The 141,330-nt window shown below is 32.2% G+C and overlaps 7 protein-coding genes and 1 long non-coding RNA gene across 11 annotated transcripts; 4 read left to right on the top strand and 4 right to left on the bottom strand.

The window, feature by feature from the left end:
- The first annotated feature begins 2,149 nt into the window (after positions 1 to 2,149).
- LOC139526859 (3 beta-hydroxysteroid dehydrogenase/Delta 5-->4-isomerase type 2-like) lies at positions 2,150 to 13,145 on the top strand. Its single transcript, XM_071321997.1, has 4 exons — positions 2,150 to 2,295; positions 10,064 to 10,228; positions 11,375 to 11,590; positions 12,298 to 13,145. The coding sequence occupies exons 1-4, from the start codon at positions 2,160 to 2,162 to the stop codon at positions 12,849 to 12,851; spliced, it is 1,071 nt and encodes a 356-aa protein (XP_071178098.1). The 5' UTR covers positions 2,150 to 2,159; the 3' UTR covers positions 12,852 to 13,145.
- Positions 13,146 to 29,087: 15,942 nt separating this feature from the next.
- On the bottom strand, positions 29,088 to 58,111 carry LOC139528786 (uncharacterized). 2 transcript variants are annotated; one of them, XM_071324988.1, is made up of 20 exons: positions 57,856 to 58,111; positions 53,269 to 53,388; positions 51,751 to 51,865; positions 51,052 to 51,171; positions 50,691 to 50,820; positions 48,635 to 48,808; positions 47,629 to 47,712; positions 46,877 to 47,005; positions 44,203 to 44,333; positions 43,173 to 43,223; positions 40,294 to 40,443; positions 33,980 to 34,071; positions 33,380 to 33,460; positions 32,567 to 32,699; positions 31,959 to 32,089; positions 31,543 to 31,649; positions 30,935 to 31,037; positions 30,527 to 30,669; positions 29,940 to 30,117; positions 29,088 to 29,455 (listed from the first exon to the last, which is right to left on the bottom strand). In XM_071324988.1, the coding sequence occupies exons 1-20, from the start codon at positions 58,018 to 58,020 to the stop codon at positions 29,330 to 29,332; spliced, it is 2,463 nt and encodes an 820-aa protein (XP_071181089.1). In that variant the 5' UTR covers positions 58,021 to 58,111; the 3' UTR covers positions 29,088 to 29,329. The 2 variants fall into 2 exon arrangements, with proteins under 2 accessions (XP_071181089.1, XP_071181090.1); XM_071324989.1 differs by lacking the exon at positions 43,173 to 43,223 and having other exon boundaries at positions 57,856 to 58,110.
- A 322-nt stretch (positions 58,112 to 58,433) lies between these two features.
- LOC139528785 (zinc finger HIT domain-containing protein 3-like) lies at positions 58,434 to 68,671 on the top strand. 2 transcript variants are annotated; one of them, XM_071324986.1, is made up of 7 exons: positions 58,434 to 58,538; positions 59,868 to 59,944; positions 65,060 to 65,091; positions 66,629 to 66,703; positions 67,063 to 67,110; positions 67,862 to 67,909; positions 68,463 to 68,671. In XM_071324986.1, exons 2-7 carry the CDS (start codon positions 59,868 to 59,870, stop codon positions 68,654 to 68,656), a joined length of 474 nt encoding a protein of 157 aa, XP_071181087.1. In that variant the 5' UTR covers positions 58,434 to 58,538; the 3' UTR covers positions 68,657 to 68,671. The 2 variants fall into 2 exon arrangements, with proteins under 2 accessions (XP_071181087.1, XP_071181086.1); XM_071324985.1 differs by having other exon boundaries at positions 58,435 to 58,538; positions 67,859 to 67,909.
- Positions 68,672 to 77,581: 8,910 nt separating this feature from the next.
- Positions 77,582 to 94,739, bottom strand: LOC139528783 (beta-glucuronidase-like). The gene is made up of 12 exons (XM_071324984.1): positions 94,508 to 94,739; positions 93,105 to 93,281; positions 92,501 to 92,676; positions 91,419 to 91,561; positions 90,632 to 90,825; positions 89,269 to 89,409; positions 87,570 to 87,745; positions 86,857 to 87,006; positions 85,996 to 86,080; positions 81,783 to 81,959; positions 79,389 to 79,524; positions 77,582 to 78,278 (listed from the first exon to the last, which is right to left on the bottom strand). Exons 1-12 carry the CDS (start codon positions 94,697 to 94,699, stop codon positions 78,151 to 78,153), a joined length of 1,875 nt encoding a protein of 624 aa, XP_071181085.1. The 5' UTR covers positions 94,700 to 94,739; the 3' UTR covers positions 77,582 to 78,150.
- LOC139528784 (uncharacterized) lies at positions 82,269 to 84,951 on the top strand. Of its 2 annotated transcripts, none has more exons than XR_011665679.1 (3): positions 82,269 to 82,795; positions 83,542 to 83,610; positions 84,381 to 84,951. It is a non-coding gene; the product is annotated as an uncharacterized lncRNA (long non-coding RNA). The 2 variants fall into 2 exon arrangements; XR_011665680.1 differs by lacking the exon at positions 82,269 to 82,795 and adding an exon at positions 82,957 to 83,023.
- Positions 94,740 to 97,044: 2,305 nt separating the features above from the next.
- Positions 97,045 to 101,213, top strand: LOC139528804 (UPF0046 protein C25E10.12-like). The gene is made up of 3 exons (XM_071325010.1): positions 97,045 to 97,142; positions 99,645 to 100,317; positions 100,939 to 101,213. The coding sequence occupies exons 2-3, from the start codon at positions 99,662 to 99,664 to the stop codon at positions 101,063 to 101,065; spliced, it is 783 nt and encodes a 260-aa protein (XP_071181111.1). The 5' UTR covers positions 97,045 to 97,142; positions 99,645 to 99,661; the 3' UTR covers positions 101,066 to 101,213.
- A 7,908-nt stretch (positions 101,214 to 109,121) lies between these two features.
- Positions 109,122 to 137,447, bottom strand: LOC139528782 (glycine amidinotransferase, mitochondrial-like). The gene is made up of 8 exons (XM_071324983.1): positions 137,336 to 137,447; positions 122,450 to 122,588; positions 121,611 to 121,874; positions 120,667 to 120,838; positions 112,870 to 113,035; positions 111,920 to 112,041; positions 109,823 to 109,973; positions 109,122 to 109,389 (listed from the first exon to the last, which is right to left on the bottom strand). The coding sequence occupies exons 2-8, from the start codon at positions 122,560 to 122,562 to the stop codon at positions 109,235 to 109,237; spliced, it is 1,143 nt and encodes a 380-aa protein (XP_071181084.1). The 5' UTR covers positions 122,563 to 122,588; positions 137,336 to 137,447; the 3' UTR covers positions 109,122 to 109,234.
- LOC139526719 (uncharacterized protein F54H12.2-like) lies at positions 130,071 to 130,865 on the bottom strand. Its single transcript, XM_071321882.1, has one exon. The coding sequence runs from the start codon at positions 130,863 to 130,865 to the stop codon at positions 130,071 to 130,073; it is 795 nt and encodes a 264-aa protein (XP_071177983.1).
- Positions 137,448 to 141,330: the final 3,883 nt, after the last annotated feature.

Here is a 141,330-nt window from a genome sequence, read left to right as displayed (position 1 = left end):
ATGAATTATATTTGTACAAATGTCCTACTTGTTTTGCATAATCTCAAAAAGAACTCGATTGATTTGAATGACGATGATATTTTTATATTTTTCTACGAAATGTGCAGTTCAGATTCAATGACCGAAAAAAAAAGTAAAATGACAAAGAGCATTACTGACTAGGGGCAAACACATAAAGTCGTTGTAGATTAAACTTTTTTTTCCGAATCTCAAAAAATAAGCAGAAGATACCAAGGGACAAAATAAAAAATCTTAAGTCGAAGAGAAACCTCAAATACTACGGAAAAAATGAAAAACGAGGAAAACAACACTACGTGGAAAACTTCAGACTTTGCAACACGAACTTTACAACAAAAACACCCTCAACTCTCCTTTCAAACTCAATCTACAGGTAGGAACGGGAACCCAAACAAAAATCAGCACCAGAAAAGTAACTCCATAATAATGGTGTATATGTTCCAGACCGTATGAGTATTTGGACCGTACGCGTACGGTCTGACAAATATTAAGAAATTGGTCAAGTTTATTAGATACAAATGTATATGGCAGATTAACATAACTTATATCTGAAATTAATATAAAAAGTTCAATAGTAATTGAAATAAAAACTTTTCATATTATAACTATTTAAAAAAATCACGCTTATTTAATCTGTTAATCTCCTATATTTAGCATGTCAGTAATTCATTAATAGCAACCTAGTATGCTCATTGAAATTGAAATTATCGGAAGTAAACATAGAGTGGGAGAACAATAGTTTAAGAATATTTAGTACCTTTACAAAAAATTGCATATGCAAAGGAACATGCATGAACAAAACACGTTAATGTAAAAAAAAATATGACGTTTTTTTTACGGTCCGGACCGTACGCGTACGGTCCAAATACTCGTATGGTCTGGAACATATATATAGAGATAACAAATGCACAAGCATTAAAAAAAACTATAGTGTACCAAAAACAAAAACATAACAAAATGTTTGCAATAACTGAAACTCAAAATAATTGATTTACCCCGATCGCTGTACATTCATTGTAAATTTTGATAATTCAATCGTTTTTCAGAACAAAGAATGATCCTTGTAAATGTACGTTGATATTTTTGTTTCGACTGCCGACTAAAATTAATATCAAAATTATATAACTTTGAAGTGTTATTACTATCAATTTGCGTCCGCCCAGACACATTATATCACAACTAATTTATCTCTCATATATTTTCATGTGTGAACAAATAATCAATGCCAAAAGTTTTGACATTCCGAATTAACTGTCAAATACTGCAGGCTTTAGATGAAAAAGACGATATTTATTGATACACTTTAGAATAATGAAAATGAACCTCGTAGTTTTCATTACTCGCTTTACTTTTCCCTGACAAATGAGACTCTGTCATTATTCGGGTCCCCTTAGTTGCCTCCCTGGACAACTTAGGGTTTATGTAACAGGTGATTACCAAAGGGTATTACAAAATATGCTTAAAATTGAGGAAAAACGCGCACTTAAAAAAAGTGAAAATGAACCGTGTAAAAAAATTCACAAAACTAATGTTATTAATAATCATAGAAACTGTTATATAATAACTTTCCATTTTCAATTTTATTTTAATGATTATAGAAAATAGTTAAATCGTCATTTTGGATAGATTTCAACCGGGACTTTAAACATTTATTATTTAAATAGTGTCAATACGTGATAAGTGTGATAACACAAGGTCATGTGGTTCATAACTAGTTCACTAGTTTACACGAGTACTTAGCTACTTAAATATCATACATAGCAAAGGTAAGAATGTGAAATATTTTTTAACTTCCTGATTATATATTGTTGGACCGCGTTTCTTTTATATAACATGTATTATGTATAACTTGCATGTTGGTTGTATAGATTATTTATCATCGTGAAATTATAAAAACAATTATAGTAGAATTTGAAAAATACGTAAATGAGACGAGTACGTAACACTGTCTATTTTTTCTATTTAAAATGTCAGCTAAAACATTTTTTTAATACAAAGATGGCCATTAAAGTTCGAAAACAGTTATTTCAACTTTATGTAATTATGATTCGAACTAGTATATATAAAATGTAAGTTCACGTTTTAAAAAAAAATGTGTTAAAATTTCCCAATCTTCATGTGAAACAGAAGACAAGAGAAAGATGTCTAGCGGTGTTGTATTGGTGACTGGTGGAAGCGGATGTTTAGGACAACATATTATCAAACATTTACAACTTCTGGGAACTGATGTCAAAGAAATTCGTATTTTAGATGTTGTGAAATACGAACAAAAATTAGGTATGGCTTTATTATAATGTCACATAATTCATTTGACGTATGTCACGTGAACAATGAAAGATACTTGTGATTTATTTTAACATTGTTCTCTTTTGATAAAGTTAAAGAAAGTCGTCATATCACGAAAACGTAATTTTTTAAAAATGTTTTCACAATTTCTTAACAGGTGAATACATACAGGTATACCCGATTATATGAAGCATGAGGAATGTCTTGGTCTCCCTTTTAATATTTGGTTTGTTCAACTTGAAATATAAAATAACATACGATTTACACTGAAAAAAATACCTAGTAATCTCTACTAGGTAAACTAGTAAACTTACTGTCCATGAGATTACTAGGCCAGAAGTATATTTACTAGCCTACTTAGTAACTATACTAGGCCATCAAAGTAAATTTACTAGGCTACTTAGTAATTACACTAGGAGTCCCTAGTAATTTTTCTAGACTGCTTGGTGACTTTACTAGTCTGAATAAGTAATTTTACTACCTTTTAGTAACATAACTAGGTCCTCCTAGTGGCAAATCCATGGTAAGACTAGTGATTCTACTAGCTTCAAGTAACTCTACAAACATTTCCTAGTAGGAATACCTCCTTCAGCTAGTAACTTTACTAGCTATAAGTACTTGTACCAGGTCACCCTCGTGTGGTACATGTACTTTTTCGTACCTAGATGTAGCAATGTTACTGGATTAAGGATTCTTTTTTATTTTGATTTGTATGCATAGTTTCATAGCAGTGCAATTTCTTATAACTATTTCTCTATTGTACTGGTACAAAGTTAAAAATGATAAATCCAATTTTTTTAATAAGAGGGACTGCCATAAAAGGGGGCTCACTCAAGTCATAGTTAAATTTTTAACGGTATAATCAATTAAATTTTTCCCATGAAAGGGGCCCATAATCCATCACTCAGTAAATTCAACAGGAAGCTTCTAGGTAGTTATATGTGTTTGTGATCTTTCAATTCAGAAAACACAATGACAATAGCAATAATTGTTTAAGATAAATATACAACAATGACATGAAAAGACTAGCAAAACCATCAGCAATAGGTCACAATATTCTCAATATGAATTGACTTACAATGTATACTTTGGTTGCCAATGAATGCAGATAAAAATTTGTTGCATCTGTAGTGATAATTAACCTTCAATGTCAATAAAGACAAAACTATTTCTTTTCACTCCTTGTTCTTGTTGTTTTCTCTTTCACACATTCTCACTTAAATTTCGCCATGTTAGGCCTGAAAGCTTTACAGTTACCTAACTAAATTTGTCAGTGTGTCAGGTTCAGCAAAATAATTTTAAAGATAAATTATACCTATTTTATTTACATAAGATGCATAACATCAGAACTGTAAAATACATTTTAGTAGACAAGACAAAGTAGTTAATTTCAAGTATAGAAAAAGGTGTCCAACCAACAACAAACAAATAGGTAACATGTTCTCAATTTACTTCAAAGTAACCAATTAAATTCATGTTTCAAAACTGTACCCTAATAATATTAACAATATTTCATACATGTATTTAGAATATTCAGTTTACAATTCTAAAGTTATTTCGATGAAAAAAATTTTAAACGTCAGTTTAATAAAATAACCCATCTAGTTATTGCACGGCCCCTGTTTAAATCAATCAGCTCTCCTTGCAAAACCAAAATGAATAAACACTCCCTCAAATATTTATTTAAAAAAAAAGAACAAAGTAAGACTTATCAGTTATTTTATGTCTTACTGCTTCAAATTTTACATTTTAAAACACTTAGAAGTAAAAATAAAGTTGTCAGGAAGTAAGTATACAGATTGTACCTAACAGTTTATAACTTTATAAAGCATGATCACTTATCATTTGTTAAAGCACTGTAAATTTTAGTTTGAGCAAACAGATCCAACTCAATGTCACCCCTCTAGAGCACCAGGATCTAAATACATGTCACCCATCTCATATTGCACTAGGATCTAAATCATTTTCACCGTTTGCTCCTACATGTACATTGATATTTTATATTATGAAACTTTGTTTAAACTTATTTTGACCTTAATAAACTTGAACAGGCCTAGGTCAAAACTGATTTTATAGTCTTAATCTATTGAATTCTAATATTGGCTTGTATCAATTTTTAGATGTCAGAATGAATAAGTTGACACAAAAGTTGGTTAACATTTTCACGGAACTGTCATGTATACAGATAACACTTTCTCTGAGTTTCTCAAAATTGTTTATACTATACATGTATGTCATAGATCACAACAAAAACAAATAATCATACTTGTACTGAAACATCAATAGATATAAATATAAATGTTCATTATATAAAACTTTTCATGCTATATGTATCTGCATTGTTACATCGAAGGTCCCAATTCTGACTTGAACTTGACGGGAGAGCGGACTCCTATTGACGGCCTTGGTGAGCTGTTTTGAAGCTCTCAACTGACTTGGCGCACACTACGTCTTCTTTCAATGAATCACAGTTTTGACAAAGAATGTGTTTTTAAATTGCTCCTTTTCACAGTTTGTTGTTTCAATAGCCTTAACCAAATTTATAAATTATCATTTTCAAAGTCTGCAAAGCGTGTCGGCTTGATGTTCCTTTTTAGTAAAGATTGCTTGTTACCAATAATTTGTCAGGTTTGGATAGCTGGGACCATACCCTCAACCACTTTTTACGGTAATACTAGTCTTTGGCTTGTTCTTGTGAATTGCAGGTTTATCAAGTTCCAGTAAGTGTAGCATGTTGGTGGTCAATCCTTCTTATCCAAATTTATCATCCCCTGTGATTTTTTTCAGAACCTGAAATTATACAAAAATCCATAATAAAACTACATGTAGTGTTGTCAATATTAATTAATATAGATTAACTAGAACTCTACTTTCAATTTCTAGTAATACATTGTATTTAAAAAACTACATTTCACTTTGTTTCTTTTGTGTGATAGGTGAGTCGTCATGTCAGACATATATAGATACACACTGAACATTTACATGTATGTCCTTTTTTATAGCTTTTTAATGCAATTGCATACAAGTATTTGAAGTTAGACATTAACGAGTGTAATGTGTATGCATTAATATTAAATCTACAATCGTACTGCTATACAGAGAGTTAAAATACTGGCAAAAACAATAATTATCCCAGAGCCATGTTTAAAGTCATAAGAAACGAGTGACCGGTGAAAAATAATGTTCTTCCAATTCTTGAACTAATGCATACAAACATCCTAAACTTCGTCTTCTGTGCTCGAATTTATCATTTTTTTCGTGTAAATTTCGTATAATTGTCAATTTTTTTTCTCAATCGGTCAGTGTTGTTGTGAAAATATGGCAGGTAATTAAAGTTCGTGTTTTGAAGCCGAAGTTTAACGATTGTCACCTGTTTGTCAACAATTGACGAAAAATAAACAAAAAAGCATGGAAATTGAGCACGTGTTTAACATGTAAATTCAGACAATAGTTTATTTTAAGGACATCCATGCGTATTGTGGTCACCGGATTTTTACGAGATGGGTCACACTGAGGTCACCTTGCATACGGAAAATATGTCGGGGGAATAGCTTGCTGGAAGGAAGCTATTCAAATAAAGTAAACTTCTTCTAAATATGAATAAATTAAAGAATTTTCTTCAGAAAAAAGTATATGTACATAAGTTTTATAATGAAAACTATCCATTGAGTTATAAAAATCATATGCATTAATTTTTTTTGATTTGAGGTTTCTTATGACTTTAAAATATACTTTTATAAATATTTTCATATTTAATTTAAAAAAAAAACAGTTAAGGCATCACCCTTTCTAATCCAGTGTTGGTAAATAATCCCAAAAAACCATTAGTAAATTAGGAAAAATTGTATTAGCCTTTATGAATTTTTACACTTTTTACTTTCATCCTGAAGCTAAGAGACGGCTAGCTTTTTAGAAAAGCTATTACTTGTTTGAATGCATTTGTGCACTCAGAGTCAAGATGCAAGTGTACACCTACATGGTGCATGTGTGTCATCAAGTACATTCTGTGGTGCTTTCAAATGTTTCTCAATTTCATATTTGATGTGAAAATATTGAAGAAATACCATGTATTGACTGTGTTAGTTTTGGCAGGTTCATATTTTTTCACTACATGGGCGCAGCCATATTAATTTCATAACGAGGCGCACTTTTAATTACATAATCATAAAACGTTTCGGATTTAAGTTACGGTTTTCTGTGGTGAAATAGAAGGATACCCTATTAATTACTTTAGTTTTCGTATTAAAAAAGAAGAAAAGATGTTAATATTAGAATAACGAAATCTGCATCTTGTAAATCTTAACTTAAATAGATAAAGTTTGTTCCACGTGTCACAAGGTTATCTTGACCATCTTCTGTACATTTTATTTTACGTGAAAGGCGAGATGATGTGGTTCTTTTTTTGTGTAAACAAGTAAAGACGATAAAATAAAACACAAATTATTTAAAATACTTACAGCTTTTCAATGAATCAGGCCAAACATTACTCAGGTTCTTTATTCGTTTGATTGCGGCCATCACTTCATGTACAACAGAACTTGGCCACGCGAATATGATACTCGTCCGGCGGGAAATCCTGTTATCAGTTGCACAGCTGGTTCCTGGTAATACGATGCATCCACGATAGTAAACATACTAGTCTAATTAGTTGTTTGATAATCTACTAGGGACTTTTAATGAAGTACTAGCCAAACTAGTAATATTTACTAGGTATTTTTTTCAGTGTATACACCTTAAAATATCCTGTGTTTCCTTCGATTTTCAACAGAATTTTATGCTTAAAAGCCGGATATGTAGAGTATACGTCATTGAGTACATCTGACATAGGTGGCAAATACATTCTACAGGGTAGGTAAGGGTAAAGGAGATGTAGGGTATACGTCATTGAGTTCATGGCATAGGTGGCAAATATATTATACAGGGTAGGTATGGGTAAAGGAGATGTAGGGTATACATCATTGAGTTCATCTGACCGTGATAGGTGACAAATACATTATACAGGGTAGGTATGGGTAAAGGAGATGTAGGGTATACGTCATTGAGTTCATCTGACATAGGTGGCAAATATATTATACAGGGTAGGTATGGGTAAAGTAGATGTAGGGTATACGTCATTGAGTTCATCTGACATAGGTGACAAATACATTATACAGGGTAGGTATGGGTAAAGGAGATGTAGGGTATACGTCATTGAGTTCATGGCATAGGTGGCAAATATATTATACAGGGTAGGTATGGGTAAAGGAGATGTAGGGTATACGTCATTGAGTTCATGGCATAGGTGGCAAATATATTATACAGGGTAGGTAAGGGTAAAGGAGATGTAGGGTATACTTCATTTAGTTCATCTGACATAGGTGACAAATACATTATACAGGGTAGGTATGGGTAAAGGAGATGTAGGGTATACGTCATTGAGTTCATGGCATAGGTGGCAAATATATTATACAGAGTAGGTATGGGTAAAGGAGATGTAGGGTATACGTCATTGAGTTCATGTCATAGGTGGCAAATATATTATACAGGGTAGGTATGGGTAAAGGAGATGTAGGGTATACGTCATTGAGTTCATGGCATAGGTGGCAAATATATTATACAGGGTAGGTATGGTTAAAGGAGATGTAGGGTATACGTCATTGAGTTCATGGCATAGGTGGCAAATATATTATACAGGGTAGGTATGGGTAAAGGAGATGTAGGGTATACGTCATTGAGTTCATGGCATAGGTGGCAAATATATTATACAGGGTAGGTAAGGGTAAAGGAGATGTAGGGTATACTTCATTTAGTTCATCTGACATAGGTGACAAATACATTATACAGGGTAGGTATGGGTAAAGGAGATGTAGGGTATACGTCATTGAGTTCATGGCATAGGTGGCAAATATATTATACAGGGTAGGTATGGGTAAAGGAGATGTAGGGTATACATCATTGAGTTCATCTGACATAGGTGACAAATACATTATACAGGGTAGGTATGGGTAAAGGAGATGTAGGGTATACGTCATTGAGTTCATGGCATAGGTGGCAAATATATTATACAGGGTAGATATGGGTAAAGGAAATGTAGGGTATACGTCATTGAGTTCATCTGACATAGGTGACAAATACATTATACAGGGTAGGTATGGGTAAAGGAGATGTAGGGTATACGGTATACGTCATTGAGTTCATCTGACATAGGTGACAAATACATTATACAGGGTAGGTATGGGTAAAGGAGATGTAGGGTATACGTCATTGAGTTCATGGCATAGGTGGCAAATATATTATACAGGGTAGGTATGGTTAAAGGAGATGTAGGGTATACGTCATTGAGTTCATAGCATAGGTGGCAAATATATTATACAGGGTAGGTATGGGTAAAGGAGATGTAGGGTATACGTCATTGAGTTCATCTGACATAGGTGGCAAATATATTATACAGGGTAGGTATGGGTAAAGGAGATGTAGGGTATACGTCATTGAGTTCATCTGACATAGGTGGCAAATACATTATACAGGGTAGGTATGGGTAAAGGAGATGTAGGGTATACGTCATTGAGTTCATGGCATAGGTGGCAAATATATTATACAGGGTAGGTATGGGTAAAGAAGATGTAGGGTATACGTCATTGAGTTCATCTGACATAGGTGGCAAATACATTATACAGGGTAGGTATGGGTAAAGGAGATGTAGGGTATACGTCATTGAGTTCATGACATAGGTGGCAAATACATTATACAGGGTAGGTGTGGGTAAAGGAGATGTAGGGTATACGTCATTAGTTGAGTTCATGACATAGGTGGCAAATACATTATACAGGGTAGGTATGGGTAAAGGAGACAGCAACCCATACAGGATAGGCAGGTTCTGCGAAGTATTTATCAAAGGTAATTTGGTACCTGGAAAGATTTTTCACTGAAGATTAGGTATGTTGGATTGGAACATAATTTTTGCCTTACAACAAGCAATCTACGGACCACTCAACGAGTTGTTATACATGTTTTTAACATGCAGAGAGTGTGGTATCAACCTACATGAAACTTCGAAGTAAACGTCTCCATTACGAACGAACGTGTCTGCGTATTTATACATCCCGCACAGCCAAATTGACGTCACACTTTAGCAAGGCCGGACGGGAAATGTTTAGCCTAAAGGGCGAACCCGTGTTGAAATCAGTATCAATTCTAGCCTCCATTATTTTTTTCTGAAATAACCATTAATGTCGTTCTATATATAATGCTCGCAGTTACAATGAGAAAGCTGAAAGTACTTTACTTACTGATACGATATCATCTCATCATCAATTGTAATATACTAGTAAGTAGCTGTGCATTTAATGTCATATAACAATGTCACAAACTGACTGTTGTCATTCGGAGAAACAAACTACAGATTTTGAATACAGAAAAACAAACAGAACATTTTACGTTTACTCTTCCGGAGAATCTTCTAAAAGATTTTTTTTATGTTGTGTTTTGTGTACTATTGTTTGTCTGATGGTCTTTTTATTTCTAAGCCATCGCGTTGTTAATTTATTTTTGACATGCGTTTGAATGTCCCTTTAGTATCTTTTGCCTCTCTTTTAGTATCGCTTTAAACTCTAAATTGGCTAATTGATGCTCACCCAAAATAGACTAAATAATCTTTATGTATTACCGTCCAATTCGTTTTGCTTGATGAAGGTAATAAATCTAGTGAAGATGAACAAACATGTATCAAGCATAAATGTTAACCCAATGTTAAACCATTTCTTTTACATGTCTGTTTCAGATTTTGAAATAAGCAAACCAATGAAAACGTTTGTTGGAAGTATAACTGACCAATCAGTGGTCAATAAAGCATGTGATGGCGTGGATGTTGTTCTTCATATTGCATCACTGATAGACTGGAGGTTATTTCCTAATCATAAGACTTTACATGAGGTTAATGTCACAGGTAAAAGCAAATAGACAAAAATGTGTAAAAATATAAATAAAAACAATATTTTTTATAGAAATCAAATAAGAAATCTAAATATTTCAATTTACAATAATTATATCAGTTCTTGTCTGCACAATTCATAATTTCAGTCTAAAAATGTTGGCAAAAGAAGAAAAAAAATGGACTTCTAATTTGGTATAAAATAAGATGTGGTATGATTACCAATGAGACAAATTTTCCTATCAAAGACCAAATGACATAGATGTAGAAGTTAACAACTATGGGTTACGTACGTCCTTCAACAGTGAGCAAAACCCATACCGCATAATCAGCTATAAAAGGCCCCGAAATGACAAATGTAAAACATTTCAAACGAGAACATGTACACACTTGGTACATTTCATCAAAATTGGCTGCTGGAAAAAAGTGGCTGCTAACTTGATTGGCTGCTAAAAGTGGCTGCCAGCTAGAGTCTAGTTACATTTCTCGATAAGTATTGGACTCTAGTAAAATATTCTATTGAGAGGCTATAGTAATAGTGGATCCGCCACTGTTGTATATATTTATATAGATATTGTGATTATTTTCCTTATACACATCATTATGAATTAGAGCAGACTAACATTTGCTGTTAATCCACAATGCCGTGTGTTTAGCGGAGAAGCAGCAAATACCAATTTTAAAGTCTTTGGTTTAACACGGCTGTGGTTCGAACCCATTACCTTCCTCACTTGAAGAGAACACGCTACCATTAGACCACCGAGGCGTTTACGTACCTAGAAGACACTGATGAGTCTTTTTTAATTTGTAGACGAAATGCGCGTCTGTCGCAAATACAAAATTTCAATACTGGTATCTATGATGAGTTTATTTATCAACACAAGGGAGAAACCGCGAGGGGAGAGACAGAATACTCCTTATGGCTGAACATTTGTTTTATTAGTACATTATTATATTTTTAAACTGCAGGATGTATATTTTAGTGGGCTCCTCCGGTCCCTATTTCTTTGCTCAAACCCTAAATTTGCGCCACTGGGCAGTCAATATATTGTAATATACAGTAACAAAGGTTTGAGCTATATGAGAAAATGCAGTAAAACAATATAGAAATATCATTTAAACACACTAAATTTAATTGTAATTTACACATTTCATTTGAAGGAACGGAAACTATTCTAAAGGCATGTAAGGATAAAAATGTACCATACCTAATCTACTGCAGCTCTCTTAGCATATTCTACGGTCCACAGGAAATAAAGGCGGGAACTGAAACTTCAGTGCAAGCACAGACGAATTTATACTTTGGAGCATATGCTAAGACAAAGTTAAAAGCTCAGAAAATGGTGCTAGGAGCAAATGGAAGTAAACTTAAAAATGGTAATGCATACATGTTCATGTGTTTGTAGCTTTTAGTTGACAAATTACTCATTTAAAACAAATTAATACCTTAAATATAGTTATACAGAATAAAATTATAATTTTGATTACCAATTTGAAACATTGGTACTTAATTTTGAAGTGAACGATATTTTTGTCTTCAAGTAACGAATTTATATTATAACCAATATAAAAACAGTTTCCTTCCTAATGGTGTTGTACATAATCAAACTTCAACCTTCAGCAAGCGTACTACATTTATGACAAAATAACATGGAGGCTAAATAAATACATTAGATACATCTTGGAACATCGAAAGATCCGAGTTAATTTGAATACATCAAGTTGGTGGAACCTCAGTCTTATAATAGAAAAAAGAATTAATTAACGCTACAGTGTATTGTTAGTATGGTTGCATGCGCACTGCTTAAAAACAGTAGAAATTATGATGTTATAAAATCATTTTCAATTTATATTTCTTAACATATTCAATGATGTGTTTTGGTGTTAAGAAGCTGTTTCAGTCAAAACAAAGCAAATTATGAAGTTTAATTTTACATTATTGTATAATTACTTGAAACTAACACAGACTACTTAACGTCTGTAAAAGTTGTGTTCGTATCTTACTTCTGTAACAGCATCATTGTTAGAGCATATATTCAAATTGATTATTAGTAAGTAAATCATGATTTTGTTTATTTATATAGGAAAGTCTCTTAAAACATTAGCCATTCTCCCACTACCACTATATGGTGAACTGGACTACCACAACATTACACCAAGTATTCAACCTTTCAAAGATAAAACGTACACTCTTATTGGACCAATGACAGCACGTGTACATTACAGTTATGCTGGTAACTGTGCTTACATGTTTATTAAAGCAATGGAAGCTATTCAACAGAACCCAGAATTAGGGGGCGAATACTTCTTTGCAGCAGACGATACGCCGCCAAACATATTTCCGGAAACCATCAGACCATTCTTTGAACAGTTTAATGTCAAAACGTCATCATGGCATGTACCATACTGGTTAATAATGTCATTTGTGTTTATTGTGTATTGTGTATTTTATGTCATACGATTCTTTACACCCGTGGATTTATTAAATTTAGGCTTCACAACTGGAAGTATATCGTTTCTGAACACCACGTGTTACGTCACATACGATAAAGCCAACACGTTACTAGGATACAAACCATTATACGACTACAAAACTTCCGTTGATATGTCCAAAAGGTTTTACGCAAAAGTTGTATGATGAATATCATTTCAGTAGAAGCGGATGTTTCAGTGAGATTTTTTTTTCTTCATGTATGACTTTTTTGTATGGCCTTTTTGTCATGCAGCAATGTTTCATAATTATTTATCATGCAACCATGATTTTATATATCGAACATTGCTTGCTGATTATATACTACATTAGTAACTTAGTCGAAAACAAATCTGTATGTACTTCACGCTTCTATCATTAATAAATTTGATGAATAGCCTTGTACCTAAAATTCATTAAGAACGATGTTTAGAACACCACTCCTGGCTTAGTTATATTTCAATGACTCTGTTCTGTTAATCATAACTTATATGCTGTCAAAATTAAACGTAAATGTTTTGCGTTGAATACATTTTATATTTAACACCAAATAACTCTTTGTAAAACAGGTGCATTACTATATTGATGTTCTTGGGTATGTTATTGCGCTAATGCTCGGATGTGTACTTGTAGCTCAAGTAGTATTTCTGTTAGGATATTACAGCAGATTCCAACGAGTATGAAGCTACAGGTAGATTATTTGGTTAGCTTCCTTGTTAGCTCAACCATTAAATGATTATTACCTCAAAATTGGGAGGAGCATAGCACCAATTCATCATCCAATGAAAACACTCATATCAATGGCCTGTTTATGATAAGTATGTTTCATACAAACAGGTTTACCTAAACAACTTTGCAAATTAAATTTCATTTCTTATAGTTTTTGATTGAATTAAAAAATTCTATGTATTACTATAAATTAGAAGCGGAGTTACGGTTTATGTTTTGTTCAAGGATGATGTACCCTTGTGTTGATTCAATGCTAAACAAATGGAAATTTTATAGAAAATTCACAGCATTTCCTTTGCACTTTCATAGTTGACAATTTAGTACTTGATATATGGAGGATGTTTTGCAAGCAGTACTAGCAATGATTTCATTAAAACAAGTTTATAAATTTAGATATTGGTTTAAACAAATATATATGGACTAATTCAAGTACACCTTCTAGGGTGCGCTCGAATTTCGTGACTTCGGACGATTTTTTTTTCATTTACATTAACGGTTGTCTAGGACTTTTTGTAAACAATAAACGCTAGCACATCATAGAAAATCAAGTGTCTGAGTAATCTATGCTTAAAATTTTATAACAAAAATATCTGTGGATTTTCTACAAAAATCTTGGTTTATTTAACACAAAATCCCGTTTAACTTTTAAATGCAATAAAACTACAAATAATAATGCTTGATCGAAGTTTCCTCATTGTAAATGTACAAAATGGCCCATCTCTATTATTCATTATCTTTGCTGTTTTTATATTATTGCAGTTTGAAACATTCGTAATTCAAAGGCTACAGAAGGGATCATTAACCTTATACATACACATAACTGGATTTATAAATGAACTTAGTAATTGATTGAAATAAAATTGACAAATCAAACACACCTACAACATGCGTGTGAATTAGCTTGTATAATTATCACTAAATTTTAAATTTAGATTGAACACTTATTTTTAAACTGACTTGTAAAACTAGTTTTACACTATTTAATTCTGTCACTAGTTTTGATTGGTTCTCTGCTTAACTATTAACTCCACCCAAATGATTGTTGTACCTTACCTTATAAGGTCTAATAATGATTTCATGGTTGAGCTAACAAGGAAGCTAACCAAAGAATCTACCTATAGCTTCATACTCGTTGGAATCTGCTGTAACAGTTATGATTACTCCACTGATTGGTAGAGAAAGTATTTGTTTTAGAAGTTTCCTCTGGACGTTTTACTTAGTGTGCTTATTGTTGGTAGTATTAGTTCTAGCCCATAAAGTAGTACTGGAGATTGTGTACAGGTGCACCATTGTCTCTACGTTTTGAAGATACAGACTTTGAAGTAGAATCAAAGAGCTGAAAGCTCTGAAGAAAAATGACGCCACTGTCTCTAATATTGGGATAGTTTTTATGCAAGTCTTGATTTTCACATACCGTAATTAGTTTAACAATGCATATTTCTCGTAAGCATATAATTGATATTCGTATATGTGTGTGTGTGAAGTGAAGGTGCCAACTGGCTGGGTTTTTTTTTAAGACAAATGAATAGGTCAAGACTACCTGAATTGTACAAATAAATACCGTAGAAAGGCTTCTATATTTCTCACTGGTACATAGGCTGAATCCGGGTCCGTTCGCGCCCATTCACGTTTGCGCCAACTCATGTTCGCCCCCTTTCACTTTCACACCCTACATGTTCGTAACTAATCTTAATTGGTTTTGTGTTTAATAACTCTGTAAGCAAGTGTTTTCTTATAAGTATAATTGTTGTCATTGTCTCAAAATAAAGTGAGACAGCATTTTTTTTTTGTGTTGAATAAATCTTAATCATGTTTTGGATAGCGTATTGTTAAAGATAATAATAATCCTTTCTAAATAAAGTGGTATTTTGTCAACGTTTTATTTAGCGTTGAATAACTCTTAATCATGTTTTTGTCAGTGTATTGCTATACTTTGTTTCATTGACCTCTTTCATAATGAAGTGAGATTCTGACTAATTTTTTTTCTGTGTGTTTAATTTTATCATGTTTTGGTTATAATAGTGGATTGCTATATTTTGGTTCCTATATTTTATTGTTTCAGATCAAAGGGCTTAAAAACAATTATCTTTTGTGTTTTCCTTTAAAATCTTCAATGTTTTACTCATACCAAGCTATAAATACATTCAGTATTTACACCAAAGCAATTTAAAACAACAATCATGATTTTCCAATTATTCAACTTGAATTTGAATTAAAATTGGGCGCGAATGAGTAGAGTGCGAACGGACCTTGGGTGTGAACGTGCGAGGTGCGAAAGTGTATTGGGCGCAAACAGACCTGATACCACATAGTCTGAACCCCCTTCTCCCACAAAATATGAAGTAAATTAAAAACAAATTGTTCAGAGAACAATTGAAGTCTTTCCACTAGAAAAGATCTATTTTTATATTGAAATATGAAAAATCAGTTTAAAATGTTAGTTTCTTATGGCTTTATGACGTCCTATTAACCTATGACCTTGACCTCAATTTCAAGGTCACAAACCATGGACCTTGAATCAAAATATCCTAGGTCTTTAATATGTTTGGTTAATGAGTACTACCACTTGACGCGTAATTTTAAATGTAAGATGGACAAAAACTCCCTTTTATTGTATGCGCAGCCTTTCAACCAAAATATACAAGTAAGGACATGTAAAATTATTTGTCAAAATGTCATACGGTATTTGAAAAGAAGTGAAAATAAGCCAAAATCAAAATTTATAATATGACCTTGACCTTTGACATTGACCTCATTTTCATTTTAAGTACCAATGACCTCATGAATACCCTAGGTCTCTATCAGTTATGGTTTACCAGTTGAAAATGCATATCGCTTGAATCAAATGAAAAAGGGGGAATAACTCTCATATGGAGTCCCCATAGAGCTATGGTTCAAACGAATATTCTTATCCTTAATATGTAACGAGCAATTTGGTAAAATAAAATCTTTTACGGTTACGAAGGAGAGGTGGCCACAAGAAAAACAGTGTTTGGGGAGATAACTCTTACAACGTAATGTATTTTGTTATAATTACATTTGATATATGTTTCATTATAATACTAACTGCACATCACATGTTATTGCATCACTCAATAAAACTTTTCATTCATGATAACACGTGGTCCCACAATAAAGTGCACAGATGAATTGAATAAAAAAGTTATAAAATTCGTGTTTTCATGATCCTAGCTAAAAAAAGTAATTATAAGTATTGAATGTTTCTTTTTGTAACCTCATAGGGTTGCAAAAGCATTGACCGTTTGCACATTTTTAGAATGTAGCGCTTACGCTTACGCGCTTCATACAAAAAGTACTTCGGTCAACGCTTTTACACCTCAATGAATTTACAAAAAAAAAGCATTCAATACTTAAATGCAGTTGTAAATTTTTAAAGCAAAAAGAGTTAATACTAACTTTCACTTTTTTGGATGTTCATGTACATTTTGTATGTATTTATTTTTCTCAACTACATGAATTTTTTGGTGTATTTTTAATGATATATATGAGTAGTCAAAATAATTATTACGTCTGGCAAGGCTTTTTAAATTTTATTCTGGGACACCTTCCTATGACCACAAGGCTATGTTAATTTTTTTCTGGGACGCCTTCTTAGGAAGCCTTCCTACGAACGTCTTAGGAAGGCGTCCCAGAAAAAAATAAAATAGCCTTGTCAGACGTCATTATTATTTGGACTAATACATGAGATATTGGATATTTTTATGCATTATTTAACCAGTTGAGTCTTTTACAGGATTGTTTGTTTAATGCTGTTTAAACATTACTGAAAAAAAACCACCTTAAATTTGCTAATTATTTGGCATGAAAGTTTGATTTATTGAAAGGGACTCATAGTTTTCCATTTAATTTTAATAATTGTCTAATGGTTAAAACAATAGCTTCGTTGTTTACTTTTATACACAACAACATATTCACTTTGGTTTCGTTGTTTACCTAATATTCACTATGTACTTGGTAACAGTTATTAATTAATTGAATAGAACATATTATAATAAATATTATTGGAAGCCGAATTGACGTCAAATAGGTGCCGATTTGACTTGAAGCCAATTTAACCAGGTGCCGGCTTGACTTGTACGTTTCAATTCCTCTGCGATCGTTTGCGGTATTTTCTTGAGAAAACCTATTTTCCATCATCAAAGAGAAGAAGAAACTGCTTGAAATGATTCCCGAACGCTTCGTGATTGTTAAAATAAGTTTAATTCACTCAAAAAACAATTTTAAAACTTGCGATGTTTAATTCTGTATTCTGTTTAAACAGGAAGTTTCAAAAGCACGTGTAAAAGAAGAAATTAACCGGTGAGAGTGGAAATCCGTACATAACATATATCACTATAGTACGACTTTTAAAGCAAAACAGTTTCATCCTTTTGTAAAACAGTCTTTAATATACCTATCACATTAATGTTTGAAGGGTCTTAAGCTTATTCAAACCATATAAGTCGGTATGAAACACCAAAACGGAATGATAATAACCGATTACGTTTTGTAGTTTACAAAATTCTGGACTGGTTTCTGTCAAACTACAACACTTTGTTCGACTGTAGTGGAATACAAACAGAAACCAGTTAGTTTGTAAACTGGTTCCTGGCTGATTACTACACAATGCTCATGCATAATGATAAGGAACACAAGCACATTCCAGTTTGTATTGAAATTAGTAAATACGAAACCAAGCGCGGTAGGCAGAGAAATCAGGTCGGCAGTTATGGAACAATGACTGCGTCATTTTCCAAAAACAATTAATCAAATTTACGATCCGATACCAGATCATTCAAGATCCGACCGCACTGCATGACCACCGATAGGTATTCTTTCGTGATCATTTTTTTCGATATACCGAATAACAACCGTGAGACGGTCTATAGATTTCTGCACAACAATAGGTGATTTAAACTGTGTAAATGAGGGGTCCACATCAAATACAACTCGGGTGTGTGTTTATATTATCTCCCTTTGCAGGTTTAAAACGGGAATCTCTAATTCCTGGTAAAAGCTTATTTTTTTGAAACATAATATGCATTCAAGTTTTACTTACCTAGTTCTTTCCATGCCTTTAAACGTTTTCAGGTGCACATGTTTATCTGAACTCAGAGTACACTTTTGTGGTTAATTCTGTCATATTGTGTCATTCCTTCTGATGAACCTTTGCAGGGATGACTAATAAATTCCGATGTGGAATATAATTAATCACTACTTAAAACAATTCAAAAGCTAATTTCAAATAACGACACCAACATTTAAACAAACGTATACGTCTAGTATTTCTGTTTACAAAAATCGAGGCTTAACCCAATTTAAGGTTCATCCGATCATCGGGAATTGAAAAATATGACGGTCACCGTGTTTTCACCTTACAATTTAGTATATTTATACTAGTACACACTTGTGATTCTGGTCAAGTTTCTTGGCTTGGCAGGAATTAGATTATTGAATTTGAAATCTCGTTACTAATTTTAAATTTTGAGATTCATTTTCTTCGTTTTGAGTGCCAAAATAAACACTTGAATTTTATGATGCGGCCGACAGGTTTACACTTTTAAAACTACCTATTGGTGTGCAAGTATCTTTTGTGCATTTTTTTTTACATAGAGAAACATTTCAAACATCTTTTTAAACTTTGTTTATTTTGATACCTTCTGTGGGAACAATAATATAGGAATCCATATAATTTACTAAAATATAGAATGCAAATGAAATGTAATTGTCATCAATTTTACCACGGGCACAGGCTTGTATATTTTTAGATATAAACATGTGGTGACAGTACGTCCATACATACCTTTACGCATTGTCGACAATGCAAATCAATCGTCTTTTTCTTCATTTGTCACCCCAATATCTCAAAGAATGAATGTGCTTAAACAAATAAATGAAAAAAATACAAGACTAGCAAAGGCTAGAGCATGAATATACTTTCTAAAAGCTGATCCAAAGTGGTCGATTTGAAAATGGAGTATGCCTAAAGTTGAAAGACAGATTCCGTACAGATATTATATAATTAAAATATTTTTTTCATAAAAAGATGGTTATATAGACGAAACAACTCTTTCGTGTGTAAAGGGTAATGACAATCAACAAATTGTACTGTAAGACAAATGAATTACATGTTACTTTTGAATTATACTAAAAATCGTCATCATCATCATTGTCAACATTCGAGGATGTCACAAAAGTTATTTCAGTATTGTCTTATCATATCGTTATAAGTAAGAAGTAAAATAACAAAAAATACCGAACTGCCAGGAAAATTCATAACAAACAGAAAGATTTTTATCAAATGGCAAAAGTTATACATATAGAATTTGTACTTTTGTCGAATTTGAAAGGAAAGTAGAGCATTCAAAATATGAAATTTGGTTTTAACAGTTTAATACACTACCCTTTAAACAAACCTTGTTGTGTTTTCCCATAGAGAAGGAAAGCCAATCCAGTGTTCTGTCATATCTAATCTTCTCCATTTGGAATTGGAACGCAAACCAGAGACTGCAATAGCCCTCGGATCGCGTATTTTAGTAGAAACATTAGTGAATCTACAGCGATTTGCAATACATTAGGGATATGAGATTTCAGAAATTTAACTGAAGGTACTAAATCAAAGGAATAGTAAATTAATAATGTATTTGATGGTTTCGTTTTATTGTTTAACATTTTAGTCACCTTCGATATCAAATGCAGACATGATATAACAAGTATATATAAAAAAAAGCGTTGAAACACTGAAAATACTGCAATATATCAATTGTTCACAGTTGTCAAGCAGTTAAATCTGAAACTGAGCACAGGATCAGTTGAAACCTGCAAACGGCTAATGTCATGGCATAAAATAAATGATGTTATTATTCCTGACTTGTCACAGGCATTGTTTGAAGAAATTGATTGGTTCAACCTGGTATTATATCTAGATTTCCACATTCTTTAGTGACATCTAAGACCATTCACCTCTTCGAGATCAGACATCCAGAATCCATTAACTAATGAACGATTTTCTGGTATTAAGAGGGCTGAAATAATGCAGATAACCAAAAACGGTAGCATCAACAAATTATTGTATATTTTCCTTACATATAGCAACAGTGCTTTATGTCTGCAACAGTCATACAAGTGGGAGGTTTAGCTAGCTATAAAACCAGGTTTTATCCACCATATCCTACATCCGGAAATGCCTGTATCCAGACAGGAATATGATAACTGTTATCCATTCGTTTGATGTGTATTGAGTTTTGATTTTGTTATTTGATAAGGGGCTTTCCATTTGAATTTTCCTTCAAGCTTACTCTTTTTGTGATTTCACTTTCTACGACTGTAACATAAATATTTCATCATATATTTTAAAGATAAAATTCTGAAAATGTTCATGGAGAGGATATATAGAATGATAGGATCGATAAACTATATTTTGTGTGTATCAAAAGTAGTGATAAACCTTAAAATATATAGATTACAAGTCAGTAACATAGGGTTTAGATTGCATTTCATGCAATAGTTACCCAAAAATCAATAAGGATAATTGTCATAATTTGTGACCATGTATCAAAGAAAAGATGCAATCCCAATTGTAGTATTTGATTTCTCATCTGGAAATAAAATCATCATAGATACCAAGACTAAATTTAGTATATACACCAGACGCGCGTTTCGTCTACAAAAGACTCAACAGTAAATTTATAAATATAACCATGATATCAATGACAATTCATGTCAGCACAAATAGTGCTGACTACTGGGCTTGTGATACCCTCGGAGAAATAAATCTCCACCAGCAGTGGCATCGACCCAGTGGTTGTAAATAAACTCATCATAGATACCAGGACTAAATTTAGTATATACGCCAGACGCGCGTTTCGTCTACAAAAGACTCATCAGTGATGCTCGAATCCAAAAAGTTAAAAAGGCCAAATAAATTATGAAGTTGAAGAGCATTGAGGACCAAAATTCCTAAAAGTTTTGCCAAATACAGCTAAGGTAATCTATGCCTGAGGTAGAAAAGCCTTAGTATTTCAAAAAGTTCAAAAATTTGTAAACAGTAAATTTATAAATATAACCATATCAATGACAATTCATGAAACAACTTTCCTGTACACTCTTCATGTCATTTTTTGAAACTTTAAAATTGACCTTTGACCATATATCCAAGTAATCCGAGTAAGTATTTGTAATCCAAAATGATTGACAGATCTATGAACTAACTGACTAAATGACAGAGAGGTCAAAAACTATGTAACCTGCAGATTATCTCAGCAAGTGGTATAATAAATCAGTATATGTATCATATTTTTGTACCATAAAGTTTCATGTTAGGTGTAAAGTTTGAAAAGAAACAAATGTCCTTCATATCGTCTGATTCAGATTTATGTCAGTATTTCTGTTTCCGATATAAAAATTGAAAATGGAAATGGGGAATGTGTCAAAGAGACAACAACCTGACCATATAACAGACAACAGCAGAAGGTCACCAATAGGTCTTCAATGCAGCGAGAAACTCCTACACCCAGAGGCGTCCTTCAGCTGGCCCCTAAACAAATATATACTAGTTCAGTGATAATGGACATCAAACTAAACTCCAAATTATACACAAGAAACTAAAATTAAAAATCATACAAGACTAACAAAGGCTAGAGGCTCCTGACTTGGGACAGGCGCAAAAATTCGGCGGGGTTAAACATTTTTTTTGAGATCTCTACCCTCCTTCAATACCTCTAGCCAATGTAGAAAAGTAAACACATAACAATACGCACATTAAATTCCGTTCAAGAAAACTCCGAGTCCGATGTCAAAAGAGGTAACAAAAGAATTTCCTTTCTCAATTTTATGCCATATTTTGTCAGTACATTAAAAAATCGTTCAACAATAAGTTGAAACTGTCAACAGATGCTTCCCAAACGACACATAAGTAAGGCTAGAACCAATTTCTCAATCGCAACAACCTACAGTTAGTTATTTGTTTGTTTTATTTTTTTTTTTTAGGGGAGGGCGAAATGACATCCCCATTTTACAAATTGGCAGGGAGTTCCTCTGACTTTCACTAAATGACCAGATATACGGGCAAACATCTAATAATGTTGCCACCTTTTAACTTATTTGCTTCAATTGCTACAGGCATTTCTTATCTGTATCATCTATATCTTTTTTACATTTCATCTCAAGCAATTCAAAAGTGTCTACTCATAGTAAAAAGTAGCCTTGAACCTGTCCTATTTATTCCAAAATAAAGAGGCTTCTTGTCCTTCCTTACATCTTTCATCTGTACAAATGATATTAAAATCAGACACAGGAAACTTGTTAACTATCCCCAAAACAATTGTTCAAAGAAATTCCAGAAACACCTTAATTTCGAACACTACATATCTTAGTTGTTGTTGAAGGTTATTCTGAGTTTATCTAAAAGGGGTTAGAATAATAAAGTATAATGATAAAAGTAATAAATTGAAAATAAAATAGCTGGTAAAAACATTATCAAGTTATAGTTATGTCTGCTGACCTTTAATATACAGATAGAATTAATAGCTTAAACAAATGGTATAAATGCCTAACACAACTGATTGTATATACAAAATATTGAAATATTTTTTCGTCACTATAACAAAAGCTACACTCGTATAACTACATAACAATAAAAATGATTCTTCAATCTCACAATAAACATTAGATTATAAAAATAAAATATATTGCCCTATCTGGTTACTCATAAGAACTGGTACCTTTCCATTTTGCCAACTAAATATAAGTCCAATATCCTACACTAGTATAATCTACACAGGATGATAATGAATTTATGTTAAAAAAAAATGTCTAGATTTAAAAAATAAATTATCATAGAAAGGCCTTTAGTCTACAATAATCTCATCAGTGACTCTGGAATAAAAAAAAGAAAAAGTCCAAATAAAGTAGGAAATATAGGAGCATTGAAGACCCAAAAATTCCAAAAACTTTTGTCAAAAACAGCTACACTTATCTACTCCTGGGGGCCATTATCTAAAGCATTTCTATAATTAAGTTCTCTTCTAAAAGTTTATTTTACAGCCTATATTTAAAGTTTACTGTTAATCCCAAAGATTTACCAAATTTGCTAACTTTGTTCAGTATTACTGCTAAATATTGATTGTCTCTAGACATATTCTCCTGTTGTTAATAAAACATATTAAAAGTTTCTTGTCTACAGGCTAAAATATTCAACCAAAATCACTCTAATGTAATATAACACTTGATAAGTTTGTCAAAGTGCTTTCATGTATACCTTTATGAGGAACACTCAACCCGAAAGTTAGAAAGCGCATAATGTATAAATACCTTAATATGGCCTGAGATATATAAACAAAATAGACAAGAGTGAAAACGAGTCGCCTAATTCATCTAAGGTAATCTGGACCTGAGTGAGACCTACATTTCATAATAATTTCATAATTTCTTAATTTATCAACAAATTTACTGATTAAACGAAATCGTTAAAACAATAATGAAATGTTTATGGAATGTGTGACATGACTGTAAACAAAAACGAGTAAACATCCCCACAATAAGTTACAATTCTTAATGAACTGCTTTTTGGCATTAATCAGTTAAACTGACTTAACAAATAAATATATAACTACTATCAAAACTATCAGAATTAAAAGCTAAATTGATGATAATTTTATGATTCCTTCATTCGACCGCTTATTAACATAAATCAATTACAGTAATGGATAACTAATACTAATTTGCAAATAATTATATCATAAATTCAGAAAATAATGCTTGAATTTATTATAAGTAATCCTTAACTCTTCCAATAATGCAAAGGAGTAGGTCCAGTAAGACCCCTTTTTGGCCCCAAAATATAGCAGTTTTACAAAATTGTTCAAATGTTATCTTTTAGTTATTTATTGGATAGTAGAATGATTCTGCTACATAAATATGGGCTGTTTTTGACAATACAATGCACATATATCGGGTACTAGCACCGTTAAGTCATGCTAAATTACTGAAATCTTCACAATTCTAGCATTTTTGTTAAATTTTAGACGGTTTCCGTGTAAAACGAAAGTGGCTGCATTCGTGTTCATCCAAAATATTGAAATGTAAGTTGTATTTGATGATAATACATAACATATATAAAGGTTGAGGATGAACACGGATGTGGCCACTTTCATTTTTGACAAAGACCATCTGAAAAGTGACAATTTTTGGCATATTTGGTAGATTTTTCATATTTGAGCTTGAATCGGAGCGTTTTTAATGACTAAATTAGTAAAAAATCTCTCACATAAATTAATTGAATCAAATGAAATAGACACCCCTTTCGCCGATGAGTCCCGGTTTACCGGGATTCACGCTTCAGACAGCTGACGATGAGTCCCGTTTTACCGGGATCGGAATACCTCTTTTATGTTTCCCGCTTAAAACAGTGCAAACATGAGTTATCTTTCTTTGATGAATACCCGGATGAAAGTGTAAACATGACGCTTCCGTTTGTTGAAAACCGTGTCAAAATCAGAGGAAATTTACGGAATTTACGAGAATTTGAAATGAGGGAACATATTTTTTGAAAGAATATGGAAGAATTGAAGCCAAACTAGTATACTTTTTTGACAAAAAATGTCGTTTTAAGTACAAAACACTTGCAATGGACATCGTTCAGTGTGAGGAATTTGTACAGCCTCATAAAAATTTTCAAAATTTTGCCGTTTTGGGTTAAAAAATTACGATTTGGGGTCAAAGAGCAGAATTTTGAGAATTTCACCTAGAAAATGCCGAAAATTTGAATATTTTAAGAAGAAAAAATTATTAAAACATGAATAAAACTGTGAACATGGTGTTAGTGAATGAAATAAATACACAAATAACTACAAACAAGTTTTTATTGACATTTATTATGAAGATCTCCCACTTGAGTAATAGTAGCCAGGGAAGCCATCGTCTCAGAGTAGCTTCTGTCTGGGCAGCAATCGGTGAAAGGGTTAAGAGTTTAAAAAATGGTCAAAATCTTTCGTCAGATGAAACTGAAATTGGAGGCCAAAATAGGTCCTTACCGGACCTACTCCTTTTAATTATGTGATTGCTAAAATTTAATGAAGAAAAATCATTGCAGATATTTTGAATGGGTGATTTTATTATTGCATTCCTGAAACATCAGCATATTTTGTATCAATAAAAACTAGAGGCTCTAAAGAGCCTGTGTCGCTCACCTTGGTCTATGTGACTATTAAACAAAGGAAGCAGATGGATTCATGACAAAATTGTATTTTGGTGATGGTGATGTGTTTGTACATCTTACTTTACTGAACATCCTTGCAGCTTACAATTATCTCTATCTATAATGAAGTTGGCCCAGTAGTTTCAGTGGAAAATGTTAGTAAAAGTTTACAAATTTTCTAAAAATTGTTGAAAATTGACTATAAAGGACAATAACTCCTTAGGGGGTCAATTGACCATTTCGGTCATGTTGACTTATTTGTAAATCTTACTTTGCTGAACATTATTGCTGTTTACAGTTTATTTCTATCTATAATAATTTTCAAGATAATAACCAAAAACAGTAAAATTTCCTTAAAATTACCAATTCAGGGGCAGGAACCCAACAACGGGTTGTCCGATTTATCTGAAAATTTCAGGGCAGATAGATCTTGACCTGATAAACAATTTATCCCCCTGTCAGATTTGCTCTAAAGGCTTTGGTTTTTTAGTTATAAGCCAAAAACTGCATTTTACCCCTATCTTCTATTTTTAGCCATGGCGGCCATCTTGGTTGGATGGCCGGGTCATCGGACACATTTTTTAAACTAGATACCCAAAAGATGATTGTGGATAAGTTTGGATTAATTTGGCCCAGTAGTTTCAGAGGAGAAGATTTTTGTAAAAGATTACTAAGATTTACGAAAAATGGTTAAAAATTGACTATAAAGGGCAATAACTCCTATATGGGTCAACTGACCATTTCGGTCATGTTGACTTATTTGTAAATCTTACTTTGCTGAACATTATTGCTGTTTACAGTTTATTTCTATCTTTAATAATTTTCAAGATAATAACCAAAAACAGTAAAATTTCCTTAAAATTACCAATTCAGGGGCAGCAACCCAACAACAGGTTGTCAGATTCATCTGAAAATTTCAGGGTAGATAGATCTTGACCTGATAAACAATTTTCTAATAGTCAGATTTGCTCTTAATGCTTTGGTTTTTAAGTTATAAGCCAAAAACTGCATTTTACCCCTATGTTCTATTTTTAGCCATGGCGGCCATCTTGGTTGGTTGGCCGGGTCCCTGGACACATTTTTTAAACTAGATACCCCAAAGATAATTGTGGCCAAGTTTGGATAAATTTGGCCCAGTGGTTTCAGAGGAGAAAATTTTTGTAAAAGATTACTAATATTTACGAAAAATGGTTAAAAATTGACTATAAAGGGCAATAACTCCTATATGGGTCAACTGACCATTTCGGTCATGTTGACTTATTCGTAGATCTTACTTTGCTGAACATTATTGCTGTTTACAGTTTATCTCTATCTATAATAATATTCAAGATAATAACCATATAACGGCAAAATTTCCTTAAAATTGCCAATTCAGGGGCAGCAACCCAACAACCGCTTGTCCGATTCGTCTGAAAATTTTCGGGCAGATAGATCTTGACTTAATAAACAATTTAACCCCATGTCAGATTTGCTCTAAATGCTTCGGTTTCAGAGTTATAAGCCAAAAACTGCATTTGACCCCTATGTTCTATTTTTAGCCATGGCGGCCATCTTGGTTGGTTGGCCGGGTAACCGAACACATTTTTTAAACTAGATACCCCAATGATGATTGTGGCCAAGTTTGGTTAAATTTGGCCCAGTAGTTTCAGAGGAGAAGATTTTTGTAAAAGTTAACGACGACGGACGACGGACGCCGGACGACGCCGGACAACGACGGACGCCGGACGCCAAGTGATGAGAAAAGCTCACTTGGCCCTTCGGGCCAGGTGAGCTAAAAAGCAATAATATCTGAATTAACAGTAGTTTTTGATTTATGCATTGACCTTTCTGGATAAAATATTCACAACATGAAAAATTTATATCAACTTAAAATAATATTAGTTCTTTCTCAAGATTGAAAATAATAAATGTACACGTATATCATCTTACCTTGTAGATAAAAATATAAATAAAATCAAAATCATAAAAACATTTAAAAATCTGTTTTCTGAAATAATTTTTTTACAGCACTATGTCTTAGAGACTTACAATATAAAAATATACATTATATTGTGATTTGAGCTGAAAACACCAAAGTTTAATGTGAATAAATTCACAGTTACAACATATACAAATAAATCTGATTTAATTGACAAACTTCTGACATAAGGATGTGAACATGTGAAGGTGTACACAGGAAAGATTTATGAAAGTGAAATGTTATAAATATTTCATATCACAAATCTCACGTAACCTCTAACCAGCTCACCTGTCACTTCACCTCTCAATACGGTTTCTACATGGAATCTCATACTACATGTTTATGAGCTACCATAAAGCGTTTATTTATCAAATTTTTTTGATCTTCACAACTTTACACAAATAATGGGTTACTTGTAAATACTTATAATAAACAAGAGGTGTACAAATGACAGCAAACTTAGTTTTCCTTACATTACATTACATTACATTACATTACAAATCGATTGACATTGGAGACTATAATTTTTTCTAATGGAGAGATTCGTTTCACCCATTATTTAAATTTTTGAAATAGGTCCAATTGAGAACAAATCAGTGGTCTTAATAATTTACATGCCTTTTTGATAAAGTTTTAAATTTAGGTCATATTTTGCCAAAAGTGAAAGAATTGTTTGGACTACTTAAAAATTATAATATGGAATTGGCATAAAGCAGCATTGAATATATGTCTGGAAACTGATTATCACAACAGTGTATTGTCAGACAAATTTTCTTCAAATCTATCACAAAATGGTTATAGAAATATGATTATGGAATATTTAAAGTTATTTTCTATGTATCATCCACCTTAAAAACATAAATTAAATATATCAAATATACTAACTATCTATCCTTCTACCATACACAAAAACATGGTTTTACAAATATTGAGGTTATATATCATCAAAGTATGCTGCAAAATGCTGATTTCAAGTATTTGAAAACATTTCTCAAAATAGCATGAAAGCTACAAAAAACAGTAAATTCTAGATACTTAAATTCTACATTTAAACCTAGTCTACAATCAATACATTAAACAGACTACATACAAAACACAGATGGATAGTGCTTCAATGAATGCATTCAATGTATGAGACAAAAATTTATATATTGAATATATAAATGAATATGCTGTTTCATGATATTATGCATAAAATGAATACTGTGGATTCATTATTATTCATGGAATACCAATTATTGTGGAATTTGTGGGTACAGGTGAGCAACTAATTTAAATATTCAATAAGTTACAAATTTTCTATAGGCTATCTGTGAAAATACTAGTTTTCCTCAATCCACAAAAATTGGTACCCAGGAAAATATATGAATCCTAGGTATTATGAGACATCTCAGTATTTCTGAATGTTTTGATCTAATTGTCAACATTGTCAATGCAGAAGCAATAAAAATGACAATGAAAATATTTAAAATAACACTTTAAGGATGTATTCTTCTGACTTTTCTATTAATATCATTCCTTTTCTATTCTTTTCGTAAATCTAATGTCATATTTTCAACTGTTCAAAGCAGTTAACTGGGCTATTTGAATATATATCTTATTGTTAAACAATTTTCCTTGTTGTCACCCTTCAACAATAGATATTTCATAACATATTCATTAACAAAACAAGTACATATAACTTTAGCTGCCATTTTCATTTGAAACTGGTGAATTCCACATTTTCACAATACTGTATTTTGACTAGAGTTCTTTCCCTTTTCAAGTTGTATCAAGTCGAATCATTCGGAGTTTGAAATTGTCCGCTAAAACACAAGCTGCCTCATTAGATCCACCACAATATCCCGAGGAGGAAAAGACAGTTAATAATTTACCCTGTTGCTGTACCTGAAAAATAAAAATTATTTATGAATGAAGTCCAGTGGCAAATATTTCAGGCATATTAAAGGGGGAAATATAATAATGTGATATAAAGATTCTTTGTAGTCTGCACAAAGGCATGTCAACTACAAGGCAAGTTATATTATTCTTTGAACTTTCTTTTAAAGTGTGTATGTTGGCAGAGCATGCGCACCAGCAAATATTCATTTGAAAGGCTTTGGTTTGACTGAGAAAAGTCATTAAAAATCAAATAATGGTCATTAGGATCCATTGCAAACCAATTTACTGGTAGTTCACCATTTATTTAGTCTCTTGGTTTTCACCAAAAAACTAAATACAATAGCAACTGCATGTATGGATTAGTTAAGAATTATTTGGGGATTTTATTTGACATCTCTGTTTTCTAACACTTTACAATGAAAAAGTACTTTTTGAGGTGTAATTTGGAACTCTATCATCCTTGCACTATTCAAATGATGAAATGATTTACCTGAAAACCTGCCTCCTGTACTTCATGAGCCCTGATGACATGTGATAGTCCATTTATATCTAGAAATGAGGTTAATGCTTCAATACTAAAGAAATGTGCCGTTCCTCTCCGTGAGTTATACACGTAACCTTTCTGTTTCTCTAACTCCTCCTTTAACTCTGGTGTCACTTGTTCTACACTGGAAGTCACAATAATAAAAAAAAGTAAGATTTTTAAACATTCTCAATTAAAAAACTAAATCCTGTAGGTACTGTTGAAAGTGAAGGTTTTTAAAATTTGAAAGTTTCATGGAATTTTCTTAACATCTTTGACTGGTAATAATGGTTACAGGCTTCAAAATGTAAATCAATTTGAATATCAATCCTTGCATTCTCATTTTCCACTTTTATTTGCCACGTAATTTAAATATAATTGATGCATAAGAACTTAAATTTACTCCAAATTTCGAGCTATTATAAAATGATATATATTTCTCAGTATGTAATTACTGTTTACAGTATAATAGAAAATGATGTTTTGTTTTTAAGCAGATACTCATAGTTGCATTTTACTAGACATTGTTTGAAGATATGAAAGATAACACAAACCTGATTGGATCACTCCACATTATTTCCCAAGCTAGTGGACTTTCTATTTCTGGGTCTCTCAGTGGACAAGGTACTTTGTTAATGTTTTCTATCAAGCAACTTTCTGATTCAGGACCTGGTATACCTCCATGTACACAAAATATCTACAATGTTCACTGGTCACTTATAACTACTATAGTACTATATCGTATAGATAACAAGTTTGATAATAAGACCTTATTACAATTTATATCTTCGGGCCAGGTGAGCTAAAAATGTACTTTAAACTATTGATTCTTCAAATTAAACCAGATTGTCCGTTTATTTTTAGTCTAATTATAAAATGTCATTCAGTAGGTTTATGTTTTTTTTCCTCCCATTTCATATCTTGGCATACAATCAAAGCATTCATTTAAATAGTCTACGTACCCTATCATCTACAGTAGCTGCTATTGGCATACAATCAAAGCATTCATTAACAGCATCCCAGATCTGAAGACCAATACTATCTCCAAATTTAGCAATACACTCACTGTAATACAATATTAGGACACTATAGCTATTAGTATTTATTATGATTAGACCATCAGCACAATTTAATTTTTTCCTTCAACACTTCATACATGTACTGTAAATTCAGAAATTATTTCTTGAATTCTTGTTGCAATTTTGAAATGACCAACCAATATTAGAAATTTTTTATTTCAATTTTTGATAAAGCTGCATTCGTTTTATATTTTCCTTATGTGTTAAACTTTGCAATATTAGCTTTACAAAACTTTATAGACTTAGTTGGTGGTTGGTGTTTTAGCATTTAATATTTTTGTTTATGAATCCCAAAATCCTTTTTTTCAAAATAAATTACAAAATGCCTGTTTATTTCTATCTTTGTGGCCTTCCACATAAGTGATATTTCCAAATAAGTTTTTTTTTAAAAGTAAATGAATTCAATAGCGTGGTAATTTTTAATATTGGAATTTATAATCATTTCATTACAATCATGCACCTTTTAACCCTGTTTTGTAGATTATACTTACGTTTTAAACGAGAACATTTCTTGAACACTTCTGAGTTCATGGTTACCTCTTAGAAGTACAAACTTTTCTGGTGCTAACAGTTTCTCAGCAAATAAATAGGAAATCACCTGAATTCAGATATGAAGTTAATGAAAGACAACTTTGCAATTTCTTCATTTTCAATATGAAAACGGGGAGAAATTTGAAGGAGGATTGCTTATGCAATTTAAAAACATCCTTTTCAAAGGACAAAAGTAAGACATTAACAATTTGATAAAAATAAAATTAAATCTGTGTTCAGGTTTTTTTATCTGCAAGTTTTCATGAACTAATTTCTTTAGGCAGAAAAGGATGTCTCTAGATTTTTAAATTGAGATGTATGTCAAGAAATGATTAAAAATAAGGAAGTATCTTGTTGTCAGAAAAAATAGTTTTACCTCAACCCCATATTCTCCTCTATCTACATAGTCACCAAGAAACAAGAAAGAGGCTGGTGTCAACATTGGACCCATCCTCCACAGGGCTTTCTCAAAACACACTAAATCTCTGTAGTTACCATGGATATCACCTGAAATAGAGGAATTTCAAAATTGAACCAATCATAATTAAAATTAAGAAAGGACATTTCAGTGAAAAGAGTTTTGAATGCATGCAAAATAATGGTTTTATTTAATTATACCCTTTTTGATTATATAACTTTTGACATATTTCAGGTCTTAAACATCCTTGGCTTTCATATTTTATACACTGAGGCCCTAGATTATTAATCCAGAAACGTACTTTGGACACATGAATTTTATTTTTGTTTTATACATAATGCAATTGGCTTTATTTGTTATTAACAGCAAATCATGTCTTCAATTTATGAAAAATTTGAACTGGATTTTCTGAAATTAAGATGGCAAACCAGCAATACAAAAAAAAATGTCTTTTTCTTTTATACAATTTGTTCCATATATAAAACTGCACAATATTTTGTATCAAAAGTCTGTGACTGAATAAAAATATTAAATTGTATTGTATCAACTACAAATAAATATGATACCTAAAATATAAACAGGGGAGGTCAGTTTGACAAGCCTTGGTTCATCAGATAAGATTTCTTTGGTTTGTCGACATAAGGTTAGAAGGCATTTAGCTAAAGCATTCTTTTCCACTTGTCCCCAGTCAAAAGCTTGCTGCAAAACAAAACAATAATAAATTATGACAATACACATCTCTACTTTGACGGCAGCATTAATATAATTTTGTATCATTTAGAGTAGGTTATTTTATCACATGAATTGTTAAGAAATACTGTGATTCCCTTGTCAAATAAAAAAGATATATATTTCAAATTTGAGTTAAATCCTGAAAATTTTAACACCATACAACAAAATGAGGTTGTCAAAGAAGTGAGAATACATAGATAAAGATATAGATACAGCGCATGCACAATGTCTATTTATGAATTAAGGTGTTGTTCTGTCACTTGTTGATTTTTTTTTATTCATTTGAGTTTTTGAATTAGTTATAATGGAAGATTATTCTTATAAATGTAAGAACATTCTACAATGACAAAATAACCAAAACATATATACATCAGTTTATGCATTTCCAGTACCAAGCAAATCCATTATGTAAAAGAGTTACTAACAATTTCCTTCATATTTTAGTCTTCATTACATTCTAGATCAATTTAGTGTTTTTATTTTAAACATTAATTTATGATTTATTGCCAATAACAAAAGATCAGTGAAAGATTCAATTGTCTTAGAATAAACGATATAACATTATATTTGTCTTCTCAATAAGAAAGACAAAACTCAACATAAAATGTCAATTACAGTAATGCATTTCTATTGGTTAAAAATCTCACCTTAGCAGGACTTCCATTATCTCCCTTTAAAGCTCTTTCAAAATATCTGAGTCCTGTCAACATTTCATTTGGATGTGACCTCTATCAAATATAAATATACAAATTTAGAGATAAAATATTGAAAGAACTAAATATCTTCATAATTTAATATGTGGTGATCAAAATGTTCTTTTCTATTTTCCTTTACCAAAATAAATACATACCAAAAAAATATGTTAACATGAAAATTAAATTCCTTTTTTTTAGATAAATTAGGACACAACAATTTAAATCCTATGAGCTTTCTCAGTCAAATTGCGAATATTTTCAGTGTCACATGTATAAGGCCATAAAAGCTAATGAATGACATATATTCGTAGTTACTGTATGTCCTATGATAACTGAAAAGTTTATTGTTTCTATTAATTATCTGTAGTTAAAATAAATATGAGTAAAAATTGTCCTGAAGCTTAGTTTCTTTAGCTCATACATACATATTTAAGAACAAAAATAAAGATGAAATCCCCACATAAATATAAATTACAAATTTAGAGTCTTTAACATTAACTAGGTGCTTCTTTTGAGCTATGAACATTAACATTAAGTTTATGGCGTACACACCTGGTTAAATGAATCGATTGATCCCATCCTCTGAAATCTGTTGATATCACCCTCCAGATGACTGAAAGCACTGCCAGATACTGCTGTTGTACCTGCAAAGTAAAGAAATAGATAAATAAGGTATGCAGAAAGAATGCAATAATCAAATTAAATTCCTACTTTATTATGCAAGGCATACTGATTTCATGAAAAAGTATCAACTTAAGGTTATTGCAAATGCTACAAAACTCAGCAAATTCTTACACATGACAGAATGTTACTTTGTATTCTTTGGAGGCTACCTACCATAGATGTCTACACAAAGGTCATAGTTGATGCAAATAAATAAGAATTTTCAATGTTCAGGTTTTATGACCCAGGGTAATAATTTTTCAACTTTAAACTTTAAGGATCTTACCTTGTAAATCCCATAGCTTGACTACATCAGCCAGTACACCTGTTCTCCTGACTTTGATGGTATGGGTAGCTAATTCATATCTAGAGAGAGAATCTTCAATGTTAAGGATCTTACCTTGTAAATCCCATAGCTTGACTACATCAGCCAGTACACCAGTTCTCCTGACTTTGATGGTATGAGTAGCTAATTCATATCTAGAGAATGAATCTTTAATGTTAAGGATCTTACCTTGTAAATCCCATAACTTGACCACATCAGCCAGTACACCTGTTCTCCTGACTTTGATGGTATGAGTAGCTAATTCATATCTAGAGAGAGAATCTTCAATGTTAAGGATCTTACCTTGTAAATCCCATAACTTGACCACATCAGCCAGTACACCTGTTCTCCTGACTTTGATGGTATGAGTAGCTAATTCATATCTAGAGAATGAATCTTCAATGTTAAGGATCTTACCTTGTAAATCCCATAGCTTGACTACATCAGCCAGTACACCTGTTCTCCTGACTTTGATGGTATGGGTAGCTAATTCATATCTAGAGAATGAATCTTCAATGTTAAGGATCTTACCTTGTAAATCCCATAACTTGACCACATCAGCCAGTACACCTGTTCTCCTGACTTTGATGGTATGAGTAGCTAATTCATATCTAGAGAATGAATCTTCAATGTTAAGGATCTTACCTTGTAAATCCCATAGCTTGACTACATCAGCCAGTACACCTGTTCTCCTGACTTTGATGGTATGAGTAGCTAATTCATATCTAGAGAGAGAATCTTCAATGTTAAGGATCTTACCTTGTAAATCCCATAACTTGACCACATCAGCCAGTACACCTGTTCTCCTGACTTTGATGGTATGAGTAGCTTATTCATATCTAGAGAGAGAATCTTTAATGTTAAGGATCTTACCTTGTAAATCCCATAACTTGACCACATCAGCCAGTACACCTGTTCTCCTGACTTTGATGGTATGAGTAGCTAATTCATATCTAGAGAATGAATCTTCAATGTTAAGGATCTTACCTTGTAAATCCCATAACTTGACCACATCAGCCAGTACACCTGTTCTCCTGACTTTGATGGTATGAGTAGCTAATTCATATCTAGAGAGAGAATCTTTAATGTTAAGGATCTTACCTTGTAAATCCCATAGCTTGACTACATCAGCCAGTACACCTGTTCTCCTGACTTTAATGGTATGGGTAGCTAATTCATATCTAGAGAGAGAATCTTTAATGTTAAGGATCTTACCTTGTAAATCCCATAGCTTGACTACATCAGCCAGTACACCTGTTCTCCTGACTTTGATGGTATGAGTAGCTAATTCATATCTAGAGAGAGAATCTTTAATGTTAAGGATCTTACCTTGTAAATCCCATAGCTTGACTACATCAGCCAGTACACCTGTTCTCCTGACTTTGATGGTATGGGTAGCTAATTCATATCTAGAGAGAGAATCTTTAATGTTAAGGATCTTACCTTGTAAATCCCATAGCTTGACTACATCAGCCAGTACACCTGTTCTCCTGACTTTAATGGTATGGGTAGCTAATTCATATCTAGAGAGAGAATCTTTAATGTTAAGGATCTTACCTTGTAAATCCCATAACTTGACCACATCAGTCAGTACACCTGTTCTCCTGACTTTGATGGTATGGGTAGCTAATTCATATCTAGAGAGAGAATCTTCAATGTTAAGGATCTTACCTTGTAAATCCCATAGCTTGACTACATCAGCCAGTACACCTGTTCTCCTGACTTTGATGGTATGGGTAGCTAATTCATATCTAGAGAGATAATCTTCAATGTTAAGGATCTTACCTTGTAAATCCCATAGCTTGACTACATCAGCCAGTACACCTGTTCTCCTGACTTTGATGGTATGAGTAGCTAATTCATATCTAGAGAGAGAATCTTTAATGTTAAGGATCTTACCTTGTAAATCCCATAGCTTGACTACATCAGCCAGTACACCTGTTCTCCTGACTTTGATGGTATGAGTAGCTAATTCATATCTAGAGAGAGAATCTTTAATGTTAAGGATCTTACCTTGTAAATCCCATAGCTTGACTACATCAGCCAGTACACCTGTTCTCCTGACTTTGATGGTATGAGTAGCTAATTCATATCTAGAGAGAGAATCTTTAATGTTAAGGATCTTACCTTGTAAATCCCATAACTTGACTACATCAGCCAGTACACCTGTTCTCCTGACTTTGATGGTATGAGTAGCTAATTCATATCTAGAGAATGAATCTTCAATGTTAAGGATCTTACCTTGTAAATCCCATAACTTGACCACATCAGCCAGTACACCTGTTCTCCTGACTTTGATGGTATGAGTAGCTAATTCATATCTAGAGAATGAATCTTCAATGTTAAGGATCTTACCTTGTAAATCCCATAACTTGACTACATCAGCCAGTACACCTGTTCTCCTGACTTTGATGGTATGAGTAGCTAATTCATATCTAGAGAGAGAATCTTTAATGTTAAGGATCTTACCTTGTAAATCCCATAGCTTGACTACATCAGCCAGTACACCTGTTCTCCTGAGTTTGATGGTATGAGTAGCTAATTCATATCTAGAGAGAGAATCTTTAATGTTAAGGATCTTACCTTGTAAATCCCATAACTTGACCACATCAGCCAGTACACCTGTTCTCCTGACTTTGATAGTATGAGTAGCTAATTCATATCTAGAGAGAGGATCTTTAATGTTAAGGATCTTACCTTGTAAATCCCATAACTTGACCACATCAGCCAGTACACCTGTTCTCCTGACTTTGATGGTATGGGTAGCTAATTCATATCTAGAGAGAGAATCTTCAATGTTAAGGATCTTACCTTGTAAATCCCATAGCTTGACCACATCAGCCAGTACACCTGTTCTCCTGACTTTGATGGTATGGGTAGCTAATTCATATCTAGAGAGAGAATCTTCAATGTTAAGGATCTTACCTTGTAAATCCCATAACTTGACCACATCAGCCAGTACACCTGTTCTCCTGACTTTGATGGTATGGGTAGCTAATTCATATCTAGAGAGAGGATCTTTAATGTTAAGGATCTTACCTTGTCCATAGCTTGACCACATCAGCCAGTACACCAGTTCTCCTGAGTTTGATGGTATGAGTAGCTAATTCATATCTAGAGAGAGAATCTTCAATGTTAAGGATCTTACCTTGTAAATCCCATAACTTGACCACATCAGCCAGTACACCTGTTCTCCTGACTTTGATGGTATGGGTAGCTAATTCATATCTAGAGAGAGGATCTTTAATGTTAAGGATCTTACCTTGTAAATCCCATAACTTGACCACATCAGCCAGTACACCTGTTCTCCTGAGTTTGATGGTATGAGTAGCTAATTCATATCTAGAGAGAGGATCTTTAATGTTCGGATCTTACCTTGTAAATCCCATAACTTGACCACATCAGCCAGTACACCTGTTCTCCTGACTTTGATGGTATGAGTAGCTAATTCATATCTAGAGAGAGAATCTTTAATGTTAAGGATCTTACCTTGTAAATCCCATAACTTGACCACATCAGCCAGTACACCTGTTCTCCTGAGTTTGATGGTATGAGTAGCTAATTCATATCTAGAGAATGAATCTTCAATGTTAAGAATCTTACCTTGTAAATCCCATAACTTGACCACATCAGCCAGTACACCTGTTCTCCTGACTTTGATAGTATGGGTAGCTAATTCATATCTAGAGAGAGAATCTTCAATGTTAAGGATCTTACCTTGTAAATCCCATAGCTTGACTACATCAGCCAGTACACCTGTTCTCCTGAGTTTGATGGTATGGGTAGCTAATTCATATCTAGAGAATGAATCTTTAATGTTAAGGATCTTACCTTGTAAATCCCATAGCTTGACTACATCAGCCAGTACACCTGTTCTCCTGACTTTGATGGTATGGGTAGCTAATTCATATCTAGAGAGAGAATCTTCAATGTTAAGGATCTTACCTTGTAAATCCCATAGCTTGACTACATCAGCCAGTACACCTGTTCTCCTAACTTTGATAGTATGGGTAGCTAATTCATATCTAGAGAGAGAATCTTTAATGTTAAGGATCTTACCTTGTAAATCCCATAACTTGACTACATCAGCCAGTACACCTGTTCTCCTAACTTTGATAGTATGGGTAGCTAATTCATATCTAGAGAGAGAATCTTTAATGTTAAGGATCTTACCTTGTAAATCCCATAACTTGACCACATCAGCCAGTACACCTGTTCTCCTAACTTTGATAGTATGGGTAGCTAATTCATATCTAGAGAGAGGATCTTTAATGTTAAGGATCTTACCTTGTAAATCCCATAACTTGACTACATCAGCCAGTACACCTGTTCTCCTGAGTTTGATGGTATGGGTAGCTAATTCATATCTAGAGAGAGAATCTTTAATGTTAAGGATCTTACCTTGTAAATCCCATAGCTTGACTACATCAGCCAGTACACCTGTTCTCCTGAGTTTGATGGTATGGGTAGCTAATTCATATCTAGAGAGAGAATCTTTAATGTTAAGGATCTTACCTTGTCCATAGCTTGACCACATCAGCCAGTACACCTGTTCTCCTGACTTTGATGGTATGAGTAGCTAATTCATATCTAGAGAGAGAATCTTCAATGTTAAGGATCTTACCTTGTAAATCCCATAGCTTGACTACATCAGCCAGTACACCTGTTCTCCTGACTTTGATGGTATGGGTAGCTAATTCATATCTAGAGAATGAATCTTCAATGTTAAGGATCTAACCTTGTAAATCCCATAGCTTGACTACATCAGCCAGTACACCTGTTCTCCTGACTTTGATGGTATGAGTAGCTAATTCATATCTAGAGAGAGAATCTTCAATGTTAAGGATCTTACCTTGTAAATCCCATAGCTTGACTACATCAGCCAGTACACCTGTTCTCCTGACTTTGATGGTATGGGTAGCTAATTCATATCTAGAGAGAGAATCTTTAATGTTAAGGATCTTACCTTGTAAATCCCATAACTTGACCACATCAGCCAGTACACCTGTTCTCCTGAGTTTGATGGTATGAGTAGCTAATTCATATCTAGAGAGAGAATCTTCAATGTTAAGGATCTTACCTTGTAAATCCCATAGCTTGACTACATCAGCCAGTACACCAGTTCTCCTGACTTTGATGGTATGGGTAGCTAATTCATATCTAGAGAGAGAATCTTTAATGTTAAGGATCTTACCTTGTAAATCCCATAACTTGACCACATCAGCCAGTACACCTGTTCTCCTGACTTTGATGGTATGAGTAGCTAATTCATATCTAGAGAATGAATCTTCAATGTTAAGGATCTTACCTTGTAAATCCCATAGCTTGACTACATCAGCCAGTACACCAGTTCTCCTGACTTTGATGGTATGGGTAGCTAATTCATATCTAGAGAGAGGATCTTTAATGTTAAGGATCTTACCTTGTAAATCCCATAACTTGACTACATCAGCCAGTACACCAGTTCTCCTGACTTTGATGGTATGGTTAGCTAATTCATATCTAGAGAGAGAATCTTCAATGTTAAGGATCTTACCTTGTAAATCCCATAACTTGACTACATCAGCCAGTACACCTGTTCTCCTGACTTTGATGGTATGGGTAGCTAATTCATATCTAGAGAGAGAATCTTTAATGTTAAGGATCTTACCTTGTAAATCCCATAGCTTGACTACATCAGCCAGTACACCTGTTCTCCTGACTTTGATGGTATGGGTAGCTAATTCATATCTAGAGAGAGAATCTTCAATGTTAAGGATCTTACCTTGTAAATCCCATAGCTTGACTACATCAGCCAGTACACCTGTTCTCCTGACTTTGATGGTATGAGTAGCTAATTCATATCTAGAGAGAGAATCTTCAATGTTAAGGATCTTACCTTGTAAATCCCATAGCTTGACTACATCAGCCAGTACACCTGTTCTCCTCACTTTGATGGTATGGGTAGCTAATTCATATCTAGGTAATTGGGGATGTTTAGCAGATAATGGTCTGACATCAGGTAACTTAAATAATTCACCATCTGTATCTGAAATTTAAGAAGTAAAAAGGTTCATAAGTATTTTACAATTGTAAAAGAAGTGTTATTGGCACTCATTACTCATCCTCTTATATCTATTAACATAATATTTTATTTCAATAATCCGGTCTGTCATTCTGTAATGAAAAATTAAGAAGGAAAACTACTGATCAAATTCACAGTTGAGTATAATAAACGTATTTACACTTTTGGTATTTAGCTGTATTGTGTCTCCAAATGACCTGTAAATACGTCTATTCAGGCTCTAGTCATAGCAAATTGGAAAACTGAACCAAAACTTCCAAACTTTAAGCTTGTGACCATGGTGACTGTGAACCCACATGTGTAAACATTTTGATGTCAACAAGTTGACCTAACATTGTCTTTTAATGTTTATATGTAAAACTGGGTGTTCCTAAACTCCATGTAAGCCAACCAAAGTCTGAATTTACAAGCATTTTGAAACTAGCTCTAATTCAAGTGTAACAAAAGTCTCAATACTCAAACTATTTTGCTCAAACTGGGAAAATTGAATTCAAAAACTTTATGTAATTTGATAATAAATGAGAAATTTTCAATTAAAAAATGAAATTTGACAATAACCTTGATAACTCATAATTTTTCAAAGTTCAAATTGCATACAGTATATAAAATGCATAAAGCATTTTTTTTTTTAATTTATCAGCTCATGCAATCTTTTTAAATATGTAATTTACAAATGATTACTTAGAAAAGATTATTTCATGCATGTTCAAGCTTAAGAACAACCATTAAAAAGTCTAATGCAATTCTGCCATAATTCTATACTAAAATGACAAAAACGCCATTCCTAAAACAGTTACTGTAAATTCAGAAATTAATGCTTGCATTTATTATTGCGATTTTGTCTTTTTAGACTTAAATGAGATTTTAATTATTTCCATTTTGAGAACAATCCTGTTTAATTCATATAAAACATTTCAAAATGCGAGTTTAAATTAATGCGTTTACAACTCTGTTGCATTTTTTCGCAATAATATAGACCTGGCATTAATTTCTGAATTTACAGCTAAATGATTCATGTTTATCTACTGAACATAAAATCACAGACAGCATATCAACTTTTGAGACTTCAATAAATGTGCATATATTCATTTTTTTCGACTGATTTTATATCATTTTAAAGAGTAATACTACTTTTTCAAGTACCTTGCCTATCATTAGTTTATATAATGGGATTCCAAAAATAGGGCCAAGAATATACTCTGAACTTGTCACACCAATGCATGGTTGTGCAAAATTCCCATATTTTGTTTTCAAATTTACAAAGGAAATCTCTTTTAAGTGACTAGAAAGAAAACTATTTGTAATTCTGAAATAATTTACATGCTGATGGTTCTTAATAAATAAAAAAAAATTAAAGCATAAAAAGTGTTTACAGTACAAAATGTACTAATTTTCTTGGAGCCTAACAAAATTGATCAAAGCCAACAATCAATCTATTGTTTGAATACTGTAAATTCAGATATTATTGCGTGCATTTATTATTGCGATTTTGTCATTTTACACTTGAATGCGATTTTAATTTTTACGATTTTCAGAAAAGTCATGTTTAATTCAGTTAAAATATTACATAATGCGAGTTTTAATTATTGCTTTTACAACTCAGTCGCATTATTCGCAATAATAAAAACCTCGCAATAATTTCTGAATTTACAGTAACCTACCTTTATTATAAATAACATATCATTTATATAAATTTTCCTAAGAAATAGTGCATTGCTGTATAAAAATCTATTAAGTTATGTAAAAGTCCACATATGACATTTGTAATCCATGATCATTGCAGAATACCACATATGACATTTGTAATCCATGATCATTGTAGAATGCCACATATGACATTTGTAATCCATGATCATTGCAGAATGCCACATATGACATTTGTAATCCATGATCATTGCAGAATGCCACATATGACATTTGTAATCCATGATCATTGCAGAATGCCACATATGACATTTGTAATCCATGATCATTGCAGAATGCCACATATGACATTTGTAATCCATGATCATTGCAGAATGCCACATATGACATTTGTAATCCATGATCATTGCAGAATGCCACATATGACATTTGTAATCCATGATCATTGCAGAATGCCACATATGACATTTGTAATCCATGATCATTGCAGAATGCCACATATGACATTTGTAATCCATGATCATTGCAGAATGCCACATATGACATTTGTAATCCATGATCATTGCAGAATGCCACATATGACATTTGTAATCCATGATCATTGCAGAATGCCACATATGACATTTGTAATCCATGATCATTGCAGAATGCCACATATGACATTTGTAATCCATGATCATTGCAGAATGCCACATATGACATTTGTAATCCATGATCATTGCAGAATTCCACATACATTGTTTTATCAAACACTCAAGAGTTAAATTATCATTGCCAAATTATGACATGCATAACAAACTGTATAAATCAAAATAAATTACAGTAAATTTCTAATGGCTCAACAATTTAAAGTTTAGGAGGGCATTCAACAAAAAAAGAACAAAACAGAAAACAAGTTCATTTGAAAATGAAAACTAAGTAAGAAACATTCAAACATTAAAACAAAATATGCATTTATAAATGTCTAAATATTAAACATATTGTACTGGTAAATATAGCCAAATAAAATAAACTGCATTTCATTAGCATATCATTTTTAAATGAACTACCAAAAATACCAGTCTTTGTAAAATATCTGTTCAACTCGTCCATAGACAATTCTGTAATCATAGGTTTACCAGGGATGACATTCAGAATATAAACCAAAGAAAGAGTTATAGGAAGAGAAGATGAGTTCAAACAGTTTCATTAAAATTATAACAAATTAAAAGCTTAAAAAGTTTATAGTAAAGTCTGATCTAAAATGATGGTTTCAGTCTTATCTTCCTAAAATAGTATAATTCTATAGTAAGGTGATCAGTCGCACTCGCTTATAAGGAATTATACAATCTATACAAGATAGCAATGTATATTTTCAATTTGATTGCTTCATAATTTGTGTTTTGTTTTAATATCTTCACTTATCTTTTTTTATTGTTTTGAAGTTAAAGTTTTATGATTTTATTTGAAATTGCATGTTTCTTCCTTGAATTTTTTGGAATTTTCACCTTTAATGTTTCATAGGTTTTTCTATTGACATAAACCTAGGCTATTTATTTCATATAAATATGTTCCCATAAATCAAAACTATTCAAACACCAAAACTAAGCATACAAACTATGTGCAAACCAAGTGTTGCTTCACCATACAAATCATTTTTATATCAAAACCTCTAAATACATAGAGCAATTAATTGATAAACCCCACATTTACAGTGACTTAAAAAAAAATTACCCTCTTTTTAAAATATCAATAACTCACCACTGGTTACTATATACAAATATGTAAATGCAAAATGTTATGTTATTCAATCACTATGTTTAAAAATATGTTCAAAATGGGAATGATTCCTTTGTTTAAAATATGCCTATACCATTTTAAAACTTAATCTTATAATTAAGCAGTTAAATAAAATAGTATTATCATATTTCATACAGCTGTTAAAAACCTGTAGGGGCATAGAAAAATAGTTTTTGAAAATTTTAGAAACTAATTTTATACAGAAAGTAAAGGATGAGAAATAAGTTTTAGAAGAAAATATTGAGAAATAAAAATATATTTCTCTGACAACAAATTTCCAGTTCCTGCTATTTCTATTACCTGTCATATTTAATTTTCTGGGAGGAGAGTTCCTGATAGAGTCTAACATCTTTGGACGAAGTCTCTTTGATGATGGTGGTTCCATACTCTCATCTTTCATAGGTGAGGAATTCTCAACTGTTTTTTCTAATCTAAATCATAAAAAATTTACTGTTAATTGTTTTATTCTTTTTACCTTGTTAGTGTTAGAGTAAGGGACATCCCGGTTGAGTCTATATGTACAATAATTTTCAGGCAGGCAGAAACTTTTTTATTGTCTTCAATTCTTCTATTCATATTGATTTACAAAAAATTGTGGTGCATAATTATGATGGCTCTTTTAAAACTGGAGACATCTTCATACACATGGTTCAATTCTTTGTGTACAATATGAGATTACAACTTCTATAACACTAAAAACCAGATGCTCCGCAGGGCGTAGCTTTATACGACCGCAGAGGTTGAACCCTGAACGGTTAGGGCAAGTATGGACACAACATTCAAGCTGGATTCAGCTCTAAATTTGGATTGTGATTAAATAGTTGACACAGCATAGGTTTCTGACACAGAATGAATGTGTTCTAATGAACTTAAAATTTTTTGTTTCTCTTAGAGCAATTCACTATGCTGTTGAATATTAATCCTCTCAAAAAAATGTTTGAAGAAATTTTCTTTTTTATTTATGAAATTTCAAATGAGAAAAATTGAACCCAATTTTTTTAATCACATCCCCCTTTCCCTTATTCCAAAACTAATCTCAATTAAAATTTCTAATGGAGTTTGCAACAATAACTACTCATTTAAATACATCATAAAATATTAAGATGTAAAAAAACTGCTTGTTATCACTGAATGGTAAAGATTATTTTAATTTATCAGTTGGTGAATATACATTGTATATTGTATATAACAAAGATTTAAGTTGATTCTGAACAAAGAAAGATAACTCCAATTAAAAAAAAATCTTGCTATTGCACAATATTTTGCAATTAGATATTTCTTGCTTACTATTCTGGACAAAGAAAGATAACTCTAATTAAAAAAAAATTTGATATTTCACAATATTGTGCAATTAGATATTTCTTGCCATTGCGCAATACTGTGCAATTGAAAAGACTTGCTATTACACAATACTTAATATAATAATTTTAGATCCTGATTTGGACCAACTTGAAAACTGGGCCCATAATAAAAAATCTAAGTACATTTTTGGATTCAGCATATCAAAGAACTTCAAGATTTCAATTTTTGTTAAAATCAGGCTAAGTTTAATTTTGGACCCTTTGGACTTTAGTGTAGACCAATTTGAAAACAGGACCAAAAATGAAGAATCTACATACACAGTTAGATTTGGAATATCAAAGAACCCCATTTATTCAATTTTTGATGAAATCAAACAAAGTTTATTTTGGACCCCGATTTGGACCAACTTGAAAACTAGGCCAATAATCAAGAATCTAAGTACATTTTTAGATTCAGCATATCAAAGAACCTAACTGATTCATTTTTTGTCAAAATCAAACTAAGTTTAATTTTGGACCCTTTGGACCTTAATGTAGACCAATTTGAAAACGGGACCAAAAGTTAAGAATCTACATACACAGTCATGACAGTTAGATTCAGCATATCAAAGAACCCCAATTATTCAATTTTGATAAAATAAAACAAAAGTTTAATTTTGGACCCTTTGGGCCCCTTATTATGTTGGGACCAAAACTCCCAAAATCAAACCCAACCTTTCTTTTATGGTCATAAACCTTGTGTTTAAATTTCATAGATTTCTATTTACTTATACTAACGTTATGGTGCGAAAACCAAGAAAAATGCTTATTTGGGTCCCTTTTTGGCCCCTAATTCCTAAACTGTTGGGACCTAAACTCCCAAAATCAATACCAACCTTCCTTTTGTAGTCATTAACATTGTGTTTAAATTTCATTGATTTCTATTTACTTAAACTAATGTTATTGTGCGAAAACCAAGAATAATGCTTATTTGGGCCCTTTTTTGGCCCCTAATTCCTAAACTGTTGAGACCAAAACTCCCAAAATCAATCCCAACCGTTCTTTTGTGGTCATAAACCTTGTGTCAAAATTTCATAGATTTCTATTAACTTAAACTAAAGTTATAGTGCGAAAACCAAGAAAATGCTTATTTGGGCCCTTTTTGGCCCCTAATTCCTAAAATGTTGGGACCAAAACTCCCAAAATCAATACCAACCTTCCTTTTGTGGTCATAAACCTTGTGTTAAAATTTCATAGATTTCCATTCACTTTTACTAAAGTTAGAGTGCGAAAACTAAAAGTATTCGGACGCAAGACGACGACGACGACGACGACGACGACGACGCAGACGCCAATGTGATAGCAATATACGACGAAAATTTTTTCAAAATTTGCGGTCGTATAAAAAACTATTGACCATACAGGTTCTCAGAAGCATCCTTATATCAACTAATGCCAAAAAAAAGATGCCCTTCCTTTTTCATTTATATCTCTTTTTTCATACAGTCAATCATTTAAAATTATAATATCAAATATAGGATTTCTCACAAGACATGCATGCAACTAGCTTATCATACCTAAAGGCAATTTAATGTTATATTAACAGATGCAATAACTGGGATGGTAAATTTGACATAATTTTGAAATATTTAATTCTCCAATCAAATTGAAACAATGACTAATTTCCTACATACAATTTTAATGATGTTGTAGATGAATGTTGGAGTCTGAACAGCACTGATGTTCCTCTAAACTTCAATTGTCCTACAGCTTGTAAAAACTCTCCTAATGGTAACTTATTCTTACTCTCAGCTCCAAATAATCTGTAAAAATAATAGGAACGTAATAAAAATACATTGGGATTTCAATACAAAATGTACAATATGCAATAAAAGCGCTGTTCTTTTTTTTTTTTTTTCAGTGCATGAATTGATTTTGTGTCTTGGATTTGATACCCCATATCCTTTGACTTTTCACTATACTGCAGACTTTGCTGTTTCAATCTTATGCATGCCCAAGGATGTATCATGTAGGAAAAGAAGAGTTGTCAGTGGATTTATAAATGAAATGTGGCCTCATTTCCCAATGTCAGTATATTTAGGACCTGATCTGTTGATCTTGTTTCAAGATAATAAACTGCACAATGTGATGATGTACATGTGTTTCAAGTTTTAACTTAATGTGACGGTAACCTCTTAGTGAATCACCTTAACTTAAACAAAAACTTTACCCATGAACATGAAAACATTAATGAAATAACAGACTGACTGAATGTCTGACAAACAAAATATTGGATGGAAGAAAGATTGGACAGATAGAATATCAGACAGATGAACAGACCAGGAAACATTGTGTTCCCTTATGGAAGAAAGATTGGACAGATAGAATATCAGACAGATGAAGAGGAAACATTGAGTTCCCTTACTATAATTAAATGTCTTCATACTTAGCACTCTTAACAGCATCTTCTTCCACAGACTCATCATCTAAACTCAAATTCTTAAAGCTTCTGATGTCTTTAACCATATGTCTAAAATACAGTCAGAAAATAATTAACTCTCTTAAAGCTTCTGATGTCTTTAACCATATGTCTAAAATACAGTCAGAAAATAATTAACTCTCTTAGAAGCTTCTGATGTCTTTAACCATATGTCTAAAATACAGTCAGAAAATAATTAACTCTCTTAAAGCTTTTGATGTCTTTAACCATGTCTAAAATACAGTCAGATAATAATTAACTCTCTTAAACTTCTAATGTCTTTAACCATATGTGACACTGTATAAAATACAATAATTAACACTGTTTAATCAAAGCAAGCACTTATATATAAGTGATTGTGTTTATAAACAAAAATGAAACATTGCTACATGCAGCTTATTCCATTGAGTAGAAAATTAAACAAAAGCTTTAAATTGATTGCTCTTTGTGTTGGTGTACTCTGTAAGGTCTTCAATAATAAATTAAAGATTCATTGTCAAATAAACAAAATCATTTTAATAAAGTTGTCTCAATGGCAAACTTACATCTCTTTTTATAATTTCTTGATATTTTTTCAAAATTGTGTATGTACAATGATGTATTAACAAGAATGTGTCCCCAGTACACAGATGCCCCACTTGCACTATCATTTTATATGTTCAGTGGACCGTGAAATTGGGGTCAGAACTCTAATTCGACATTAAAATTAGAAAGATCATATCATAAGGAACATATATACTAAGTTTCAGGTTGATTGGACTTCAACTTTATCAAAAACTACCTCGACCAAAAACTTTAACCTTAAACTGGACAGACGAACGGACGGATGAACGGACGCACAGACGGACGCACAGACCAGAAAACATAATGCCCCTCTACTATTGTAGGTGGGGCATAAAAATTTAAGTAAAATAGCTGAGAGAAAGCGGTCAAGGTCATTTGTAAGTTTGATATAATAATATATATAAACTACCTGAATTCATCATATTGTAAATGTCCATCAGAGTTCTTATCATAGAATCTAAATATATATCTACATCTCATCTCAGCAGGCATACCACCATGCTGTGTACTGGGTTCTAATGCTGCTAATCCTAATAATACTTCCTTGAAGGTCAAAAACTTTCTCTTGTGAAGGTCAAATGCTCTGAAATAAAATATTATAGATCATTAAAACTTTTAAGGCCAAAAAAAAATATGTGTGTTTCCTATTACATGGAATTTCAAAATAGGGAAGGACTAAGGTAGGTGTCTTTTTTGTGGTTTTTTTTTTTTTTTTTTTTTAATAATAGGGGGGTTGAAATTCAACATATATATTGAACGGTATACTTGATGTATATATTAAACAGTTGTATTACCTTTTCATTTCAGCAATAGTTGATCCCATGAAAAGATTTATGTCTTTGATATAGTCATTGTTTTGTTGATTCTATATATGCTTTTATTTTTTAACTCCTTTGCTAATAAACTAAGAATTGTACATATCATCTTAAGTGAGCCTTAAAGTCCAAACAAAAAAATGCAACTGTACTGTATTGAATTCATTAATTACAAAAGAAAGGTTAACCATTTATCATCAATGTACTAGCATTATCACCAAAGACAAACTATGGAAGAGATAAGACACACAAGGACAAACAATACCAATCAACTACAAAAACTAAAAACAAATGAAAAACACACCATGAAAAACTAGGGTTACATCAGGTGCACTGGAAGGAATAACAGCTCCGGCTTCTTACAAGATAACCACTATGATTCTCACTTAATTATTTCAGAAACGATTAAAAGGAATATATGACATCCGAAAAGGCAGTACTGTGACCTACTATTGCATATATATTTACTTCTTCAGGTCTTCCATTAGAAATTGTCTCTTTGTTAAATATACCAGATCTTTTTGTGTTTATATACTGATGATATTTGGGACACAGACACCCCACAATGGTCAATCAACTAAAAAATTTGCACCAGACATAAAGTTAGAAAAATTTTAACAAGTGAACTTGATGCACCAATGACCAATACAATTCCAGACTGGGTTGAACATGATTTTAAGATACCTTAGTATGTGTAAAGCACTTCTTTCTGTCTATAAATCAAGTACAAAAGTTGATAACTAAAAAATAATTAAACAACGCAACAGTAAGCCCACTCCATATTGAACTTAAATGGATAAGAAATGTGTAAAAAGACAAATCCAAATTTAATGTTGTTTGCTGTTCTTTAATACACAAAAATTCTAAATGTTTGATATTGAATGTAGCAACAAGATCGCCAACGAGCATATTTGGCTGGACATCGAATGATGTTCCTTTTGAGGTGTCCGTAGACGTATTGCAGGTCACTGTCATTTGAAAACCTTTATTATAGGCAGCTCTCCATGGTTTTCCGTAAAAACATCCAACAGGATCCTCCTATTTTCAATGCATAGGATGGCATTTTTATCTACTACAAGGTGCTAGCATTTGTTTATCCGTACAGCCAACAAACTTGTTGCTGTCAACAAATGCGCAGCCATTACAAGTTAATATGTAATAAAAGAGACGGTTACGGAAAAGATACATATTTTTTCCGGTACTTTTCGGAAATTGTAAAAAAAAAGTTTAGGGTCGGGACTTTGGCTTGAAAAAAATAGGGTAGGTCAGTTAACTGGAAACACACATTTTTTTGTTGTTGGCCTAAGTCTTTTGTTTCATGGAAACAATGACCTCTAGCACTATAACGAGCATACTACACAAGACCACAGAGGAATACAACATTTACATTCATTTTAAGGCTGTCCTAACTTTTGTAATTCAAATTTGTTTGTTTCATCTATAAAACTGAACATGACTGGATATTGACCTCTGTTATGACACATGACTGGATATTGACCTCAGTTATGACAAATGACTGGATATTGACCTCTGTTATGAGACATGACTGGATATTGACCTCTGTTATGATATTTTTTATTTGCCTTTGTATTTTCTTCTGAAAAGCAAAACTAAAATAATTGACAATCAAAACAAGTAAAGTTTAATTACCTGAAGAAATCTGTCATGTTGTCATCAACTTTTAAACCTTTAAACTGCATGTACTTCTCAAATACCTCATAACTCATATAATGACTTGGTAAACAGAAATCCATATACTCTTGGAAATACAAAGCTTGCTCTGAAAAAGTGAAAAGATGTGTCACATAAGATAATGAAATGTTTAAATTTTTCAAGAATTATTAAGAACATCCAGTAAAAGGATTGTGTGACTTCGGATTTCTATTAAATAAATAATGGTGATGATATAAGAAAAGATCAACTGAACATTTTTAGGAAAATCTAGTAATGGATTTAATTTGAGATAACTGGCCTTACAAGATGTACAGCATAAGAACTAATAAATTTCTACCTTTCTTGCCAAACTTTGCAGATTTGATCAGTGATTCTGGAGCAGTTAGTTGTGATGAATCTACTTTCTCTGTTTCAATGTATTCCACACAAGTCTCAACAATGCTGTTACCATGAGCACCTGGTATTCAAGTAAAAACTATATGTACTTTCATATCATAATATCATACTACATTCCTTTCCTTACCTCTTTGCAATAGGTTAATTGTATTTCAAATTTATCTTAACCATGTATGAATTCTGCAGTGTATCAAAATAGGGGTTAGATTTAAATCAAGCAGTTTCTCACTACCGTCTTTTGGTATGTATAACGCGAACATTTATACCCTAGGTCATGTTTTTTGTAAGAGGGGTGCGTGTTATACATGACTAAAAACAATTTTTTAGTCTTTTTTAGGTCCAAACTCCGACAAAGAAAATTCCAAGTGAAGAGTACGGAATATTTTTGCTAAAACCTCAATTGTTTTTATGTTTTACATGTTATAATTGTAATATGTATCGTATTGTTCTTGATTTGTCATGTTTTATTCAAATAAAATACATTTTATATCCAGTGCATTTAAACATTGGTTGATAATAGTCTCAATGGCAATCATGCCATACCTCCTTATTATATTATGATGTATGTGTTTATTTACAAAACGTTCACATGGGTGTAAAGTAATCAATGACCTTGACACCTAAACAAAAGGTAACAAACCATCGTGGAGGTTTTTGACATAATGCAAGGGTTCCAACCCCAGTATTCCTGATGGAACAATCTTTAATCTGTCTTCCAGTTCTTCAAACGAAAGCCATACTGCTTCTGGTACACACTAATATAAATATAAAGAGAATTTTCATAAAATATGTTTTTATTGATTAAGGATGTCGCTTGTCAAGTTTTGGAATTTTTGTCAGATTTTCGGAATCCTCTATTTTTTGTCCATTTGAATGCCTTTAAAAAAAAATGCCAATTGCCCATTGACCCCCATTTTTCTTTTTATAAATCTTTTGCATGTATAATTTTAAGCCATTTGTCATGTTTGTAAAAGTCTTAAAAAAATCTTATTTATATTTTAATAGTTTTTGAGAACTTTAACTTGTCAATGATAAAGCTATAAAAAATCAAGAGAGAACATTTTCCTGACAAAATTTCAATAGCTGATATCTCGAAAACAAGCACATTGACATATATATATATTCTTTGCTTTTTTGCTTCCTTAATTAATCCTCTAACAATATATACTAGTTTTATGAAAAGTATTTATTTTGAAACTGAGTAGTGAACTTCCTATAGCTTATATTAATCAAACAAACTCCATCAAGTATAATTTTATGAATTTTGTTCTACTTCTTGACAGACTACCGGCAAATAGACATGCTACAGGTATTGTATAGCTTAAATATGTGTTTAACTTGATTTATCTTATCAAAGATGTATATTTATATCAGATTTTTGTATAAATAGCATAGATACAACTTAAAGAATATTTAGTTTCTATAAACATGATGTATGATGTCATTAAAACAATCACAATGAATGTGTTTTTGTCATGCAAGCTGGATTTTTCATTATATATGTATGTCATTGTACATGTTGTATGTCATTATACATGTATGTCATTGTACATGTTGTATGTCATTATACATGTATGTCATTGTACATGTTGTATGTCATTGTACATGTTGTATGTCATTGTACATGTTGTATGTCATTGTACATGTGTCATTGTACATGTTGTATGTCATGTTACATGTTGTACATGTATGTGCTGCTGATTTAAGTAGACCCTTTGTGATAATATAGCAAACTGATGTCGTCAAACCAGGTTTGACTGTACAGTATATACTTTGGTCTAAGGAGGGGGTTTGTCTCATTGCTGATCATATCATTATATATACAAGTCTAAATTGAAAACTACGTTCAAACCTATGATTGTGTTGGATAAAAACCACAATTTTTATACGTGTGCATGTAAAAAAAAATCGTTGTAGAAGGGTCTAAATACAGCACAAACAACATTTTCCAAAAGACCAAATATATATATATCTATCATATCAATAGATATTTATTAAGTCAAGTTAGGTTCAAAGTGACCAAGTAGTTGCAGAGAAGATGACTAAAATGTAAGTTATCTAAGGCTGGATGAATTATGGACCCTAAATTGATGACAGTAAGTCACATGTCATTTTGGGCCTATGGTCCAGTTGAGTTAAAAAAAAGTGTCAAAATTACCGTGGATATTTCTTTGATAGGCGTAGCCAAATATATCAGGTTTACTGCAGTTGGAGCGTTAACAAAGTGAAGAAAGTTTGTTTTCACTACCTCCTTTATTCCCACATCCTGGCCTGTTATCTGTAATACAAAAATTTATATTTTACAATATTTTTAGCATACTCTTTCTGGCAATGCTAACAACATGGCTATAGGTAATATTAAGGTTAAACTTCAATCACTTATTAATCATTCTTTATAATGAGAATTTCATCATACATGGTCTTTTTCTATTACATTTTGTATGTCACATGGCATGTAGGTCATGCAGGTAGCATTGACATCAACATGATCAAAAGACATGACGAGAGAACTTTCTAATTTTGGAATAATGATGTCATTATTGGGAAGCAGGACAAATTGCCCCACTGGTAAATCGACCCACTTTTTCACCAACTCATGATCACCCCATTTATAAAATAGTCGCCCTGAACTGGTTAACCAACTCGCCCCACTTTTTGGTAGAAATCCAGAATAGTTTAAGAAAGTTATTAAAATTACAAAAACTTTAACCAAAGAGGGAATATTTGTGGACGACGATGACAATGACGCCGAAGAAGGAATGTAGGATCACTACAGTACGCCCAGAGAGTTTGTATTCCCAAACTCCATACACCAAGTTTTTTCCTGGTGTGACACCAGGAAACTCCGACATCACTCCCTAAATTCTCGGAGAAATTTGGGAGTATTCCCTCCGACTTCCGCGTAAATCCTTTACCTTTTGTTTATTGTATTAGCGACATCTCTCCCAGTCTGGAGTGATGCGGTGTCACACCAGGTAATTAATTGCCCTAATCCTTCTGATCTATGCCGGCACGCCACAGTCAAGGTATGCGAGATTTCTAAATGTAATTAAACAATTGTATTTCCTGTCTATTGATTATCAGTTTATATCTGATTGCTTGAAACAAATGAAAGATTAAAATAAAAATAAAAACGTTGTTGTTAATTCTTTTAATTACTCTGTACATCTAAATCAATTTTTAAAAACAACTATATTTGATTTTGACTTCCGTTCTTTATCAGTAAATAAATATTTAATTTACTAAAAGAGATATAATTGTGTAACAATAAACGGAGACTAACGCTGAATAAATTAGGGTAGTTTAAAGAAAAGTGACACGTCTCAAAGTTTTTTTATACAAGTAAAAAAGAAAATATTATTCACTATCTGTTATGCTAATAAGTCTACGCCATTTCCATTTTACAATTACAAAATAAAAGTTTTAAAAAGCAAAAGGTTGTTGTTATTAAATGCTTCCAACTGCATTAAAGTTTTATAAAAAAAATTCTATACTTGATTATGACCTCCGGTTTTTTTTATCGGTAATTTATATAACTTACGAAAAGAGACATACTTGCGTGAAAATAAACGGAAATTAACGCTGAAGGTATAAAATGTGAGAAAGAAAGAAAATTACGTGTCTTAAAACTTGTATATGCAAGAAAAAAAGAAAATACTTTTCACCATTCCTTATGCTTAATAAGTCTACGGGCACGATTTGTTAGCATTACTTTAGGATAAATAATACATTTCGGCTACAACAGGAATACTTCTATAGCTGCAACAACTCGTCGTTGCATAATATTCATTTACGCACAATGAATGTAAACTTTTGTGTTGTATTTAGAACAGTGATCTTTAAATATTTTTAAAGCAATTAATTGCCGTGGGAAGACGATACGCATCTCAGTGATCAACAGTGCGTAGTTGAACTTGAACTTGACTTTGCTCACATTATTGAATGCTAAAAATAGTGACATCAATTTTGTCCACGAGATTTTTATTTGGCGGGAAATAGTATAATGTAACAGTAAACTCAGGTGACCTTTCTGGATAACCGTGGGAAAATTCATTCAAGGTTTAAACTTGCTTTCTAATGATTGACATAAATTTGTGTGCGTTAAGACTGAGGCTCTAGAAGGTACTTTTACAATTGATTAACCGGATTCTAAATTGTATTCCTTTTCTGAATTAACCAACATCAGCCGTTTATTTTTACGTTTCTCAATCAACAGAGGACATAAAACCGGACATTATTTATAGTTATACGTCCATAGTCAACACTATATATTAATGGTAGATGAAAACAGGATGCATGTCGTTCAGTTCCTGATGGGCATTGGTAGAGATCCTTTGTGAAATTTTGCCGATCGTAAAAATCCGATCCACATTTTTTTTTACATATTTCTTTCTTGTAGAACACGATATAATTTCATTTAAATATTCTATTTTATAATTGTTGAAATACTTCTTTTTATATTTCGCCGAGGACTTTTAACGAGCTGTAAAATACGGATTGCGCCAATCCAATTTTATTTTAAATAATTCAAGATCAATAACAGATCATAACGGATAAACAAAAACTTTCTCCATATAATTAAATATTTAAAGGTTGTGATAATTGTGTTGTGTCTGGGCGGCGAATGTATCTCAGTATTTATGAATATAGGGCTGCCACATTGCATACAAAACTATTTGTCACTTTACAGTTTCTTTTTTAAATTCAAATATTTCAAGTCGGTAATCTACAGAGGTAGTGAAACATAATATTTTACATTTCAAAATAAATTGAAAGTAACAGAGTTCACTTGCTGATCCGATAATTAACTCTTGGGTTTAATTTAGATTGGACATATTACCGTAAAAAACATCATTTTGTTTTAAGCCAGTTAATATTAATTATATAATATTGAACTATTAATGAACCGAATATTGCTCACTGAGTAGGTCATAAAAGGTTCTAATTGTGGTAAAATCGTCTTTGTTGAAAAAACAAAATTATGACCTGATCGGACTATAATGAAAATACAGAATAAGTGTTTTAATCGTATTTTTATACGTTTGTACGTTGTATGTCATATGACAATGACATGGGCATATACATACCAGAATAATTATCTTATTTTAAATTAAAATGTCACTTTTATCTGACAATGAAAGGACATTTTAATAAATAACGTATTTTAAAGCACTCAGGTGCAATCAAGATCGATTAAATGTACAAAGGTAATAAATCTGGCTAATCCGATGATGTTGTCACGCGTCATTAATTTTCAGTACATCCGATGGGCAATAAACCAATAAACAGCCACGCGGTGTTGGGAGAGAATCTTTGGAGGAAATTGGGAGTATAATCCGTGATTCGCGGTGTCACACCGCTACACTCGGAAATCGGTGATTAGAGTTCGCGATTACATACTCTCTGGGCGTACTGTAGGTCTTGCTTTATCGACAAAAACCATTATCGTCAAAGTACGGTCGTCAACATGGAGCTTTTGCTCACACCAAACCAAGAGCGATAAAGGGCCCCTAAATGACTAGTGTAAAACCATTCAAACGGGAAAAACATGTTAATCTAAGGTTTTCATAGGTATTGATTTTATTTATCATGTTTATGATTTGGACAGGTATGACCATGATGACAGGGACTAAATATACAACAGGAATGCATCTTTTGCATCAAGTGGGGCGAGTTGCAATTGGCATTACTAAATTCATCAGGATTAATCTATGTTGCAAAAGTTGGGCGAGTTGACAGACCCCATATTTTAAGAGGGATTTTTCAAGTAAAACTTTACATAAACATGATAAATGGAGCAAATTATCCAACCTATTTTCAATCCTTTTTCATAAGTGGGGAGATTTTTCAGAAAGTTGGTAAAAAAGTAGTGTGATTAGGTGTGGGGCGATTTGTCATGGATTCCATTATTGAATTATCTCTAAATGTCACACTTACATTCATAAATAAATACAATGGCTAATAAATACACTTACATGACTTAGTTCATGTAGTTAAAAGTTGTGAATTTAAAATGCCAGATTCGATGGGTCACTGTAAAAACTGTCCAAATATTTTGATGCAAGGCATCAAAGAAAAATAATATAATATGGGGACGAAGTCCCCTATTACAGTAGAAAAGTCAATAAAAAAAAAAAAAAAAAAAAATCGGGGAAAATTTCCCGAATTTTTCATTGTACTAATGAACTCAAAATCGTTCAAATCTTTTTTGTCGTGTTTTTTAATTTCAGGATCTGCGCAGAACACATAACTCTACTTCCTTTTTCCGGTCTTGTTGTCGTGAGACTTTGGTTAGTCTAGTAAAATATTGGAACTGAAGGAACACAATACCAATATTTCATTTCTAATCATTCTTTGTCTTTGGTATGAATAAATGTTACCTGATGCATTGTGTTTCTTTGTTTTCATTGAAAATGACGTCATAACTTAAATAACGTCACAAGTAAAATCCCTAACAACAGAACCAAAATCGGAAACTTTACGGTATTTCCGTTTCTTTTTTTTAACAAATATTTAAGTTACAAAAAAAAAATTTAACTTCATCCCCATTTACATGTAATGCCTGCCTCATATTAGCCTTTGAAGACGTCATAATCTGATATTTACTTGGACTCGGATCTGATCTGATCAATTAAAGTTGGACTGAACCTAACCAAAGAAATAACACTCTTCTGAATCATTCACGACTAAAAAGCATAATTAATTAAGACTGACATATCTTGTATTTTGAACTAATCGACGTCACCTTTCGTAAGAGATTCTGTGCCACTGTGTGTAATGTTTCTTCCTCATTTCTTTGACAAGTTGGTAACCATAACCCTCCTGTTTCACATTTTGTTAGCAATATTCTCTGATCTAAAGTTCTGGGGATTAAAACTGTTACAGACTCCAATTGTCTACCGGAAGGCATTGTGTTTTGCGACGTATTGAATGTTTTAATTACGAAATACAGAGATTTTGTGTTTTGCCATTTCAACCGGAAATTCCCATGTGAAAGAAAATTTCCCACATACAAAATATTTTGTAACTCAACTGCAACATCATAAAAAATATTTTTATGGTTAATTAAAGAGAAATTTATAGGATAATTTTACAAAATATAGTCATTATTTTTGGGCGGCTCAAGGTTAATAAAAAGTGTATAAAAAAATTATTGGTACATAGCATATCAAATATTATGCAGTAAAGTGTCAATCTGCTATAAAAAAAAATTATGAATTCCGTATCTGTATGCATAAATAAATTTCTACATAATTAATTCCAAAAATGAATTCAGAAAGTAGTTTTTGAAATAGACAAAAATAGAAGCTGTCGATACTATGTACTCCTATAGTATATAATGTTCGAAGTTACAGACCTGAAAGCCACACTTCACCACAACTTCACGTGTGATTTGTTTATAAAAAGAATTGTTGACAAAATTGTATAGTAGGTCGCATAAATTTAAATGAACGTCTTGTATGCAAAGCCAAATACAAATATCTAAAATGTTAAAATAGCCAATGCATATTTTGATATATAGAGGTCCATCAAAAAAAAAAGAAGAAAAAAATCAACAAGTTGAACAACACAAAAATCAAAGCCCCTGTTTTAGGCACAGGCACTTGTTTCTATCCATTGGAAGACCCACTATCAACGTATAAGTGCCTGTGGTTTCAGGCGTTTCAGATTGGTCAAAGGAGAGGGTGAGCGCTGCTGGATAACTCGGACTAAAACAAAATCGGTCGATAACAAAATCAGACTATAACAAACTCGGACTTAGTCCAAATAAGTTTTACCAAAATTTTAAACACATAGGTTTAAAAAATATCTTTTCATTAGTAAAATTGAAAAAAAATGAATTTTTTGCTTCTTTTAAGTATAATGGTTTATGCCTTTGATCTTATCATTTAGCTGCAAATTCTATTTTAGTTGAAAAATGCGATAATAATGGCTTTACATAATGAACTGATACTTTCTTAACAGATTTTTCACAGCAGTGGGAGTATTTTTCCTGTAAAGTTCAAAGTTTTATCTTTCAGATTATGTAATAAAATTCTACTGTTCGCGATAAAAATATTACTGTTCGAAGGGTGTTGATATTAGGGGGTTATTAAAATAATGATACTTAAAGAAGTGATTTTTGGGAAGGAAATTGAGGTATGATACTTAAACAAGTGGTTTTTATGTCATTATTCTAGATTCAGTACAAGGTCATCACCTGAAATGACCTGGTCATCCTAGACAACACAGATGTTGGTTCTGATAAGTTTAGAAACATAATTAGTCCCTGGATCATTAGTATTCTATATTTAAAGCTACAGTAAAATTAAATCACTTCTTCTAGTGATTATTTTGTACTACTTAAATAGGTTATTATTAAAGAAAGACAACTCTTACTTTCAACCTTTATGGAAATAATGTTACTTGAATCAGTGATTTGTGATTTTAATCAGTGATTTAGAAAATCACTCATTTAAATACATTGTAAGTCCCCTGACTGTTTATAATGGATTGTATATATACATGTATAGGGTAAATAAAATAATATCAAAGTTATTTTCACAATTAACATAATTAAGATAAGTAAAAGAATAATATATGCAGACACTGTTTTAAATCCATCTGACTTCCAACTACACACACACACATTTTCTTTAATCATGTTTATAAACATAACAATAGAAAACTTTGAACTATTTTACATTGTTTTATTTGATATGTCATGTATGTTGAACCCAAATGAATGAAGCTAAATGTTTTTCTTGATATTTTCAGATGACAAAAAAGCAAGTGTGTGAAGTTTGCACAGAAAATGAATCCAAATATAAATGTCCAGCTTGCCTTCTGAAATAGTAAGGCCATTTATTTATAGTTGTTGTTTATGATTAATATTATACCTTGAATTATATGGTAATTATTTGATAGGCTAATACAGAATTATGTTTCATAGTTTTCCAAAAATTGGCAGGGTCGCTAATTAAACCAAACAAATTGAAGCCTCCATTGACCATTATTCCTGCATTGTAGGTGAATAACCCTTTTAGTACCTCATTGAGCAAGTGTTAACTCCCAAATATAAAGTATGACGTCACTTAATGTCTGATAAACAAAAACAAATATGGCAACAGCCAGGTGAGAAGCCCTTCGAGTAACGAAGAATCGAGATCAAACAAGGCTTGAATATTCATCTAGTGTTGACAATATCTCTTATAAACAGCCCTTTTCAGGGCCATCTACATTTTACAGATGAGAGTATCTACAAAAATGTTAATGTACACAAAACAAATTTCTAATGTACAGTACTACCTGTGACTTTATCTTATTAATGGTGGCCATAAAAAATATGTTGACCATGGTGGCCCTAGATGTCCATCATCATACCCCCTGTTGCTTTTTTAATACACAAGGTATTACTCAAAAACTAGTCAAGGATAAAGGGAAATTTTGTATGCATTGAAGTGTTAAAATTATATAACTTACAGGTCATGTGACAGTGTCTCAGGTAAAAAATATGTGTTTGTCAAATTTAATAACTGTGATTATGACAGGAAATTCAAAAATAAAATGAAATAATAAAATTAGTTGAACAAATTGCTTAATAAAAACTAATTGTTTCATTACTATTGGTTTTCATATAATACCTTTTAAATATTTTTTAATCAATTTAAGTTATTTTTATTTTAAATGTATTAAGTCTATTTTTTGGTAAGTGAAGAATAAATGAATATCATTTTCAACTGCAAACATTTACAATGCCTAACTTTTTCTATTGAAAAGGTGTTTCTCAAATTAATTTTCTAAAATCAAAATGGTTTATTATTGTAGATAGACTGATCTGCATTCAACATTGTTTAACATATATATGTTTATAATTGTCTGAAGACTTGTGTTAAAAAAAATTTAGGCAATTCATTATTTCTCTATCAAATAAAACATAAATATTAGAAATACTCATTACAACAAAATTTGATAATATTTTTATTGTCATATGATATTTTAAACATGATCCATAATTTAGAGGTTAAGCATTTCTTTTACTTTTTGTTCTTGGGTAAGAGACATTTTTATAAGAAGGTAAATAATTTCCAAATTGAAATAGATTATCTACAAATGATCTAAAGCTGTTTTGTTAATTTTACAATCGACAAAGGACTGTTCTACATTGACCAACAAGTGGTACAGTTTACATATATTCTATCCTTTCTAGGAATTATATATTGTCCACTATTTTCTATTTCCAAATTTATGACCAACAATTTTCTACCTATTGACAAAATCTAGTTTACAGTTTTTATCATAAGTTTTTATTCATAGATTTTTCTTTAAATAATTTTTTATTAAGGACTTTTGAAGACTAAATTCATTCAAGTCCCTACAATTATTAACTTTATTTAAATTATTCTAAAGGCCTAGGTTGAGTGAAATATTCTTTTCAGATGTATACCAAGAAAAGGTATCATGCCAGTCCAGCACTTACAACAATATAATACACAGAACAAAATTATGATTTAATTAATAGACCATAAAAGTGTCACCATCTTTAGAAGTGCACTTAATATTTTCTGGAGACAGATTTGGACAGAAATTAACCAAACTGAAGATAACATATTTAATAATTTTCAAGAAGATTTCTTAAAATAATTTCTTTTCATAAGATTCACTTTATTCAGATATAAGAACATTTTCATCATGATTAGCATTTTTAATGAACATCTATCAAAATTTGATGATGGTGGGCATTTGGAAAATAAGTCTAAATTCAGTGATGGTTTGTGCACAACTCTTGTTTTGAGATTTGAAAATACTTAGATATAACAAAATTATTTTTTCCTAAACCATATATTATGATACTTGCAGTTTTCCTGAATAATATTAGATATTATCAAAATTTATTGTAAAAGGATTGATATTGATCATCTTAGTTTGTTATGAAACTGACTTGTTTAATTACTTTCATTTTAAATAAAAATCATTTGCATGATTATTAGTTATTGATAATAGTAATAATTCATTTATTAATACAAAAAAAAACCAATTGCATCAATGTACATCATGTACATTAACCTAGCTTTCACTAAAAACAATTATTAAAAGTCTGTTTATCTCAAATGCTAGTCAATAACTTTATCTTTCACGTTTTGCCATTTCTACTCAAGATTCTTACCAAGAAGAAATTAAAAGAATAAGAAACAAAAAAGAAATAAAAAAAACACATCCAAAAATGAAAAAAAAACAATTAGAAAAATAAAAAAATTATATAAATTAAAGACAAAAAATAATAATAAAAAATTACAGACTAAAATAATATTTTATTCTACATTTTCCAAAAAAGTTGAAATGTCAATTTTAAAAGAAACCTGAGTTACCTGTACAGGTAAATATAAATGAAACATACCAGCTGAAAACTTCAACCCTGATTGATTTTAACAGGTAACATAATAAGATAAAAAATCTACCTATGTTATGTTTTATGACCCCCAATAAATGGCCAACATCTCAAAATTGAATACCCCAATAAATGTTCACCATTGAATGTTGACCATGCAGGAGGGTGGACATTACTAAGAGGATGTCATGGGTTGTACTGTAGGTGTTTTGACAATCTATTACAATATTTTAATTACTTTTAATTGTTTGTTCGGAATAATAAACATGACAAAACAGTTATGGCCCTTTGAGTTGGTAATTATCCAAAATTGTCAACCAAAATCAGTAGCGTAGCCAGGGTTGAAATGATGTGGATGCCAAACTGTCGCCGAGCGTAGCGAGGCGAAAAAATTTTGAAGATCTTTTTATGCAGAAAATTATATATTTTTTTCGGACACTTCCTATTTGCACGTGTACTCCCCCAGAATCCGACACTTGTTAGATTTTTTATGTAATTTCAAAATACCCACCCATTCATATATTGCCAACATAATTTTATTGTTTTCTCAAAACTACCATCATTCAATTCATAAACATGATAAATATTTGATGTAAAAGTTTCCACCAAATCTTATATTTGACATCTCAAAAACGGACCCATTACAGCGGCACATCTGTATATGCCGGAACTTCGGAACATAGTGATTACTCTTTCGCTTAACGCGTTGCAGGGGACATGGAAATATCGGGCGTCCGTCCCTCCGTCTGTTCGGTTTTGTTGGCACTCGCATGTGTATAATTCTTGCCAGATGTTTATGAAACTTAAATCATCAGCAATGTCTTTGACACTATCAAAAATAAGTCCTGATCAAATATTTTTAACCGGTTAACCTCCTTTGAAATAAAAATTATAATGGAAATCCCATCGCATTTGCTCTGAAGCTTTTATTTATCTTTAGATATTACTTTTAGTTATTGGCCTTGCTTCTTGGATAGATAAAAAATGCAATATGGGGAGCATTAGCTCTTCTTTTATTGAAAAATCATTATTTGTATCTAGATGGAAACGCGGGGTATTATAAGCCCATGAATGATCACACACTATTACAAATTCACGTTTTTATTACGTCGTCTTTTATGTCAGAGGAAACGATATCAGGATATAAATGGTGGTTTAGTTGTTAGTAACGTTGCTACGTCAGATGTAGAAGCCACCTCTCCGCTTGGCCCAATTTCAGATCAGACATCTCCGCGGATCTGCCTGTCATCATCCTCTGTCTGGGCTTGCCGTAGCTGACGACATAGACTTTTCACCAAAAAAGTCAGAAAGTCGATTGATACATCTTGTTTACATAAACTAATTGATCATACATAAAAGACCGCGCATACTGATTTAGAAATGATTGGACGTTATCCTCATATTTCCATTCTTGTTACATTTGGATACATACGAGTTTAACTCCTACGAACACATTTTTTTAAAAATTTTTTTAAATTTTTTTTATCAAAATGATGTGGATGCTTGAGCATCTGAGCATACATGCAAGCTACGCCACTGAAAATTTATTTTATGAATCAACTCCTCAGCGGCCATAACTGTATTTTGTGTCACATTGTTTTACATTGAATAAAACTTTGAACACATTCATTGACAAATTTGCAATCTACATTGTGTATACATGGTATAGAAACTTATGAACTATGAAGCCAAAGGAGCATATATATAATGAACATGAATTTGGTAACCCAGGGAGTAAAATCTTGCATTTATCTTAACATTTTCCGTGATCATGGTGATAGTGTCAAAAAAGTTGAAACCTATCAATCATGTCAATGTAAAAAAATGAATAACAAATAAACAAGCAATCCTACAAAATAATGTTTTCTGATTTGTTTTTATACGGCCATTTACAGGATGTTTTATGGTATTCCTCTGTCCGTCCGTCGTCAACATGTCAGACATTAACTCAAATATATTGTCAAAAGCACTTTAACCAATTTGCATAAAACTTTGGTTAATTGTTTATATCTATTGATGTGAGCTCTATTTAGTTTTTTTATAAATTTTAGATTTTATGTTTCCGAGTTAAGGGGTTTTAGTCATTAAAAAAGGGGGGATTTTCCAGTTTTTTATTTTAACAAAGTTACATCTGTGTCAATGTGTGTTAAACTAAGACGCTCTGCATGCCATCTGACAGTATCCACATGTATGTTAATGAACCTTAATTTTTTTATGAACCAGATGATGGTTTTATCTGGTTTGCAATGTTATACATGTTATATTTACTTGCATTATAAAAGTATGATTGTTAAAGAGACAACTATCCACCAGAAATTAAAATATAAAGATTTAATCATTCCTGTGGTATAAAATTAAAGTAGACTCCCTTCCTAACCTTAATTGTAAAGGTATAACCAATAGTTATTTTAATTATAAGTATAATTTATGTATTGAGAACCAATTGGACTACAATGGACTGCATTCTCGTAAACTACATTGTCGTAAACTGTTTCAAGACATATGATTAAAGAGAAATATACTTGTGCATGGTTGTCTAGATCTGATTACATAACTATTTTGTTTCTGTTTTATTTTTCAGTTGCTCATTGCTATGTTACAAAAAACACAAAGGTAGGAATAAAACACCAGAATTTTCTGGGATGATTGATATGACATATTGTACATCTTGCAATTTTTATTTGAATTGAATAATATATACTGTTTAGGTCGTTGTAGACCAAACACTTGTTAAAAATACATAATGGAGTAATAGATTCATTGATCATGTCAATGGTTAACATCACTTTCAGTATTATTATCATTTTGATGGCAGACAATTTTTTTCCAAATCTTACTCATTCCTGCCATAGTGGTAGGTTGTTAACCATGTTGTTAAAGATATCAGAACTTAATATTTTTTAATTGATATTCAGTTTTTAGTTATAATGGTTAAATTTTTTTAGTATAATTCTAACAGTTTCAAACTCATTCTGTACTATATTGCAGGCGCGGATCCAAAGGGGGGGTTCCGGGGGTTGGAACCCTCCCTTTTTTTTTGACGATCAATGCATTTGAATGGGGACATGTAGTTGGAACCCCCCCCCCTTTGTCCTGGGTTATGAACCCCCCCTTTTTAAAATGGCTGGATCCGCCCCTGTATTGTCATGATTAATTTGAAAGTACTTAGCATTCTAGCATTTTCTTGTTTAGAAACATTGAAAAGCTTACTGATAATTAGATTTTGCCTGCATCTATAAGCATCACTAGGCCAATGACAAAGCATTTGTGTTTTTTTTTTTTTTTTAAACATTTCAAAAAGTAATGCTTGAACTCTATTTCGGATTTCAAATATTAGATTATTTTGTTATTTTGTACGAGATTCAAAAAAATGTTTTAAACAAAGCTATCCAAGACATGTTATCACCATTTGCATACAATTTTCAGGAATAATAGAGAATCTGATATATCATGTATATGCCAGCTTCTACTAAATTAAATTTGCAATATAGATTAAAACAATCACCTTCCTATCCTCCTATCCTCTATCTTATATTCATTTTTAAAGAAAATCCCTCTCTTTAGGTAATTTTAGGTAATTTTTAAGGGCTCAAGGTACCATTTTCAAACCAATAACTCCTTCATGTATATTCTTAAACAAATGTATGGTACTTCAAAACAGGAGTGGAAGTGTACACAAATCATGCAAATAGCCTTAAATTGTTACAACATTATTGAAAATACAAGAACTTGTATACACAATTTCATTGTTGTTCACAAACACATTATTGAAAATACAAGTATTGGTATACACAATTTCATTGTTGTTCACAAAAAAATTATTGAAAATACTAATACCAGTACTGGTATAAACAATCTCATTAAGATGCCTCAGTGGCTGTGTGGTCTAAGTAGTTACTACTGTAATCACTAGCCAGTCAACACTGAGGTTGTAAGTTCAAACCCCGCTCATGCAGGTTCACTTGACTCCAATCTTGGTTGACTAGGATAGTCAGTTTTCCTTTCAAAGGTCTGTGGTTTTCTCGGGGTACTCTGGCCTCCTCCACCAATAAAAACTGGCTGCCACGAAATAGTCTAAATGTGGTGCTTAGAAGTGGCGTTAAAACACCAACAATCAAAAAATCAATTACAATTTCATTGTTATTCACAGAAGCTTGCAAAGACGCCAGAGAAAAGACAGAACAAGCAAAGAAGAGTGAAGAAGACGCCAATGTTATTCATTCAGGTAGTAATTATATTATTATCATGGAAACTTTAGCTTTGAGTTAATTATTAACCTTTAAACTTTATTTTCAGAATTATTTTTTAGTCTCTTGAAAGGGCTTGATATAAAAATGTGTGTTAGATTTTTATTTTAGTTTGCTTTGATTTTTACAAAATTGAAATTCAAACAACATCTTTTAAGTTGTGTTTCCAAAAGGGTGTTGCTCTCAATTAAATGATAACACCAATTAGAAATTAAACTGTGAACTATTATGCAAAGAAGTTTCAACATACCTTATGACTTTCTTTTATTTGTATACATGCATTAACCTTTTGACATCATTTTCGAAAATTATACAATGCTTTTCTATATTTTTACAGTTGAACAGACAGAAGAAAGAGTTTCCGTTGAAAAGTTGGAAGAATTAGGTATTCAGTACTTTGATTTTGTAGTTACACATGATGTTCTGGAAGTCCCCTTCTACTAAATATAGCATGTTGGTTTACTGAAACTATATTAACTAGCATACTATTTAATAGCACATCTACCATGCAAACATGGGTTTGAAAGGATCAAAATATAAATATAAAATCAGAAAAAGATACATTCATGTAAATTCATACACTAGTTTTTAAGTTAACAGCGACACCAAAAAACTGTTTTTGTCTGAGTAGGAATACTTTTACATTTGCTCTAAATATGGGAGTAAATGTGATGTGGCACCTAAAGAGAGAGAAACATTTATCAGAAGTCTTTTGTTTTGCTTTATCTTACTCGTTTGTCAATTTGTAATAATATTGTGTCATATTGCAACTTATATTGCAATAATTAATATGACTTCACAAAAACATAAATGAAATTCATTTTCCGCAAACAGTATGCACAATTTAATATAGGCTCAAAATGATCAAAATATTTTTTTTCCCAATCCAAAAATTACATTCATGTAAGTTCATCAACATCAGACATCAAAAGGACTATTTTTGTTAGCGTAGTACATGTACTACTTTTACATAATATGTTTTAAATATTAGTGAGTGAATAAGTGATGTGATAGTATAGCAAATATGTCCCAATGTATTTTTCATATTACTTCATTTATTTGTATACATGGATTTACCATTTGAACTTGTTGAAATATTATCAAATCTATAGAAATACTTTTATTTTTTTTAGCAAATGAACAAACAGAAGATAGAGTTTCAGTAGAAAAATTGGAAGAATTAGGTATTGTACTTTGATTATTATTATGTGGTGTAAACTATTGATGTAAATTGAATTAGTTCAGTGATTTCGTTGTCATTCTGAAAAAAAGATTACATTTATTTTCTATCATTCTAGAAGGTAGTCAAAAGATTTCATACAACTTTAAAGTAGTTCATTTTTAAGGGCTCCACCAGTTAAAAAAATACACTTTTAAAGCCAACTCACATATGTTGGTATCAGTCACCATTGTCACAATTACGACTATACACACTGAAATATAGTTCACAATATTTCTCATATCTGTGTACATATGCACAAATGAACTGTGAACAATGTAAGATTTTTTTTTCAGAGTAGTTCACTCAAGATTGCTCATCTTTAAAACAGGGAAAACAGCAACTTGTACACAAAATGTTAACTTTAGACTTTTTAGTTTTGGATTCTGTCTTCAACTTATCTGCTTTATATCAATATTACAAAAAAAATATCAATGCAAAATGTATATGCATGATATGAAAGACTTTTACAATCTTTATACACAGTATCTAAAAATATTTTTCATCTTATTTTGTAGAGCACTCTGTGCCCTTGAGACAGATGTTGGAGAACCCACATTTACGAACAATATTACAAGATTTAGCCAAATCAACGAACCCTGCCAAACAAATGGAGAAATTCATGCATGAACCTTTATTCCTGGAATTTGCTGACGAATGTTTACAAACTGTTGAACCTAGTGCACCAGATGTAGAGATGGATTCAGATTAAATTGTCAAATTCAAATGGTTTTTTTCTGTCAGATGTTTTCCATACAGCTGATTGCATTGTAGAGCTATTTTTAAATTTATGACTTCAGAAACTTCTACAAATATAGATAAAGTAAGATGTGGTAATGAGTGTCAATGAGTAAACTCTCTGTCCAAGTCACAATTTGTAAAAGTCAACTATTATATTTTAAAGTCAAAATATGTTCAACATGAAGCCTTTGTGCATACCAAACAGCAAATGAGAAAACCAACAGTTTGTGCACAGATTTTCCTGAATTGTAGTGATTAATCTGACCGGGCTAATATTTAAAATATGAAATTTATACTTCAAGAACATTTCAAAAGAAGATTATTTAAATATCACAATGAGAAAGTAACTGAATTCTGATTTTTGAAATATTGAATATATAGTTTAACACCTATGCCAGTGAATATTAACTATAAAATAAGAGAAACCTAAATGATGCTTCTATAGGAAGTATCTAGGGTGACAGGGGTAAAGTAAAATAGTGATATATATTCTCCTCGCAACAGTTGACACTGAAGGGTAAACAGACATCATAAAATAATCTATTGGTGAACACAAACTTGCTCTCCTTGGGTAAAAATTATGTTAAGGTTGGATAAAAATAAGAAATATAAAAAGAAGATGTGGCATGAATGCCAATGAGACAACTATCCACAATAGACCAAATGACACAACAACTAACAACTATAGGTCAACGTACAGCCTTTAACAATGAGCAATGCCAATAACAAAAGTCAAAGAATATTTTCCTTCAATTTGTGTTTGTTCCTGCTTTAGAATAGTAATTACATATAGGCAATAAGTAAAATAAAGTGCAAATATATGACAAAGTTTATTTTCTAAATATCATATAGAGATAACAAAATATAATAAAAAGTTTTGTATATAAAAAATAATAAACATTTTGCCCCAATACTGTTCTTTAGCTTTTTGAAAGTAACAGTGATGTGAAATACAGTAGCAGTACTAGTTATCAACATGGAAATAGTTTAAACAACCAAAACTAAACAAATCATAACACAAAAATATTAATATTGTTTCCGATCTACAAAAACAAAAGTATACCGAAAAATGTTCTACAGTATTGCAGTTATATATATCTAACACAACTTGTACCTTTATTTTATTTCATTAAAACACATGCACATGAGAAAATATACTAAGAGACTTAAAAATAAACAAACATGTGAAGAATTATTCTTATTTGAATTTATCTATGTTTTGGCTGGATTGGACAAAGTCAGCTAATTATAGGATGGTGATACATGTATTGGTCCGGCACATTCATCAAAGTTGTGAACCTGCTATTAAGAAATTATTTAGATATTGTTTTCTCATTTTTCCTGAAATGGGAACAAGGTGATTTATAAGCAGTTATGTTTAGTTTTAAACCCAGCCAGACCTTTGGAATTCCACACCTCCCATTTTGGATTTGTTTTCAAGATTTTAATTTTTGTACATTTTTTATATCTGTATATTTAAATGTGCAGTATAGACCATTCTCCATTGTTTAACCTGCACAACCCAACCCAGCCATTCAAACTTTAATCCATTTTTTCTGCATAACATAATAATTTCTGTTATATCAAAATTATTTTTATTTGCAATATTTCTCTCCTACAAAACAATTTGATTGTCTATTTGTTAAAAACATTTTAAAGATCAAATGTAAAAAATAAAATGATGACCATTACCACATTGTAGCAAAATTCAGAGATTCAAATCTGCAGCTCACATTAGACATACAAAATAATCATGAATAAAGTTGAACAATTGAAGTAAATTCACCTGTTAAATATATCTATTTCCTATTTACAAAATATTCAACATCAGTAAAACAATGTCCCTTTTTGGCAAGATATATTCATCTTTACTTAAAAATCATTTTTAAACATCTATCATATTGTTTTAAATACTTATAAAATGGAAACAAACATTGTCATCACACTTAAAATGTTGTAAGATAACATCTTATATTATTAATCATAACTTCATTCATATTTAAGTTAAGTAACCTGGAATGGTACTACAATTTGACTATTTAGAATAATGTTAACTTGTTATATAACTAAGCAAATCGAGCATTCTGAACCATAACAAGCAATTTAAAATAGAACTGTGGTAAATACCATTGTTTTCAAATTCCTAGATATGGGAGACAACTATTGAAATCACAAAACTAGGTAAACGAGGATTTAATCAGACAAACATAAACAGCTGAGACGCTCTTTCATCAAAAAATAAATATACGATAAACAAAAGTGAAAACAAACATCAGATAAAACTTGCAAAAAACATCAAGATTGCATGTGTTAGCTTGCTAAGCATACCACACTTGATTACACTTGTAATACAAAGAATCAGTATAGATACAGATTTACTTGAGATCATAATCCAACACACATCCTTAAATATTATGCATGCATTGTAAATCTAGTCAAAACAAAACAATTTCTTTATTCCACAACTAAGCTACAGGATTTTAGCTACATTGTCATTAAATAAAACCTTTAGTTAAATTTCGAAATATTAAACAATAATATTGCATCCCTTAACTATTCAGACAAATGTTGTTCTATCTAAAAAAAACAACTTATACACAAAAGAGAACAAGTCAAGTATACATTTAGCATTAAATATACATTGTACTAAACTAAAATTACATTCCTTAATCACCAGACAAAAGTTGTACTATCTAAAAAGCATATGTACTGAAAAATTGTACAAGTATAAATTAAAATGCCTGTACCAAGTCAGGAATATGACAATTGTTATCCATTCGTTTGATGTGTTTGGACTTTTAATTTTGCCTTTTGATTTTGGACTTTCCTTTTAGAATGAGTTCAGTATTTTTGTGTTTATACTTTTTTCAGAATTTTTAAATACCACCCTACTGAAAATTTAATTGGGATTTCCAGTGGAAGTTCCAGTGGAAATCCACTGCAATTTCCACTGGATTCACATTGGGAAATTTGGTCAGGATTTTCTTTGGACTTTCTTCGGATTTCATTGGGATACCAATGGATTTCCACTAGAATCTCGGTGTAAAACCACAGCAGATTTCATTGGGATACCAATGGATTTCCATTGGAATCTCGGTGTAAAACCACAGCAGATTCCACTGAAAAAACAGTGGAATCTGCTGTGGTTTTACACCGAGATTCCAGTGGAAATCCATTGGTATCCCAATGAAATCCTAAGAAAGTCCAAAGAAAATCCCGACCAAATTTCATTAAAGTTCATGAACAAAAACACGCTTGTCCATTTGTAGTTCATGTCCTGTTCATGTTCTAGTTCATGAATTTTTTATGAATGATTCATGAATTTGTCCATGAACCATACCAGTTCATGAATCATTCATGAACACATGAACTACTGTGTTCATGAACTGTTCATCAGTAATTTAATTCATGAACATTGTTTGTCCACTTGAAGTTCATGAACTGTTCATCTAAAGTTCATGAAATTATTACAAAGTGTTTTCTTGAATTTTCATTTTTTATTTTTGTGTTATTATCATAAGTAAACTTCTCTTCCTGTCTGTAATTAAAATTGCTGTATCAGGACTTCCAACTAGAAATGCTAAATAACATCTTGGTGAAGTTGTTCTGCTTGAAATTCTTCACAGTTGAACAGATCTTTTAATCAATAAATGCATCTGAGTTTCCCCCTGCAAAATCAAAAATCACACCACAAAGAATCAAAAGTCCTTGATATTTGTTTTAAATAAACACTCAAGATTAAACAGTTTCTAACAGGTATAATACAATGTAATAATTTAATTTGATAAATGTTGTTTTTATTAAAATATCAATACATCTGTACAATGAATAGAGTATAAAGATTAATAACATGAATATTAATTCAGCCTTTTCATGACATTTCTAGGGACTCCAACGTCACGACGTTATGCATTGGAACAGCCGTTTTTACGAGCTGACACTTGACTTTCATGTCTTAATTTCTATCTGATTGTGTGCTTAAATAAAATAAAAATTACAGCCTTAAATTTGTTATTCCCTACTGTTCTATTTTGTGTCCATTTGCTGATTTATTCTGTTTAATTATTGTGAACGTCGTCGCTAAACTCTAGCGTTCGTGATGCTGCACTGCCAGTGGAAGTGCAACGGTACCGAAATAATTTAGTACACGCGTGATCGCAATGAAAAGAAACGGTGAGCCAATCAAATTACGACTTTAAAATAACAACCAATGAACGGCGGATCTTCCCCTGGTTCTAAAAATATAATTTTCTTTCCAACCAGGGTTCAAGAACGAGGGTACTTATAAAGTGAGAAACGGAATCGAAACGAAACGAAACGAAATATAACGAAACGAAACGAAATACAACGAAACGCAACGAAATATAACGAAACGAAACGAAATTAAACAATGAAGAAACGAAACGAAACGAAATGGAAAATGAAGAAACGAAATACAACGAAATAAACGAAACAGGCCTATATATAATATATCTTTTACATTGTTATAGGAGGTTAGGATTTTGATTTTAAAAAGGTGGTGTAATATTAATTGTTTTCTTTTTATTCCAAGTTCCGAGTCCAAGTTAAGGGGGCTACCATTTGATTTTTTTTTTGGGGGGGGGGAGGGGGAGAGGGCTATGATGAAATTAAAAAAAAGCCTGCAGGACAAGGATTTGAGTATAAAAAAGGCAAGACAGGATTGTTTAGTAAAAAAGAAGGCAGGATGAGCAACTGGGTAAAAAAACGGGATAAATTTATTTAAAAAAGACAGGATTGTTTAGTAAAAAAGAAGGCAGGATGAGCAACTGGGCAAAAAAACGGGATAAATTTATATAAAAAAGGCAGGACCAAATAAAGTGGAAAATAAAAAGGCAGAACAGAGATTACAACTAAATAAAATGCAGGACAAAAAAATTCCTCCTAGCCCATAAAAATCAAATGGTATCTCCCTAAGTTTGAATTGGCCAAGTTGTATTTGACAAGAAATTAAAAATGTGAAATGCTAACGGCTGACGAGTAGCCATAACGAAAACTAAATTGAACTGAAAAAGAGATCTGAGGTGAACGTCCTGTGTTTGAACCTCCCTTTTTACCAAACATGAATTTGAATGGAGATATAAATTTGGAATGTTTTTCTCCTGGGTTGGAGACCCCTTCAATCTTTTGAAAATGACTGGATCCGCTGCTGACGTCGATGAGAAAGAAAATCAACATACCTAGATGGTCAGAAAGAGTCCACCATCCATGTTTTAAGTGATTAACAAATATCTACATCGTGTTGCAAGCTGATTATCTCAATATAGATATAATATTGAAACATCTTACTGACAGCAATTCGGACTTGTGTGTATATCTTTGGTTAAGTTGCTTTCAAACTGAACCATGAAATCATTACTTTTGAGTGTAGTTACTTTTGAAAGTAGTTTAGTCCGACATATAGACAACGTTCTGTTCATCAGACTAGACTACTCTAAAGGGCGGGTGGATTCGTTTGAATTGTTTTACATTTATCATTTCGGGCTTTTTATAGCTGATTATGCGGTATGGTCTTTGCTCATTGTTGAAGGCCGTACGGTGACCTATAGTTGTTAATAACTGTGTCATTTGGTCTCTTGTGGTCTCATTGGCAATCTCACCACATCTTTTTTGTATGTACAAAATCATTCCTTTCCCTGAAATCTAGTAGAACAATTGCTTAAAGCATCTCTGAAACAAACTCAGTGACATGACAAAAATTGGACTTTGACCAATGAACCATGAAAATAAGGTCAAGGTCAGATGACATTTTTTAAACGGCAATTTTCATCTTATTAGCATCATATAAACCAAATTATTGATAAAGTACACCCCTTATAATGAACTATAGAAATGGGGTCCAAGTCAGATGATACCTGTAAGTTGAATACACCAAATATAGTGCACCTACTGCTTAAAATATAGGCGATATGGATTTGACCACGAAAACTTAACACTGTCCGACGTGCATGCAGATTTTACAAGATACTTAATTGTGTATATTTTGTATGCACCTGTCCTGGATTATTCAGGAGCCTGTTGTTCATGTGGTTGTTGTAGTTCATATGTGTTTTCTGTTTCTCGTTTTGTATATATTATATTGTGTCGCGGATCATACATATTCTGGAGTGCTGTTATTGTTTAAATCGCGTCTTTTTCATAGAGTTAATAACATATCTGGACGTCTTTTTTCTCGTTTTTCACCCAAAATAACTCAATCTGAATAATCATATGAACGGATGACAAATGCGATTATGCACTGAACCAATAGGACACAGAGGCATGATGATTAATTTATTGTGGAAAGAAGAGAAGCGACACCCAAAATGAGGTCTTCTCGTTTAATAGTATAGATATTGTTTTAACGTGGTTGTAACAATGATAACTACATCAACAGCACCACACAATTGCATAACATAAGGGTCAGATTCATTTCGTTGTATTTCGTTTCTTCATTTCGTTTCGTTTCGTTATATTTCGTTGCGTTTCGTTGTATTTCGTTTCGTTTCGTTATATTTCGTTTCGTTTCGTTTCGATTCCGTTTCTCACTTTATAAGTACCCTTTTACAATAGGTAAACGTATTTCATTAATGATGATAATTATTGACACCGGTCTGCAATGTTTGGGAATGAATGAATTGTCATTAATCATCTGTGCTTTTTTTCCAAGTTCCTCTATGTGCCGTATGATGGTTAAGAAAGGCACATGTTTGAACTCGGAGAGACAATCAGAAATTACATCTTTAGAAGAAAGAAATTAAGTTTACCATTGTCATGATTGTAAAAAGGAAACTTGAGAAACATCTCCAGCTCAAAGTAAGTTACAAAACTTCAAAGTTAGTCCCAAATTTTGTATGACTCTCAAAATGTAACACTCTTCTGGCGTAGTATGAAAAAAAGAAAAAGGATCTGAGCTAATTTCTGTTGTTAAATGAAAAGGAAATATTTTTTCATGGACATAATTTGGCTTTATTACTTAAGATTACACTACATTTGTAAACACATTGTGTATCACATGTATTGAAGTAACAGGGGTGTGGAAATAATTGTTGTGAGCACTTGTCCCCGGGCAAGTGAAACCTAAAATTTTACTTGTCCGGAAAATAATTTACTTGCCCAATTAATATTGAAGTATTTCTTGTTAGCTAGCCTAATATACGATTCTTACTTAGCACTGTTGTGCATCACAAACAGACCAAATGCATTTTTTTTTATGTGTAAAAAAAATAGGAAAGTAGGAAATGGGTTAACATCAATAAGACAGAAACCTAACAGCAAACCAACCAATGAAATTAAATGTAAAGGACAATTTTGCAGCAGTTTTTTTATAAAAAATTGTAGCCAGTAGGTAGTTTGTTACTACCAGGAACATTTGAATTTATAAGCAGAATGATTTTTTTTTAGTTGCAATTATTTTGTGGAAATTCCACTAGAAAAATAAAATTATGATCATGCAGAAATTTACTTGTTCTTCCATTGGAATTTCATTGTTTCGGAATTTCATTGGAATTCTGTTGAGATTCCAGAAGATGCATATTTTTTTACAGTGGAATTCCATTGTAATTCATGATTCCAATAAATGCCAGTGGAATTCCAATGGCACCAGTGGAATTCCACTGAATTCCTCTGAAATCTCAATGGAATCCCAATTAAATTTTCAGTAGGGCAGTATTTAGTGGTTTAAATTTCAAACAACACATGACAAGGAAAGTATGATTAAAGAGAATTTATAGATATAAGAAAATGTGGTATGAGTGCCAATGAGTCAACACTCCATCTAATTCACAATTTGTAAAAGTGAACCATTATAGGTCAAAGAATGAACAAAATGTCACAAACACCTTGGGGTAACGTTTTGCTCTGATGCTCGGTGGAACAGTCATATAGACAATCTGATTATCAGTGTTACGAAACATTTAAATATCCTGAGAAAACTCAAGTATCAGCTTTGTAGGAAAAACTTAGAAAAACTCTATTTAGTATTTATAAGACCAATTTTTGAATATGCAACTGAAGTTTGGGATAATTGCGGGATAGGATATGTTAATAAACTTGAAAGTTTGCAGCTAGAAGCTGCTAGAATAGTTACTGGTTTGCCTATATTTACAAAATCTGAAATTCTGTATGAGGAAATTGGGTGGGAAACTTTAGCTGACAGGAGGAAAAGACGAAAATTACAAATGTTTTATAATATTCAACATAACCAAGCTCCGGATTATCTATGCAAACTTGTTCCACCTAGTGTACAGAGCACAACTGCATATCCCTTGAGAAATGGCAATGACATCATTGTTCCTTTTTGTAGATTATCTCTTACTAAAGAATCTTTTATACCATCAACTATTTACCTATGGAATTATACCGATTTGTCCCTTTGAAAATCAGACTCTATAGCAAAGTTTAAAATCCAATTAAAAAGGCTAAATACCACAAATAAAGATGTACCAAAGCACTTTCTATATGGACCGAGGAAACTAAATATGATTTTAACACAATTCAGATGCTACTCATCTTTCTTGAACTATGACTTGTTTAGAGTCAATATAATTGCTGATCCATCTTGCTTTTGTGGATGTAACATTGAGACTGTACACCATTTCCTTTTCAACTGCTCTTTATATATACACCAGAGAGAAATTCTGATGAATAATCTAAGATGGCTTCCTGATGACCTTATATTAAATGTTAAGTTACTTACATCTGGTAATCCGAATCTCTCGTATGAACAAAATGTGAATATATTTAAACACGTATTCGAATTTATCAAAAGGTCTGAGAGATTTCTTGTTATGTAGAAAATGTATGTACGGTACATCCACGTCATCACCATCATCATCATCATCAACGTTTTCAATGTTTACATCTATTTCTGTTTCATTTTTTTTTTTCTCAATTGATAGACTCGTAAAATATTGTTTATTTTGATATTGCATGCTCATATTAATATTGTATTGTAAATTATTGTCATTCGGAGCGGACTTCATAAGTATGGCTTACTTGTGTCCAATCCATTTTACTTTGAGTAAATAAAATATGTTTAAACTAAAACTAAATAACCATTATCAGTGATTATAACAGAGCTTTCTCTAAAAAATAAGACAAATTCAAGCTGTTGATACATTATACAGTAAAAAATTGACAAAACAGTATTCTTAATATACATTCAAGATACAATGAAATGTTCCCCCCCTCCAAATCTCTTGTTATTTTTTCATACTCATTATAATTTGCTGTGTATTCCTATTACTTAAATTTTAAGTTGTCCTAAAGTTGGTCAAAACATACTACAGAACAGAGCCTGTTGATGTCACATGTAAAAATTAACTTCTATGCAACATTGTGACTATTGTAAACAAAGGTACATCTTTTGACATTTGGTTATTTCCTGTCATATTATTTTTCTCAATGTCAAGTATCAAATGATACCGTAAACTCCTTTCAATAATTCAGTTTTAAAATATGAAAATGTCAATGGACTACTGATATAGTTTCATTCATTATAGATTCATATCTTTTTTTTAACAGGTGTGCAGACATTTTGGGTTGTCTCTGCCTTGTAAACAGTCCTTTTCTGTTCCCTACCACTCTGGTTATATCTGTAAAACAACAACATAGCATTCAAATATAACTGTTATAACTGTGGATTCATTTTTTTATGGCACAAATTTAGTGGATTGAGGGAAAAAAGTTTTTCATGGTATTTTGGTAGTATCGCTTTGCCACAATCTGTATAAAAAAGCCTATAGAAAATTTATACTCTGTTCGAGTTTAAATACAAAATAAAATGGTACACCGTGAATAATAATGAATTTACATGTGAAAAGCAACACTGTGCCCAATATTAATGGAAACACGGATCATACTGATAACAGAGTTGATTCCGGAAAAAAATAATACTATGAAAAAAGAAAAAGAAACAAAATATTATGCATGTGTAATCATAATAATTTATCAAATATATTTTGTGAAATGACTTATGTTATGAATACTAATATTATGAAGAAATAATATCTTGCCAAATAGTGCTTCCCTTAACTTTTAGGTAAGCTAACATGAGGGATACTAAGTTAAAGCTGTAAACTTAGTAAATTGTTACAGCAAATATGCATTAAAGATATTGTAACATTGGGGGGGGGGGGGGGGGGAATGAATTTACATGTGATGAAAATTATTATCCTATACATATATGTGCATAACATTAAATTAGATACAAGTATTCAGAAACTGGTAATGGAACATCTTAAAACTGGTAATACTACACTTTAGCTTCTTGACCATCCCCATTTCAAAATAACTGATCACATATATACCGGAGAATGTACAAATTACTGTCAGTGAGTTGTATGAACATTAAAAATATGACGTTTACAATTTATGCTGTTGTGACCAGTTTTCTCATTCTTGATCCTATATTATTGTTACGTTGATTGGCCTGCACTGTCTTACTTATGACAACAGAACAGAGGGATTCAGAATAAAATTTTCTGAATGGCTAAAAATATGTTGTTGGAAGCCCTGATTGTGATCTCATTAATTGATAAATGGTAACATTTGCGTATAAAAAATCATTATTCTCATTTTTCATTTGTCCATTTTAAAAGTTGTCTGTCCTTTAAAGAGTTTATGTTTTTTATTGCCCCTTCTTGGTATCCTCTCCTTCTCTCTTTTAGAGTGTTTAGAATTATAACCTTTACTATGAACCATACCTTCCTTAGTCATGAAGTCAGCAAAGTTCCACACCATTTCTCCAACTAAGAATTTCTTCCTCATCTTATCAAATGCTGCATGATACTCGGAGAGAAATTCTACTTGATATTCTTCAGTAAACACAAAGGATGGACTCTAGAAATAGAAAAATTACTCAATGATTGTATTGTCAACTAATTATAAACACCCTCTAAGAAAATGAGCAACAACAAAAAACTACTACAAGTATTACAATTAAGTTTAAACTACTACAAGTATTACAATTTAGTTTAAACTACTACAAGTATTACAATTAAGTTTAAACTACTACAAGTATTACAATTAAGTTTAAACTACTACAAGTATTACAATTTAGTTTAAACTACTACAAGTATTACAATTAAGTTTAAACTACTACAAGTATTACAATTAAGTTTAAACAACTACAAGTATTACAATTAAGTTTAAACTACTACAAGTATTACAATTTAGTTTAAACTACTACAAGTATTACAATTAAGTTTAAACTACTACAAGTATTACAATTAAGTTTAAACTACTACAAGTATTACAATTTAGTTTAAACTACTACAAGTATTACAATTAAGTTTAAACTACTACAAGTATTGCAATTAAGTTTAAATTTACTTTGTTCAGCAGGTTATTCTGTTTTCTCGTTGTAATTTTAAAGGCTGAAAAAAGTTATAAACAGATCATTTATTGGCATTTTCCCTTTCTGTCCTTTAATCATTATTCAACTCATCCTGATACTTGGGCTGATGTGGAAAATACTATGTAATAATCCATAGTAACTATACCTAATATAATCAAGTGACAGTATCTGCTCCATATTATGTTGCTATAACTATACCTGATGTAATCCTGCTACAGTAAGCTGCTCCATATTATGTTACTATAACTATACCTGATGTAATCCTTCGACAGTATCTGCTCCATATTATTTTACTATTGTTATACCTGATGTAATCCTGCGACAGTATCTGCTCCATATTCTGTTACTATTACTATACCTGATGTAATCTTGCGCCAATACCTGCTCCATATTATGTTACTATAATTGTACATGATGTAATCCTGCGACAGTATCTGCTCCATATTCCGTTACTATTATTATACCTGATGTAATCTTGCGACAATACCTGCTCCATATTCTGTTACTATAATTATACCTGATGTAATCCTGCGAAAGTATCTGCTCCATATTCTGTTACTATTATTATACCTGATGTAATCTTGCGACAATACCTGCTCCATATTCTGTTACTATAATTATACCTGATGTAATCCTGCAACAGTATCTGCTACATATTCTGTTATTTTTATTATACCTGATGTAATCTTGCGACAATACCTGCTCCATATTCTGTTACTATAATTGTACCTGATGTAATCCTGCAACAGTATCTGCTCCATATTCTGTTACTATTATTACACCTGATGTAATCCTGCGACAGTATCTGCTCCATATTCTGTTACTATAATTGTACCTGATGTAATCCTGCAACAGTATCTGCTCCATATTATGTTACTATTGTTATACCTGATGTAATCCTGCAACAGTATCTGCTCCATATTCTGTTACTATTATTATACCTGATGTAATCTTGCGACAGTATCTGCTCCATATAATGTGACAATTATTATACCAGATGTAATCCTGCAACAGTATCTGCTCCATATTCTGTTACTATTATTATACCTGATGTAATCCTGCTACAGTATCTGCTCCATATTCTGTTACTATTATTATACCTGATGTAATCCTGCGACAGTATATGCTCCATATTCTGTTACTATAATTGTACCTGATGTAATCCTGCAACAGTATCTGCTCCATATTCTATAACTGTAATTGTACCTGATGTAATCCTGCAACAGTATCTGCTCCATATTCTATTACTATTATTATACCTGATGTAATCCTGCGACGGTATCTGCTCCATATTCTGTTACTATTAGTGTACCTGATGTAATCCTGCAACAGTATATGCTCCATATTCTGTTACTATAATTGTACCTGATGTAATCCTGCAACAGTATCTGCTCCATATTCTATTACTTTTATTATACCTGATGTAATCCTGCAACAGTATCTGCTCCATATTCTATTACTATTATTGTACCAGATGTAATCCTGCGACGGTATCTGCTCCATATTATGTGACTATTATTATACCTGATGTAATCCTGTGACGGTATCTGCTCCATATTATGTTACTATTATTGTACCTGATGTAATCCTGCAACGGTATCTGCTCCATATTCTGTTACTATTGTTATACCTGATGTAATCCTGTGACAGTATCTGCTCCATATTCTGTGACCATTATTTTACCTGATGTAATCCTGCGACGGTATCTGCTCCATATTACGGTATGTTACTATTATTATACCTGATGTAATCCTGCGACAGTATCTGCTCCATATTCTGTGACTATAATTGGTATATTGTGATGTTCACGCCACTTATTCATATCATATTCCACTTGTTTTTGTATAACCTCAGTATGGCCACAGTCATGATACCATGCAAAATATCTGTTTATACATAAAATGTCAACATACTTGGTCTGAAAAATAGAAATCATTTATCAAGTGTTTTATAAAGACTCAAACATTAGAAATAGTTTTTTTCCCTCTAATAAAAGAGTATGGCTCAAATACATACCGGTAATCAAATTATGTGTGATACCATACTGTAAGTTGTTGAAACTGATCAAAACTCATAAATAAGGAGATTAAGTATGATTGTCAATGAGGCAATACTGTTCAAATGTTAAAAGATCATGTTTGTTCTAACAGAAAAACATTATGTTTGGGTTTAGTGGTAGTACTTCGCTTTTGTGAATTATAGAAAGACTATTGGGACAACATCCCTAATGCGCCTCAAAATGAGGAACTCAAAAGTCACGTGTAAAGAAAAAATCTCTGTGTAGTGATATTGGACATGTTTCTATTTTTAACAAATGACTGAACTTAATTATTTGTGGTGATTAGGAAAGTAGAGGAACATAGAATAAATGTGTAAAAACTATGGAGCTATTGAATGTGTTCAAAGTATTAAATTTTCAAAGAACTTATTGTGTTAAAAAGGGGATATTTTACCACAAGGAGCCGCATCACAAAAGGATGTTCGGGGTTTGCTAATTTACGGGAAAAGTAATCTCACTTCGTACCACGAAAATTTAACCACATATATGTGAAAATGTCACAGCTTCGAAACAAGCTATCATACATATCCAAGTTTACGATATGGACTGAGCTACAGGAAAAAACGTTACCATTACTGCCTATGTAAAAACAATTAAAGATATTGAGCCAATTTACAAAAAGATTAATCAGAAGTTTTCAGAGTGATCTATGGATGATTTCACCTTGTACACCCGGAAAAAGTGTGAAAATGATGGTTAGTATTTTTTTATTTATACCTAGATATCCCAGATGATTTTAGATAACCATTATAGATAAATACCAGCAAATACTCAGTGAAATTTTCGCTTTTAAAATGCATTACTGGCACGGGGCTGATCACTTTTTTTAGGCACAATTCTAACTTTGTTTACACCCCCGAGAGATCCGAAAGGAATTTGTTTATGAATTGAAAAAGGCATGAACTAACATAATAGTTTTAGCTGTAAGTAAACATGACACAATACAGTCTTTGTTATGTAATTATCACTCTGGTTTACAGGAATAACTGATAATCAATGGAGATAACACACTTCATATGAGTAAAGTGAAATACATCATCACATGTGCTTTTATCCAATAATTTGACCCATGGTCAGTAGATATCATATGCAGTTAATAAACAGTCAAACATGTACATGTATTAAGGAAATCATGAATTATTATTTGTAATGCACACTAGCAAATCACAAGATATTGTCTTTTCTCAGTGAAAAAGGGGGAGGATCAACAAAACTTTTGAAAACAATATTGCTGCACCTTTTCAACTATTAAGCTAGTTAGCTAGCACTAGTTGCTGCTAATATAAAAGATTTAAATGAAGGTTGATAAGCCACAAGGGAGAAGCATTTTTCTTTCTTTGCGATAAAACTTTCAAGAATTTGATTTTTGCTCTATCAATAATACTTATGTATCTAAACCAAATAATAACACAGCCTGAGTAATTTTTTTGTCTTATTTCAGTTCCAGACATATCATTACTTTTTAACCTGAGATGGCAAACTAGAGGTTTTAAAAAGTCCTGAATAACTGGTAAGCATTTTGTTTTTATTTGGCAAGCTCTAAATTGTTTATTTAAGGTATTTATGCAATTCAAATTACAGTCGGTATGTTAAAAATATACTGATATGAAAACTGTTGCTATGGTCTTGGCATTAAATGAAAATGCTTGGTTACTGATCTTTCGACTCCATATTTCAAGTTAAACCTTGCGGCAACTGTTCTTCATGTAACACTGCAAACTATAATTAGCATTGTTTTGATATGTTGTTAGTTAATGACGCCATATTACGTGTGATGCCACAATTTAATGTTTCCTTTAAAACCTCATGCCGATATCTCACTGATAAAAGATTTTCACTGAAATACATGTAAAAAACATTTTTTCTCAAATAGAATTATGTGAAAGAACAAGTTTTGAAAATTTGCACTTCATTGCACTCTAATTATATGATTCAAATGACTTTTACAGTAGTTTATAGTGGTTTCTACAGTATAAAATACAAGGTTTCCACTGGCTAGAATAATTAAGAATTTTGGTGTTTTTTTTTTATGAAATCTTCATTTTTGCATAATTTCTCTGTCAAAATGCACTTTTAGGCACCAGAAAATTTTATTGAATGCTTTAACAGGGTCTGTGTGTTGTAATTTAAGGTTAAATTCAGATGTTTTGTCCTTCTTTTGACTAGTGAAGGTATACTGGAAGAAATTAATTATGCATACACTTTGTATTCAAAATAAATTAATATAGCGATAAAAGTGTCATTGCCTTATAGTGCTGAAACAACTTTATTTTTTTTCAGAAATGGACAAAAATACACAGATTTATTCAGAATGTCATACCAATGAAGATCACATAAAAATATTTGGAAAAATCAGAACTATGGATTGCAATATGGGACAACATCCCTAATGCGCCTCGAAATGAGGAACTCAAAAGTCACGTGTAAAGAAAAAATCTCTGTGTAGTGATATTGGACATGTTTCTATTTTTAACAAATGACTGAACTTAATTATTTGTGGTGATTAGGAAAGAAGAGGAACATAGAATAAATGTGTAAAAACTATGGAGCTATTGAATGTGTTCAAAGTATTAAATTTTCAAAGAACTTATTGTGTTAAAAAGGGGATATTTTACCACAAGGAGCTGCATCACAAAAGGATGTTCCGGGTTTGCTAATTTACGGAAAAAGTAATCTCACTTCGTACCCCGAAAATTTAACCACATATGTGAAAATGTCACAGCTTCGAAACAAGCTATCATACATATCCAAGTTTACGATATGGACTGAGCTACAGGAAAAAACGTTACCATTACCGCCTATGTAAAAACAATTAAAGATATTGAGCCATTTGTATATTTCAAACTGTTTTCTATATTGACTGAAGACACTATGCATAGAGAGACTTTATAATCATATGACATTATAATATGTTACATTAATAATAAGAATTGTATAAGTTAGTGTCTCTGTAATGCAGCTAATTCTTAATAACATATTTTAACTGTTTACTAGCTGATCAAAATACCATGATGATACCTGATTTTAGATATTGCAGCAAGAAAAAAGATAATTATAGTATAAACAAGTGAAACTGTGAGCTACTGCTCACTGATGATACCCCCGCCGCAAGTGGATAATATTAATAGTGTAAAAATATGGAAGTGTTCGGTAAACAGGAAGTTGTCGAGTGATGAATCTGAAAACGCATCACACGGTATAGCTGACTTATAAAAATCCTGAAACCAAATTTCAGAAATCCTTGTATTGTAGTTCCTGAGAAAAATGTGACAAAAATTTTTAACTTGGTTATCATGTGTAAAATCATACAAGTGTTCGGTAAACAGGAAGTTGTCGAGTGATGAATCTGAAAATGCATCACACGGTATACCTGACTTATATAAATCCTGAAACCAAATTTCAGAAATCCTTGTATTGTAGTTCCTGAGAAAAATGTGACGAAAATTTTCAACTTGGCTATCATGTGAAAAATCATACAAGTGTTCGGTAAACAGGAAGTTGTCGAGTGATGAATCTGAAAACGCATCACACGGTATAGCTGACTTATATAAATCCTGAAACCAAATTTCAGAAATCCTTGTATTGTAGTTCCTGAGAAAAATGTGACGAAAATTTTCAACTTGGCTATCATGTGTAAAATCAGACAAGTGTTCGGTAAACAGGAAGTTGTCAAGTGATGAATCTGAAAACGCATCACACGGTATGGCTGACATATATAAATGTTGATACCAAATTACAGAAAGGGTGGATGTGTTGTTCCTGAGAAAAATGTGACGAAAGTTTCATGGGACGGACTGACTGACGGACGGACGGACTGACGGACGGACTGACAGACAGAGGTAAAACAGTATACCCCCCCTTTTTTAAAGCGGGGGTATAATTATAAAATACCTACAGCATAGTCACCATCAGGTCCTACAGCTGCTACAAATGTAACCGGTCTTGTTGGGTCTAAATTCTTTGTGTGCATTATTACAGAACTACAAATAATTACATTTAAAATTATTACTGAGCAGAACAAAATAAATGTATAGAAATATCTGCTGTGTAAGTGTAAAAAGCTTTTTTTGTAAATCTATATTTTCATATGAGAACTTTTTCACTTTTCACTTTTTGTAAGTTTCCAATAGAAAGTATTGGAAATAACGTTATTTCCCTTGGTTGTCATGTTTGATAGGAAACTGGTTGTCAAATTTCAATGCAATCTGCTGATTACTTAATTTGCAGGTTTTGAAATCTATAAAAAAGGTGTAAAATAAATATAATAAGCATGTCTCATTCTAATTACTGTCAATTCAGAAATTATTGGAAGGTTTTGTTAATGCGAATAGTGTGACTATTTTAGTATGAAGAGCATTTTGATATCCAATATATGTACCAGAATCTGTAAGCAGAATTTCCTGAAATCACATTAATCAATCTTGCATTATTGTCCATTTTTCATAAATTGCATTTATAAATGCACGCAATAATTTCTGAATTTACAGTAACTCTGATTTGGTAAGTACTTGAGAAATCTGTCCCGCTTGAATTATTGAAGTCATACAACAATCGCTTTTCCATTGTGGCGACAGATATTTTGTATTGTGTCAAAAATTTACGGGAGCCTATGTGATGTCCAGTAATGGCAACCAAATAGAGATAATTAGTTGTATAGCAAATTTCTTTTTAAATTCACCAAAGCAAAATAAATTGATATAATCAATACAGAACTATTATACAGACAATTATTCAAATCATTTTACTTGTAACTCACTTGAAGTAATGCTCTGCTTGTGGTACAGTGACCAGTGGTTCATTAGCAACAGACCAGATAATGACCGCCGGTCTATTCTTGTCTCGTCTGACCATCTCATTCATTACCTCTAAATGATGTGACAGTGAGGCATTACCAAAATAAGCAACACTGAAATCAGAATTAAATTCCGAAATAAAATTTTACCTATTTATGTAATGTAAAAGACAAATATGTAAACAATTCATTAGCTTATAATAAAATGAGGATAATTTTCTGAAATAATATTTTTTCACCTCTTGTAAAAGACAAAAAATACATGTAATGTGGATTCATTCATTTCTTGCATTCCAATCTTTTGTGGATTGAGGGAAAATTGTGTTTTAATGAGATTTAGCTTAATTTCGGTAGCTATAGATAGTTTTGCCAAAGGTAACATAGAAAACTGTAGAAAATTTGAGAAACATTTTAAAATGAACTAAATTATTGTATACTTGTATTAAGTTGAGTATCACATACACAAAAAGGAAGCATGTGTGTGTATAATATAAAGTGACAGACTAAAACCTATCCTATCTGTCCTGAAATTTGTGTGCAAAGAAACCATCTTAAACCAGTGCTATATGACAACTGAAATATTACTGGTTTAACAGCTTCCAAATCTATGAAATCACTTTTACAAGGCTCTCAATATAACACAATTATTTATAAATATGCAGTACCAGTATACATACGAAGTTATTCCTACACCAGGACTTTCGTCAATGACTGCTATCCCTTGCTGATCACACTGATCCATGATTTCCTCAGCATACGGGTAATGTGAGGTTCTTATACAGGTAGCTCCTAACCATTTAAGTAAGTTGAAATCTTTCGCTATCAGAGCATAATCTAGTCCTCTACCTCTTATCTAGAATATAAAATAATTTAAAAGCATAAAAATATAGTATATACCAATACACATAATTAACAGCGCCTGGTGATGTTTGATAGGCTATCAAACATCACCAGGCGCTGTTAATTATGTGTATTGGTATATACTATATTTTTATGCTTTTACATTTTTCTCACTGATACACATAGTTAATATGGCTTCTACTAACGAAAGCTCCATGGAGCTAATGTGTTTAGAGACTACTTATGTCAGTACACCTTTCCTATATTGCCTATAAAATAATTTACTTGGTAAAGAAAATAATCATTTTTCTGCCGTTCAATATTAAATTTTGTACAGTAATTGGCCTTGATTTACTTTAGGGGCCCCTGTGAACTAACTCATAACAGTAATGTTGTTAATTATTCCTATCCCTGCAACTAACCTTCACCCTACCACTGGTCCTAGCCAAAAAAAACTAATCCTAACCATAAATGAACCCTACTCCTTAACTATAGCGTTCCTTGAATAAAAAAAGAAACAGCAAAAAGAAGAACAATTTAATAATTTCTCTAAAAATTTGAATAAAGAAAGTTTTAAAGTAAATTTAATAAATTCTTACATCAGAATCTTCATGTCAAGGTAGACCATGACAATAAAATGGTTTGTTGTTACTTACATCAGAATCTTCATGTCAAGGTAGACCATGACAATAAAATGGTTTGTTGTTACTTACATCAGAATCTTCATGTTTAGGTACGCCATGACAATAAAATGGTTTGTTGTTACTTACATCAGAATCTTCATGTTTAGGTACGCCATGACAATAAAATGGTTTATTATATGACTATAAATTTTCTGTTTTCTCATTGGCTAAAAGCATAGGAAATCCTCTTTGATAAAACATTATATTCACCGCGTCAAAAATCACGAGAGGTTAATATAAGATTTGGAACAGCGTCCGTGTACCTAAATATAGAAACGGGGAATTCTTGTTAGCTATTTAAGGGATGTATAAATAAAATGGTTTTTAATTGGACGACCGAATAAATATCAACCAATCAGCGCTCTCGACATAGAATCGTTTTGATCTAACAGACGACAGTTACATGTTTCCGGCAACAAAGTATGGCTGGAGCAGCAGAAGTAGCTACTGAAAAACTAAAAATTGAAATGATACAATATTCTTCTAGTTTTGATTACGCAGAATTAAATATGCCTAAAAATCAAACCCAAGCATAAAATAAAAACAGTCTAGGCAAAATACCATCTAACCAAGGATATATTTCACAATCTAAAAATATGAAAATGACACGGAGAACTAAAGAGTCATATAATAAAGCAATTGTTGACTTTTGATATCAGTTGATACAATGATTTATCAACCCCAGATGTGATATTCACCTCGGCCGTTGGCCTTGGTGAATATCACATCTCTGGGGTTGATAAATCATTGCATCAACCTCATCAAAAGTCAATAATTGTATATTGTTGTTACTTACATCAGAATCTTCATGTTTAGGTACGCCATGACAATAAAATGGTTTGTTGTTACTTACATCAGAATCTTCATGTTTTGGTACGCCATGACAATAAAATGGTTTGTTGTTAATCAGTAGTTGTGTACTTGTGACTTTGACGGTCCGTACACCGAATGGTTGTCTGTATACATCTATACCTGCATCAGATGTCATTGTCACCTATAATAAAACATGTTATATCATTATTGGTATTATAAAACGGTCAATAAAACATAAACTATAAAGAACTCAACATTATTTGCTAACATCTATGTCATCTATGATCTCTAGTGGATAGTAAAGTATTATTGATAAGGGCTATTCCAGAAAAAAATGTAGGGGGGGGGGGGGGGGGGGGTTGGAAGGCAGTTTTTTGTCAGCACCCACCACCCAGACAATTGTAATTGAGAATTATAGTGCATTATAGTGTGAAAAGTTGCTCTGATACCCATCACCCATGTATTATTAATACAATGTGCCTTCCAACCCCCCCATACATTTTTTTCTGGAATAGCCCTAATCAAACCAAATCTCCTTATCTTATATCAAAATAGATCTATACAGAAGTTAATTATCAATTAAAAAACATCTACTGTAAATTCAGAAAATTCAGTGCATTTATTATTGCGATTTTGTCATTTTAGACAAAAATATTATTTTAATTTTTGTGATATTGAGAAATATCCTGTTTTAAAATTAAAATTCATGTAAAAAATTTGAAAATGCGTGTTTGAACTACCTGTCTTGTATTTTTCACAATAATAAAAACATCGCAATAATTCCAGATTTATCAGTAGTTTTTAGATATTTTTTAGGGTTTTATGTTACTTTAACTGAAATTAGCTACACTAAATAGGTAAAAGGGTTTACCTTCAATAGAGAGTTTAACTAGACTGGAACATTTTCAGTGTTTATCTCCCTTTTTGGCATATGCATGTTGCTTACAAATGATTGCCAAATTAAATGTTTCCTTTTTTCCCAATATGTTGAGAGAAGTTAATTTTGAAGTTGCTATTGGGAAAAGGTACCTGATTTTTGAAGAAGATTGCTGAATGCTGATGGTAGGTTTTTTTTTAACTTACATACATGTACGTCTCATTGACATTACTACCACAAAATTATTCTAGGTCTTTAAAATATATTCATGTTATGTATTTTTAAAATCTTTCATTGAAAAATTGGATCCTCTCTTATTTTAACAATCACACGGCCGTGCAGGTGCACTTGAATCCAATCTTAATTGACAAGGATTGTCAGTTTTCCTATCAAAGGTCAGTGATTTTCTCCAGGAACTCCGGCTTCCTCCACCACCAAAAAAATGGCTGCCACCAAAAAGCCTAAATGCGCTGCTTATAATTGGCGTTTAAACACCAGAAATCAAATCAAATATATTAACAATTACCTTTAATGTATACATATAAGCAGTTGGCTTTTTACTCATACCAAAAGGCCACCATAGATTAACATTGTGTATAATCATCTGTTCATTCTGTTTATGACCAGTAGCAACAGCAATACCATCTGCATCGAGAACTTCAACTTCAATGGTTGTGCCATTTGTTGGTCCTCCTCCGGCAATTAAATAATCAACAATACCTGTAAATATAATCATAAAATGGTTATCCATAATGTAGCAATTTGACAATCTTAATAATATATAATACAGATTCATTCATTTGTATGGGTTCCAATTATTTTGGATTGATGAAAATTGTTTTGTGATAGATATTTGATGGTTTTGTCAAAATCTGCATACAAGCCTATAGATAATATTGACACTTTGTTCTTGGGCAATTTAATTTGTAATGGCTTCAAAATTGTTGTTTCAGAAAAGAAATAATAATCAGTTGTTTGTGTATGACAATATACATAATGCAAGATAAGCATATCTTTTTGAAATTGTATTGGAATCTTTTTGGATTGGAAAGATGAAAGTAGATTTATATTTGTTTACCTTTATTTAAAAATAAGTTTATTATGTATTATATGGTCAATCTTCTCAAATCATGGATATTAGCCGTTTCCTTATATTCTTGTAAGAAAAAGAAATAACATTTACTGTATTTATCTGATAAATGTACTACATGAATTGTTAAATTAGGATTAAAATGGTAAATTTATTAACTCCATATGACAGCTTTTTGTTCTTACACTTTCAGGCCACATTTGTTTTGTATTTAATTACTTACCATCAGATCCCTTCACGTCTGTTACTATGGTGATATCATCAATATAATCAGTGGGTGTTGTATACAGTTTGACAGAGCGATGTATACCAGCATAGTTGAAGAAATCAAAAGAGATATCTTGAACAAAATAGCCTGGTGGATATCTTCAATTAAAACATTATTTTTTCTTGCATTTCATATGAAACGAAATTGATGTAGATAAAAAACTTTATACTGTAAATTCAGAAATTATTGCATGCATTAATGATTGCAATTTTATACTTTTAGACTGAAATGTAATTTAAATTTTTGAATTTACAATATTTCACCTATAAAACCATTAATACATACAGGAATCATTCTATTTGAGAGGTCAAGATGTGTTGACTGATTAAATTTATCATTTTATGTGTCATAATGCTTGTAAGATCACACAACAGAAGACGGATGAAGACTTATTGTAAATGACTGAAATACTTTACACTGGACATACTGTTCATCAAGATGATTGAACTCAAAGATAGACACAGAAGTACATTGTAGAAGACACTGTCCCAGGTTAGGGGAGGCCTGAGTGGTTTTTTAATTGTTTCACATTTTTCATGTCAAGGCATTTAAGTCAACTATACAGTATAGGTTTTTCTCATTGTTGAAGGGCATTTGGATGCTAGTAATTGCTTATACCACTTAATTTGAACTCAGATTGTGTATCAGCTGTGATACTGTAAGGATGTGTATTCCTTGAAGTCTTGAATCAGTTAGATTCTGGAGGACTTGTATTTAAAGTTTATATGTTTAAACTTTGTAGCTTACTTTGTCAATGTGTCTGAAGTAATGTACATTTGTTAATAAACTTGTATATATAAATACCGTATTATTTAGTTACTGGGAATTTACCACAGGATATATTGTCGTGCCATAGATGGCTATGTCCGTCCGTCTGTGTCGGTGTTGACCTCCCCTCGATCACGTAACATTTTTTGGTTTATAGTTTTCTCATTGGAAATCATAACACATTTCCTTATTTTTGTAGTGTTGCCTCGATCACTATATCTTTGTGTAAAGAGACCTCTGCTCAAAACTGGTTGTGTTATACGACTTACCTATTAGTATCTTTCATATAATGGATTGTCCCTGGAGGCAGAGTACTAGGTGTTAGAGTGTTGTTAACTGCCACAGTAAGTCGGTTTGCTCCATTAATATTCAAAGAGGACTTGAGTTGTACTTCAAATGGAAGATGGCCTCCAACATGCCTTAAAACCTCTTGAGAATTTACCCACTGAAAAAAGAAAGAAAGTGAATACATGAAGAAAATGTAAAAAAAAAATATATTTCTATTAGCACATACAACATGTACAACAAACTTAAAAAATATAATACATTGTTTCTTTTATGCAATATCTACAACAAAAATGCACAAGTGTCAATATTGAGGAATGAATATTATTTCCCTATTTGTGATTTTTTTGGTAAATTTTCATTAGAAATACATTTCATTGAATTCTACTTTCATGACTTTAAATAATTATATATTTCAAATTGATTCCAGAAAGTTTAGAAGACTTTAAAAGTGATGAATATGAAAGTATGGCACATATCTTTATTTTTCCTTTATTCATTTATTAGTTTGATAAACTGCTACACACAGATATGTGCTAAATGTATCATGTTGCACATGTTAGCAAATTTTGAATATTATATACCTACCACAATGGTGTTATAATGAGCACTATCAAATCTCAGTACAACACGCTTCTGCTGCCATTCTACTGGAACAAAAAACTCTGTCTCATACCAAACCCAACCAATAAAATCTCTCAACTTTTTATCTTGTGTTATATCATTATAACTGGCTGGTACTGGCATAGGAATAACATCTCCTGTCTGTTGTAAAAATAGATCATTGATTAAATATCTGCATGCATTTCAATACTACTGCATATATAAATATATATATATGGATCAATAAATGAATAAATATATACATTTTTTTCTGAAAATTAGCTATATACATAATCTATACTTACAAATACTGTAAATTCAGTAATTATAGCATGCATTTATTATTGCAAATTTGTTAAAACTAAAATGCAATTTCAAATCATGAAAGTTTGTTCCAGATTTGGACAATTCGTACCAAGTCGATGGTCAATTCGTTTCCAACTGATTTAGTTCATTATTAATCAGACTTAACAATTAACTTTTTTTATATAAATGTATATGTCCGTATATCACTTTGTAAATCAACCTACAGTACACGGCAAAAATCAGCAATTCCTTGTCATTTTTGTCGAGCCTTTGTTCCTGTTTATCTGTATTTCACTTATATATGAACTTAGTTTTTCTACCAGATAAAATTACATACAGTCTGCAGTTGAAGTTTTTAAAACGTTTATTAGATTCATAAACTATCAAACATGGACAGAAGCTTCTCAGTGGTGGATCTAGAAATTTTCATAAGTGGGGGCCCACTGGCTGCCTAAGATGGGGCCAGCTCCCATCATGCTTCAGTGATGCCCGATATAATCAACTAACTTTTTTTCTCAAATGGGGGGAGAGGGGCTCTAAAAATATTGAATTATTTCGATTCTAATAGGACAAATACGGTCATTAAAAAACTGAAGCTAGGGTGGGTATGCTGTGTGTGTGGCTGTTCTTTTTAACTCCCTGTTAGATAAAGCTCAAATATCTTTATAAATATGTAACTTGCCTAGTTTATTTCTAATAACTGCTAGAAAAAAATATTTTTAATTCTGTAAATTATCAAACTCAACATTTGCCATTTTTAATTACATGTTTTTCTCATAAGCTTCCGTCAAATCCAAAGTTGACATTTTGTAACTAACTCAATGGATTGGTAATTTACGGCAAGTGTCAAAATGGGTTATTCGAATTAAATTTTGGTAATCAAAAATACAGAATACAAGAATCTAAATGCTACATATATATACATAGACAATTGGGTTCTGACAATAATTTGCATACAGACGCCTAAATAATGTTTTGCAACTTCTGTTTGAGACCTTGAGCTTATAATCGAGAAGCAATAACAAAAATGTTCCCTTGCGAGGTACTGCAGCTTTAATTTAAATTCCCCTTTAAAAAAACACCTTTGCCAGTGGCTGTGTGAACCACTTTTTAATGAAACCTTCGTTTCTTGAAGGAGACATGTCTGCTCTAAATTTCCACATGCCATTTATTTCAATTATAGTACGAGTTTCTGAAAACCTCGGGTACAACATTCCCGAGGCATCAACATAGTTAATAATTATTAAAACAAAAAGATATATTTTCGTCGGCATTTCTCAAAATTTTTCTTCAGTCATGTGACAATTTTTACAAGATCATGTGCACGGTATTGCTAAAATATGTCTGACTGACTACCGACTAATATCAAAAGGAATGTACAATTTAAGGATTGGCACCGATCGATCAGTTTTTGAAGGGCAAAGTTTTATTTTCAAATAAAAAAAATGTGTAGAAAAGTGAAGGTCGGGATGGGGATTGAAGAATGATCAAGAATGGAGGATAATGACAAAAATAAAATATTAAAGAATAGAGAATAGAGAATAATGGGTGCAAAGTTTAAAAAAAAAACCAATTGTGGTAAATAAATGAAAAAAGGTTATAAAATACTGAATTTAAAATTAATCATGAATGTACAGAAATGATAAATCAATCATATAATTACACAAAAACACATAAGGATTCAACATTTAGTTCTGATAAATGATCAGAGATACTTATGAATTCTAAACAATGTTCACTGTAAAGTAAACATAAATAAAGTAAAGTAATCTTTATTTAAAGTCGGGTTGCATACCCGTTAAGTTTTCTAAAACGGGACATATATTTATCAATAGAAAGAGTTAAGATATAAGTTATAATTCCAATAGTTACTAGGATAAACATAGTATCTTCAATAGTTAAGATACTATATATATATAAATACTATCTCCTATAAAAAGATTATGATAAATTATAATATCTCCCATCAACAGGTATAAATAAAATGATATCTCCCATGAAAAGATATACTAGTAAGTAATATTTCCCCTAAACAGATATAAGTAATATCTCCCATAAAAATATATATAATAAATTCTCCCATAAAAATATATAAATGATATCTCATAGTTCAGTTCAGTTTCTTGTATATTCCTCCATTAATTGTGGAGCACTACCCAAAGGGTATAGTTTTAGCAACTATGTACACCTTAAAACATAAGGAAACAAATAATTATATACAGATGACTGAATTAGGTTATAATAATCACTAAATGATAATATCATAATTAATTCATAGGATTGTCATCATAAAGTTTTAAAAGATATATAATAATTCATATGTGCTGGGTTGTAAGAAAATTTTAAGAGACAACTGCATATATTTACAAATAAGAATTAAAATGGTCTCAAATTAAAATTACTTATAATTATTAATTACATATAATCATTAATTACATATGAAAGTTATATGAAAAAGCTGACTTAAACTTTCATTCAGTTTACTAAAGTAGTTGAGATCTGGATCTGGCATGTCAGTACCTGCTAGTAGTCCTCTGTTAGTTTATGTTTCATCGTCACTTTGCTTTTGATGCCTATTCTGACATATGTCTATGACTTCTTTTAGTTTAGTATGACGTCCATTTGCAATGAACTAGGACACATGGTTTATTAAGGGGTCAGCTGAGACCCATCTCCAGGTTCGAGATTTTCTCGCTGCGTTGAAGTCACATTGGTGGCCTTCTACTGTTTGCTGCTCTTTGCTCTTTGACATATTCCCCATTTCTAGATTTTTTCCTTAATTCGTACGAGGAAGATTTCGTACACTAGCATCTCAGCAAGAAAACTGATAAAAAGTAGCTTGATTATATTATGCTTCTATCCCATTAAACTTGAAATAAAGGATACCACAGATATATATAAAAGCCTGCCCGTATTTCTTAATTGATTTATATATAGAAGTTGCATGACGATGATGGTTTGTTGAGAAGTAAGAACTAAATTTCCCAATTGTGATTTTTCCATTTGTACGAAGTAATGTTCCATCAGCACCTGCATATATATATGAAACAAGTCAATCATAATTTATAAAGAAAATGGAAATTACTCTAGAACGGTAGTAGTGATGACACCAAAATTCAAACTTGATCTGTGTTTTGTTGTAATTATATAAAAGCATTATGTGCAAATTACAACATGTGGTTGAGGCAAACTAAAGTAATAGAACTAATTTTGGGACGTACGGACGTATAGACGTCTGATAAGGCTAAAATTCAATGACTCCTCCGCAATAGTGGGGACATAAAAATGAAACATTATTAATTATTCATGTTATTATCATGTAGTTAAATATATTAAAATCTTTATCCTTTTACACAATCCACCTATATATAATAAACTATCAGGATTACCAGTTTGTAGTTGAAAGCCGCGTATTGATTTGATGCATTTTAATTTGTATTTATTGTAAATTTAATTGGAATACTTATTCAATACGGCAATTTCCGTTACGGGTAAATGATCGATTATTGCAAAATTCTGAACGTGACGTATATGTATATGGGTGTATTTATAAACATTTTTTATTTTTAGCTGGCTGATCATAGGTTAACTATAACATATTTATATTTAGACATTACCAGCTTAATTGATCAATCGATACCTGTTTATATATACATTATGTTTCCATTATACATGTTATATACTGTTATATATTCTCGTCAACTTGACTAGTAAATGGTATGTTTCTTTCTTATATTTTTACTTTTTGAACAATGATCAACAATCTTATGTATACCATGTATACATTTTAATGTATTCTTCCCAATCTTAACATATCTGTTATAATTTAGCCCAAACAAACCGGATGTATTAAAGGTATTTACCGTAGTGATCTGTAGATATATACAGAATGTATATATGAAAATTCGTAGAATTCTGAACTTATTTTTATACGACCGCAATATTTGAAAAAATTTTCGTCGTATATTGCTATCACATTGGCGTCGTCGTCGTCGTCCGAATACTTTTAGTTTTCGCACTCTAACTTTAGTAAAAGTGAATGGAAATCTATGAAATTTTAACACAAGGTTTATGACCACAAAAGGAAGGTTGGTATTGATTTTGGGAGTTTTGGTCCCAACATTTTAGGAATTAGGGGCCAAAAAGGGCCCAAATAAGCATTTTCTTGGTTTTCGCACTATAACTTTAGTTTAAGTTAATAGAAATCTATGAAATTTTGACACAAGGTTTATGACCACAAAAGAACGGTTGGGATTGATTTTGGGAGTTTTGGTTTCAACAGTTTGGGAATTAGGGGCCAAAAAGGGACCCAAATAAGCATTTTTCTTGGTTTTCGCACCATAACGTTAGTATAAGTAAATAGAAATCTATGAAATTTAAACACAAGGTTTATGACCATAAAAGGAAGGTTGGTATTGATTTTGGGAGTTTTGGTCCCAACAGAATAAGGGGCCCAAAGGGTCCAAAATTAAACTTTGTTTGATTTCATCAAAATTGAATAATTGGGGTTCTTTGATATGCCGAATCTAACTGTCATGACTGTGTATGTAGATTCTTAACTTTTGGTCCCGTTTTCAAATTGGTCTACATTAAGGTCCAAAGGGTCCAAAATTAAACTTAGTTTGATTTTGACAAAAAATGAATCAGTTAGGTTCTTTGATATGCTGAATCTAAAAATGTACTTAGATTCTTGATTATTGGCCCAGTTTTCAAGTTGGTCCAAATCGGGGTCCAAAATTAAACTTTGTTTGATTTCATCAAAAATTGAATAAATGGGGTTCTTTGATATACCAAATCTAACTGTGTATGTAGATTCTTCATTTTTTGTCCTGTTTTCAAATTGGTCTACACTAAAGTCCAAAGGGTCCAAAATTAAACTTAGTCTGATTTTAACAAAAATTGAAATCTTGGGGTTCTTTGATATGCTGAATCCAAAAATGTACTTAGATTTTTTATTATGGGCCCAGTTTTCAAGTTGGTCCAAATCAGGATATTAAATTATTATATTAAGTATTGTGCAATAGCAAGTCTTTTCAATTGCACAGTATTGCGCAATGGCAAGAAATATCTAATTGCACAATATTGTGAAATAGCAAAAAAAATTTAATTAGAGTTATCTTTCTTTGTCCAGAATAGTAAGCAAGAAATATCTAATTGCAAAATATTGTGCAATAGCAAGATTTTTTTTTTAATTGGAGTTATCTTTCTTTGTCCAGAATCAACTTAAATCTTTGTTATATACAATATACAATGTATATTCACTTTTTACTACCAACTGATAAATTAAAATAATCTTTACCATTCAGTGATAACAAGCAGTTTTTTTACATCTTAATATTTTATGATGTATTTAAATGAGTAGTTATTGTTGCAAACTCCATTAGAAATTTTAATTGAGATTAGTTTTGGAATAAGGGAAAGGGGGATGTGATTAAAAAAATTGGGTTCAATTTTTCTCATTTGAAATTTCATAAATAAAAAAGAAAATTTCTTCAAACATTTTTTTGAGAGGATTAATATTCAAAAGCATAGTGAATTGCTCTAAGAGAAAACAAAAATTTTAAGTTCATTAGAACACATTCATTCTGTGTCAGAAACCTATGCTGTGTCAACTATTTAATCACAATCCAAATTTAGAGCTGAATCCAGCTTGAATGTTGTGTCCATACTTGCCCCAACTGTCAGGGTTCAACCTCTGCGGTCGTATAAAGCTACGCCCTGCGGAGCATCTGGTTTAATTATGCATGATGTATACAAAGAACATTTAAAGTGAATTTTTTTCATAACATCAAATTAAAAGTATGAAAATCCAAAGACAACATTTTTGGCATCGTGCATTTGATTTGTATTGTATGTATGTGTTACTGAATTATATTGTAGAAAATTCGCCTTTTTCTTATATATATAGATATAACAGTGGGCTGGCAAACGAAGACATTGAAATTCCTAAAATCTATTTGGTACTAAAAGATTCACAATTTATATTACAAATATGATCGATATTAGCTCCAGGGATATATGACTGTCCTGCTATTAACCCCCCCCCCCTTTTTTTTCTTTTTTTTTTCTTCTTTTTATTGTAAAAGCTTTTATTATTTTTGTAATTGAACACTCATGAGTACAGTTGTATGTAGGTTGTTGAAATATATTGTGCAAAATATATATTTCGAAGGAAAACAATATTTATTGATAGTTTACTTTTCAGAGTTTACTTTTCAGAGATTGCTCGAATAGAAATGGATAAAGACGTCTCAAAACTAAGTAGTCACAAACTTTCTACAGATCTATCTGATCACATTGTTACGAAAGTTGGAAATATTGAGAATGGTACGAAAAAGATAAGAATTGTCCATATATCCGATACACATATGGAACATAACGGATTTTTGCCAAATATTCCTGATGGCGATATATTAGTCCATTCTGGTGATTTTTGCAGGATAGGATGGAAAAGATTACTCGTTACGCCGGATAATGATGGATTTTTAAGGTCTATTAACGAATTCTTTGAAAAACTCCCTCACAAACATAAAATATTTGTGGCGGGAAATCATGACATGGTGTTTGATATAGGTTCTTGTGAAGAAGTGCAAAAGAAACTTCCAAATGTAATTTATCTTCAGGACTCCTCAGTTTCGATTGAAGGAATTAACTTTCACGGATCACCATGGACATTATATAAGTGGACATCTTACAATAGAGGATTTTGTCGAGAACGTGGGAAAATAGAACATTTTTGGGATGAAATATCGACTGATACTAATGTTCTAGTAACTCATATACCACCTCATGGAATTATGGACACTTTTCCAAAGAAGTTTCAGCTGTTTAAAAAAGTATATAAACATGGAGGATGTCCTTCACTTAGAAAGACAATACAGGAAAGAGTTCGGTTAGTATGATTTTCATTTTAATGAGGGTCTGATGGGGTTAACATGAAAGAGAATAATGAGCCAAATGTACAGAGAGAGCATAAAAAAAAGTAAAAAACAGAGAATCAAAGGGTGCTTAAATATAAAATATACAGAAATGAAGCTCTTTATCCAGACCAATTAAACATGAAAGTGTATAATTCAATATTTATACATATATATTAAACATAAAAAAAAAATACATGTAATTTGCTTTATAAAGTAATTGCCTTTGTATTGTTATATATGTATACACATACAATTTTGAACTGTTTTTTTTTATATAAATACACAAAGCATCAATTCAATCAAGCTGTTCCATGACCAACGGACATTAAGTATTTGACCAATTTGAGCCCAATATGTTGATAATGATAATAGAAAGTAGAAATTGTTACCGCCTGACCAGGTTATCGTACGAAATACTTTCTAAATAATTCACCACGAGTCGACAACGTAAGCCATGGTATTGTCATTGCAAAAATCCATGTATAACATATACTATATTTAAACTAGTGAGAGTTAAAAAAAAATAATGAACATGATACATCCACATGACAACAAAGATCTAATATGCTAATCCTTTAGTTTTTGTTTCACAGTCCAGAATTACATTTATTTGGCCATGCCCATGGTGTAGCTGGAGTGGAGAGTGTCGACGGAACAGTTTTCTCTAATGCAGCATTCCCTCACAGAGAATTAGCCAATGTTTTCGACTTTTACATCTGAGACGAAAATAAAAACATGAAATGATAGTATTTCTTTGCAATAGCCACTCGAAGTTTGTTGTGGCGCATCATTAGAAATACCTATTATAATATTATTGATATACATAATAATTCCATAAATGTAAATTACAAAATTCATGTACACATTATATGGTTGTTTTTATCTTTATACATCACACTTTTGTACAATGAACTCACGGGTTTCTGGTCATTTCAAGAATCCCTTTGTTGTGGACGATGTTTTATCCTAATTTCACGACAACTATGTTGTTTCTCCAGCAGACTAAACCTCAATCAAAATTGTATATGCAAAAACCATTATTTGGAATGCTCACTAAAGAACTTCGAATTAAAACTATATATCTGTACATTATTCACGATCATTTAAAAAAATCAAAAGTCCGTCTTTCTCTTCATCGGTTATAAACATAAATAAAAGGACGATGAAAATCTCCTATCTTTATACTGGATACCGTATCTACACAAAAATCCTAATAGAGAACGATATATAACCGGGTCGTCAGGATGTTCGACTAAACATATTTCTAATTATATAAAGTTCTTACCACCATTCTTTCCAGAGTAAAAAATGTCCCGCAGAAATAATGTGATGAGTTATATTCAACCAGCCATGTCATTCAGATGTGGAATCTGAAAAATTCTATAGAGCTACACCAAAATCTGCAGTCACTATCTTAAAATGTTTTGCAGTAATATCAACCCCTTAGATTTGTGTACCCTTTACACTACTATTCCCCACACTCAATTGCAAGATCGATTACATCAACTCATTAAACATTTAAACAAGAGCTTTTTCTGCAAAAATTGGAAACGTAGATACAAATTTCTTGTTTTAGGTTTTAAACAATATCACGTCGTGAAGTCCAGCATTGATTCCAATAACACATACTCCGAAGAAGAAGACATGTTGACTTGTTGATCGACAATAGATTTTGAGTTCAGTGATATGACAGTCGATATTCCTAGGGTACTAATTGTGCACCACTTCTGACCGACTTTTTTTTTTAACTAGCATGAATTAGAGTTCATACAGTATCTTCTCAAAGACATACACAGTATCTTGTAAAAGACATACACAGTATCTTGTAAAAGACATACACAGTATCTTGTAAAAGACATACACAGTATCTTGTAAAAGACATACACAGTATCTTGTAAAGCTCTTCAATTTCACTTTCATATATATTGCTGATGTTCTGTCATTCAGTAACCTACATATCAAGGAGTGCTAACATCTCATTTATTTCAGCGAAATTAAGGATACTACAGAAGGTCTGCTTCATATCGTGATATGTTCGTCAATGTTGACACAGTTTGACGACTTCAAAAGGGATGATTTTAACTGTCCAATTTCCAACTTCCCTTTCCCAACATTAACATACCCTCTACTCCATCGTAGTAGGTCGTTTCCATATCTCAGTTATGACGTTAGCCTCGTGCATGTTCACACTACACGAACTTTATATGTAGGGGTGTGCTTTCTACACAAAACTGATCAATCAGAATTACAACAAAGAGCGAATAAAATTGACACGATCACCATCAATAATTGGTTGACTGATACGAGTTTTTTTTTATTTTCTAGCAACATGTTCACGCCGTTTTTAAATCATCTTTAGAAACCAGCAAAGTCGTTTCATCTGTAGTTTTAGTGATTGTGCCCTATCCCCGATTGTGACACAATTTTACTGAGTGTGAATTGGTATGGCGGGTGATGTATGCGTTGCAAAAGACGCTTACACTGTCGATAAATCCGGTCTCATTTCGTTTGGATTTAACGCGATTCCCTCACTTTCTATGTAATACCTTGATGTGTCTATCCCTAATAACATACTTATCACATAACAATGATCAGACGACTTGTTTACATGAAAAAATATTGTCTTAACTGTTTTTAAGTTAAGCTAACTGATTAGATAACCTCATTGGCACACATTTATAGACATGATTATCATCCAGTCGCCAGAATATAGGTCACATCATTTCAAATTAAAAAGAAACACACGGTGACATTTACAATTTTTGCGTTGCATTAAATCCCGGACGAAGATGACATAATATCATTTAATCTTGACATTGGTGAGTTGGGAAACAATCTTAGGTGGGTGGGCTCCTTGATGATATTTTGCAACCATTACCAAACTGAAGAGTACTTTACAAAGTATTAGAACATAGGAAGATTTGAACATAACCGGAATGACATAAAAACAAAAACAATTCAAGGCATAAACGTTTAGTGGTTGAATGTTAACGAAAAAAGTAAAATCACAAAAATACTTAACTCCGAGGAAAATTCAAAACGAAAAGTCCCTAATCAAATGGCAAAATCAAAAGCTCAAACACATCAAACGAATGGACAACAACTCCTTACTTGGTACAGGCATTTTCTTATGTAGAAAATTGGGGATTAAACCTGGTTTTAACATGACATGATGACTGCACACGTAGTCACTGCTTGCAAATGTACCATCAATGTTGCAAAAGATATGCGGTCACAGAAATTTTGTCTATACATTTAGTCAACGTATCAATCCAGATTAAAATGATATAAAGAAACATATCTTTCAACAATACCAACTACATAAAAATAAGGAGATGTTTGAATTAAACAGTGCTTCCATAGATACGTAAAGCCTAGTTCATTCAACATGCGGAACAGACACTACATACCATTCAGTAGCACCTGAGTGCACCCCAGGTTTTTGATAAGGTTTGTGTTACTCAGTCTTTGGTTTTCTTTATAATGTTTTTTATAGTTATAGTTCCCTCGTCAGTTTTATTTTTGCCATAATTTTGTCTATTAGATGTTTGAATTTCGATTACCACTATGTACCTTTTCGCTCTCTTTCATAAAATTTAAAAACGAGTTCGAGGACGGACTTTCTTCAATAATAATAATTCCTTGTACAACGAATTAAGTGTCATGAAAGCACCCCAAAGGATTACCAGCTTATACATTCTGCCATTGTTTTACTGTGCTATGCTTTTTTTTTGTATTTTTGACTTTCATTTTTGCTTATGTGCTTTTTCTACAGTGTCTGCACGCCGTTTGCTTTTGCTTTGTTGACATAGTTGTTTGTTTTCATTATGATTAAGATAATAACACAATATTGACTGCTATACCCCAATTTTTTGACATTTTTACCAATTATGTCTGTTTGTTTTGCTTACACATTGTTGTCAATATAATGAAAATTACGCAACTGTACTAAAAGAGAGAGGTTAGAAAAACTAAGGATTTTCTTATCCCAGGCAAAGATTACCTTAGCCGTATTTGGCACAACTTTTTTGAATTTTGGATCGTCAATGCTCTTCAACTTTGTACTTGTTTGGCTTTATAAATATTTTGATATGAGCGTCACTGATGAGTCTTAGGTAGACGAAACGCGCGTCTGGCGTACTAAATTATAATCCTGGTACCTTTGATAACTATTTAGATAACTATAAAACCAGGCTCAATCCACCATTTTGTACATAAGGTAAAGCCTATATCAAATCAGGAAAATGACAGTTGTTTTCCTTTCGTTTTATGTGTTTGAGCTTTTGATTTTACCATTTGTTAAGGGACTTTCTGCTTTGAATTTTCCTTGGAAATCGGTACTTTTGTTATTCTACCTTCCAGTAGGTTTGTATATTTATTCTAGACGAGGTGTTGGGGGAGATGAAAACGAGATGTGACCACCTCGTCCATAAATATTCACAATTATATATAAAATTAAAATCAGTTTTGTGGAAAAGGCCGGAAAACAGCAGAAAAACTAGAACCGCCCATAGAATGCTTGGTTTACACCTGTACCAGGAAATATTAATATAGTTTAATGTCAAGCCTGACAATATTTACGAATGAATCACGCATGCTCGATTTATGACGAAATAACGTTATCTATATCTAAAAAAAAGCCCCTTAATGTCTACAATCTTCGTGTAAAATTCAGTTATTTAAAGAGATAAAACACATGACATTTTATGTTTTTGTTTTATATGTTGTACTTGGTTTTGGGTGTAACCCTTTTTGAATAGACCTTTGTGGCCTTGGTTGTTACTCATATGAATAGACCTTTTTGGTTTTTGTGTAACCCTGTTTGAATGTATATTTTTGGATGCTTTGATAATTTTACGTAGTGCTTACTATATTTCGATTCGGACAAGAATGATACAATTTGTGATGGATGACATACATGCTTCTATAGGTTCCATACTGATTGATATATGTTTGGTGGTACTGGTATTGATTCTATAGGTTCCATACTGATTGATATATGCTTGTTGTAACTGGTATTGATTCTATAGGTTCCATACTGATTGATATATGCTTGTTGTTACTGGTATTGATTCTATAGGTTCCATACTGATTGATATATGCTTGTTGTTATTGGTATTGGTTTTATAGGTTCCATACTGATTGATATATATTTGTTGTTACTGGTATTCATTCTATAGGTTCCATACTGATTGATATATGCTTGTTGTTACTGGTATTGATTCTATAGGTTCCATACTGATTGATATATGCTTGTTGTTACTGGTATTGATTCTATAGGTTCCATACTAATTGATATATGCTTGTTGTAACTGGTATTGATTCTATAGGTTCCATACTGATTGATATATGCTTGCTGTTACTGGTATTGTTTCTATAGGTTCCATACTGATTGATATATGCTTGTTGTTACTGGTATTGATTCTATAGGTTCCATACTGATTGATATATGTTTGTTGTTACTGGTATTGATTCTATATGTTCCATACTGATTGATATATGCTTGTCGTTACTGGTATTGATTCCATATGTTCCATACTGATTGATATATGCTTGTTGTTACTGGTATTGATTCTATAGGTTCCATACTGATTGATATATGCTTGTTGTTACTGGTATTGATTCTATAGGTTCCATACTGATTGATTTATGCTTGTTGTTACTGGTATTGATTTTATAGGTTCCATACTGATTGTAATATGCTTGTTGTTACTGGTATAGATTCTATAGGTTCCATACTGATTGATATATGCTTGTTGTTACTGGTATTGATTCTATAGGTTCCATTATGATTAATATATGCTTGTTGTTACTGGTATTGATTCTATAGGTTCCATACTGATTGATTTATGCTTGTTGTTACTGGTATTGATTCTATAGGTTCCATACTGATTGATACATGCTTGTTGTTTCTTGTATTGATTCTATAGGTTCCATTCTGATTGGTATATACTTGTTGTTACTGGTATTGATTCTATAGGTTCCATACTGATTGATATATGCTTGTTGTTACTGGTATTGATTCTATAGGTTCCATACTGATTGATATATGCTTGTTGTTACTGGTATTGATCGTTAATATTTGGAAAAGAAGTTATGTTTGTCGTAGGTTTGATTAGCTCTGAACTTGATATATTGTAGACTTCCAACTTTAATACTTTAACGTATTGACTATAAAAAGAAGATGTGGTATGATTGCCAATGAGACAAATCACCACTAGAGACAAAAATGACACGGAAATTAACAACTTTAGATCACCGTTCGGCCTTCAACAATGAGCAAAGCCCATACCGCATTGTCAGCTATAAACGGTCCCGAAATGAAAAATGTAAAACAATTTGAACGAGAAAACTAACAGCCTAATGTATGTAAAAAATAATGAAAACAAATATGTAACACATCAACAATCGACAACCACTAAATTACAGGCTCCTGACTTGGGACAGGCACATACATAATGTGGCGGGGTTAAACTAGTTTGAAGGCGCAAACCCTCCCCTAATCTGGTACAGGGGTGTAACACACAACATTATAACATTCTTAATCACAGTGATATACAACAACAGCAGTTAAATTAAAATCTTTATAAAAAGGTATATTATGACAAAACCCAAAGAGCAAAAGTACAATTCTTTAACTTATAAATTGAAACATAATGTTAATGTTTTATTTTTACCACAACATCATTCTTATCGTATGGAGGATTCTTTCCTCTTCATTTAGAAATTAATGTCAATGAAATATAATGATAATTTGATGTGTTCCATACTTATTAAGTTGCTCAAGTAAGACATATATAAGTTGATTAGTCCATAGATATATTATGAGTTGTGCAAATTTAACACATTTCCAGTGTAGTAGTCTTTGTTGTAAGCGTCCTAGATGTTAAGTAATGTCTTAGAAGGTACATTCACACATTATTCTTTTACATTATAATACTGACTTGAGTTTGCTTTGACTGACTTTTGACGGAATTATGCAATTGACTAAGGTTATTTTATAAACAGTGTTCTTGTCTGCAGTGTTTTTTAAATACCTGCATACCTGGAGCTCATTTTTTGGTGGAATCGGGATAAAGATATATCTTACAGTTTACAAGTTTACAGGTTTTACACACTATTTTCTTCGGAAAACGACTGTACCAAGTCAGGACTATGACAGTTGTATTTAATTCGTTCCGTTGGTTAATATAATCACACGTTTGGTTGTGTCAGGTGTTATGGACTTTTTCGTTTTGAATTTATCTTTCAGTTCGGTATTTTTGTTAATACATTTTTCATCAACCATGTCTTCAATTTCACAATAACATAATATCTAACTGGAGGACACATCTTTTTCATACTTAACACTTCCCTTTTCAACTGAAATTACTCTTGATTAGAGGACACACTATAAAGAGATCTAATTATATTGTAAATGAGACAATTACCATCGGGAAAAAGGACACAGAAGTGAACAAGTCAATATGAAAACTAATACCGTAAAGCAATCAAATAAAATGCACACGGTGACAGGATGTGAAACAATTCAAAAGAGAAATAGATCAAAGGTACCAGGATTATAATTTAGTACGCCAGACGCGCGTTTCGTCTACATAAGACTCATCAGTGACGCTCATATCAAAATATTTATAAAGCCAAACAAGTACAAAGTTGCAGAGCATTGAGGATCCAAAATTCCAAAAAGTTAGGCCAAATACGGCTAAGGTAATCTATGCATGGGATAAGAAAATCCTTAGTTTTTTGAAAAATTCAAAGTTTTGTAAACAGGAAATTTATAAAAATGACCACATTATTGATATTCATGTCAACACCGAAGTGTTGACTACTGGGCTGGTGATACCCTTGTGGACGAAACGTCCACCAGCAGTGGCATCGACCCAGTGGTGTAAATAGTTATCATAGGTACCAGGATTATAATTTAGTACGCCAGACGCGCGTTTCGTCTACATAAGACTCATCAGTGACGCTCATATCAAAATATTTATAAAGCCAAACAAGTACAAAGTTGAAGAGCATTGAGGATTCAAAATTCCAAAAAGTTAGGCCAAATACGGCTAAGGTAATCTATGCCTGGGATAAGAAAATCCTTAGTTTTTTGAAAAATTCAAAATTTTGTAAACAGGAAATTTATAAAAATGACCACACTATTGATATTCATGTCAATACCGAAGTGTTGACTACTGGGCTGGTGATACCATCGGGGACGAAACGTCCACCAGCAGTGGCATCGACCCAGTGGTGTAAATAGTTATCAAAGGTACCAGGATTATATTTTTGTCCGCCAGACGCGCGTTTCGTCTATATAAGACTCATCAGTGACGCTCATATCATATCACGAAACCGTGGGGTATAATTTCGGTTTAAGACAGCAGCAATAATAACCACATTATTCTATTTTTTGCTTTGGACATGTGCATAACGAATGTCATTTGAGATAACAAGGTGATGAAAAATGTAGGAATAAAATCTGCCAATTAAACCATGATCGGGACAAACATCTTGTTGTATTTATTCAACTTACAACTTAAAAAAAAAAGGTTTAAGGATGATATGTAGTCCTACTTCATGCTGCATAAAGCTTAACAAATATTTGAAATTCCGTGTGTCTATAGATTTTTAAGTCATTGGTTTGTACAGTGTGATCGAACAAAGCGAACTGTCCGCTCTGCAGGCAAAATTGTTACGTTGAGACCAACGAGACAGTTAAGTCATGTTCAGCTAAAGTTTTCTTTCTGTTTCAGTTTTAGGATATTTAACTAATAATTCGGTGTGGTTTCTGCCAGTTACAATATTTAATATATGTTTAAGGTTATGTTTTCTTATACAGGTAAACAGCGGTATAGTTCTGTTGCCATTAAATATATTAGAAGAAAAATAAATGCATAATCATGCACGATTGTCTGCTATATGATTTTCATTACTGTCCATATTTGGAAAGTAATTGTAGCATTCACCCCTTCGTCGGACGTCTAATGTCTGACAGTGAAGGCCACCACCAAATCTGTAACAATCTCTATATGGCACACGTATACATTTTATACCTGGAATATATCAATTTCAAATAATATGTTACTGAGTATTTATACTAAACCGATAATTTTATACCTGCATAAAATAAACTACATAAACATCTTACTAAATAACAGAAGACATATAACGGTTTTAAAACGACTACACAAAAGTCAAAGATTTCTCTTTCTGATAATTTCATTATGACAATGTCTGTCATGTAATCAAAATGATCAGTTTGAGACAAAGAACAGCCATAAAGCTCTGCTACTGTGCTTCGAGTTTATCGATTATGTTCATCAATTTATATATTAAATTCCGTTCAGGAAAAATTGAATCTGGAAAATGAATCCTCGCTACATTGAAAGCAAGTAATTTATCCAGTTTCTTTTACACACTCCGGGTACTTCTTATCTTACATAACTTCACACGACTACAAAAAAGTTAGCTATAGCAGTTTCGTACCTAATGACTCTAGAAAGTTGATGGTAGGTATTTCAGTTTCCTCAATAACAGCTCTATCTGGTCCGACTAATAACATATTTATACTTAACCAGGCACTGGACATACATAGATCAGGTACAGTCATGTTGTTAGGAGGTGGAGCATCAATTATCTGAAAGAAACCAATTGACATTCAGTGGTATTAAACTTTCAACATGTTAAGACTTATTTTAACGAAACTGATATTTTATAGGAATATACAGAATTAATAAAGTCAAATAGAAAATAGTTCTTAATGATGTCTTTGTAAAATGTTTTCAATTAAACCTGGCACTGCGGTTGTTTAGCGTTGATGAACAAAACTTTTGATTTCAGTGTTAATCAATTCATTTGGTAAAATTGGTGTACTCCAACTATTGGAGAATGACAAAAACTCACCAAAGACACAATGCTAATATTTTAGTACACCAGACGTGCTTTTCGTGCTTATAAGACTCAGTTGAGTTTGAAGTTCAACACTTAAAAAGACATCTATTGCAGGAAGATAAAGTATAAGGAAATAGATTGCATTCAGGTGTCTGTTGTAGTTCGTGTGGTTAAGTTTCTCATTGGTATTCAGCATCTCTTTTCATTTGGAATTCAAACATTTGGTTTTCAGTAGTTATTAAGCTGTTGTAAATATTACACCTACACAATTTTAGAATGGTGTTTTTCACTGCCATTCTAAATACCAAAGCTTCGTATATTTGACTAATTTCAAAACACGACCAAATTATAAATGCCTATACATATCTCAAAACTGCAATTTTTAATTGTTTTCACCAAATATTTAGTGTTTATCTAGAAGGACATTCCTAACATAAACGAAAATACTATAGGAAGTAATTATGTCTATTTTCTTTCAGAATAAATTTGATTTAATTTTCGCTAAAAGGTGTTTCGATATAAGTAAATTAAAATGTAAATTTTGCCATATTGTAGCAGAATTCCTCTACAGCAATATAGAGTGTTACATAAAACGTTTGTTTTATAGAAATAAATAAAATGTTGAAAAATATTTGAAGGATATGTCAGCGTTCTATTTTTTTCTCTTTACATTTTAGTAGTTTTAAACAACTTTCTGCTTTTGGTAACATTAAATTTAGCTGTACCAGATCCACAGTGATGTCTGTTCAGAGGAAGCCAAATACAAAATACATACGTTGATCAGATGACAAAAAGAACCAACAGTTCATCCAAACCGAAACAAGGAATCAGAGCAGATACACTATCCGTATTTTCATGCCAGGAGTGATGTCCTGAGCTGGACGGCTTATGATACCCTATGCCTATGGGGCGAACAGTTCATCGACGGAAGTATCAACCCTGTGGTCAGAATAATCTTAAATGCTACCAATGCCACTGCATCAGAAGTACATTTATACAGTTATTGTCGCTTCAGTAATGATCGGGACAAAAATGTATAAAAACCCAATAAAAACGTCTGAGAGCCGGGTTAACTGAAAAAGAACATAATTATAGCCACATCCGGACAATGCCGCAGAGTTAAGTACGAGGAAGATTGAAACAAATTGTCCCTTCCTCTTTTTGGAGTCAACTAGGGTGCATCGACTTTAATTCTGTAACTTGTAGTAATGTTTTATTCATAGTCGTTGAATAACTAAGTATTCGAATCCCAAAACCAGAACGTGTCTTCACCTTTTCCTCCTACCAACCCCACCCCCACCAATATCCAATTTAGTAGTAAACTAACTGACTTTTGAATAGGAAAATTACACGATTTAGTAAAATAAAATAAAAATTAAAAAAAAATAAGAACGATTATTTCATTCCGATTTTTTTTAACATTTCTTACATCATGGATGATGCTGTTAGAGTATAGAGTTAAAATGTTTATTCATAAATGCAGTATTTCATTAAAAACTCATCTGAGATCCCAGGCTGGTGATTTTGTACTGCAGACGCGCCTTTCAATTTATATATGACTCTTCAATAGCGCTCTATTCAAAATAAAATATTCATTAGTGGCGCTCACAACAGTTGGAAAGTTAAATCACATATACAGTTGAAGAGTTTAAATCATTCAGTATTACAATCCTATTTTAAATAAATACCTACTTCCCAATTAGACCCTTTGAAAATTCTCTCTTTATCTTCCTTAGCGATTGGTCTCTCTGGGCAATTGACGAGGATACCTTTTCTCTCTTTTGTAGGCGGTACAAGAGGAACCAATGTACTGTCTATTCATTTTTGAAAGAAAAGAAAAAAATGCTTATGCAGATATATAAAAGCAAATACGATTTCATATTCAATAATTATCAACTAAAACCACTAAGTTATAATATAATTTCAAAGTTCTTAAGAGCTGCCTTGTCTTTGAAAGTCCGAAAATGGATTATATATTTTCTCGATGAAATGCAAGTTATTTTGATTCCTTATTTTCTTTTGTCGCATTATATTACCTTGCTTTTCTCTTTCGTGCAACTTGTATTTTATTTGGTTTTTGTCCTTTTTTGGTCTCTAGTGGACACTTGTCTCATTGACAATCAAACAGCATCAAATCATTTCTAATACGGATAGATGAAAATGAGTAATACCGATGACGATGCCTTGCTGAAATTGCTTTTCGGTCCAAAGTCCAATACGGAAAAAAGCCATTGTATTTCATGTGTTCATTCGGGATACTCACTAACGGTTGTAAATGTTTTACACCTTCAAGTATAAACGAAACAAATCAAAGTATTTTCGTGTGCGAAATGTTCGATAACTAACATCAAAAATCACGCATATAGTAATGGTTTAGTATCTGATTTATTCTTCCCATGTACTTTATATTTGCTTGATAAATTGAATTGCATTTAGTATTAATTACTTAAATAGAAAGTCAGAAATATCAACACCACTACGACTTATAGAAAATAAAAGTTACATTATGATTTATTGGACCTCAACTATTCGATTTTCAGGGCTATAGTAGTTACCCCATATCCTATATCAGGGCCAATACACATAAAGTCAGTAAATAATCTTATACTACAAATTAATGAAAAGGATACTTAAAATACAACCTATATGAATTGGATATAAATCGTCAGGAAAGTGAATCTCGTGCACACGATAACCACGAGATTTCACGTGACGTCTCAGCCATTCGATGCCTTTCTTATTAGCTGTGGTGCTCTGCTGTACTATCAGATCTTTTCCTAGTCTCAATACTTCTGCAGCGTCAAACAACTAGATAAATCAGGAAAATATAACATTATGGCATTTTATCTGTTTTCATGACTGTCAAAAATATTAGGAAATAAATTGTATTTTTATGAGTACTTGATTTCGCTGTATTGACAAGATTCAATTGAATTCTACAGGAAATTCACATAAAATGTTTAAACCCTTAAATTAAGTACCTAAAAAGTTGAATACCAAAAATACCGAACTCCGAAGAAAATTCAAAACGGAAAGTCCTTTTTCAAATTGCAAAATCAAAAACTCTTAACTCATCGTACGCAAGGAAAACAACTGTCATATTTCTGACTTGTATAATGAGGTGTTGATAACACATCATATCATGCCTCAGTATTGTTCATAAGACATCATATCATGCCTCAGTATTGTACATACCACATCATATCATGCCTCAGTATTGTTCATAAGACATCATATCATGCCTCAGTATTGTACATACCACATCATATCATGCCTCAGTATTGTACATACCACATCATATCATGCCTCAGTATTGTTCATACCACATCATATCATGCCTCAGTATTGTACATACCACATCATATCATGCCTCAGTATTGTACATACCACATCATATCATGCCTCAGTATTGTACATAACACATCATATCATGCCTCAGTATTGTACATACCACATCATATCATGCCTCAGTATTGTACATACCACATCATATCATGCCTCAGTATTGTACATACCACATCATATCATGCCTCAGTATTGTTCATAACACATCATATCATGCCTCAGTATTGTACATAACACATCATATCATGCCTCAGTATTGTTCATAACACATCATATCATGCCTCAGTATTGTACATACCACATCATATCATGCCTCAGTATTGTACATACCACATCATATCATGCCTCAGTATTGTTCATACCACATCATATCATGCCTCAGTATTGTACATACCACATCATATCGTGCCTCAGTATTGTACATACCACATCATATCGTGCCTCAGTATTGTTCATAACACATCATATCATGCCTCAGTATTGTTCATAACACATCATATCATGCCTCAGTATTGTACATAACACATCATATCATGCCTCAGTATTGTACATACCACATCATATCGTGCCTCAGTATTGTACATAACACATCATATCATGCCTCAGTATTGTACATAACACATCATATCATGCCTCAGTATTGCTCATACCACATCATATCGTGCCTCAGTATTGTACATACCACATCATATCGTGCCTCAGTATTGTACATAACACATCATATCGTGCCTCAGTATTGTTCATAACACATCATATCATGCCTCAGTATTGTACATAACACATCATATCATGCCTCAGTATTGTACATAACACATCATATCATGCCTCAGTATTGTTCATACCACATCATATCATGCCTCAGTATTGTACATAACACATCATATCGTGCCTCAGTATTGCACATACCACATCATATCGTGCCTCAGTATTGCACATAACACATCATATCGTGCCTCAGTATTGCTCATACCACATCATATCGTGCCTCAGTATTGTACATACCACATCATATCGTGCCTCAGTATTGTACATACCACATCATATCGTGCCTCAGTTTTGTACATACCACATCATATCGTGCCTCAGTATTGTTCATACCACATCATATCGTGCCTCAGTATTGTACATAACACATCATATCGTGCCTCAGTATCGTTCATAACACATCATATCATGCCTCAGTATTGTTCATAACACATCATATCATGCCTCAGTATTGTACATAACACATCATATCATGCCTCAGTATTGTACATAACACATCATATCATGCCTCAGTATTGTACATAACACATCATATCGTGCCTCAGTATTGTACATAACACATCATATCGTGCCTCAGTATTGTACATAACACATCATATCATGCCTCAGTATTGTTCATAACACATCATATCATGCCTCAGTATTGTACATAACACATCATATCATGCCTCAGTATTGTTCATAACACATCATATCATGCCTCAGTATTGTACATACCACATCATATCATGCCTCAGTATTGTACATAACACATCATATCATGCCTCAGTATTGTACATAACACATCATATCATGCCTCAGTATTGTACATAACACATCATATCATGCCTCAGTATTGTTCATACCACATCATATCATGCCTCAGTATTGTTCATAACACATCATATCATGCCTCAGTATTGTTCATAACACATCATATCATGCCTCAGTATTGTACATAACACATCATATCATGCCTCAGTATTGTTCATAACACATCATATCATGCCTCAGTATTGTACATACCACATCATATCATGCCTCAGTATTGTACATAACACATCATATCATGCCTCAGTATTGTTCATAACACATCATATCATGCCTCAGTATTGTTCATAACACATCATATCGTGCCTCAGTATTGCACATACCACATCATATCGTGCCTCAGTATTGTACATAACACATCATATCATGCCTCAGTATTGTACATAACACATCATATCATGCCTCAGTATTGTACATAACACATCATATCATGCCTCAGTATTGTACATAACACATCATATCATGCCTCAGTATTGTACATACCACATCATATCATGCCTCAGTATTGTACATACCACATCATATCATGCCTCAGTATTGTTCATACCACATCATATCATGCCTCAGTATTGTTCATACCACATCATATCATGCCTCAGTATTGTTCATAACACATCATATCATGCCTCAGTATTGCTCATACCACATCATATCATGCCTCAGTATTGTACATAACACATCATATCGTGCCTCAGTATTGTTCATAACACATCATATCATGCCTCAGTATTGTACATAACACATCATATCATGCCTCAGTATTGTTCATAACACATCATATCATGCCTCAGTATTGTACATAACACATCATATCATGCCTCAGTATTGTTCATACCACATCATATCATGCCTCAGTATTGTTCATAACACATCATATCATGCCTCAGTATTGTACATAACACATCATATCATGCCTCAGTATTGTACATAACACATCATATCATGCCTCAGTATTGTACATACCACATCATATCATGCCTCAGTCTCAGTATTGTACATAACACATCATATCATGCCTCAGTATTGTACATAACACATCATATCAAGGCTCAGTATTGTACATAACACATCATATCATGCCTCAGTATTGTACATACCACATCATATCATGCCTCAGTATTGTACATACCACATCATATCATGCCTCAGTATTGTACATACCACATCATATCATGCCTCAGTATTGTTCATAACACATCATATCATGCCTCAGTATTGTACATACCACATCATATCATGCCTCAGTATTGTTCATACCACATCATATCATGCCTCAGTATTGTTCATAACACATCATATCATGCCTCAGTATTGTTCATAACACATCATATCATGCCTCAGTATTGTACATACCACATCATATCATGCCTCAGTATTGTTCATACCACATCATATCATGCCTCAGTATTGTTCATAACACATCATATCATGCCTCAGTATTGTACATAAGACATCATATCATGCCTCAGTATTGTTCATAACACATCATATCATGCCTCAGTATTGTTCATAACACATCATATCATGCCTCAGTATTGTACATACCACATCATATCATGCCTCAGTATTGTTCATAACACATCATATCATGCCTCAGTATTGTTCATAACACATCATATCATGCCTCAGTATTGTACATAACACATCATATCATGCCTCAGTAATGTTCATAACACATCATATCATGCCTCAGTATTGTACATACCACATCATATCATGCCTCAGTATTGTACATACCACATCATATCATGCCTCAGTATTGTTCATACCACATCATATCATGCCTCAGTATTGTTCATACCACATCATATCATGCCTCAGTATTGTACATACCACATCATATCATGCCTCAGTATTGTACATACCACATCATATCATGCCTCAGTATTGTTCATACCACATCATATCATGCCTCAGTATTGTTCATACCACATCATATCATGCCTCAGTATTGTTCATAACACATCATATCATGCCTCAGTATTGTACATAAGACATCATATCGTGCCTCAGTATTGTTCATACCACATCATATCATGCCTCAGTATTGTACATAACACATCATATCATGCCTCAGTATTGTTCATAACACATCATATCATGCCTCAGTATTGTTCATAACACATCATATCATGCCTCAGTATTGTTCATAACACATCATATCATGCCTCAGTATTGTACATACCACATCATATCATGCCTCAGTATTGTACATAACACATCATATCATGCCTCAGTATTGTACATAACACATCATATCATGCCTCAGTATTGTTCATAACACATCATATCATGCCTCAGTATTGTACATAACACATCATATCGTGCCTCAGTATTGTACATAACACATCATATCGTGCCTCAGTATTGTACATAAGACATCATATCATGCCTCAGTATTGTTCATACCACATCATATCATGCCTCAGTATTGTTCATACCACATCATATCATGCCTCAGTATTGTTCATAACACATCATATCATGCCTCAGTATTGTTCATAACACATCATATCATGCCTCAGTATTGTTCATACCACATCATATCATGCCTCAGTATTGTACATAACACATCATATCATGCCTCAGTATTGTACATAACACATCATATCATGCCTTAGTATTGTACATACCACATCATATCATGCCTCAGTATTGTTCATAACACATCATATCATGCCTCAGTATTGTTCATAACACATCATATCATGCCTCAGTATTGTACATAACACATCATATCATGCCTCAGTATTGTACATACCACATCATATCATGCCTCAGTATTGTACATACCACATCATATCATGCCTCAGTATTGTTCATACCACATCATATCATGCCTCAGTATTGTTCATACCACATCATATCATGCCTCAGTATTGTTCATAACACATCATATCGTGCCTCAGTATTGTACATAAGACATCATATCGTGCCTCAGTATTGTTCATACCACATCATATCATGCCTCAGTATTGTACATAACACATCATATCATGCCTCAGTATTGTTCATAACACATCATATCATGCCTCAGTATTGTTCATAACACATCATATCATGCCTCAGTATTGTTCATAACACATCATATCATGCCTCAGTATTGTACATAAGACATCATATCGTGCCTCAGTATTGTACATAACACATCATATCGTGCCTCAGTATTGTTCATAACACATCATATCATGCCTCAGTATTGTTCATACCACATCATATCATGCCTCAGTATTGTACATAACACATCATATCGTGCCTCAGTATTGTTCATAACACATCATATCATGCCTCAGTATTGTACATAACACATCATATCATGCCTCAGTATTGTTCATAACACATCATATCATGCCTCAGTATTGTTCATACCACATCATATCATGCCTCAGTATTGTTCATACCACATCATATCATGCCTCAGTATTGTACATACCACATCATATCATGCCTCAGTATTGTACATAACACATCATATCATGCCTCAGTATTGTTCATAACACATCATATCATGCCTCAGTATTGTACATAACACATCATATCATGCCTCAGTATTGTACATAACACATCATATCGTGCCTCAGTATTGTACATAACACATCATATCGTGCCTCAGTATTGTTCATACCACATCATATCATGCCTCAGTATTGTTCATAACACATCATATCATGCCTCAGTATTGTACATAACACATCATATCATGCCTCAGTATTGTACATAACACATCATATCATGCCTCAGTATTGTACATACCACATCATATCATGCCTCAGTATTGTTCATAACACATCATATCATGCCTCAGTATTGTACATAACACATCATATCATGCCTCAGTATTGTTCATAACACATCATATCATGCCTCAGTATTGTACATTTGTTTCATATTTATAGAAACAAATAAGAAAGTACAAAGAGACACATAAAAATCATAAGGAGAAAAAATCAAATATAAAAAGAGGCTGGAATATGACACGAAGTGCTGTTCTGAAACTGCTCCGACTTTGTTAAAGCTAATTAAAAGCCCAGACATAATTATAAACCTATCGCAATACTTATGAAACGAAATGACTTAATAACTTTTCCATGAAATATAAGACGAGAAGTTAAATAATATAAATATTCTAAAGATTTTATTGATTGTTGATGTGCAGGATTCGCACTCGCGCTGTGCGTTTGTTGAATTTCTACTAGAGATCATAAAAAATGTCACTGCATTAGAAAAAGCTGTCGCCGAAATAGGGTAGGAGAAGATAATAAATCAATAATACATTACTGAAGATTTTGATAAAAAAAAGGGATTTTCTTTTAAAATGAGATCTTTGTTAACGAGTTTTATAGTAAAACTTAGCCATTCAAGTATATAAAACATTATCATTTTTTTGGGTTAAATTTGAGGTATCATTTGGCTTCAATCCAAATGGAGTGTAACCGGATGCGTCGACATGATAATCGTCTTCTGCTATGCATGTACCCCCTGTCATGCAATTCACACTCAGTAAAAAATGCCACGATTGTGAAGAGGACACAACCGATCAAGTTATAGTTCAGACGACTTACTGGTACTTAGTACATGAAGCCATTTGACCGCGAAAACATGTCGCTAGTGAGTTTAGACACTGACATCGTATCGCCCAGCCAATTCGTGATGGAGACCGTAAAACGTATGTAGTGTCGATCTTAGTTGTTCTTCGTCATAACTCTGTTGGAGTAGTTTGTGTGTAAGGAACTCATCCCTGTTAATGAAGTCGGTATAGTCTGAACATGCACGAGCAAAACGCAATAACTGACATATTTGAACGCCATACGATGAAGTATATGTTACTGCTGAAAATTGGAAGTTGGCAATTGGTTAGTTCAAATCATCACCTTTGTCATATATTTTAGATTTGAAGAAAAAGATCAAGATATGACGCAGGCCTTCTTTTTGATAGTATCATTAATTTCGAGTTCACTGGGATATATATGAGATGTAAGCACTCATGGAAATGTGCGTTAGTATTAGGCGACAGAAAATCATGAATATATTTGAAAGTGAAATTAGATAAATTTGCAAGATTTGTTTATTTTTCTGTATTTGAGAAGGTTATGTATACATTTTGCCTCATGAGTACGAAAATAAGTTGGCCAGTTGTGGTGCACAAGTAGTACCCATTAGAATACGGACTGTCTGCTGAAATATTATTCCACCAAACTCAACAAATATGGTGTCGATTAAAACGTCAACCATTGCGATCTCATCATCTATGATGTATTGTAAAACAGTGTTCTTCTTCACAAAGTAAGATTTTCATAACCTAAAACAAGGAATTTGTATCTACGCTTACCATGTTTGTAGAAAAGGCTCTGTTTAACGAGATGATATAGTCGATCTTTCATTTGAGCATGGGGAATAGTAGTGTTAAGCGTAGAATATATCAAAGATTTTGATATTATTCCAAAATTGTAAAGATTGGATTGAAAATTTTGGTTTAAATCTTTAGAATTTTTCAGAATCGATATTTGATTGATCCCTACCGGTTCTGTTTCATTGATTTCATATTTATAATTCCGTATCCATTGTTTACGTTCCTGACAATTGATGTCCCACGGAAAGTCTAAATTATACATATCATCTGCCATGGTTGGTTTCGGAACCATCGTCCATAACATTTCTTTATCCTTTTCGAAGTAATCGTTCATGATTTTCCTAAAAATAAATTAGAACTATTTGTTAATTACACAACTTATATGCCCAAGAATAATACAAATCAAAACCAAATTTTTAACCGAAGAAAAAACTACAGCGAGAGAGTGCCGCTCGGTCGATAATACCTATCAGAGGCTACCAAATGTACGGGTTAATAAATAAATGAACAATATTGTGTTTCAAAAAATGCTCAAAGTTTACATTTAAGTAAGCTTTAACTACGTAACCTGCTAATCCATCAACCCATCCACCAATTAGATATCTCTCCATTCATCATCATCTCTCGTCCTGAAATACAACTCTTTACTAAAGTAAGGCGTCCTATTGGTTGTGCAGGATGCATATATGCATATACGCAGACTAGTCGGTTGAAATGAAGAGACGTTAAGTCCGATGAAGGGCGAGTGTCACACGTTAACGAATCAATATATACAACAACGGTTTGAGCCCGGTCAGAGTGAGGGCATTAAATCCGACACGTTACATAAATTACACTTTTAACAACTTTTGAGTCCATAGGTGTCTTTAAGCAGAAATTGTCAATCCTTGAACTACTTTTCTGTAATTTTCAAGTAAAATATCACGTGCACATTTCCAACTTTTAATCCTGATTGTACTACTTTGCAAAACATTAACCTATCAGAAAAATATCATTTATTTGTTATCTTGACTATACAAGGAATAAACCGACTGGAACGGACAATAACTTTAATCAATTCAATCGATTATCACTGAAGTGTTTTGAATCGAGACAATTCAAGTGCATTCCTACCTGTATGCCATGGACTCAAAATATCGAGCTCGTCTGCTCATTGTGGTTTCCATAATCTCATTTCCTATTACCAACAGGGTGTCACGTGGACAGGAAGCTCCATGTTGATGCGCAAGGGAAAAGAACGGTGTCTTCACTGGTTGTGTAAAATCGATTTTTTCCGGTCTTCTGACTGTGACATTACACTGGGATGTAAGAACCCTCTCTAAGTTGTCCATTTGGATAGCTGCTTTATCTATATGCTCATCACTGCGCTTCCCTGACCTGAGAGAAAAACAAAAATACTATCAATATATCATTGATTGATTGATGCTTGCAAACATTCAGTGGAAAACATTTCACACATATCTAGGAGGAAACAAATAAACAACTGATACAATGAGCAGGCTCTGCAAGGCATCTTGACCGGACGATACTAATAATTTAATTCTCCACTTTTAAGTATATTTTTACGTTAGAATCTATAGATATCGTACGAACTTCCATAATTCATAATTATAACAAGGCATTTCACAAACTCCCTTACTATTTCAGAAATTCTTTCACATGCATTACTTTAACAATTAGTTGTAACACTTATACCTATATGTTTTTGTGTATGTCTTGAGTCAGGAACATCTTTGTATGTTAAATTTTATTGAAATTAATGTGTTTTGTTATTGAGGAAATTTGGTAATGGCTTGCCGATCTGTAATAGTATTTGCTACATTTAATCCCTATATATGCACTTGATCAGTGTTGAAAAATGTGTGCTGACCAGAGGATATAAAGTTTTGCTGTTTGTGTCTATAAGTTGCTGTCTCATTAGTTTTTACCATACATCTCAAATCCTCATTTACCTCTGAGGGGGTTTAAATCCTGGTTCCTCGCTGGGTACACACCAGAAGTCTGATACTCCAATTATGATTTCTTCCAAAGGATCCCAGTCATTATGGGAGTTTACAATCGTCATGGCTTTAGTGTTGTTTTGTTGAACAGCTGAAAATATAAACAAATAACGAACATGACAAACGAGGCAATGAACACTAGAAAGGTAAAAAAAATAAATTTATGAGATAATTGGTCAATATACTGTGTCTGTATAACATACCTGATATATATAACAATTCAATTTGTTATTTATTAAAACTTTTTTTCAAATACTTATTCGTTTTATTGGTCGATTACTGTCACTCGTCTGTTCTGCTTGTATTTATCTCTTCATTGTTTGAGGGCAAATTCAAATGCTATGACTGTTTTTTTATATTGACATCATATGTGACCCGCAATGCAATTTCCAGGTTAAGAATGTAAATCGTCATTGTGATAAAAAATTGTGTATAATAATAAAAAATATATTACGACTAATAATAATAATAATAATTATAATTCTTTATAAAATAAACCAAATAGTAGTTGTTTTATTTCTATTATCATCCTAATAGACCTTTTCAACAACTCTCGACATCGACTTTCGGCACCTACAGTTTACAGGAGAAATAGAGGGGTCGTATCAAAGACAAAAATCATTCGTGTATAACATGCATGCAACATAAACATGGTACTATATCTTCGATTTTATTTTAAAAAAAACCGAATATTATGCAATAAGCTATTGTGGATTTTCTGTGTTTTCCCCTTTTTTTTATACAATACTTATCACATGTTAAAAAAAAAGTATAAAGCATTTATTTTCACGTCAATCTATTTACATCCGAAACTATGCCATCTTTGGAAATATGATTGTTTTTATGAAAATTTTCTCCATTCCCGGGTATAATCACCACGGGAAACACGTCTAGTGTGTTGTAAGAAGCTTGAACACCTAGCCTGTAAGAGCACTTGCGTTGATCTCAGTTTGCGGAGTCAGTGTTTTCTCGATAAACTTTCTGTGTGAAAATTGCCCTTTTTCTTTTTCACCCATTTTTTTTCTTCTAAATTTTCCTTTTTGTTGATCTACGATACGGTTTTCTTCTCATATCTAGTTTTGATATGCGTCCCAATGTTTTTTTTTATTTCAACCCGCCGCTTATGTCATGCCCCTTTTCCAACCCCGGAATATGTTAGTCAAAGGTAGAATTTTTAGTTTACGATATTATTTATCTCTTTGTTTTGTCGGAATCGTTCCGATTTCGCGGCTTGGTACTGATTTCTCGACTACTGAAGATATCACGCGGTACCTCTAAACGTTTAAGGTGCTTCAATATGTGGTTTTAAGCTTTTTTCGTGCCATGTCCATAATAAACCCTGCTAATTGTAGTGCATTGTGAAGGCATCCGAGGCAAATAACGGTCTGTGTATGTGCCGCCCATGTCGAAGGTTATAAAACAGTCTGTTTACAATTTTTTTAAATTTTTTCTATCTTAACGTAGCTAGAATCTCTTATCTTCTAAAAATAAAGAATAGAATATTAAAGATTTTCCTTTTTTTCGTTTGTGAGGGTCTGGATGGGGGTCCCTTAAGTACCGGTCTTTGTAAGAATCATGCAGGTTCCTGTTGATGGGCGATTCATGACCCCTCTTCGAATGTCTTTATATTTTGTTTATGATGAAGGTATGGTATGAAAATAAGTTTTCTGTATTAATTTTTTCTTTTCAACCTTGGTTGCCATGGAAACCATCCTTACAAAATTTTGCCTAAATACGTCTATAAGTAGCCTTTGAAAATTGAAATATAATGGATTTTAAAGAACCATAGAAATATAGTTAATCAATACAAACAATATGTATATTTACAGTATTGACAAACACAACCCCAAACTATACAAAAACGTTAAAATTTTGAATTTACTAAATAGTTTGTTTCCATAGCAACCATTTAAAAATGTGTGAAAATTCGAAAATGAAAAATTTCAAAAACTTTAAAATTTTAAATCTGTTTATCTCCCAAGACCAACAATACCATGACATGTCATTGACAAATTTTGAAAGACAACACTCTATATATTCAGAAAATAAAAAGAAAGTCGTGTGTTTTTTTTTCTTTAAAAAAATAATTTTAGTCAAAAATTGTCAATTTTCACCAAAATTCAGATTACCAAACAGATGAATACTGAAACATTTTGAACTTAAAAAGCTAAAAAATTCCCTTTATGCGTGCATTCCTGACACAAATTTGGTAATTATAAATGAGAAAATATGATTGATAGAGATATTTTTGTAGAGAAGGACATTTTTTCTTTCTGGGCATGGTGCCCCCCCCCCCCCCCTTTTTTTCAAAATTCAAAAAATTATTAAAAAATTTAAAAGATGGAATTCAATTGTGAACATTTTGAGCATTAAAACATGAAATTTCTTCAAAGGGTGATGGCAATAATAGAACCCCCTACACCATTTTTATATAGACTCTATTAGATTTTTTTTAGAAATGGGGAATGTGTCAAAGAGAGAACAACCCAAACAGAAATTTTAAATCTTTAGATGCTATTTCATGGTCTTTAAAATTGACTCTAAAGAACCTGAATCGATCACCTGCAATTTCTGGTTAAATCTTGCATCAATGATTATTTGTCCCTTCAATATATATCAATGAGTGGCTTAACAATTCCATTTAAATGTTCTTTGTATCTGTCGTTTTTTTCTTCAAAAGCAAAAAAAGAATTTTACCCCTATGTTCCATTTTAGCCATAGTGGCTAAGTTTCTTGAAGTACAAGGAAATAAAAAACTAAATTTATACAAGATTATAACTCCCAAGTTGGGCTGAAATTGATTAAGCATATTCAGAAGAAGATTTTTTTTTAAAGGAAGCAAACTAGATGAACAAATTGTGAAAAATTTCTTTAAAGGGCTATAACTCCATAAGGATTCAATTGACAATTCTGGTCATATAAACTTATTTGTAGATCCTACTTTGCTGAAAGTTGTGCTGTTTATAGTTTATCTTTGTCATTAATAATATTCAAGATAATAACCAAAACTGCAAAATTTCCGTACAATTAACAATTTAGTGGCAGCAACCCAACAATGGGTTGTTAGATTCATCTGAAAATTTGCTCTTAAAAGGCTTTAGTGTTTGAGATATGAGCTACACACTGCATTTTACCCCCATGTTCTTATTTTACCCATGGCGGCCATGTTTGTTTACAAAATAGAAAATAGACCACAAACTTTATTCTAGATATCCTAAGAATCATTCAGTTTATAAGTTTTACTGGAATTGGTTCAGTAGTTTCAGTGGAAATGTTTCAAATATTTTACACCGGACAGACGACAACGGAAGCAAAGTGATGGCAAAATTCACAGTTCCTTTGAAACGGTGACCTAAAAAAACTACGTCCGTTCTATCAGAAATAAACTGAAAATAAAAAATAAAAAATTTGTACCATCGAGAGCGCTAACAAGGCCACTTTTCATAAATTTTAATATTTTTAAGGGTCATAACTCTTTAAAAAAAAGTCAATTGTCCATGATTATAGAATTCATCCGAGATATTGTTGATATTAATCTAGTGTATTAGTTTTATTAAAAATCTGGCAAGAATTGTACCTGTGGGAGCGTTAAAGGGGCTATTTTCCATAAATTTATTATTTTCAAGGGTTATAAATGTTTTTATTAAAGTCGATTGACCACCAATATCTAACTTGTTTGAGATATTGCTTATAATAACCTAAAGTATTAGTTTCGTAAAAATCTGACATTATTTGTACATGTGCGAGCGCTGCAAGGACAGCCAGATGGACACAAGGACGGTTGGCAATCAAAATTTTAAGCGCACCATGTTTAAACGAAAAAAATTAAGTTCTTATTTCGATTTTTTTTAATTGAAAATTTTTTGGTCGTATATTGGTATCACGTTGGCGTTGTCGTCGTCCTAAGACATTTGGTTTTCGCACTCTAACTTTAGTAAAAGTAAATTGAAATCTATGAAATTTAAACACATGGTTTATGACCATGAAAGAAAGGTTGAGATTGATTCTTGGTGTTTTGGTCCCAACAGTTTAGGAATTAGGGGCAAAAAAAGGCCCAAATAAGCATTTGTCTTGGTTTTCGCACAATAACTTTAGTTTAAGTAAAAAGAAATCTATGAAATTTTAACATAAGGTCTCTATGACCACAACAGGAAGGTTGGGATTGATTTTGGGAGTTTAAGTCGCAACAGTTTAGGAATTAGGGGCCAAAAACAGGTACCAAATAAGCATTTTTCTTGGTTTTTGCATAATAACTTAAGCATAAGTTAATAGAAATTTATGAAATTTTAACACAAGGTTTATAACCACAAAAGGAAGGTTTGGATTGATTTTGGGAGTTTTGGTCTCAACGAATTAGGGGCCAAAAGGGTCCAAAATTAAACTTTGTTTGATTTCATCAAACATTAATTATTGGGGTTCTTTGATATGCCATATCTAACCGTGTATTCAGATTCTTAATTTTTGGTCCTGTTTTCAAATTGGTCTACATTAAGGTCAAAAGGGTCAAAAATTAAACTTAGCTTGATTTTAACAAAAAGTGAATTATTGGGGTTCTTTGATATGCTGAATCTAAACATGGTCATAGATTTTTGATTATGGGCCCAGTTTTCAAGTTGGTCCAAATCGGGGTCCAAAATTATTATGTTAAGTATTGTGCAATACCTCTGCGGTCGTATAAAGCTGCGCCCTGCGGAGCATCTGGTTTATTTATAAAAAACTATTTTTGATAAAACAAAAATAAAAAAATAAAATATTTTTTTTGTCTTATAATAAATCAGTGGTTTTGATAAGATAATAACACTCTGTAAAGATTAGACAAATGGGACAGTTTTAATCTTGGTACAGTGTTTCCAATTTCATTATCTATGGAAAATACATTGCCTTGTATCGTTTCTTTTGTGGACTAGTATACTATTGCGCAGAGTCAGATTATAATGGCTGTTACTATTTACCTCCCATGTAAATCGACATGTATCGAAACCTTTATGCAAACACTTATTTGTCACTATGTCGATTTAACTGTGCTAAAATTGAAATTGAAGAAGAACTACAGAACCTTTCTTTTTATTCTAATATATAATAATCTAACTTATCTAAAAGATTTGAAATAAATGCCGCGGAATGTGTCCATTGGACACAGATGATGCTCCCGCTTCCATATCATAAAAGTTATAAACGAACATGACTGAAGACACTTACCAATTGTGTACTAACTTTTACGGTGATAAGAATTGTGTAAAAGTTTCGTAACATTTGGTTGAGGCAAACTAAAGAATGAAATACAAAACAAAAAATTCAGCAACTTTTCCCCTCTATAAAGAGGCATTGCATAGAACAGTGAAAGTTACACCACCAAAATTCAAAGTTGATCTGCATTTGGTGGTTTTAAGCATTGTGTATAATTTTAATAACATCTGGTAAAGACAAACTAAAGTTAGAGAACAGAAACGGAAATTCAGCAATATTTCTATTTGTAAAGGGGCATAACTCTTGGACGGTTTAAGTGACACCACCAAACTTGGTCTTGTTTTATGGTAATAAGCAATGTGATTAAGTTTCATAACATTTGGTTGAGGCAAACTAAAGATAGAGAACAGAAACCAACGTTGGGACATACTGACGGACGGACAAGGGTAAACCTTAATGCCCCCTCCGCCACTGCGGGGGCATAAAAATATGTAAATATAACAATTGATTAAATTAGGCAAAATTCAAGAATGGTCATTGCACATGGTTGTCATAAAGGTTTGAGAATCAAAACAGTATACAACAGTTCGGACCAGCAAATTTTCCTCAGGGCCACAAGGAAAATATTTTTGAGAACCATAAAAAAACGCGATTATTCTGCGGTATACAAATAATAATTCAGTTATTTAAAAAAAAAATAAAAGACAAGCTGTCCTTTTCCACCATATACAATAGAAACATTGACAAATTCTTGCACAATTTAATGTAGATCGTTGGTATATATTTCCTCAGATAGAACATGTAGAATTTGTATGCCCCCACTGTAGCAAAGGGGGCATTAAGTTGTACCCTTGTCTGTAAGTACGTCCGTTTCAGACTTATACTCTTATACAAATGGAAAAAAATGCTGACTTTTTTGTTTCCGTTCTCTAACTTAAGTTTGCCACAACCAAATGTTTTGAAACTTACACACAATGCTTATTTCCATAAAATTCAGAACAGTTAGAATGTTATTGGTGTAACAGGTACTGTCAATAAGTTATGCCCCTTTAAAAATGGAAAAAATGCTGAATTTTCCGTTTCCGTTCTCTTTTTTTCGTCTGTCTGACATAGTTCATCTTACCCTGACCTCATTTTCTTAGAACATTGATAATGTTAAGTTAATATGATACTTGTATTAAAATCTTTACATAACACTTGCAGAGTTTCAAAAGTAATTCAATTATAAATAAAACCAACCAGACATTTCAGGGTGAGTCTTCTTGTTTAGTCTAGGGTTAAAGTTTTTAAAGCATCAATCTGTTTCAAAAACCAACAATGAGTTGCATTAAATTGTTACTGTAACTTCTCTATAGCCATTTTGAAAGAGAAAGGATCCTGAGCTATTTTTTTTAAATGTTCATTAAGATTTGTTTTATAGATAATCATGTTATGCTCATTGTTGAAGGATATACGGTGATCTTCTTTTGTTTATTTCTATGTCTTTGCTCTCTAGTTGAGAGTTAATTGTCTCATTGACAATTACAACACATCCTCTTATCTTTATACATAGACTTACTAGTAATTAAGTTTTGGATTCAACTTTATTCTTTTTCACTGACAGCATCAGTCTTAGACACGACAACGGGTTATGCGTATTACCATATCTTTTTTTAAACTTCTGAGAAATCTTACATATAAGATTGAAGGGAGGGGGTACATATGCTGCCCTCAACTTTAGAAGTTGTGTTATGCTTAAATTCTTAAAATACTTAGTTCACAAGTAAACACAATGAGATACCACATTTCTTTCAACAAATTTATAATTTTGAAAAAAAAAAAAAAAAATCGAAAAAAAAGGGGGGTGCACCATACCCAGAGTGATGATTTTTCATTTTGTACAAGTATATCTTCATTTATCATATATTCTCGTTTAAAATTAACAAATGTGTGTCAGAAATGCACATATAAATGGAATGTTTTAGCTTTTTAAGCCCAAAATTTTTGATTATTCATCTGATTGTTAATCTGAATTTTGGTGAAAATTGACAATTTTTGACTAAATTTTTTTTTTTAAAGAAAAAAAAACACACGACTTTCTTTTTATTTTCTGGAAACTATCTAAAAAATTTAACTAGTTCATCGTTTTGTTTTAATGTTGACTGGAACATGTCATATAATCTATAAAATGGCACATGATGACATAATCTCATGAATATGAAAGAAAGTACGTATAACCCACACAGATAGGAGTCACTTGGTTGAATCATTTGAGATAACATTGTACATCGCTTATTATATCTGGCAATAAAATTGGATAAATATTCATCGTAAACGGTGGTCTGCCTAAACTATCGAAATATTCCGCATCATACGAATTATTAAATATTACACATAACCAGTGTTTTCACGCATTGGGGTATGGATCTGTATTGACGATATACATCTGTGGAAAGTGATCATTTGTACGAAACGAAAGTCCATTTATGGCAGTTATCTTAAAAACTACACCACGTCTTTGTAAACAGATGTTATTCTGTAGTATTTTTTTCAGTTGTAGGCCAGTATCTTTGTTCCACTTTTCACATATTTCAAATAACCTGACATAAGCAGCCGTATAATTTCTGTTCGTTCCAAAATCAAGTTTCATGGGTGACCCATATACATCACCGCCATTAATCTTTAAAGACACCGATTCCATATTAAAGTGTTTAAAATCGAAAGGATTGATCGTGTAATCACCATTAACAGCCTTTTGTGGCAAAAGTCCAAACACAACCTTATTTGGAAGTACTTTTGAAAATATGGAATCCCAATAGAAATCAGTGACACCTTTCTGAATGACGTTCTGAGTAACGTGGCTTCTGCTGATCAAATATTTTGCTGGATGCTCTCTAAGAAGATTTCTGTGATTGATAATAACGACTGAATTAGGTTTGCACCTACATGTGCGGTAAAATACATCTACAATCTTAACCTGGTAATTGGGATTTGATTCACCAGACATCAACAGGAATGGTGTGGAAGACCGGAATAATTTTAAGTATATATCTACTCCATTAATCAAATATTTGTCAAACATAAGAGAATCTTCTAATAGATTTCTTTCTAACTCAAATATTCTTGATTCTTTGGTGAACTCGTATCTGCTAACATACCCCGAATTTAATGAGAGGGAGTTCATTAGATCGTCGTCTTTCATGAACAACTGACTCTGAAGTTGTGAATTTTGTTCATCGCTGCCTGACTATAAGATTATTTTTAAGTAGGCTTTCCACGGATAGTTATTTACTTAGACCGAAACCAATTTGTTGTTCATGTACACATCCACATGAGAAAACATAATCTGTAGTGGTTGTTTTATTATACCGGTGTGTTCCTGTGCGACTAAATGTGACCCGTTAGCTTTCAATATTTGCATTTTAACCCATTTTAACACAAAGATGTGATTTTCGAAGGTCAATATAGTCATTTCCAGCCCCAGATATCACTATTTCAATAGGTGTAGATTCATTTATTAGGTTCGATATGGGTCGTTCTTCTGTATTAAACGTTTCAACGATAGCTACCTGGTTAGGTGGTGACGCAAAAATGAATAATTCCATCGGCTGTCCAATTGATTTGTTATCTTCACTCAGAAAGGCCATTTTTTTTCTTATTTACAATATCCTTCCAAACACTGTCAATGTAATCTCTATTGTGTTTTCTTTTTCTTGAAGTCTGTTTTACGCTCTTTTTTTAGATGTTTTCTTGGTGACAACTTTCTTCTTTCTGGTACTGTTTTCTTAACTTTTATACTCTTCAAAATCTTAACATGCGGTTTTTTCTTACTGTTCTTTAATTCGGATTCAGCTCTTTCTGCATCTGCTTCAACAGGTGCCAATAGTTTATTTTGTATTAATGTTGATTCTGTTTGTGTAGAATTAGGATTCACTGGAGTCAGGTAGGATCATCTTCCGTACAATCCACGATCGGTTTGAATTTTGTTCTGTTTTCTAAATTTGTATGGATCGAAAGATTTCTTTGACGTATTCTTGTAAAAGTTTTTCCACATCACCGGATCCGTGACGTAGGTTTGACTATTCATTTTATAGTACAAACGGAAACGTCTTCAGGTGAAGTGTAAAAGTCACTTTGTTTTTCAAAAATGAATCATTTTTTCCGTTACCATCCTTTATATATACATGCAAATCCACCAATTCATTTCTTTTTATGTCTTTCACTTCACGTTGTGGAACCCTTGAATTAAACTAAGATGGCCATCCAAGCCATTTTACGAATACTTCCTCTTCCATGTTCTCCTTATTTCTTCTCTTTTTTATAATTTTTTCTATTTTATACGTGTTGGTATCGTCTATTGTAATTTTCTCAATTTCGTACCGGTAAAAGGATCCGGCCAAAATTTCGCCTGACATGTCTTCTAAAACGTATCAATCCTGATTGTCTCTGATGAATCTTTTGTAAATCTTGAAATATTCCAACGTCCAATTTTCCGAATAACCTTTCTCAGATACTTTTTTCAAGTGTGACACCCTCACAATGGCTCCGGAATTAAATTTGAATGTTTTCGTTCTAATTTCCTTTTTTCAGATTTCACCGGTTTTACGTCAACTTTTTTCCTTTTTCTATTCTCTCTCGTAATGTACTGTATGTATCTCTCTTCGTTACAGATGCAGGTGTTGCCCCACCTAACGATTTGTGTGGTGTATTGTTGTAACTCTTTAACTATGTCTTGTAACACGTCTATATATATCTATAAGTTTGTTTTTGCATAAAGTAAGCGTAAATTCTGTTTTTAATAATTCTGATCACTCTTTCTGCATAGTTGGCTTTAATTTGACTATTTTGTGTGTAAAAAACATGATTTTTTTCCTTTTGTAAATATTTCTTTACTTCAGATTTAAACTCTCCACCTTTGTCAAAACGAATCGTTTTTGGTTTTATGGTGTTATTTTGTGTAAATATATTTTCCAGTGCTTTAGTTACTGATAAACTTTTTTTTATCTTTCAATGGTCTAATTATCAGGTACCGAGTAAAAACGTCAATCAACACTAATAAAAATTTGATCCCTGAATTAAACTTTGTAACATTCTCCATAGACATCAAATCGCCATCAAACTGTTCATTCATACCACGTGAACTCACGTCAACTCTATTCCTTTTGAAATTCCATCTGACAGGTTTTTGCACCGAATTTGCTTCGATTTTTCTTTAAATGTTTTTCATCTGTCCCTTACCTATCTCATATTTCCCTTCTTTTTTTTTTAACCTTGTAAACTTTGTCAGGACCAGAAATTGTACATCTAATAATGTCTTACAACCTTATAGTGTTCATTTTATGCTTAACAATTCTGTTTAGTCATCGTTTAAAATATTAAAATTTAAAAATATTTTATTGTATCATTTGATGAGTGTTCAAATTGTATTTCAAAATATTAAAGTCCTTAAATCATGGATGGATAAACATATTTTGATTAATAAGTGTGAAACTTATGGAGGGGGTCCCATTTGATTTCAAACCGTAATATCTAAATATAACAATATTATTCAATAAATACATAAACTTATTTCGAGGTACCTCTCAACCGGTATTTTTGGCAAATACCCCATGCAAGTATGATATATTTGTATAAAATTTGTATTTGTTAAAAATATATCGTTATTCGAGTCTGATCGTAAAATATAGTGTTAATAAGAATAGATGACTTTAGCTGTACGCCTCAGAATGTAATAAAATTAGAGAAAAAGAAAATGTTTAGGTGAAAAATCTTTTATTTTTAATTTGTATTGAATGATATATTATCACAGCAGCATCGAGTATATATCCCTTCTCGAAAGTTCTGCCATCGACTAGACTCCCCTCAGTTATATATATATATATATATATATATATTATTGTGAAACTACCCCTTTACAACCGGAGCAAGCGCCAGCGGGGTACTGACACCTGCGTCATCAAAAATGCACATCATAGTATTTACAAACAACATTATATGATTGTAGTAAAAATGGTATAAGATACATTTGTACTTGCAAAAGGCTTTATAAGTCTTATAAATACATTAACGCTAAAGTATCATAATAAATTGGTTATTTCGTAAAAGTACATTACAGTGACAATTTCATATGCATAAATACTTTGAAATCTTTCATCCATAAAAGACTAAAAAAAAAATTAAAAGTATCGTCTCTTTTGAAAACTCAAAAATTAAAATTACTTAGTATATAATTTAAAATTCACAAGGGTGCGCATGGGATTGGTATCTTTCATTCCTAATTCCTTTCCCTCGGCTTTCCGTCTCTCTTTTCGTTAGAATCCATTTCCTTTTAACAGTCCCCTTGCCCCTCCTGAGTGTTCCAAATAGAAGAAATACATGGAATTTATACTATTTATTTCTCACGGAGTAAATTTTACTGCCCTGAATAGTCTTTCCATAAGGAACATTTGAAATGAAATTGTCTTTAATAATGTTTCCAAAGGTACATCTTTTATATAAGAAACAAATATACTTTGATATATGTACTATGCAGTGTAAACCAAAGATTCAATTGGTGCATTAGGTATTTTAAATCTTTCAATCACCTTTGTGTTTTGATACAATACTTATGAACATTAAAAGTCTTATTTGTCAACCTCAGTGTATATAATGTTTATACTATTTCTTAATATTATATATCATTCTTATAGTTTTGTAGTTTGGTGAAAGTCAGGGTTTCGGATTTTAGGATGGATAGACAGGCTAGCGGAAAAAGTGGGTACCCATATTCCTGCAATAAACCCCTTCCACAAATTTTAACTTAAAAACTTTCGAACGTTACATACTGTCCGTACTATATACATAGATACTTTGCCCCTTTTTTCATGTATTCATTTCGGATATTGCTGAATTTCCGGAAGTTGAAAAAAACTTGTTTATTTTACAACAAAAATGCACATATGACCAATATCGAGGAACCCTTAGTTTACTTTACAAATAATCTAAAGTATAATTATCTGTTTTATTATACTTCACGTTAAAGAAAAATGAAAAAATAAAACATCTTCACTTCTGTTGATTTTTCTAATACCCGTAACGTTGGTATGTATATGACGTCATAGTAAAATACTTTGAGTTTAAAATTCAACTGTAAAAGACAATAATGAAAGGACATTCATTATAATAAATTGAATAACACATAGCTGAGAGGGTGATAGAGCAGATTGGTACCCCTCATAAAAGCATTGTCAACCTTGGCTTCTCCGCGGTTAACAATGTTTTCACGGGGTAACAATCTGCTCTATCACCCTCTCAGCTATGTATTATTTATATATTATACCTACTCGGAGGTAGGCCTATATCTGAAACGTCCGTTTCCGTTCACTGAATATGTTATGATAAACAAAAAAGAAATGATTTATGCAATTTTTTTCTCATCCAACCCAGAACTGTATTAAAGTACGTTTTATCCAGTTTAAAATGGTGCATTGCAGTTTCAGAGAATGCTTGCTTCAGTTTGTACGGGGTCTTCGTTTATCACATGTCTCTAGTAGCGGTTGAATTAGTCCATTGTTTGATTTTGTTTTGTCGCCGGGTTTGTATTTCTTCCTCAATGTTCCTTCTTCTTGAATTATTCTCATTGATGACAACATGAGCGATCAAAAATATCAAGAACCATAGCCTGTCATTATTTTATTTTTTTGTTTTCCTATCAATTACTTTTTTCTTAAATGAAAAGCTTTAAGACAAATCTTAATTTCCTTTTATAAAATAAGGAGACGTGGAATGATTGCCTTTTTGACAACTATTCAACAAAGTCTAAATGAAGCAGATGAAATCAACTTTACCTCACCGTACGGCCTTCAAGAATTAGAAATTCAAAAACCCCACAGCGACATAAAGCCTCGGCAAGACAAAATTGGCTTCATGTTTTGCAAGTACATACACACTGACGAAATTTTACGAATTAAGTTAGAACCAGTTCAAAGACATAATTAAAATAACTAAACCATATCAAATGCATATATATGAGATATAATCTTATAAATTACCATAAAGCGTCGTATGCATCATGAATCTAAGTAAAACTTAAAAATGGAAATCATTGGTGTTTAACAATTATTCCTCCATAGCGGTATTAATAATGCAGTTTTGTGAATCCGCTTATAATGTGCGTTTTTCAATAAAAACGTATTTTCTTGTCCTATCTACTTTTAAAAAAATGTGTTTGATCTTTGCAAGTAATTTTTTGTGCAGTCAGTACATTGAATTAGATTTAACATTTTTAAGCAAAGAAACAGTTTAATTTTAGAGGGATTGATAAGATATTGACTCCTGAATGGTCCAAAACAACCAAAATGGCATGTCCCTAGACCGCCTGTTCAACATTCATACTCTAAAATATCGTGAAAAAATGTAGAAATAAATGTTTTTTTTTACTTTACATAAGTTCTTTAATAATTCAAAAGTATGTTCAGAGCCATCATATTCTAATAAACACATTTAAATATAGGTTTTTTAATTTCAGAAGGTGTGTCCCTCACAAAATGTCCACTACGAAACGAAGTCATTAAAGTTTGCCAATAAACAGTTTTATAAAATCAACGTATTTTTTTTTGCAAGAGATATATACATTAGGGTCTTACAAAAGAAGTGATGCTTTTATAACGGCAATTAAATTGTTGGTAAGAAAAATTGAGCACATCAAATGGCCCAGAGTGATACCGTATTTTTGATAATGTCCCCTACGAAACGGGTTAAATCTCCTTCAGTATCTGGTTTTAAAATTATGAAAAAAATATCAGTGTACAGCTTGATAAATGCTTTGATGAATACAATCAGTCTTGTTACTATTGCAATAAAGGGATTGTGGGGAAAAAATAAAACATGCGAATACGTCCCTTACGAAACGGTCCCCTACGAAACAAGTATGGGAGAAAAACGTTACGTAGTGGACAATACCACTACCACGGAGTCTTTTTTTAATCTTTTTTCAATTATATTTGTGCAAAACAAATAACAAGGGTTAGTTTCATGTAATTTTTATTATGTTTTTATTAACATATAATAGGGTTGATGTCAACTACGAAACTTTTTGTCCACTACGAAACGGTTTTGTCCACTACGAAACGCATCAAAATGTCCACTACGTAACATGAGTTGAACCTTCATATGTGAAGTACTGTCTAACCTATATCGATAAAAATGGTTTTCCAATTCAGAAAAAAATGATATTTTTCTAGTATTTAAAGTAAACAAACTGGAATGTCTATAGGAAACATTTAAAATTGCAAAAAATATGTGTGTTTAGAAGAAATTTCGTAGGTAACAAAAGTCCCCTACGAAACAGTACACAAATTATGAAAATAATATCATTTTAAAGAATATTTAAGATTGCACTTTTTGTTCACAAACAGGTCTATTATAGAGGTATTCAAAATAACTCTTGAAATTAAATTTTAGACAAGTTGATTTTCCTTTTTTTTTTAGGTCTGAAAGTTACGCTTTTATTGAAAAACGCCCTTATGACATTATGTCTTTGTCTTTTCCCTATTGTTGCATATTATTCGAGTCTAAAATTGTACATACAAAATTATCTGAATTTAGGAACAGCTTTATTGTCTAGACTATCATTATCTAAATTTATTATACTTTAAGTACTAAAAAATTAAATATTTGACAAAAGCAACTCACCTGTACAACTCAGAGCGACCCCAAAAGTGTATAAAGTTATCTTAACGTGAAGCAAATTTGATGATGTAGATGATTAACTTTGCGTGACACTTAATAGTTAGCCACTACAAACCGGTAAAAGTCTGAAAGGGTAAGGATATTTATACGTGCAACAGTGGCGGATCCAGGGGTGGTCCCACGGCGCACAGGACCACCCCAATGACGAACCTCAAAATTTGTTAACTTAAGATTAATCTTTTCATCGCACTAATTGGTTATGGATTACCTGGATACCTGGAGGTGTCACAATGATAGAATACGGACCAATGAGTTTCACATGTATACATGTAATTAAATTGTCAAAACAGCTCGTCAATATGAAGAAGTTGACTTCTTATTTTGCAAGGTAAATACAAATTATTTTTGTATTTTTAAATGAAATTTCCATATATAATTGCATTGTCCAACTAACGGAGTATCGGTTTTAAATTTCATGTATGTACATTTTGAAAAACAGAATCATTATGAATGAATTAAATTAAATTTGTTTATCTATCTCTTTGAGCCCCCACCCCTTTTCCCCCCAACATCAACAGCAATTCAAGCACTGAAGTTGGTACCCGCATTTGTACAAAGCGCAACATTTGATGAAATAAAACATTTTGTAGACTTTTACCATACTGATTTGCCGAGTCCATCTACAATGCCTTCCGAACTGCGTTTGTGGCAAAAGACTTACGAGTCAATGCTTTCAAAACCAGAAACTGTAGCCGGTGCTCTGAAAGAATGTTGCAAAACAGACTTTCCAAATATTTCTGTTATCTTAAAAATCATAGCTACCATGGGGGTGACGAGTTGCGAATGTGAGCGATCCAACAGTGAGTTATCCCTTTTAAAAACCTACCTGAGAACAACTATGGGACAATCGCGTTCAAACGGACTTGCGTTGATGCATGTGCACTACAGTTTGGAACTAAACATAAAACAAATTATAGATAACTTTGCAAGGAAACACCCGTGACGCATGATGTTGAATGACCTGATAAACGACTCTTAAGTTTGTTAAATTAGTAAATTTTGAACAATTTTACGTAGAACTATTTTTACCGATTCGGAACATTTTAGCTAAACCTTTTTTACAGCTTGCCTAATACAGATGACAGTTGTATGTTGTGATATTTTAGATTGCAAGATATTGTATAGAGTCTTAAATAAAAATTAGTTTTACATGTCTTTAAATTCCTTTACCTAGGAATATGTGCATTGCATGGTGTTGTCCAAATTCATGATCTTCCATAATGTTGAAGGTATTTTTTAACCTTTTTCATACCATTCAATATTCATTTGGGACCACCCCCAAATTTTTTTCTGGATCCGCCACTGTGCACTCGTTCTATTTGAGCAGTCAAAATGCGTTGACTGTATATTTCTATGTCGTATACAGTCACTGACCCGATATCACTTTTCCTCATGAATATTTAAAATAGAAGTTGCCGAAATAACATAATATTCATACGACCTCTTCAACCTGTTCTTGTTTCCAATGCATACAACGATGCGTGGAACGACTCAACCTTGTTTCTTTTGCAATTATTGGAAAAAAATATTTCATTTATTAATATTTTTTGTTTGCAACCTATTATAAGTTATACGGTTCGCTACTGACCTCATACGGATCCATAGAGGGTAAGTAAAATTCATAGGGGGTGAGGCCGGAGGCCGAATCCCCTATGGATTTTATTCACCCTCTATATGGTCCGTAGGGGGTCAGTAGTTTACCGTATAACGAATTTATCGCACGCTGGACTTTTTCTGCTGCGTTATGTTGAAAAATAAACAATGAAACACAACAACAGCGATAGATGACGTCACCATTAACGCGTCATGAACCCCATATGAAATCTACTAACCCCATACGGTCGCATAGGGGGTCACCACGTGACGGCGTTAAGCCAATCACAACGTGATTTTTTACCCGCGGTGCGATAAAAATCATTAATTTGTTATCGACTCCTAGGAGTCGATATGGATATGAAGAATTGAACGATGGACAGTCAGTGCGTGAATTTTCTTGCTACCTGATTGGAAGATATTACGAGACGTGAATAATCAAAGTTTATTGATTGGTTAGGACAATCCAAACCTAGTAAATGTCCTTCAATCCCGTAGAGTATCGGATTTGTCCTCTCTATTTTAGCAATTAGATTCTGCCTGGTCATTAATCATGCATATTCATGATATTGGTACACAGGTAACGTTTATCTATAAATAGTCGAATCTTCTGGAGTTTCGTAAACAACAACGTTAAACGAAATATATATATATACTACTTCATAACGTGTGACCTCACGTGTGTGGTAAAATTTGTTGATTGATGCACGTGGCTATTCTAGTAAATGAATTAATCTACAAAGCGAGAGCACTTTCCATTTTCATCAGCTAAGAGTCGACTAGCCCTTTTTGAAAGGCAAATGCTTGTTATGCTTATGGTTGATATTTAAGTCCATACTCAAATGATTTCGTTCACCATCGAGTGTTGGTTTCAACAGGTAAATGTACATTTCATTGTGTTGAAAATTTCTCCATGAGCATAATATGAGGCCTTTTTAAAGGGGATTTCCCCAAATATTTAAACCAAATAAATAACCTTTACGCATTTAACAACAATTGAAAATGTGTTTTTTAGATTGCAGTATAAAGTTACATACTGTCCGTACTATATACATAGATACTGTGCCCCTTTTTCATGTATTCATTTCGGATATTGCTGAATTTCCGGAAGTTGAAAAAACTTGTTTATTTTACAACAAAAATACACATATGACCAATATCGAGGAACCCTTAGTTTACTTTGCAAATAATCTAAAGTATAATTATCTGTTTTATTATACTTCACGTTAAAGAAAAATGACAAAGTAAAACATCTTCACTTCTGTTGATTTTTCTAATACCCGTAACGTTGGTATGTATATGACGTCATAGTAAAATACTTTGAGTTTAAAATTCAACTGTAAAAGACATTAATGAAAGGACATTCAGTATAATAAATTGAATAACACACAGCTGAGAGGGTGATAGAGCAGATTGGTACCCCTCGAAAAAGCATTGTCAACCTTGGCTTCGCCGCGGTTAACAATGTTTTCACGGGGTAACAATCTGCTCTATCACCTTCTCAGCTATGTATTATTTATATATTATACCTACTCGGAGGTAGGCCTATATCTGAAACGTCCGTTTCCGTTCACTGAATATGTTATGACAAACAAAAAAGAAATGATTTATGCAATTTTTTTCTCATCCAATCCAGAACTGTATTAAAGTACGTTTTATCCAGTTTAAAATGGTGCATTGCAGTTTCAGAGAATGCTTGCTTCAGTTTGTTCGGGGTCTGCGTTTATCACATGTCTCTAGTAGCGGTTGAATTAGTCCATTGTTTGATTTTGTTTTGTCGCCGGGTTTGTCTTTGTTCCTCAATGTTCCTTCTTCTTGAATTATTCCTATTGATGACAACATGAGCGATCAAAAATATCAAGAACCATAGCCTGTCATTATTTTATTTTTTTGTTTTCCTATCAATTACTTTTTTCTTAAATGAAAAGCTTTAAGACAAATCTTAATTTCCTTTTATAAAATAAGGAGACGTGGAATGATTGCCTTTTTGACAACTATTCAACAAAGTCTAAATGAAGCAGATGAAAGCAACTTTACCTCACCGTACGGCCTTCAAGAATTAGAAATTCAAAAACCCCACAGCGACATAAAGCCTCGGCAAGACAAAATTGGCTTCATGTTTTGCAAGTACATACACACTGACGAAATTTTACGAATTAAGTTAGAACCAGTTCAAAGACATAATTAAAATAACTAAACCATATCAAATGCATATATATGAGATATAATCTTATAAATTACCATAAAGCGTCGTATGCATCATGAATCTAAGTAAAACTTAAAAATGGAAATCATTGGTGTTTAACAATTATTCCTCCATAGCGTTATTAGTAATGCAGTTTTCT

The sequence above is a fragment of the Mytilus edulis genome, chromosome 6, assembly GCF_963676685.1.
Source record: "Mytilus edulis chromosome 6, xbMytEdul2.2, whole genome shotgun sequence".
NCBI lineage: Eukaryota > Metazoa > Mollusca > Bivalvia > Mytilida > Mytilidae > Mytilus > Mytilus edulis.
The sequence above is the reverse complement of the archived record's forward strand: the minus strand, read 5'-3'. Positions and strand labels throughout refer to the sequence as shown.

Coding starts and splice junctions, on each gene's coding strand:
- LOC139528782 (XM_071324983.1), bottom strand. CDS start 122,562: ATGACGATTGTAAACTCCCATAATGACTGGGATCCTTTGGAAGAAATC. Junction 113,036..120,666: donor AAATCAATGAAACAGAACCG/GTAGGGATCAAT, acceptor TGATTTATCTAG/TTGTTTGACGCTGCAGAAGT. Junction 109,974..111,919: donor TCAAAGGGTCTAATTGGGAA/GTAGGTATTTAT, acceptor GGTTTCTTTCAG/ATAATTGATGCTCCACCTCC.
- LOC139528783 (XM_071324984.1), bottom strand. CDS start 94,699: ATGCCGACGAAAATATATCTTTTTGTTTTAATAATTATTAACTATGTT. Junction 91,562..92,500: donor TATATGAAAGATACTAATAG/GTAAGTCGTATA, acceptor TTTTAATTGAAG/ATATCCACCAGGCTATTTTG. Junction 78,279..79,388: donor TGACTTCATGACTAAGGAAG/GTATGGTTCATA, acceptor GTTGTTTTACAG/ATATAACCAGAGTGGTAGGG.
- LOC139526859 (XM_071321997.1), top strand. CDS start 2,160: ATGTCTAGCGGTGTTGTATTGGTGACTGGTGGAAGCGGATGTTTAGGA. Junction 10,229..11,374: donor ACATGAGGTTAATGTCACAG/GTAAAAGCAAAT, acceptor TTTCATTTGAAG/GAACGGAAACTATTCTAAAG. Junction 11,591..12,297: donor TGGAAGTAAACTTAAAAATG/GTAATGCATACA, acceptor TTATTTATATAG/GAAAGTCTCTTAAAACATTA.
- LOC139526719 (XM_071321882.1), bottom strand. CDS start 130,865: ATGAAAGACGACGATCTAATGAACTCCCTCTCATTAAATTCGGGGTAT.
- LOC139528786 (XM_071324988.1), bottom strand. CDS start 58,020: ATGCCTTCCGGTAGACAATTGGAGTCTGTAACAGTTTTAATCCCCAGA. Junction 51,172..51,750: donor TGTCAAAAACCTCCACGATG/GTTTGTTACCTT, acceptor CTTGAATACCAG/GTGCTCATGGTAACAGCATT. Junction 48,809..50,690: donor AACATGACAGATTTCTTCAG/GTAATTAAACTT, acceptor ATTTTATTTCAG/AGCATTTGACCTTCACAAGA.
- LOC139528785 (XM_071324985.1), top strand. CDS start 59,868: ATGACAAAAAAGCAAGTGTGTGAAGTTTGCACAGAAAATGAATCCAAA. Junction 66,704..67,062: donor CGCCAATGTTATTCATTCAG/GTAGTAATTATA, acceptor ATATTTTTACAG/TTGAACAGACAGAAGAAAGA. Junction 67,111..67,858: donor TGAAAAGTTGGAAGAATTAG/GTATTCAGTACT, acceptor TATTTTTTTTAG/CAAATGAACAAACAGAAGAT.
- LOC139528804 (XM_071325010.1), top strand. CDS start 99,662: ATGGATAAAGACGTCTCAAAACTAAGTAGTCACAAACTTTCTACAGAT. Junction 100,318..100,938: donor ACAATACAGGAAAGAGTTCG/GTTAGTATGATT, acceptor TTTGTTTCACAG/TCCAGAATTACATTTATTTG.